Source organism: Acomys minous (genome assembly GCF_964271855.1).
Source record: "Acomys minous genome assembly, chromosome: 1".
NCBI lineage: Eukaryota > Metazoa > Chordata > Mammalia > Rodentia > Muridae > Acomys > Acomys minous.
This window is the reverse complement of record NC_140483.1, coordinates 108,952,996-109,097,174: the sequence shown is the minus strand read 5'-3', so window position 1 is coordinate 109,097,174 and position 144,179 is coordinate 108,952,996. Positions and strand designations below refer to the sequence as shown.

The window sequence follows — 144,179 nt, the reverse complement described above, 5'->3', positions numbered from 1 at the left end:
GACAGAGAGAGAGAGAGAAGAGAGCAGGAGGGAGAGGGGAAAGGAAGAGCAGGGAAATAGAGAAGGGGCGAAAGGGCCCCCAGGAACCAAAATGTCTGTATTCTATAGTGAAGGGTCTCTGGGAGAAGGAAGCTCTGCCTCGTAGGTAGAGGGCAGAATATGCCAGCCACGCCCTGCAGAGGTAGGAACCTAACACTCCTCCCGGACCCCTGTCGGAAGTTACCAATTGAGCAGCACTACATGTCAGCATCCCTGTCACAAGTAAGAGTTCTCTTTAATGGTTTCTTGTCTCGGCTATTGTGGGGGGGTATGTCACAGAAGCCTTCTATGTCCCTCTTTCTCAACTGTGAGTCTGGAGTCTTCCATACCACTGCAGAAGTGGCTCCGTGGCCCTTTCCAGTCAGTGGGAGCACAGAGCATGGACATCCATGTACTCTCCAGCTTTAGCAGGTGCCACAGACCTCTGCATGGTGTCCGGTAGCAGGACATGCCAAGGACAACTCCATGGCCTCAGGCAGCATCACAGACCACAGACTTCCACATGGCCTCAGGTCACAGGGGTTTGTGTTTCTTTCTTTTGTTTGAAGCTACAGTGTATCACACAGTATAGCCTTTTGTCCACATATGTTTACTTTCAAATGTTCATTGCTATGAGTCATGGGTCTGGTTGGAGGCCTACACTATCATTACTGGTTCCTCACTGGGACTCCTGTCAGATATCCCGTTGTTTGCCGTGTGTCAAGGAGATTCTTAATCTTTGAATCTGCAGCTCTGGCCCCTTCATGTGTTCCAGCAGGTCATACATGGGGTAGATGTTGGGGTGAGGTCCACACAGAGGCCTAGATAAGGGACCACTCCCTTGTCCTCAGGGCTGGGCAGACTCACACACTCCCATGTCCTCAGGGCAGGGTCAGCTCTCCAGCTCCTGTGTCCTCAAGGCAGTGGCAGCTCTCAGGCTCCCATGTCCCCAGGGCTGGCTCGTCTGCTCCCCGTGTCCTCAGGCCCGGCTCTCCTGCTCCTGTTCAATTTGCCAGATTGTTGCTGGCCTTCAAGGCCTAGATGGCCTCCTACTCATGTGGGTACTGGATCTTGTGGGCCATCAAGCATGTGGCAAGTGAAGGCCCCTCAAAGTCTTCGTTGAGTCTCTCGCAGAAACCATTGGTGTTGGCCAAGCTCAGCTTCTTGTCCCGGGGAACTTGTGGCTCTGTTGTTTCGCTCCTCCCGAGTCTCTGGTTCCATCGCATGCTCCCCCCACCATGCCCCACCCCATCTTGGTGCTGCCCCTAGCTCTCACTGAGCATGGCCCAGGCTTGTGTGAGGCCTGTGGTGTGGGTGATGCAGTCCTCACTCAGGCTCCAATAGCACCCCCTCCTCCTTGGCCTGCACTGCTCCAGCCACAACCTGAAAAGCAGCTGTGGTGGCCCAGGGCCCCTGGGAGTTCACCAGAGTGTGGTCCCACTGTCCTGGGGCCAGAGGGCATGCACGATCTACATGACAGGATTTCCTTCTTTCTGGGAAACACCAGCACTGTGTTTTGGAGCTTTCAGTATGGTCCTTTGGTGGCTGTACAGTCACTGCTATTCTGGGGATCAGACACAGGACGCTATCTTGGATGATCTCAGCTTGGGTATTTGTAATACCTTGCCTAAGTGTTTCCTCCCAATCAGGCCACTCTCAGGGGTGAACATTTCTGTGTAGCTCCAGAACACAATCATCCTCCTCAGAATGCATTGAGGACCTCATCTTTTGAACCTCATGGACCCGTGCCCGCCACATGGACCCATGCCTGCCACAAGGACCCGCGCCCACTGCGTTGGGCTTGTCTTTTTAAATATAACTGTAGCTAGTAGATGGATAATGACCTTCTTTGAGTAGAAACAGGCATGCAATTTGGGGCAAATTAGGGAAATGAAGAATTTAGGCAACTTTTAACAATGTTTTCTGATTATTAGAAGATTTATAAAGTCACAAGTAGCAAGTGACAACCTTTGCAAGTCAGGGGCAGTTTAAGGACAAGGATTATCCCAGGATCTGGGAAGCCAGGAGAAGAAGCCATCCTAGGATATGTAGCAAGATCCTCTCTTCAAAAGAAAAAGAAAATTTTTTTCATAACCCTTTTTGTTTTGAAATTTTGAAACATATAGGAACTCGCATTACTTTCATTCAGATTATTCTGCATGTTGATGTTTTCATCTGCCTGCCTTTATCCTTCTCCTTTGCTGAGATATGTCAAAACATCTTCAAAATGTCATGTAATTTTGTCCTTTCATATAGTAGCCATTCATCTCTAAAATTCATACAAATGTTCATACATTTGGGCTGGAAAGTTGCCTTAGAGGTTAAGAGCACGGGGTGGTGTTCTAGAGGTCCTGAGTTCAATTCCCAGAGCTAGAAACCAGATGACAGTGACAGGGATTAAAGACTAGGAGGGACTTTGTATTGAAGGCTATTTAAGACAGTATATAGAAGTAGAAGGAACGACTGGGCAGTGGTGGCGCACGCCTTTAATCCCAGCACTCTGGGGTGGCAGAGGTAGCCAAATTGCTGTGAGTTCAAGGCCAGCCTGGTCTACAAAGCGAGTCCAGGGCAACCAAGGCTACATAGAGAGACCCTGTCTCGAAAAAACAAAGAAGTAGAAGGAGCTTTTAGGTCTTTAGCTCTCAAGCTCTTGAGCTCCTTGGCCTTTGGCTTTTTGGGCTTTCTAACTTTGACCTAGCAAAACTTTGGCCTTGGATTTTTTGGCTAACTTTCCACCTGGGCTATCAGCTAAGCTAGTCAGCCTTTTGGGCCTTTTCCATCAGGATGTGCGCTGACTAAAAAGGTCAGCTGGGTGTGTTCTCTGCCTCTCTGAGCTAGCATATTTTCACCCCAGCATCTGACTCCTGAGTCTTTATTGGTAAAAATCAAACAGTCTGGATTTTCCATTAAAACTACATAGTTGTTCAATCAGGATAAAAATGAGGTCATGGATCTTTTAATTCTCTTTAATCCAGTCCCCTCTCCCCATCTATCTCTTAATCCCAAGATTTATGTCATTAATTTAAAGAGACTAACATGTCTTATAAAATGTCTCAACACCTCATAATAAAAGCTTTTAATGAACTATAGGGAGAGAGAGAGAGAGAGAGAGAGAGAGAGAGAGAGAGAGAGAGAGAGAGAGAGAGAGAGAGAGAGAGAGAGAGAGAGAGAGAGAGAGAGAGAGAGAGAGAGAGCACACAAAATATAGTTTGAGGCTTAGCTTGAAATTGCCAGTAAGTCAGATCATCTCTGGAATGTTCTTTGAAGTATCTGGCATACAAGGCAGCCAGCCCAATGAACCATAAAACTCACCACACTTGGCACCTTTAACCGAGCTGTCTAATGAGAATGTGCCTAGAGTTTTAAGTTTGGTTTGTTCCTGTTATTTTGAAACAGGTTCTAATGTAACCTAAATGGGCCTTAACCACCAGGGATGGTCTTTATCTTCTGATCCTTCTGCTTCTGCCTCCCAAATTGCAGGATGATGGATGCTCACCACCACACATCATTTACATGGTCCCTGAGAACAAACCCAGAGTTTTGTTCATGCCCAGCAAGGGCATTACCCATGAGGCTATATCCACACACACCCTAACGTTGTCATCCATTCTCGATGTGCTTACTCACCATGGTCTGTCAACTGTTATTAAACTGCCAGAATCTGAAAATAGCACACAGCTTCACAAGCATTTCTTAACACAATTAAGATGATACTTTGGTTTGATGACCATGCTCTTCTTACCCTCTGAATTAGAAATTAAAAATAGTTGAACTGGAAGTAGATAGCAGCAGGAAAAACCAAGTTATTTTCTACCTTAAGAATGTACATATAAACTGGGTGTGGTGGTGCACACCTTTAATCCCAGCACTTGGGAGGCAGAGGCAGGTGAATCGCTGTGAGTTCGAGGCTAGCCTTGTCTATAAAGGGAGTCTAGGACAGCCAAGGCTACACAGAGAACCCTGTCTCAAAAAAAAAAAAAAAAAAAAAAAAGAATGCCAATACAAGATACAAGAAGAAACCAGGCAAGCAATGCGTGTGTTCCTCTGCACCTCAATAGATGTCCGCACTAAAATGTGATTGCTTTTCTGTGATTAGCCTCTGTGGTCAATGGTATAAGTTCTTTATTCCTGCAATAATAGAATCAGAGCACTGGGTTTTGGCTTTAGTGCTTCAACATGTGGTCATATGATGAACACTGTTACAAAATTAAAGTGAAGGAATTTCAAAATAGCCGCTTAATGTTAATAATTTCATGAGCTGTTGTGATGATTCCAAGCAAGGATTTGCTTGCAAAGCAAGAACCATGTTTGCAGAGAACTGGTTACTTATCTTCCATTGTTTTGAACACATTCTGGCTGTATGGCACAAGAGAACTTATTTAAATTCTGCACATACCTGTGTTTTCATATAAAATGAACATAACCTACTGATATTTATGTATGCCTTTGGAACAATAAGTGAACAGTGGATTTAAGGTGTGGCCTAGATAATTTGTTAGATCAGACCCTAAACCTGGAGGTGCTTTGTAGTCACACCACACTTGATATTTTGTAGATAAGATAGAGTTTGGAATCCAGGAGGAATCCTTCATCAGTCTGAAACTATTGCCTCAGCTCTCCCTGATGAGTCTCTGTACAGTGTTAGGGTGGATTTGGTGCTCACTGTCCGACCTTCTCTTATCCACACTGATAAGTCAATCCAACCACCTGAGCTCTTTGGACTTATCATATCCTGCTTTGTATTACATTTATTTGTATACAAATATATACATCCTACTAAGCTCTCTTTAAACATTTTTTCTGCATATTTATTTATGGCATGTATGTGGAGGTCAGAGGACCACCTACAGGCATCGGTTTGCTGCTTCTGTCATGTGGGACCCAGGGATCAAATTCAGGTCATTAGGTGTCTGTTTGCTTCCTATTGCTGTGATAAAACATTGACCCAAAGTAACTTATGGAAGAAAAGGGTTATTTGTCTTACATATCTCAGGTCATAGTCCACTGAAGGAAGCCAGAGCAAGAATTCAAGCAAGGGTAGGACACCGGAGGCAAACTGAAGCAAAGGTCATGACGGAGTGCTGCTCACTGGCTTGCTTCTCATTGTTTGCCCAGCCTGCTTTCTTGTATAGTCCAGGACCACCTGCCTAGGTGTGGCACCTCCCACCCCCAGTGAGCTAGGCCCTCACTCATCACTGACTAATCAAGAAAATGCCCCCATCAGCTTGCCTATGGGTCAGTTTGATGAAGGAATGCATTTTTTTTTATTTGAACTTTTCTCTTCCCAGATGATCTTAGCTTGTGCAAAGTTGACATAAAAACTAGCCAAGCCATAAGGCTTGGTGGAGGGTCACCTTTACTGGCTGAGCCATCTCCCAGCCACAATAATGTAATCTTGAGAGCAGAGGTCACATCTTATTTATTTAATTTCTTGGGCTTAGATTAGAGCTTTTTTTCTCCCCTGTGAGTTTCTTGAACTCACAGAGATCCGCCTGCCTCTGCCTCCTGAGTGCTGGAATTGACAGGTGTGCACCACCACTGCCTGGATCAGATCAGAGCTTTGTAATGTGATAAGAAATTGATAGATGCTTATATGATTTTTAATTAGATTGGCTGCTCTCTCTTCATTCTACAATTATCATAGGACATGTGCCTAAACTGAGTGTTTATTAATCCACTCATATACTCAAATACTATTTGTGATGCAAAGGTGACAAGACATTGTCCCTGCCCGCACGGGATTTGTGGTAATTGCTGTATTTGACTTATAAATCATCTTCAGTAACAGAAAGAGTGTGTGAGGATCTGGAGACTAGCAGCATCTTGAGAGGAAGGAAGATCGCTATGATTCCTTGACAGCAACTGTGTGAGGGGCTAGACTGGTTGTTCTGCCTCTGCATATAATTAGATTCTCACACGAGTCCTCTTCACAGACGAGGTCATGCAGACATGAAAAGATTAGGCAGTTGGCCTAAAAGCACAATGGCTAGTAAATAAGGTAAAAATCAGTCACATATCTTTAATTAAATGTTACTCAATACCGCATCACCAGTGAAGATTTTGAACAAATATTAGAAAAACATGTCTGACAAATTATGAGAGCCCCCATGATATAACTGCACAAGTCGCAAGATATATAAAGGTCATTTAACGGGACTAGACACGGACCAGTGGTTGAGAGTGCTTCGTATTCATCCACAGGACTGGATATTTGTTCCTACTACCCAGGTTGCGACGTTTATAACCACCTGTAACTGCACCTGCACTCACATATCCCACCCCCACATACACACATAATTTTAAAAGACAAAGAAAGTCTTTCTTTTTAAATGGGGAGTGCAGTTCAAGGCCAGCCTGGTCTACAAAGCGAGTCCAGGACAGCCAAGGCTACACAGAGAAACCTGTCTCAATAAATAAATAAATAAATAAATAGATAGATAGATAATAAATGGGGAGTGGATATAGCTCAGTAGTGAAGCACTTGCCTAGCACATGTGAGACCATGGGTTCAATCCCACACTGAAAACATAGAAACGAAATATGTCTCAAAAGTTTGGGAGGAAGACTTTCTGATTGCTGTTCTCTGTTAGAAGCCTGGTTCTCCATCATTTCTGAGTAAACTGCTGACCTCTCTGAGTCTGAAAATCCCCAAATCTCTCCTAGTGCCTGTGGTTTTCCTTCTTGTCAGTAGTATATATGCAATATAACTCTAGCGGCAATGTTTCCACCATTTTACCCAAAATGTTGCAGCAGTCAAAAGTAACTTCCAAATAAATGAGGGACAAGGGGTGTGTGTGTGTGTGTGTGTGTGTGTGTGTGTGTGTGTGTGTGTGTGTGTGCTTGTGTGCCCGCACGCACGTGCGTGTGTACATGCAAGCCATCTACTTCCGTCAAGACAGGGTCTCCCACCTAGGCATGGTGGAACATGCCTTTAATCCCAGCACTCGGGAGGCAGAGGCAGGTGGATCTCTGTGAGTTTGAGGCCAGCCTGGTCTCCAAAGCTAGTCTAGGACAGCCAAGGCTATGCAGAGAAATCCTGTCTGGAAAAAACAAAAACAAAACAAAACAAAACTGGCAAGGTCTCCCTTTGGCCTGAAACTCTCCAATTAGATTTCACTGACTGGCCAGCAAGCACCAGCATCCTCCTGGCTCTGCCTCCTCAGCTCTGAGACTATATGATGGGCCATCAAGCTCAACATTCTTATGTGGGTTCTGGGGAGGAACTTGAATCCTCAAGTACCTTGCCAGCTAAACCATCAGCCCTTCCCCACTATCATTTGAGTGCCATGTTTTAAATCATCTTGGATTTCTTTTTATTTTTAATTACATGTATGGGGAGTGCAGGTGCCTGAGTTGGGGAGAGGCATTGAATTAATCCACCACCAGATGCAGGTGCTGGGAACTGAACTCGGGTCCTCTGCAAGAGCAGCAGGTGCTTTTAACGGCTGAGCCATCTCTCCAGCCCCCCTTCATTATTCTTTAAATTTATGATAAGGCACACAATACACAGTTTATTGGCTTAAGTCCAGAATTTGTTGTATAAATGTATTGTATGTGTCTGACTGTTTTGCCTACACGCATATATGAACACCATGTGTATGGGTGGCGTCTGTAGAGGTCAGCGGACTGTGTCCAATCCAATGGAACTGCAGTTCCAGATGGTTGTGAGCCACCATGTCACGCTGGGAATTGAATGAACCTCGGTTGTGGTTTTGTTTGCTTGTTTTTTGTTGTTACAGTGACGCGCCTTTATTTCCTTTTGTACATTGGGCCATGAATTCATATGGAACGGGCTCCAGCAGCTCAGGCGCCTTCCCATTAGCCTGGGTGGCGCAGGCTGGCACATCAGCTGAACCCAGGTGCCCTTCTCCTTGGCTTCCTCCTTCTTCTTCTGGTCGTTCTCCTTCACACACTTCAGGAAGATGTCCCCTCTCTTAGAGTGACTGATGTGCTCAATGTGCACATTGATTCTCTTGACGAGAGCCTTGCCCTTAACCTGCTTGTTCACAGTGATGTTCACAGCATGCTGGATGACATTGTAGACTCTTCCGGTTTTGCCGCGTAACACTTAAGGAGCATTTTTAGCTATTGAACAACCCATCCCCCCTGTCTCCAAGCCTGCGCAAACCACCACTCTACTTTCTGTGACTGTGAATTTGGCAACTCTATGACCACATACACATGGACACATAATCTGTTTGGCATAGTGACTAAATGCAACATGGTATTCTAGACTGGACCATGGAAGAAGAAAAGAGCATTAGTGGAAAGAGTGGTGAAATCTGAATTACATCTATGGTTTGGTCAACAGTCCTGTACCAGCTGGGTGTAGTGGCTCACACCTTTAATTTAATCCCAGCACTCAGGAGGCAGAACCAGGCAGATTGCTGTGAGTTCAAGGCCAGCCGGTCTACAAAGCGAGTCCAGGACAGCCAAGACTAACACAGAGAGACCCTGTCTCTCAAAAAAAAAAAAAGTGCTATACCAGGATTAGTTTCTTTCTTTTATATACCATAATTAGACAAAGGTTATGACAGGTAGCATTGTGAACATATCAGAATCTAGGACAGATTTTCTCAATGGATGTCTCACCCCCCACTTGGGATGCCCTGCATATCAGATTTTTTACATTACTATGCATAACATTAGCAAAATTACAGTTATGAAGTAGCAACAAAATGATTTCATGGTTGGAGTCACCACAGCATGAGGAACTGTATTAAAGGTCACAGCATTAGGAATGTTGAGAGCCACTGCTCTAAAGCCATTTAGGAGACAAGCCACTGGGGGTGCCTATGAAGGACCATTCAGCCTCTGGGCGTGTCTGTAAGGTAGCACGTAGATCACATGAGATGAAACGGGAAGCTCATCCTGGATGTGGGCCGCACCTGCCATGGGACAGGTCCCGGGCAAAACCTAAAGAAGAAAGCCTGCTGAGCACAGCACAGCACGCAACGTTCTCCGTTCTCCGTTTCCTGTGGGCAGATAACTTCAGCTCTGGCTCTAGACCTCCAGCTGTGAGTGCGAAGTGAGCTCTTTTCTCCCTCGGGGAGAGTTTGTCATGGTCCTGTATCACAGCAACAAGAAGAGGAACCAGCATAAAGAGCACGTGGAGCCGGGCGAGATGGCGCACACCTTCCTTTGATCCCAGCGCTCAGTGAGGCAGAGGCAGGCGGATCGCTGTGAGTTCGAGACTAGCCTAGTCTACACAGCGAGTCCAGGACACCCAAGGCTATACACAGAAACCTTGTCTCAAAAAAACAAAAAACAAAAATAAATAAATATATGAAGTGCATGTGGAAACTGTACCGTCTTTGCAACTCTTCTCTAAATATAAAACTATGTCTTGGCCAGTGTGACGGTCATCCAGTAAAGGTCCTTGCCACCAAACCTATTTTTGGAACCCATGTAGTAGGAGATTTGCATGTTCTGAATGTCACACATGCTCTGTGCCATGCATTTGCATGTACACACACAATGTAAAAAAAAAGTTTTAAAACTCTTTTAAAGATATATTTTCTTCTGTTTTGGGAATCAAACTCATACTACAACCCTGGTTCTAAAGGAAAGGTGATTTTTTTTTTTTGAGACAGGGTTTCTCTGTGTATCCCTGGCTGTCCTGGACTCACTTTGTAGACCAGGCTGGCCTCGAACTCACGGTGATCTGTCTGCTTCTGCCTCCCGAGTGCTGGGATCAAAGGCATGTGCCACCACGCCTGGCCTAGGTGACTTTTTGTTTGTTTGTTTTGTTTTGTTTTGTTTTGTTGAGACAGGGTTTCTCTGTGTAGCCCTGGCTGTCCTAGAGATGCTTTGTAGTCCAGGCTGGCCTACGAACTCGCAGAGATCTGCCTGCCTCTGCCTCCCAAGTGCTGTGATTAAAGGCCCATGCCACCACTGCCCAGTTCCAAGCCCTATTTATTATGTGTTGTCATTGATGAACACAGTTAACCTCTGGGAATCCGGGGTGGGAGTTGGGGGAAGTGAGGGGCTGGGGTGGAGAAAATCAGTAAAGCAGAGCAGGTTAAAGCACAAGATGTTAAATCTATGCATCTGACCAGTCTTTTATTTCCTCGTGGGTTCCTGTCAGGCTCAGGAAGTACTTTCCTACCCAAAGTTCATTTTAAAAAGTATTTGTTTCTATTCACTGTATAAATAGTTTCGTGATTTTTCTTTTTGTGTTACAGGAGACACTTAGATCTTTAAAACACCAGTAGTTTGAAGAGAGCCAGTTATTTCTGAGATGTTTATCTTCTCCCACTAATTTGAAATGCCACTAGGAAAATGTATGAGATGGCTGGATAGATGGCTCAGTGGTTAAGAGCACTGACCGCTCTTCCAGAAATCCTCCAGAATTTAATTCCCAGCAACCACATGGTGCCTCACAACCATCTATAATGTGATCTGATGCCTTCTGGCATGCAGGTGTACGTGCAGGCAGAGCACTGTATACAGAATAAATAAATAAAATCTTTAAGAAAAAAAAAAAGAAGCCGGGCGGGGATAGCGCGTGCCTTTGATCCCAGCACTCGGGAGGCAGAGGCAAGCAGATCACTGTGAGTTCGAGGCCAGCCTGGTCTAAAAAGTGAGTCCAGAACAGTCAGGGCTACACAGAGAAACCCTGTCTCGGGGGGAAAAAAAAAGAAAGAAAGAAAAGAAGAAAAGATATGAGCTCTTTTATGTGTACCAGTCTTGAAATATTATCTGGACTCTGCCCCAGTTCCTAGTTTACAGTATCTTATAGGCTGAGCCCTATTTCACAACAAGTTTCTTTCTTCCTTTCTTCTTTTCTTTCTTATTTTATTTTATTTTATTTTATTTTACTCTGTTTCAAAAAGCTTTATTTTTACTTGGTCCATGACTTGAGTGGGGCTCCAGGGTGGTTACAAAGCTGCCTAGTGGCTTGAGGGTTCATTCAGGTGGCCGTGGCCCTAAGGCTGCCTGGTGCAGAGCTGAGGCTCGAGCCCCTTGGAAGGCAGAAGGCCTCCTAGCCGTGCTTGAGAGTGAACCGCTCAAAGAGAAGATGCCCGTGGCATGCCGGTCTGCGCTGCTGTGGCCCGGCAGCCTAGCGATGTTGGTCAGGTGGTCGCCCATCTTCTTGATGAGCTTCACCTCCTCATCCTGGAAGTGGTTTTCCAAGAACTCCCAGAGGTGAGGTCTGTGCGAGCAGAACCCAGGGAATAGAGGTCCAAGAGGGCCTGGCTCTGGTTCTTCTCCGGGGCCGAGGCAGCTTCCATGGCCTCCTGGGTTCTGCCCCACTCAATTTGAGATGGCTTCTGCGCATCCTGGAAGAGTGCCCCGACAATCCCACACTTCTCCTCGGCCAATTCGAGGAAAAAGTGTCCTACACCCTCCAGAGCCACGTCATCTCCATCAAAGTAGTAGCCCAGAGACAGGTAGGTGTAGGTGGCCCGCAAGTGCAAGTTGACCAGGCGGTCCACGGCAGCTTCCACTTGGGTGGAGTAATTGTAACCGAATCTGGGAGGTCATGGCTGATCCACAATATAGAGCTAACGGCAAAGAGAAGGTGCTCGCCGGTCCTAGGAGCCAAGTACGGCAAAGAGATGGTCTCAGAGGCTGTGACTAGACAAACTGTAAGGCGGCTGGAAGCTAACAAAGAGGGAGGGAGTGCCCGGGTCTGTGCCATCAAACACTCTTAAAGCACGGGACCTTCAAGGCGCTGCTCTTCCTTTATTTCTTTTCTTTCCTTCCTTTTCTGCCTTTTTAAAAATAGGTTTTTCATGACAGGGGTTCTTTGTGCTGTCCTGGAACTCACTTTGTAGAACAGGCTAGCCTCAGACACACAGAGATCCTGTGCCTGTGCCTCCCAAATGCTGGGATTAAAAGCATGTGCCACCACAACCCAGCTCATAAGAAACTTCTTAATTGTTTGTTGTTTTAAGACAGGGTCTCACAATGCAGCCCTGGCTAGCCTGGAACTCACAGAGACCCACCTCTGCCTCTGAGTGCTCAGAGTAAAGCTGTGGGCCACCATGCTCAGCTCACAAGTTATTTTTAACAACTTTATAGACTTTCCAAACTGGCATCCTCCATATAAACTAAAACAAGCAAACAAACAAAGTCTGTTCTTTTGGTTTTTTGGTCCTTTTTATCTCCTGTGTACTGAGTTTAAAGCCATATGCTGCCATGCCCAGCCTAGTAATTAATTATTTAAATGGCTTTTGACTATTTCTTTTATTAAATTTAAAAATCGTTGAAATGTATTTATTTTGGGGAGAGGTGTCACAAGTGCATCATGGTACATGGGTGGAAGTCAGACAACTTGCACAAGTCAGTGTTTTCCTCCTACCGTTGGCTCTGGGAATTGAACTCGGGTCATTTGGCTTGGCAGCAAATGCCTTTAACTACCCATCTCATCAGGCTCTGCACATTTCTCATCAATAATGAAGCAGGAGGATCTGAAGGCCAACCTTGAATACAGCGAGACCCGACTCTAAAAAAACAAAAAACTGCCAGGTGTTCTGGCGCACACCTTTAATCCCAGCACTCCGGAAGCAGAGGCAGGCAGATCACTGTGAGTTCGAGGCCAGCCTGATCTACAAAGCAACTCCAGGACAGCCAAGGACACACAAAGAAACCCTGTCTTGAAAATCCTAAAAAAAAAAAAAAAAGAAAGAAAGAAAGAAAGAAAGAAAGAAAATGGTGGTGCATGCCCATAACCCCAGCGCTTGGGGAGTATACATAGAAAAATTCTGTCTCAAAAGAAGGAAGGAAAGGAAGGAAAGAAAAGCCAAAGCCCAAAACAAAACACTTCTGCTCCTGTCCTCATTAGAGTTTGACAACGTGATACAAGCAGGAGCTATGTAGGAAGAACCTCCGCTGAGAACACGCCTTGGTCAGGTGCTGCAGGCAAGTCTGTGGGGGCATTTTCCTGATTAATGATTCATGTGGGAGAGGCCAGGCCACTGCTTAAATAAACCTTTTCCTCCCCCGGAAGTTGTTTTTGTTCAAGCTGTTTGTCAGAACAATAGAAACCTAACAAAGTTGCCCTCCACCACCACCACCACTAAATAAACAATCACAACAGAGAATTCTTTCTGAAGAAAGGAAGAAAAATTTTTGAGAGATTTCCCCCATAGCTTCACAAATGTTCTTGGGTTTTCCTGTAACTAGGTCTTCCTTTTCTCTATTTGAATTTATACTGACAGTAATTTCTCATCTAAAACACTATGACCAGCCTGTTCAATAAGTGTTTACATAGAATGCCCTCTTGTCTTTAATAATGTAGTTGTTACAGTGCCATCATGGCAGCTCTGACGTACCAAGTGTGTCAAATGGCGAGGCACTATAGACATAGTCTCACTTAGTTCCGAAGGGAACCACATTCCAATGAGATAGCCAGACATACTGCTACACATCTATAATTTCAGCATTGAAGAAGCTGAGGCAGGGGGCTGGAGAAACGGCTCAGTGGTTAAGAGCCCTGGATGCTCTTCCAGAGGACTCAGGTTCAATTCCCAGCACCTGCATGGCAGCTTTAAAACTGTCCATAACTCGAGTTCTAGGGGACTGGATGCCCTCACACAGACATACGTGCAGGCAAAACACCAATGCACATAAAATGAAAAATAAAAAAGCTGAGGTAGGAGGATAGGGAGTTCAGGGCTAGCCTGGCTACACACCGAGACCCTGATTCAACAAGAAGCAAAACCATCATCTAGTGAAACGTGGCTGTTTATAAGTGGACAGATTTACAGAGTTATTTACAGATACATAGCAACAAAGAAAAGCTGTCATGTTACAAGTCAACCTTTGTCGTTGTTATTTTTCCATAGTCCAGGCTGGCTTCAAATTCTCCCAAACTCAGCTACAGCTTCTAGAGTTCTGGAAACACAGGTATATACCATCCCACGTCCCTAAGCTGACTCTGTTGTGTGTGGGGGCCGGGGGGAGGGCTGGATGTCTTTATACTGTTAAAAAAGAAAGCTTCCGCACACATTTCTTGTTTTTTGTTTTGTTTTTTGTTTTTTGTTTTTTGTTTTTGAGACAGGGTTTCTCTGTGTAGTCTTGGCTGTCCTAGACTCGCTTTGTAGTCCAGGCTGGCCTCGAACTCACAGCGATCCGCCTGCCTCTGCTTCCCGAGTGCTGGGATTAAAGGCGTGCGCCACCACGCCCGGCCTCCGTACACATTTCTTTATCTTATTTTTACTGAGACATAATATTTGTACTTTTTACAAAGTGCATTGTGGTGATTTAATACATATATATAGTATATAATTAAATCAGAGTAATAAGTATTTCTAAGTCTTTAATCACTGCACATCAGTTTATTGGGGGCTTTAAGATAAAAATGTTTTAAAATTTTTATCAAACGTTTACTTATTCATCTTTGATGAAGTACGTTATTTTATTTATATCTTTTGTGAGAATTTTATAAACAAGTACTGTGTTTACAGCACCCTCACTGGAACTTTTTCTATGCTGGCCTGTGGAGGGCTGGAAGCATTGACACTCTGGCCTCTAGGGGGCACTCTTTCTCTTTTAATAGCGTGGCCTAAGGACCCAACTCCCTGGAGGACTGATGAAACTAGAAAAAACCAAAACCTTCAAATGTTCTCACAGTGCTTCAGACAGATGACTAAGGAGTGTGGAGAAGATCATACAGCTGGATAATTTGGCTCAATGAATGCAGTGTAGGGATTTGACACTGAAAAAGAGTTCTTCCCTACTTGGCTTCCCACTACATACACAAACAGAAGTGTGCCCATCCCCAGTTTTAAAGTCCTTAACCAAGCCAATTTTCTGCTTGCCTGCCCACCCACTCTCACTCACTGACTCACTCACTGACTCACTCACTCGTTGGGAAGGCTAGTTCCACACAGCAGTGTCCAAGCTCTAGATTCCGTGTCACTATCTGCTTCCCTCTCAGGCAGTGGACACTAAACATGACAGTTTCCCTCTGTGAGAAGACTGCTATATAGTCTGCCATACAAAGATTGTGGTGAAATATTGGTGGACCGTGTGTGTGTGTGTGTGTGTGTGTGTGTGTGTGTGTGTGAGAGAGAGAGAGAGAGAGAGAGAGAGACAGAGAGAGAGAGAGAGAGAGAGACAGAGAGAGACAGAGACAGAGAGAGACAGAGGCAGAAACAGAGAGGCAGACAGAGAGAGGGAGGCAGGGAGGAGCGATGGAAGGAGGGAGGGAGAAAGGGAGAAAGATTCATGCATAAAACAGCACACTTCCCTGGATAGAGTGAGCAATCTCTAGTGATGAGGTGACAACTTCCTCTAGGACAAAGAACAGGCTGGACTCACTGCTTTCTCATTTGCTGCAAATGCAATATATTCCCTAGGCTCTCTGTCCCCATGCTGCAAATCAACCCCACTGTCTGGTTCATGTATATCTCCGCTGAAGACCTGGGGGGCAACAGGAACAGACCCCAACATACCAGTATTCCCGTTCTGTTGTTTTGCTGTGAATAATAAATTTCCTTTTCTGACCCAGACATCTCCCATTGAAATGGAAGGAATGTAAACCCTCTGGCTTCCTTGCTTTCAGATGTGTGCATCTTGTCTTGAAAGTTTGTTAATTTGGGAGGTCACATAGCTGGGCAGTAAGTTCAGCCTCCCACCAAGTAAGCGCACAGTGACCTTGATTACTTCTCAGGGGCTGGAGAGCTGTTTTTGTTAAAAAAAAACAAAACAAAAAAAAAAAAAACACAAAAAAACCACTTTATTTGGGCTTGACTAAGTGTCTGATACTTGCCATTTGACACCCAGAAGCCACTAACTGCACCTTTGAATCATGCCAGCATCACCATTTTCTGAATGTGCGTACCTGAGGAGCTAGGAAGCTTGCAAGAACACCCACAGACCACTTCCTACTTCTCTGCCAACATGCAGGCACCAAGCCTTCATCATCATCCTCATCTCATAAGTGTCCCCAACACTATCCTGGGGGACTAGGAGCTACCTCTCCATGCCTGGCTGTCTGAAATAAACTTCTTTTTCTCATCAGACCTCATTGTCTCAGGGACTGGCATACCATGTGGCCTGTTTTGATGACAGTGACTACTGCTGTCATCCATGAAATAGTAGCATGCTACACTGTGGGCCTTGTAAGTAGGATATAATCAGACCGCAGACCTGACACTTGGATCCATTGGGATGATGTCACCAGAAATGTATGAGCCGGACATGGACAGGAGAGATCCACACACATATTCATTTTATCTAAGGAACTTTACATGCCAGTTCTTTTGTTTATTTGTTTGTTTTGTTTTGTTTTTTGAGACAGGGTCTCTCTGTGTAGCCTTGGCTGTCCTGGACTCACTTTGTAGACCAGGCTGGCCTTGAACTCACAGCGATCCGCCTGCCTCTGCCTCCCTGAGTGCTGGGATTAAAGGCGTGTGCCACCACACCCGGCTCATTCATTATTCTTATGTTCTTGTGTGTGTGTGTGTGAGAGAGAGAGAGAGAGAGAGAGAGAGAGAGAGAGAGAGAGAGAGAGAGAGAGAGAAGGGGATATGGGGGAAGGAGAGAGAGAGAGGCAGGCAGATAGACTCTCACTGTCTGGAACTTGCCAAGTAAACTGACTGGTTAGAGTCCCAGAGATCTGCTTGTCTCTGTCCAAGCCATGAAAAGATTGGGGGCAGACTATATATTTCCAAGGTTAAGTAGCTGATATGAAAAGGCCATGTACAATATGGATCCAACTGCATAATATTTGGATCTCCAGAGACAGTAAAAAGATTGGGGGCAGCCGGGCATAAGGGTGCACAGCTGTAATCCCAGCATTCAGGAAGGCAGAGGCAGGTGGATCTCTGAGTTCTAGGCCAGCTTAGTCTACAAAGCAATTCCAGGACAGCCAAGGCTACACAGAGAAACCCTGTCTCAAAAAACAAAACAAAGCTGGGCAGTGGTGGTGCATGCTTTTAATCCCAGCACTTGGGAGGCAGAGGCAGGTGGATCTCTATGAGTTCAAGGCCAGCCTGGTCTACAAAGTGAGTCCAGGACAGCCAAGACTACACAGAGAAACCCTGTCTCGAAAAACCAAACCAAATAGATAAATAAATAAATAAATTGGGACTTGGGCAGAAGGAAACATAGGTATAACATTCAAGATGCTTAGGGAAGTAGGACTATTTTGCACAATGCTATAATGGTGGGTACATGGATACATCTGACCTAAGCCATAGACTTCATAGCATCCAGTGATAATGTTACAATGTAGATTTATCAGAGGTAACACATGCCTGTGGTGGGAGTGGGGTGGGGGGCTGCGGGGCGCAACACAGGGCTTGTGCACTTCCATAGCCATCATTAGCTGTGAGCTGGTGCTAGCTGTTCCCTTTAGAGAAGGTGTGAACCTTCCCCCCCCCCTCCCGTAACCCCCAACACCAAACAACAGCCATTCATTGGGACTATTTGTCTAGTTGCCATTAATCATCTCATTTTTCACCTCTCCTGACACTAGGCCTCTGTAGTGCATTCCAGGCGTTTCAGTCATTTAAATTAAGTTTGTAAATGGTTCTGTCTTTCCTGTTGGGAGCCTTTCATTTGGCACTGCTGATGTCATAGGAGGCTCCCGGTGCCCTGGAGAGAGCAGAGCTTCAGGTACACGGACATGGACGTCACTGGCCTGAGTACGGCTCTTTTTACCTCTTTGATCTCCCATGTCTTTATCTGTAAAATGAGGGTAATGGTGGGGTAGTTAGGAGGATTAAAGGATAGTAATGAATGTGGGGCTGAAGGGAGGCAGGAAGCACTAAGGCAGAGTAACAAACTCCTTTGATAAACCCTGTGATCTCAGGGAAAAGGCAGGGTCACTGCTGTTAGGCTTTGGTGTTGTCAGCTCACAATGCACTTGTATGATGCTCTCAAGTGTCTGGATCCATGTAAGAAAAAGATTATGATACTAGACACCACTTCAGCACACTTTATTTTCTATAGTGGCTAGGTCCCGGCAGCAAGAAGCTATCCTGGGTTAAACTGTTTGGTAAACCAATAGCCTTCTACTGCTTGAGTGATAATCTCATGCAATGGTAAGCCAAAATTCTTTGGTTGTTGTTGTCTATTTGTTTTGCTTTCGAGACAGGGTTTCTCTGTGTAGCCTTGGCTGTCCTGGACTCACTCTGTAGACCAGGCTGGCCTCGAACTCACAGCGATCCACCTGCCTCTGCCTCCCGAGTGCTGAGATTAAAGGCGTGCGCCACCACGGCCGGCTAAGTGTTCCATTTCTTAATTTTTAAATTTGGTTTGTTTGTTTCGCTTTTTGAGACAGGTTTTCTCTGTGTAGCCCTAGCTGTCCTGGAACTCTCTCTCTCTGTGTGTAGACCATGCTGGCTTCGAACTGAGAGATTTCTTTGCCTCTGCCTCCCAAGTGCTAGGATTAAAGGTGTGTGGCACTACAGCCCTGCTAGCTTCTAGCTGGTTGTTGTTTGTTTATTTAAATATTTTTTAAATGTATTTACCTTTATTTTATATACATTGGGGTTTTGTCTGCATGTATGTCTATGTGAGAGTGTAAGATCTTGGAGTTACAGACAGTTGTGAGCTGCCAGGTGTGTGCTGGAATTTGAACCTAGGTCCTCAGGGAGAGCAGTCAGTGCTTTTAACCATTGAGCCATTTCTCCAGCTCCAGCTACTGACTTTTGTATATTGCTTTCTTCTTCTTCTTCTTCTTCTTCTTCTTCTTCTTCTTCTTCTTCTTCTTCTTCTTCTTCTTCTTCTTCTTCTTCAGTGTGAGGGGATCAAACACAGTCTCATTCTAGGCAGCAACGTCTCCTTTTTCTCACCCTTTTGTCCTCTTTCCTACTTTTTAGGGTCTTTGTTGACATTAGGTTCCCCTTCTTATTGACAGGCGCTAGACAAACCTAACTCCATATGCAACGTTAGGTCTTTGCCATATGACGTATGCATCTTTGGGAGCAGTGGCTAGAAGGCAGACAGTTTGAGTCACCAGTCACCCTTAATGTTATAGATTTTATATATGTAATTCAGATTAGATAATTTGGCCGGGCGTGGTGAGGGGGGACAGAGGCAGGTGGATTTCTTTTTTATTTAATAATTTATTTATTTTTATTTTATATGCATTGGTGTTTTGCCTGCATGTATGTCTGTGGGTGTCAGATCTTATAGTTACAGACAGTGGTGAGCTGCCATGTGGGTGCCAGGAATTGAACTCAAGACCTCTGGAAGAGAAGTCTGGGCCCTTAGCTGCTAGGCCATCTCTCCAGCCCCCGGCAGGTTGATTTCTATGAGTTCGAGGCCAGCCAGAGCTATACAGAGAAACCCTGTCTTGAAAAACAAAAACAAACAAACAACAAAAAAACTGTGTCTGGAGCCAGGCTGATAAATGAGCTGTGTCCTCAATCATTGGCTATCTTAAAAAATTGGTTCAAACTGTGCTTTTCTTTCTTATTTTTGAACAAAAGATGGTGAAGAAGAAGAAGAAGAAGAAGAAGAAGAAGAAGAAGAAGAAGAAGAAGAAGAAGAAGAAGAAGAAGAAGAAGAAGAAGAAGAAAGACATTTTGTGGGAGGGATAGAGCAAGAAGTACCAGTTATAATTTAAATGGATAGCACACTGAGTTGTGTCACACGTTGTCGTCACACGTACCTTACATCATGTGCTCTTGGTAGTGGATTTTTACTTCTCACTCCACGCCTAAAGTTTCTGGACTGTAGGTCACTGCGTGATTTGAAAAAGATAAACTGGCCAGCCATAGTGGTACATGCCTGTAAATCCCTCCACATTCGAGGCTAAAACAAAAGGCTCATTAATTCTAGGCTAGTCTAATTACACAGAGGGGCCCTGTTTTGAAAATAAATAAACTGGTGTAAACTCTTCTAAAGCCAAGAGCTTTGGCTTCGTTTGTTCGCAATCTAAAAGTAAACCAAGCCACAGGAAGTCATGTAGTCAGTATTTTGCCTTAAATACCCCAAACCACCACTTTTCGTTGCTATTTAGGGAGAAGTATAGGATTCACTGTAACATACTCGGCCCTGAGTTCAATCCCAGACTGGGTGGTGAGTGTGGGGCGACCTTGGATTCTGTTTGGTTGGTTGGTTGGTTGGTTTTGTTTTGTTTTGGTTTGTTTCTGAGATAGAGTTTCTCTATGTAGCCTTGGCTGTCCTGGACTTTTTGTAGACCAGTCTGGCCTCAAACTCACAGAGATCCACCTGCCTCTGCCTCCCAAGGCCAAGGCGACCTTGGATTCTGTTTCAGGCACTCTTGTCAATTTTTTTTCCCTCAGATCACTGCTTTTCAGTGCAAATAAGTAGAAATAAAACATAATTTGCCTCTCACAAACTGACATGACAAGTAAGGAGACAAAAATCTGAAAGAGATAACAGCCGCCAAAGAAAATGCCACAAACCTCCAAATAGTATAATACCAAGCTTAGAGAGGCAGCAGTGGAATTAATACAACAGTTAGAAATGCAAGGTAACAACAGGCGCTCAAAGCAGTGGGAACAATCCGCACACCATGAGGGAGAAGTTAAGGTGTGTTCCCCACTCTTCCAACTGTTTCAAGTTGTGTCTAGGACATAGAATCCCCTTGAGACTAGGGATGCAGCTCAGTGACAGAGCACATGCCCAGCATATACAGAATTCTGGGTTCAATCCACTGCACACAAGGAACAAAAACAAAAAACAACCCACTTGGTGACGCAGTGCACCCCTGTACCCAGCACCTTCTCTTAGCAGCACTTTGCAAAGGAGACATTTGTCCAAGCATTAATACTTCTGTTCACATGACTGTCACGAACACACTTTACAGACAACCAGAAAAAGGTCACAATACTTCATTCAGACTACGCAAAACTACCTAAGTGTTCAGATGATCAGTTTCAAATTCAAGTCCTTGCATTCAAATAGCAGGCCCTTGGTTGTTTAAAGGCCTCTGGGTAGAGCCAGAGGGAAGGTCAGAGAAGCTCGTGAGCCTGTGGAATTTGGTTGCGGGTGTAGTTCCTTATCACTAGGCCTACACCAAGTCTCAGCAAGGACTAGAGACCAAGGGACGTTGCATCCTCACATGACGTGAAGTTAAAGGGATAGGGATGCGGAAGTTAACTAACGCTGTGTGTTTTTACATTGTCTTTGAGTTTATGTGTGCGGGTGCTTTGCCTGCGTGTACGTGTGCATGCCTGGTGCCCGTGCAAGCCAGAAGGCGGTGTCGAATCACCTGGAACTAGAGATGGCTGTGAGCTGCCAGGAAGATGCTGGGAGTCCACGGATGGTATTGTGGAAGAGCAGGCAGTGCTCTGAACAGCTGAGCCATCTCATTAGCTATACACCCCGCCTCCACGGCATTTCACTGACGGTATAAAAGCCCCTTTGCCCAAATCTGTTGAACCACTAAAACGCAAAGCTTACACATGCTGGCTTATCACTAGTGTTTACTCCTGTGTGGAGTGTTGGTTTCTGTCTCTGTGAACACAATGACTTGAAGATCAGGCTCCAGGTTTTGTTGCTGTGAGCTTCTCTTTAAAACCTCCTGTGGCCGAAAGGTACTTCAAGAAGATGTTTTAATTTAAATGGAGGGAGTGCCTTGCTGTTGGCCATATCTGCTAGTCAACTCACTTTTGTTTTCAGTTCTCTCACCCAACTCTGTGAAGGCTTTGGTTGAAGTTCCACTAGTAAATTTCCAACCTCCCTGCTACAGAGCAGTAATTCTCACCAACAAAAGACTTTGCAGATGACTTTTTCAACAGCTGCGGGCGTGACTCACTGAAGTTCATTATTTGGATTGTTTTGTTTTGTTTTTGTTTTTCAAGATAGGGTTTCTCTGTGTAGCCTTGGCTGTCCTGGACTTGCTTTGTAGACCAGGCTGGCCTCAAATTCACAGCGATCTGCCTGCCTCTGCCTCCCAAGTGCTGGGATTAAAGGTGTGTGCCACCCCTGCCCAATTTAAGATTTATTTATTTATACAAAGATATATTTATATTATTTATACAGTGCTCTGCCTGAATGTACACCTGCATGCCAGAAGAGGGCATCAGATCACATTATAGATGTTTGTGAGCCACCATGTGGTTGCTGGGAATTGAACTCAGGACCTCTAGAGGAGCAGTTAGTGCCCTTATCCTCTGAGCCATCTCTCCAGCCCCAGAAAAAAAAAATTAAATAAGTGGAAACTGTATTTCAATTTTTTTTGGCTTTTTGTTTGTTTTTGTTTTTCAAGACGGTGTCTTTGTGTAATAGCTCTGGCTACGCTGAAACTCATTCTGTAGATCAGGCTGGCTTTGAACTCAGAGATCTGCCTACCTCTGCCTCCTGTGCACCACCACCTCAAAATTTTAATGTATATAGAGTTTATATTTATTTATTTATTTTCAGTTTTTAGACACAGGGTTTCTCTGTGTAGCCCTGGCTGTCCTCGAACTCACAGTGATCCACTTGCCTCTGTCTCCCAAGTGCTGGGATTAAAGGCATGTGCCACCACCGCCCAGCTTATATAAAGAGTTTAATCTCCCTCTCTCTCTCTCTCTCTCTCTCTCTCTCTCTCTCTCTCTCTCTCTCTCACACACACACACACACACACACACACAAACACACACACACACACACTGAATTATTTTTCAAAGAAAATATACACTGAGCTAGGCAAGGTGGCCCCACATCTATGATCCCAGCACTCTAGAGGTGGAGTCAGGAGGATTAGGGGGGTTGAAGCCAAACTAGACTACATAGCATAACCAAAGGCTGGGGGATGTAGTTTAGGGATAGAATGCTTGGGTAGCATGTGCAAGGCTCTGGGTTTGACTTACAGCACTGTTAACTTAAGTTTTACAATGATATACTGTTGGCAATATTTCTTTTGTTTTTCACTCCCTCCCCCAAGACAGGATTTCTCTGGGTAGCCTTGGCTGTCCTGGACTCACTTTGTAGACCAGGCTGGCCTTGAACTCACAGATCTGCCTGCCTCTGCCTCCCGAGTGCTGGGATTACAAGCCGGTGCGATTGCACCTGGCTAATTTTCCTTCCTTCCTTTTTTTTCAAGACAGAGTTTCTCAATATTATCTTGGCTGCCCTGACTCACTTTGTAGACCAGGCTGGCCTCAAACACCTGCCTGTGCCTCCCAAGTGCTGGGATTAAACCTTTTCAAAATGTTCTCTCCAAAGTACTTCTTTCAGAACATATATACACTTAAAAGTGAATGGTAGAAGAGAATTGCTCCCTAGCTCATGGCTAAAATTTTACCTTGAGAAAGAGGGAGAAAAAGAGAGGCGGGGGAGAGAGAGGCTATGCACATTTATTATCTGTTGTGTAGCATACTGTCTACTGGTTAGAAAAGGTAAAGAAATTTAGATTACTTGGATTTTTTTTTTTTTTGGTCAGAGAAAAAAATGCAAAATTCATTTTGAAACTCAAGTACTCTTTTTAGTAATAAAAGCTAGTACTTATGTAACACTTATTATACAGAGACTTTTCATATACTGCTGTCTCTCTGTATCCATGGAAGATTGGCTCCAGGGCCTCCATGGATACAAGATCTGTAGATGCTTAACTCATTTATAGAAAATGATATTTAAAATAGCACTAAAGTGGCATAGTGGTTCATTCCTGTAACTTCAGCACTCAGGAGGCTGGCACAGGAGGACCCCCAGGACCCCCCTTAAATAAACAAAGGGCTGGAGCTGATGCACAATAGTCTTTTCTGACACACAGATTCTAGGTTCATGCCCAGCATCACAATTTTTTTTTTTAATGTGTAGCATTTGTATATACTCTAAATGTATGTTACCATGTACTTTAAATCATCTCTAGATTACTTGTAATACTTAAAACAACACAGATAGTTTGCTCTAGGTAATAATGAGAATAAAAATGTCTTTATGTTTGGTACAGAAACATTTTTTTCCTTAAATATTTTCAACAGAGTGGTGGAACCTGTAGACACGGAAGACCAGCTGCAGATATGAACTCCAGCTGCAGAGCACCTGTGATCACTCCATACCACTGGTATCTTCACTTTACAGATGGCGCTCTGAAAGTGATCTTTGTAGTTTTCCTAGGAATCCATAGCTGGTGATTGCAAAAATAGAGTCAAAGCCCAAACAGTGTATATGTTTTTCTTTTGTTGTTTGCTTGCCTTTTTATTTTATTTTATAGTTTTTTTTAAAAAAACGATTCCTCTCTCATACAATACATCCAAGCCACAGTTTCCCCTCCTTCCACTCCTCCCACTAACCCCACACTCACCTCTCCTCTCCCCCAGATCCACTCCTCCTCCATTTCCCTTCAGAAAATAGCAGGCCTCCCAGCATAACAAGATACAGGAAAACACAGCTGGACAGGGCAACCCAGTAGGAGGAAAGGGGTCCCAAGAACAGACGAAAGAGTCAAAGACACCCCCACTCCCATTGTTAAGAGCCGCACAAGAACACCAAGCTACACAACCATAACGTATGCAGAGGGCCTATGCTTCTTTGTTTTAAGAGGGGGTCTTGCTATGTTTCCCAGGCTAGTTGAAATCCTCCTGCCTCAGCTTCTCAAGTGTTTGCTTGGAGTACCATGCCCAGGTAGTAGCTTTGTTTCCAATCACGGCTGCCTTGAGTATTTTGGCAGAGATAGTTTTTGTGATTATTTTCAGTCTCCCCATGTATCAATGGAAAGGACTCATTTGTATAAAATTGAGCATACTGATGCAGGCCTGGAATGGTGGCACACGCCTTTAATCCCAGCAGTCAGGGAGGCAGAGGCAGGTGGATCACTGTGAGTTCGAGGCCAGCCTGGTCTACAAAGCGAGTCCAGGACAGCCAAGGCTACACAGAGAAACCTTGTCTTGGGAAAAAAAAAATAACCCCCCCCCAAAAAAAAAGAAAAGAAAGAAAGAGAAAAGAAAGTCAATTGGAACGGTGCCATTCTTTTCATTCCTTTCTCTGCCCTCTGGTCTTCCCTGTTGACCAAACTACTACCTCTGCCATGCTGTCTTCGGCATAGTGGACTGTATTCCTCTGAACTGTGAGCCCAGATAAGACCTTCCCTCTCCTAAGCTGCATCTTGTCCTGAGCCCAGTGACTAAAAAAGTAACTATTACAGTACCTGGTTAAACCCTTCAAGTTGTGGAAGGCCCCCTCCTCAAGTGGCCAGTATGATGTGCCTGATCAAAGCCTGTGGATTATGAGCGGGCTAGTGTCAGCAAGTGTGTTTAAAGAATGAAGCAGCATTTCACTTCTATTTTTAGAAGAAAACTATACATTGCCATATGTCCTTCCTGAACTGCAGTAGATTGTCTTGTGCACCTTCTGCTCTTCACCCATGAAGAATTTTGCTGAAATTCTTTAGCAGACATGAACGTGGAGTAAATTCAGGAAAAACACGGTGTTAGCAAAACAGGCGCAGAGGAATTCAACGGGTTAGTCAAAGCAAGTCTTTAAATATGATCTGAGACCTAAAGGGAGGTTATACATACTAATCTGACAATAATGAAATATGATCGCAAATGTCGTAGCCCTGGACTAGGTTGCATTATTGGTATAAACTGAGCTGTGAGAGAACACCTCACTGGACGTAAAAGGAACAGTCCCATCATTTACAAAGTGCCATGTCCTATACTGGATGCTCCATCGACAGTTGAGATGGAAATGTGGAGAAAGGGGGAAAGTTATATGAGAGCCATAAAATATAAACTGGGCAAACTGTCAAAAGAACCAGTGTCCTGCTTTATCTTGGAAAGCCTAAAGAGTCTGAGAGGCTCCCGACGGATGAGAGGTTACCATCTCACAAGGCCTATCTAAGTCCTGAGGGAGGCATCTGGTTGTGACAGGCAGGCCGCTCAGAAAGGAAGCAACAGCAGCTCACTTCTTCAAGCTGGGGGCCAGTAAGCCTCGGTTTTGGAGTGGGTTCAATCATTAATTAGACACAATTCAACACAAATAACTGAGTCACTAAGTGAACAGTGTTTAAGAAAAGCTATTACTTCCCATAGATAAGCAACGAAAATAGTAGTTATCTTCAAAGTCTTCAAAGTGGGAGCCCACGGGACTAATAATTCTTTGAACACACACACACACAAAAATGCTGACAGGACTTATGTAGGTAAGGTACTGTCAACTATTAGCAGAGCCAAATTTTGTAAGTTTAATTTTCCAACTTGTCCCAAACAAAACAAAAGGCCCCAAAACACAGAGTGAGCATTTGTATTGAACAGGTTTCTACGGGGCTCAAGGTTCTGTAGCTGGCACACCTAAAAGTTTGGTGAGCATAGAGTGAAGATCTTTATGTTGTTTCATCCCTGCAGAAAGTGGATGGGGAAGAAAAGGTGCAGGTACGAAGAGGCTCACGTGTTCATAGCAAATCCACTCTCAGTAACTCTCCCTCAATGACTTCATTCAGTCACCCATCACTCATGAGGGTTCATCCCTGTCAGGCCAACTGAACTCTGTCAGACCATATCAATCAATTGATACTAGGTTCTAGACATTTTATTAAGTTCATTTGGTCTCTATAGCAATGTCATGATGCACCTATCATATCTGTTTGAGGATGAAAAAGCACTTCTACCACCCTCTTCTTACTAAAGAGACAAAGGTGAAATGGTTTGCCCACAGTCCCGAGGGGAAAAGGTAGGCAATAAACCTGGGCCTGATTCCAAAGTTTGTTTTTATAATCTCTACTCTGCAGATAGAACAGATAAGTAAAATATTTGCCTCGTGTGCATGAGCAGAGCCATACTTCCAAAGAAAATATTAACACCTACAGTTTGACCAAAAAAAAAAAAAAAAAAAAAAAAAAGGTTTGCCTATTCTAACATTTGATTTTACATAAAGTCTTTTGCTTTTGGTTTTGATTTTGGTTTTTGTAGACACGGTTTCTCTCTGTAGCCTTGGCTGTCATGGAACTCACTCTGTAGACCAGGCTGGCTTTGAACTCAGAGATCCTCCTGCCTCTGCCTCCTGAGTGCTGGGATTAATGGCATGCACCACTACAGTGGCTGGTGGAGATGGGGTCTTTTGCCAGCAGCTCACCATTAGCATCATTGACTGGCTGTCCTGTGAGCGCTGAGGATCCTCTTGTCTCTGCCTCCCCAGCACTGGGATCAGGCACATGTCATCTCAACTGGCTTTGTACATGGCATCCAAACTGAGGTCCTCGTGTTAGTGCAGCAGGCACTTTACTGATCGAGCCATCTTCCTTGCCCTTAAAATGAACTTTTTTTTTTTACCTGGTGCTGGGGATCAAATCTAGGACGTTGTATGTGTACTAGGTACCACCTCAGATGTATCTCTGTCTCTGTCTCTAAAACAAACAAACACCCAACCAACCAAATTAGACTCCATCTCAGAAAATAAGACCTTCAGCCCAAAGCACTTATGAGCACACATTCTCACACACACACACACACACACACACACACACACACACACACACACACACACACACACACATACACACGACACAAGCAAAAAAAAAAAGCCTAATTTGATTGTTTCTTTGTTTTTTCAAGACAGGGTTTCTCTGTGTAGCCTTGGCTGTCCTGGACTCATTCTGTAGACCAGGCTGGCCTCGAACTCGCAGAGATCCACCTAACTGCCTCCTGAGTGCTGGGGCTACAGGCGTGCATCACCACGCCCGGCCACAAAAGGCTAATTTGAAGCGAACAATCTTAATAAGTTTGTGAATATACTTACTTATCTCTCCTATTTTTTTTTTTGTTGTTGTTTGTTTTGGTTTTTCGAGACAAAGTTTCTCTGTGTAGTCTTGGCTGTCCTAGACTCGCTTTGTAGACCAGATTAGCCTCGAACTCACAGCAATTCACCTGCCTCTCCCTCCTGAGTGCTGGGATTAAGGGCGTGTGCCACCATGCCCAGGTACTCTCCTAGTTTTTTGAGCCCATACCTAAATTCCTGTCAATCAAATGCAGTTCATCCTCTTTTTCCTGTCTTAAATGTTGGTGGGTGGGCTCCTTTCTCTCCTCTCCTCTTTCTCATCTCCCTCTCTCTCTGTGTAAGCAAGTTCTTTAAAGCAGGAAGACATATTCATCCTGGATATATCCTATAATGGTTTCCATATGTTTTTTCTTTTCTAACGTCAAAATGTGGTGATAGTTAGGCATTTATCTTTTAATCAAGAATGATGTCATTTCCCCTGGTGTTTATTGACACAAAACTTCCTTTTGTCCAAGAAACTCTTTCAGTATTATGAATATGGCTTTAATTAACTGATGCACTGGCCACTTGTTGGTTTTGTCACAAGGAAGGGTCTGTGCTTTCCTGTGTGGACTGCTTTGTGAGGAGACCATAGTGGGACATATAAATGACCCCTGGCAATGTGTTCTACACACTGTGTTTTCTTCTCCATTTTCGAATGCGCTGAGATCGCTGTTCAGAAAATTGGGTGAGAATAGTAGGTCTCAAGGTATAAAGTAATTTGGATTCACAGTCGGGCGTGGTGACGCACGCCTTTAATCCCAGCACTTGGGAGGTCTATAGCGTGAGCTCTAGGACAGCCAAGATTACACAGAGAAACCCTGTTTCAACAAAACAACAAAATAATAAGAATTCGGATTCACAATCCATTTTAATGAAGGAAAGGCCATACTGCAGCAGGGACAGTACAAGTAATTTTTCTTACCTTCACTCATGAGGCTAAATCTTTGAGTATCATTTTGAAATATAAGGAATTGTTCTTTGAATTTACGGAAGTCACTCACTGGTCTCAGTTCCTCTACTTATTTGTTCGTAGATTTGTGGTACATTTTCTGAAATCATATGATTCAAAGTATAGATGAATGGCATAAAATCAGAAGCACGGCATGCAGATGGAAATCTTTAAACAGTTGATCCGGTCTACCTTCCCGAGGTATCAGATAAAACGTAAATTACAGTGGCGGCGTGGCTCTCTGATTCAAAACCTTTACTCCACAACACTGAGTCATGCAATTCTTAGTTCCCCATTCACAGAATAGGTTTGAAAAAACAAAACAAGAACGCAGCTTCTGTAGTTAACTGTACAAGCATCTGCAGTCAGTTCACAAATAATCCATAGACCTAAAATAATGCAGAGAAAGGCAAGATCTCTGTACACAGGATCTGCCGATTTGTGAGAGCTCTCGCCCAGCCTCAAACACAAGTCAAAACATCTGCTGACATGGGAAGAGTGTAGAAAACTGCCCAAATAACGCTAAAAGAAGCACAGGGGCTCTCCAGATTGTTCGGAGACTTCTCTGGCTCCTGCAGCTTCCAGCTTGCAGCAAGCCACAGCCCCCAGCCCTTTCGGGGCTCCGGTGTGGGCCAAGGTCACCCTTGTGCATCCCGTCAGCTGAGCTCAGGGGCCCGGGCGTCCCTTCCTGAACTTTGCACCCCGCGTGACGAGCGCGGACAGTCGAGCGGCTCCGCCACCCGCGCGGGTCCCAGCCGACTCCGCCGTCCCCTCGCGCGGCCCTCTCTCCCTCCCTCCTCTCCCTCCCTCCCGCCCGCCCGCCCCGCGCTCCGTGCTCCGCGGGAGGAGCCGCCGTGACGCGTCAGGGAGGAAACGCCGGCGCCTGGCCGCGCCGCCGGGAAGGAGTAGCCGCCAGAGCGCTGGGCTCCGCGCCCCGGCGCCCGGACGCCGCGCAGCCCGGTAGGTGCGGGGCGGGAGCGCGGGGCCGCGCCGCCGCGGGGTCAGGGCCGGAGCCCGCCGCGGTCGTGCGCGCGCGCGTCTTTGTGTCCCCTAGGCGAGCCCAGCGCCGCGGCGTGGAGCCCTAGCGCGTGGGTGGACGCGGTAAACTCGTGCCGCCCCCCCCCCACCAACCCGAGCTGGGCAGTGGGCGGGGAAGACCGGGGCGCCCACCTGAAGTGGGGTGTGGGGTACCTGCGCGGACCCGCGGGGGCGGACGGGGCCGGAGCTGGCGGGACAAGTGGCCCACGGCAGCGCCACTCTTTTTCTAAGTTCTCAGACTCGAACCTTTTGGTCGGTCTGTTTTCTGTCTACTCTCATGGTTTAAAGCACCGACGAGTGCCACCTAAAAAGCGTCCTGAGATTTTCGGTTCTTGTCGTTCTTAGGGATGGTTCTTTGAACCGATGGAAAAAGAGAAGGGATTCGTCTCTTGAAACAAAAGTCTTTGACTTAGTTTTGCACCGAATGCCGAACATCTGGTTGAACTGTAGTTCTGCAGGTAGAGACTATGCAGGGTGCACTTGAGTTTCAGGAATAAATACAGAACACTCAAGTTTCAGAATCTTTTGTCAGGGTCAAAAAGACAAATCAAAAACCCCAAACTGCCTGTTAAATATTTTGATTCTTTCCCTCCTCACCAGATTGAGTGTTTACCCAACAGGCCTGGAAAGTGCCAGTTTTATTGACCAAACACAGCTCTTACTATGAACTGGGTTGTTCCTAAGTGCTTTATAAATATTACCTCAAATTCTTAACGCAAAGCATTAAATTTTAGAGGTTGTAGCCATGAAGAGGCCACACATACTCTAGTTCCCCGAATGTCAAAGATAGAACTGGAAACATAAAAGGAAGTTTCAAACACATTTTAGGAATGGGTGTGCCTTCTGCCCCGTAGGCTACCACTCCCTTAAAACAAGTTATTACCCCTCACTCCCTGGGGGATGCTGGGCTTGGAGAAATGGGACCTGTTGCTAGCAGGTCTCAGGCTGGATCCTTGTAGCTCAGAAAGGTGGCTGCTTTCATTCGCTGTCCTTCCGCCAAGCCTGACAACTCAGACATCACAAGTTCCTCTTCTTTAAACTGCTACTGTGCTGAGTGAGCCTAGTTTTGTTTTTTAAAAGGAGCTTTGTTTCAAGATCTGTTTGACAGTTCATGTGATGTGGCTCAGATGGGAGCATCAGATTAAACTGGAAATGAGCGATGAAACGGAATTTTTTTTTTTGTTTGTACACGTTCACATAAACAGTGTTTGGTAATTAATTGTCTGCGGTTCATCATTGGTAACGCTGAGTTGGTAGATGTAACCCGTAAACGGTCCATTTTTGTAACTTGCTGCCTATATATAGAAAGGACCCCCCCCACACAATAAAATGATCATTTAAAATGAGTATTTGGGCCTGGTGTTGAGATGGTAAAGACCCAGAATGGTAATTAAATAATATAGACACAGTTTTTTTGTCACTGTGGTAATTATAAATGTAATATCAAAATCTTTTCTTTTTCTTTGGTTTTTTTTTGAGACAGGGCTTCTCTATGTAGCCTTGGCTGTCCTAGACTCCCCTTGTAGCCCAGGCTGCCCTCAAACTCACAGCCATCCCCCTGCCTTCGCCTCCCGAATGCTGGGGCTAAAGGTGTGCCTCACCACCCTAAAAATCTTTTTTTTTTTCTTTTTTAAGTCACACTCCCTGTCTCTGTCTTTTCCTTCTCATACATCTTCGTTTCCTGGGAGGTAACTAAGTGAGTTGATAAGCCTGACTTCTAGGGAGCCTCCCCTTCCTCCGATATAACTTATGGAGGTACCGCAGATGTTGGCGGGGCTCCTGTATTAAATCAGCCTAACACCTATCAATTGCATCTGTCTTCAGAGACAAACGTGAGGTGAGGAGCCATCTTAAAAACACTCCCTTTTGTATGAGGGAAGACACCAAAGCAGGAGACTCTTGGTTTGCTTAAGCACTATTTGCGCAGAGCTAATGGGAGGCTGAGCTCAAATGGGGTAGGTGTGCGTAGCCGGACAGAGCCTGGCACGTGCGGGCCTGTAATAAATATTTGTGGAAGGAGTGGCTTCAGAGAGGTTGCTCTTTCCAAACACGATTCCCAAAATACCGCTGTAATTGACTTGTGCTGAAGAGAGGCCTAATCCAGCGCCTCCCTTGCTTCAAACAGTATCGGATGCAATATCTTTACTATAAAAAGGACAAAGATGCCCTTTGCACTTATCATCTCTAGTTTTTAGAAAAGAAGTTAGCTTAGTGGTTTTTTTTTTCTTTTTCTTTTTTCCCCTCTGTCAACCTCCCCTCCCCCTCCCCCCACCCCCTTTTTTTCTTTTTTCTTCTGGTTTTGAGGTTTAGGCTGGACAAATGGTGTTAGTGCTTGTGCTGACAGCTTTCTTACATACATCTGTCTCTAAGCTACTTGGATTTATGAGGGAGTTCAAATACAATCATTTTTCTTCTGAAGGGTCTGACATGCCACTTTTTTTTTTTTTTTTTAGCTAATTACTTGAGAATAGAGTGTGTTCTTAAAAAAAAAAGCAAATCTTTTTTAGGTTCTAAAAAAGCAAAAAAAAAATCTAAAAAATTTTTAAAAACCCAAAACTTCATTTATTCATATAATTTAAGCATGGCCCTCTGCATCCTAAAGTATGTGGTCCCCAGATGGATTACCTTCAGTTAGAGGGGAAAGAGTGGCCATTACCTGGCAGAAGACTTGAGAGGGGCCATTGGATGAAAGGCACCATGGACTTCCCCACCCTGGACAGTAGGGAGAGAGAAAATCGTAGTGAAGCTGATCTGAGTAGGTTGCCTGTCAGGTCTCTGTGTGTGGGAGGAATAAAATGCTTTTCAAACTTGCCTTGTAGAAACCACCATCACCCTATTCAATCTTCATGTGTTCGTTCTTTTAAAACTTCATGCAAATTACGGACTAAACTGCTGATTCATGAAAGTCAAATTATGTAACGTGTTATTCCTGACAGAAACAGCTCCCACACTCTTTGAAGTGAAGACGTTTCTCTCGTTTTCTTTACCTGCTCCATTCCTGTTGATGGAAGCTTTGATCTTGATTCACCCTTCCCCAACATCTCATGGAGAAAAGCCGTAAGCTGAAGAGGTGCCAAGAGGCCCCCTCTTGCAGTTGACATCAACATACTTTTAACTTAACACCAGCTTTGAGTTAATTGCTGTTGTCAAGAAGATGTGCAGTCATATGGTGAAGGCCAAGCCAAAGCATCAAGCTGTGTGAGGCCAAGGCCAAGGGCTTCAGAGAGAATTAGGCCAGTGTAGAGCAAGCCTTGCCTTCCTGCAGTCTCTCAAATTCTCCCTGTTTCCCAAGAGCCTTGTTAATGTGTCCACGTTTACCTCTGTGTATTCACAATTCTATTTAAAATCAAACCGTATATAGCTCAGTTGGTAGAGTGCTTGCCTGGTATTCTGGAGGCCAGGGTATGATCTCCGTTATCATCAGTCAAACAAAAAGTAATAATAAGTCTAGCAGGGCATGGTGGACCACCCCTACCAAGCCAGTACCCAGGGGACTGAGGCATTTGAATCCTCAGTTTGAAGGCATCCTGGACTACATAGCTAGGCCCTTCTCGGAACCAAACAAAACAAACTTAGCGCCGCTCCCCTCGTGCAAGATTATGGGTGAGTTTTAAGAGGCCTTTGTATGAATGCAGTTGTGGCAGGCAGAGGGACTGATCTTTTGTCGGGTGGGACATAGGTGTATGGTTGAAAGAAGAGATTCCTGTGTAGTGGTGCAGCTTGGTTTCCACCATGGAGACAAACCGTGGGAAGACCTAAATAAAGGGGACTGACACCTGGGAAGGGTACCAGCACGGTAAGTTTCCATGGGAAGAGTCCCCGTAAGCTCTCATGTACGGAAGTGTTCTTACAGGCAGCCCTTTCTTTGGGCCTGGAAGTGAGGGCTTTGCAGATCATTTTAAAAGTAGAGAACTGATTTAGTGGCTTGAAACATAAGAGCAAGGGTGACTCTGGGTTGAATGGTGGCCTGGATTTTGTTCCTTTTTCTTTTTCTTTTTTCTTTCTTTCCTTTTTTTTCTTTTCTTTCTTTTTTTCTTTTTCTTTTTTTGAGAATGTCATACTGAGATGTTGTTCTTTGCACTTGCTTTTTCTCTGTGAGTTGCTAGTGTTATTTTTAGGAAATAACAGTACTTTATGTAGCGTGTAGTAATAAGTGTGATTCAGGATAACTGCTTCATCTATACACATGTGTTGAGTATGTGTTTGTGTGTGCGAGCACATGTATATGTGTGTATACACGTGTCTGTGCTGGTGTGTGTACTTGTGCATGAAGCTGGATGTCAGTTTCAGGCATTATTCCTCAGGAGATATCAACCTTGTTTTCAAGATAGGGTCTTTCTGACTGTGAACTTGCTGGTTTGGCTCGGTCAGCCAGTCAGTGAGCCTTGTGGAACCCGCCTGTCCCTAGGGCTGAAATTGCAAATGCATGCCACCATTCCTTGCTTTTTATGTGGATTCTGTCATCAAACTCAGGTACTTTTCCTCTCTTGGCAAGCTTTCCCAACTGAGCTATCTCCACGGCCCCCTCCCCCCTGCCAGTTTTCTCATATGTTTGCCAAGCAAGTTAATATCAAGCCTTGTGTTCTCCAGGTAAAATGTATTTCATAATACTCATCTAATTTTAAAAAATGGGGTTCTGAGGATGGGGAGATTGGTAGGTAAGAGTACCTGCTGTACTGTCCTGATTTTGAATCCCAAACACCCATGTCAAAATGTGGGCATGGATGCACATCCCTGTCCCTCCAGCATTGAACCGTGGAGGCAGCCAGATCCTGAGACTGAATGACCAGCTAGCTTAGCCAGCCAGCTTCCAGGTCAGTGAGAGACTGTCTCAAGGCAATGAGGCAGAGGTGAGAGAGTAAGACAGAGCCTGGGCCCTGGCCTCTATGTGAATGTGCACAAACACACACTCACATACGTGCAACACACACACACACACACACACACACACACACACACACACACACACAGACTCACCTTTGGGAATGGATTAGCTGATCTTCAGACTCTAACCCCCTCCAGTTTAAGTGCATAAATAGTGCACTCATGTATGAGATCTGAGATGTATGACCACCTTGGGGACCTTGTGAGATGTCCCCCATCCACATAGACATGTCCTCTGGTGTGGTCACTAGTTAGGTCTTGATCATGCAACCATACTTGTATCATCTTCTTATCCCTCTCCCGTGATGTTTCCTGAGCCTCTGGTGTTGAAGTTACATCATAGATGATGCACTGGTTAGGACTGGGCTCATGGTCACTTATTCTCTGCGTTTTGGCCAGATGAAGATCTGTGTAGTAGTCTCCATTTGCTGAGGGGAAAAAGAAGCTCCCTTGGTGAAGGTCAGGCCAGCATTTATCTGTGGGCATAAGCACTTAGAAAATAGACTCTATGGTGACTTAGGAAAATAGCCATGCTAGGTTATTGAAAAGCCACAGGGAAAGACACTATTTTATAAGCTTACTTAAAAATACATATAATATATGTGTGTTTGTGTATACACACACAGAGATGTGCGCAGCCACAGGTGGTTGTCTAGGTGTACAGTACTAGACATGAATTCTCATCTATTGGGTGAGCCATAAATCCAATTAGACCGCTGTTGCTTGTCTTCAACATACAGGTCCTACTCCTGCATCACTGGGGATGTCTTGCTGGGTAGGCCATTGTCATGGTTTGCAGGATTCACAGATGGTACGATTGCCTTTCTCCCTTAACAGCTTGCATGGCTCCATCTAATCGTGTAGGAGGTAGTCCTCAGGGAGGAGGCTTCCTTCAAGTCCTGTGTCTAAAGATTGCGGTGTCTTCAGCAATGGAGACTTACCTTTAAGTTCTGGGAGGCAACCGAGGATAATGGCAACACCCTGCTTTGTTTTTTTTGGGGTCTCTTGGACATGGTGACCCAGTTTGAGGGTAGGTTTCTTTTGGTTTTTTGTTTGTTTGTTTGTTTGTTTGTTTAATTATGTGTATATGTATGGTGTGTGACCATGAGTCCTGGTGCCTTGGGAGGCTAGAAGCATCAGATCTCCCTGGGGCTGGAGTTACAAACACTTGTGAGCCATCCATCCAGTGGGAGTGCTGCAACTGAAGTCAGGTCCTTTGCAAGAGCAATACACCTGGTCTCGGGCACTAAGCCATCTCTCCAGGGCTGACACTGGAGGGTTTTTTGGTTTGTTTGGTTTGTTTGTTTTTTTTCAAGACAGGGTTTCTCTGTGTAGCCTTAGCTATCTTAGACTCACTCTGTAGACCAGGCTGGCCTTGAACTCACAGAGATCTGCCTGCCTCTGCCTCCTGGAGTGTTGGGATTACAGGCGTGACACTGGAATTTTTGTTAGATAGTATATAACTTTTTGGGGGAAGGGGAATTGTTACCAGATGTTAGTAACTCCATTTAATCAATCTCTCTCTCCCTCTCTCTCTCTCTCTGTCTCTCTCCCTCTGTCTGTCTGTCTGTCTCTCTCTCTCTCTCTCTCTCTCTCTCTCTCTCTCTCTGTGTGTGTGTGTGTCTATTATATGTATTTTAAAGTAAACTTATAAAATAGTATCTTTCCCTGTGGCTTTTCAGGCATCCTTAGTGTTATTTCTCTTTTCTCTCCCTCTGTGTTACCCCCTTCCCTGGCCCCAGCTAGGCCCCTTGCCTTCTTCCCCTTCAGAGCACCTGTGTCCTACTAAACCGCTCTCTAGACTTTCTTCTCCCCACCCTGCCTCCATCTCCAGGCTCGCTTTCTTCTTGGCTGGCTTCTGCTGCTAGTCTAGGTTCTATTCTCACATCTAAAGACTCGAGCTAGCATCCACAGATAGGAGAGAAATGCGGCATTTGTCTTTCTGGCACTGACTTGCTTCTCTCTGTATAATTTTTCTCTGGTTCCATCTATTTACCTGAATATCTCATCTCTCCTCTCTCTCTGTCTCTGTCTCTGTCTCTGTCTCTGTCTCTGTCTCTGTCTCTGTCTCTGTCTCTGTCTCTGTCTCTCTCTCTCTCTCTCTCTCTCTCTCTCTCTCTCTCTCTCTCCTGAAGTATACCTAAGCTGCTTCCATTTCCTAGCTGTTGCGAATAGAACAGCAGTGAACACGGCTGAGCAAGTGTCTCTGTAGGAGAATATAAAGTCCCTGAGCGGTAATTGCTGTTCTGAAAAACCACTATAAAGCCAGGACTAGGCTCGAATTCAGGCTGATCCTCTACCTCAACCTCCCAAGTGCTGGGATTACAAGCTTGAACCACCATTCCAGGCACTCAGGGCCATTTTAGAAGCGTTTCAACAGGCTTGCCTTGCTTTGACGAGAGAGAGTCATGCTTATGTAGCCAGTGGACGTCAAGAACTCCATACACCTTTATTTGCCTGTGTTTCCTGGCCAGCTGCCATGCCCCAAACCTGGCTGACATTCTTGGAAATTTATACTACTGCTAATAAAGAGAACGAATGAGAGTGTGCAGACAGATTGAGAAATCCACCCAAAGCGACATAAAACACATGTCCTCTTATTGGCCATGGGTGTGTGTTGTCAGCACGTGGAAAACACGTGATAATTAAGAAAAGCGACTGATGGAGGAATTACAGATAATTTACTGTTATCGCTAAGAGATGGTGGGTTTGGACCAATGAAAAACTGGCTGCTCTGAAGTTGTTAGAAAGGAAAGCGGTTGAACTTGAGCTGTTTGAAACGTTCCCCTAAATCTAAGCACAGTACTGGGTCTGACAGCACCGCCGTCAGTGGTGGGACTATGTTACCCTGGCATCCTTAGGATCCTGTTTTAATAAGTTGCCGTGGGGGTGGGTGACACCTAGTAAAAGTTCATGCACACGTCTCCGTCTTTGCATACTGACACCCCCAGTTTTTCCAGGCAGCATCTGTGTTGACATCTCTTCACTTCCTTTTCGTTTTCGTTTCACCAGTTTGTGTACAGAAGCGTCCCACACCTACCCCTCCAGCTCCACGCGTCTTCCTCTTTGCTGAGCCCCATCTCTCTGCCTCTCTGTTTCTCTTTCCTTTCTCTTCTCTCTAGACTTTGCATCAGTCTCTCCATTCTTCTTATTTTCCCAGTGGGTCTTCACTTTGATCTTGAGCAAGAAAAGATACTAATTACAGTGGCCTGTTTGAGAGAAGGCCTTTAATAAGGAAAAGGAAAGCTTTTACTTTGCAAGGAAAAGTAGATATTATGAAGAACGAGTGGTTTCAAGCTCCAAAACCCTCTGGAATACCCAGTAATTCCTTCCAAAATACCCACAGAAGTTTCCACCTACCTCCTCATCACTAAATAAGCAGTTTTCCCTTAAGCACTGATATGAACTAAAAAATTTAAGCTATTTATACATTTTTCTTTTATTCATGTTACTGCAACAACATTGCTTTGACAGAGAAAACCAAACCAAAACAAAACCAAAGAAAGCCGGGCATGGTGGTGCACGCCTTTAATCCCAGCACTCAGGGAGGCAGAGGCAGGCAGATCAATGGGAGTTCGAGGCCAGCCTGGTCTACAAAGCGAATCCAAAGCAGTCAAGGCTACACAGAGAAACCCTGTCTCGAAAAATACAAAACAAAACAAAACATTGGTTTGTGTGAGGTTTTTTTTTTTAAATGCCAGGCATATAAATGGGTCAAATAGAGTGTTTGGTCTAAAAGATAATTCTATGATAAAACACAGTTTCTGTTAGACAGTACATCCAAAGTTCAAGTATCTGGCTTAAAAACAACTTTTTGTTGGTGGTGGCTTTCCAATAAACTGAAGATTAAGGTTATCCCAGACCAAAGGGTATTGAGCTTTGAGACATGGTATATCAGGTTTCTGAGCTCTTACCTCCAGATTTCCATCAGTAGGCAGGTACACAGGGGTGAGATCTTGAATTCACCTGGATGCTCTAGGGTCAGAGATGCACAGTGCTGCTTGAGCATCGTCAGGGCCAGGTCTCTGCTGGACACTTGCACGAGAGTGTAGGTGGCGACTCGGGCTGCCTAGTAAGGTAGCTCCTCCCAAGGCAAAGCCACTTCAACTGCACAAAAGTCAAAAACTTACTCTTTATAAACAATAATAAATCTTAAAAAGATGTTTCTATTTAGCCTTCCAACGTCAGGCTACTAAAATTGAAACATAAACCACTATTTATTTGTTTATTTGGACTGGGATATTATTAAAAACATTGAGCACTAAGACTACAATATGGTGGTTCATTTATCATTATTGCCTAATAATGTTTACTATTAGGCCTACAATTATTATCATGGCAGTATTTTCCAACCTGCTAGCAATCAATCAAGACACAGACACCTGCTATATTTTCAAATAGCCGTAGTTAACCTGGGGCAGGGCAGATATTAATCCCCTAAACTTCCCATAGTGGGGCAGGTATCCCCTACATGCCCCAATCCCATGCCATCTGCTTCTGATAATTTCTATCAAGCTACCTCCCATCCATAATCCCAAATACTTGCTAATTATCATCATCTGGGTCAAGTCTCCATCCACACCAGCCATGCGCTTCTCCTCCACCTATCCCATGGCTCTGCCTTCTTCCTCCCCTCTCCTCTGGTCTCTTCTCCCAAGATTCTCCCCGTGTCTCCAAGCCCTGGAACCTTAGCCATGCCTATCCCATTTGCCCTGCCTAGGTGCGATGATCTTTTATTGGTCAAATAGTTTAGGCTCTTAGGCAAGGTACAGGTGGGGCACAGAAACAGCAAGCAGTACTTAGCATCAAAATACATCAGACCAACCTCCAATACTACAGTAGACCAGCCTGGCCTCTAACTCACAGACATCCCCCTGCCTCTGTCTCCTTGAGTGCTGAGAGTACAGGCGTGTAGGTATGCACCACCACTACCCAGTTTAATGGGTCTTTTCTTTTTAAAACAAAAACATTTATTTGTTTGTTCTCTCTCTCTCTCTCTCTCTCTCTCTCTCTCTCTCTCTCTCTCTCTCGTGTGTGTGTGTGTGTGTGTGTGTGTATGTGTGTGTGTGTGTGTGTGTGTGTGTGTGTGTGTATTTCAGAGGACAATTAGCAGGAGGAGCCAGCTCTTTCTTTTTACCTTGTGGGACCTGGACCCATCTCACAAACCTTGCTGGGGTAGACAGGCTGCCTTCCATCCTTTGTTTCCTTTTCTTTCTTTCTTTCCTCTGTTCTGTGTTCTATACATGTATGTAGCCTTGCACAGTGGGTAGTTTATTGGGACTTGAATATTGCTCTTTTCTGATTGGTCTATTTTATCTGTTTCCCATCCACTTCACCAGTATTTGGTTTGATTGCTTAAGAGGGAATTTTTTAATTAATGAAAGATAAGATACTCCAATGTTTTATCAGAGGGCTTTTAAACTTTTTTTTTTCCCAGACAGGGTTTTTCTGTGTAGCCTTGGCTGTCCTGGACACGCTTTGTAGACCAGGCTGGCCTCGAACTTAAAAGTGATCCACCTACCTCTACCTCCCAAGTGTTAGGATTACAGACATGTGCCACCACACCCAGCTTTATCAGAGGGCTTTTAGTATTTCTTTGTGTGCTGCCTTTATCTCTTTGGATTTTGTCTTAGAATTCAATTATTTCTGGCTTCTACTATTATTACCATGGTTTCTTTGTATTCCTCCTTTTTCTTTTTATATGTGTAGTTTTAAAATAAATATATTAGTCTTAATTGTGTCTAAAGGTGTGTGAGCACACACACATGCGCATGTGCACGGACATGTGATTATATAGAAGAGAAGGTATTGTATCTCCTGGAACTGAAATTATAGGTGGTTATGACCCACCTGACGTCAGCACTGGGAACCAAACTCCAGTCCTCTGCGTGAATAAAGTGCTCTTAACCACTGAACCATCTCTTCAGTTTCTTGGGGATGGGTTTTTTTTTTTTTTTTTTGGTGGGGGATGGTTTTTGGAGTCAGAATCTTACTATGTGTGTCCATCTGTCTGTCTGTCTGTCCATCGGTCCATCTGCCAGTCCATCCTTCCATCTTATTTTATATAGATCTTACTGAAGTCGCTATTTTTTTTTAAACACATGGATTTGTTTCAAAGGTATAGTAGTATTTTGTGAGTACCATGCCATGTGTGTCAGTTCCTTCAGGGGTGCTCTGACGGATACACAGCACAGAAACAACGTGAAAGAAGAAAAGGTTCTTGTGATTCCTAGTGTCAGATATTCTGGACCACCGTAGCAGAGGTGTGCTAGGAACGTGTGTTGGACCTCTTCAGATCCTGGCAGGCCAGATACAGCCTTCAAAGGCCATCCCACTGTGAGTGACTTCACCAGCCAGGCTCTGTGACTCACAGGCTACACAGACTTCAGCAGAGCCCATCAGGTTGGGGACCAGGCCTCACCGTGGCTTCGTTTCTCTTTCATGCTGTCAAGTCCTACAAATGCAGTGCGTTGTGAGGTCTCCCATTCTGATACTGCTAATCAGACCAAATGCTGAGTTTACCGTTAAAGCATCAAGAGAAATATTTACCTGGACTCTGCACTATTTATTCTGCTGATTGTGTACTTACCTGTTTCCTAATGTGGCTGTTAAATACACCTGCATAATTAGTGAAAAAATACCTTATCTATCCCCATGATAGCTGATGTTATTGTTGTGTGTACAGTTTACCTACTTATTATGTAAGTTTGGTGCCTTAGGAAAATGAAGGTGCTTATTTTTGTAATCCTTCTTCCTTTTTGAATGGCATATGCTACACCAGCCTTTTTCTTTCTTTCTTGTTTTCTTTTTTGTTTTTCAAGACAGGGTTTCTCTGTGTTAGCCTTGGCTGTCCTGGACTCACTTTGTAGACCAGGCTGGCCTCGAACTCACAGAGATCCACCTGCCTCTGCCTCCCGGAGTGCTGGGATTACAAGTGTGTGCTGCAGCACCCGGATGATTTTTTTTTTTTGTAGATTTATTGCTTATGGTGTCTGTATTTCACCTTTCAGAGAGCAAAAAGGGAGGGAATTAGTGTTTGCTGGGGGCAGAGCAAGATGGCTTTATTTAAAAGCCACAATAGAGCTGGCCAGATGGCTCAGTGCTTTAAGAGCATTGGCTGATCTTTCAGAGGACTGGGGTTTGATTCCCATCACCTACCTGTCAGCTTGCCCCACCCATAATGACAATTCCAGGGGATCCAACTTCCTTTGGCCTCCACTAGGCACCAGGCATGCAAATGATGCACTGACATACGTACTAGGACACACTGCCCCTGCACAGTTAAAAAACTTAAAGTCACAGTAACTATGGGTTGGATACTTTTTTTAAAAATTAATTAATTTATTTATTTGGTATACAGTGTTCTGCCTGCATGTATACATGCACACCCACACATCGGAAGAGGGCACCAGATCTCATTGTAGATGGCTGTGAGCCACCATGTGGTTGCTGGGAATTGAACTCAGGACCTTTGGAAGAGCAGCCAGTGCTCTTAACCTCTGAGCCATGTCTCCAGCCCTGGCTTAGATACTTTTATTTATAGATGGACACATTGAACGTAGAAAGGCCTCAAAGGTTGCTGCTGGTATCAGCATGCGACCACAGCCCCTCTCTGCAGGTCCCCTTGTGCCTACTGACAAGGGGCTAGAAACTGGCTCTCTCAGCTGGCACAGGCAGAATTAACCTACAAATACCCCCAGACAACCATCTGCTGATGAGGCAGTTGAGTGGGTTTGAAAATGGGCTCTGTATTTTTTGCTTTATTATTCTGAGAAAGTTTTAATGTTTCAGTTTAGAAGCTGGTGCCAGGTTTCAAGAACTCTGACTGAAGATACGTTAAATAGATTATAATTTCTATCTCGTAGAAAAGGACTCAAAAGTCTATATTTAAAAGCTGGTTGACTGAAACCTTGAACCAACAGAATTTGAATGTTATTTGCCAAGCTTCCAGACCGTATTAGTATCCAATGTCCATTAAACTTGAAAACAACAATGGACACTGTTGTGTTATGAAAGCACTCAGGTACCAGCATCACTTACACTAGTCCTCACTTGGCCTCTGCACGGGCGGGGCGGGGCGGATAGTTTGGCAGATACTGAGATGAGTCTCTAAGAAGGAAAATCGGGTAAACATTTTAGGCCTAAATTCTCTTGTGCTTTGATTATTTTCTGCCTAATAAGATTACATTCCTGGGTAAAGAGGGTGCTGTGGTCTTAACTGTGTCTTCCATAGAAAAGTCAATCTTTGGGGGGGGGGCGGGGTTGGCGCATGTCTTTACGCCCAGCACTCGGGAGGCAGATCTCTGTGAGTTCAAGGCCAGCCTGTCTTGAAAAACAACAAATAAAACAACAATAACAAAAAGGGTATGGTGTTGGGAGGTGGGATGGTTTGTTTGTTTGTTTGTTTGTTTGTTTGTTGAGACAGGGTTTCTCTGTGTAGCCTTGGCTGTCCTGGACTCACTTTGTAGATCAGGCTGGCCTCGAACTCACAGAGATCCGGCCACCTCTTCTTCCTAAGTCTGGGATTGTAGGCATGTGCCACCATTGCCTTGTGAGAGGTGAGATCTTTTAAAGAGAAGTTTAGATTGAAAGGACTCTGTCCTTTTGTGTTTTATGCTGTTTTAAAATGGTTCGTGGGAGTGGTGCTTTCCTGTCCTCCTCACCTTTGGCACTCTCTGCTGTATAGTACCATAGCACGGAGCCCTTGCCAGACCAGAAACAGGCACCTTGGTCTTGGACTTTAGCCTCCAACTGTGTTCAGTTTTTATTCTTTAAGACAGGCTCAGGGCTGGAGAGATGGCTCAGTGGTTAAGAGCGCTGCCTGCTCTTCCAGAGAACCTGAGTTCAATTCCCAGCAACCACTTAGTGGTTCATAACCATCTATAATGTGATCTGATGCCCTCTTCCGCAGCTGAAACACTCATGTACAGTAAATAAATTTTTAAAAAGACAGGCTCAGTTTCAGATATTCTGTTACGCTGGCACACATCAACTGGTAGAGATGAGGAGAAAGATGCAGAGAAGACATGAACACTTGCAAAAGCTTGAAAAGAAGTTCCAGTAAGCAGAGAGGATGGCTGCGCTATGCCCATGCTGGAAAAATGGTTTCCTTTAGATATAGTTCACAATGCCACTTGAGTTTACCCTCTCAAACCACAAATCAGAGAGCCACCTGTGGTGGTGCTTGTCTGTAATCACAACACTTGGGAAGCTGAGGCAGGAGAATCGAATCAGTAGTTGAAGGCTAGTCTCCGTCACATAAGCAAGTTAGACCTTGTGCTACCAGAGATCTTTTCTCAAACAACCAAAAATAAAACCGGAAAAAAGCCCAAGCCAATTGTCCTGTTCAGCAAGCCAAGTAGTCATCACCTCTGCCCAGGTCCAGGACTTCACCCCCTGGGGGAACCGTGGACCCACTGTTCTTAGCCCCCTTGTTCCACTTTACAGATTGGCCTGTTCTGGGCATTTCACAAAGAGTTAAACCACACAATCTGCAGTGTTCTGTTACTGACCTTCTTCGCCTAGCACAACGTGTTCAAGGTCATCCGTGCTGTGTTGGAAGAATGTGGTACTTAATTTTTATTGCTAAAAAATATTCTGTTGTGTAGATGCACTAACCATGCTTGGCTTATTCTGTCATCCACTGAGGAACATTTGGGTGGTTGCCATTTTTTGACTCTTAGGAATAATGATGCTGTGAATATTTATGAATAAGTCCTGTCTGGCCATATGTTTTCACTTGCGGCAGACGTACACCTAAGACCAGAATTGCTGGGCCATATGTAGTTCTCATTTAACTTTCTTGAGGAATTCACAAACTGTTTTCTAGAATATCTGCTTGACTATAATTTTCTTGTTAGTGTATAATGAAGCAATTCTTTATTTAAATTTCATTTATTATCAGTGTGTGTGTGTGTGTGTGTGTGTGTGTGTGTGTGTGATGGTGTGCACACTGTGCATGTGAAGGTTAAAGGACAACTTTCTGGGCTCACTTCTCTTTACCTTGACGTGCGTTCCAGGGATAGAACTCAGAGTGTCAGGCTTGTGTAGCAAACAGTTACCTGCCACAGGCTTCTGAATTTCATCACATACTGTCAACCACTTGTTACACAAACTCCTGTTTTAGTGGATGTGAAGTGGTATTGTGGTTTTGATTTTCAGGACCCTAATAACTGGATGCTCTTTTATTTATATATATAAAATATGTCAAATATGGAATTTAACATATTTATTTATTAAGTATTATAAATATATTTATAAAATATAAATACATATTACATATAAATTATTAACATTTTCATATTCTGCTTTGGCCAGCTACAAGTTTTCTTTCTTTCTTTCTTTCTTTTGGTTTTTTGAGACAGGGTTTCTTTGTGTAACAGCTCTGGCTGTACACCAAGCTGCACTTGAACTAACAGAGATAGATCCACCTGCCTCTGCCTCCCAAGTGCTGACATCAAAGTCATGTGCCACCAGCGCTCTGTCTACAAGTTTTTTTTTTCTTTTTTCTTTCTTTAAGATGTATTTATTTATTACATATACAGTATTTTGCCTGCATGTACTCCTGCCCCCCAGAAGAGGGCACCAGCTCTCATTGTAGATAGTTGTGAGCCACCACATGGTTGCTGGGAATTGAACTCAGGACGTTTGGAAGAACAGACAGTGCTCTTAACCTCTGAGCCATCTCTCCAGCCCCGCAAGTTTTATTTGGAGAAATAACCTATCCAGAATCTTTGGTGATTTGAAAAATTGCATTATTTGTCTTTTCACTGTTCGTTTGGGCCTCACCTAATTGTTTCTTTTAAAAAGCATCAGTGGAGACATTTATAGCTGGACTTTTCTTTGTGTAAACTTTCTTGGTTCCCAGTTTGGTCTCTTTCCTTGCTATGTCTTCTCTCTTCTTCCTGGCTTAGTGTTGCTAGTTAGTTCTGTTGACTTGTGTGTTTCTTTCGCGTTTTCTGACTAGTTGCTGTGCAGTTGTTCATGGTAACCTCTTAAAGTTCTGCTTGCTTCTAGTAGTGATGTCCCTTTTCCAAGCCTGCTTTAGTGATGGCTTTTTTTTTCTTTCTGATTAGTGTAGCCACCACCAACAAAAACTTAAAAAAAAAAACCAATAATAATTTATTTGTTACATATACAGTGTTCTGCCTATATACATGCACACCAGAAGAGGAGAGGGCGCCAGATCTCATTATAGATGGTTGGAAGCCACCATGTGGTTGCTGGGAATTGAACTCAGGACCTTTCGAAGAATAGCCAGTACTCTAAACCTCTGAGCCATCTCTCCAGCCCAACTTTTTTTTTTTTTCCGAGACAGGGTTTCTCTGTGTAGCCTTGGCTGTCCTAGACTCGTTTTGTAGACCAGGCTGGCCTCAAACTCATAGCAATCCACCTGCCCCTGCCTCCTGAGTGCTGGGATTAAAAACGTGTGTCACCATGCCCGGCTAACAACTTTAAAAAATTTGTTTAAATTTATTTATTCAGATGACAACTGTTATCCCATCAATTGTTATCCCATCACTTGTATCCTCCCATTCTTACGTCCCTCCCGCTTTCACCCTATTCCCCTCCCTTAGGTCTCTGACCGAGGGGGACCTCCTACCCCACTATATGATCATAGGCTATCAAGTCTCTTCTTGGTAGCCTGCTAGTTCTCAGCTTTTAGCGGAATGTTTTTACCTTGCTTTTACTGACTTGTGTTCTTACATCTCACTAGTTCCATCCATTTACTTTTGGTTTTAGTGTGCTTACTACATTGTGACATTGTTTGATGTACAACCGTGAGAATTCTATGAACTAGGTATCTTTGAATCTCTGGTGGTAGAAAAGCTGTGTGGGACCTGGCTCTTAGAGACTGCACAAGTAGTCAACACTGAGTATAGGAATTTCCTTTCCTTGGCCAAACTGCCTCAACATTTCAGTGTCACTGATCATGCACTTATAAAATATATTTTTAGCTGGGCGTGGTGGTGCATGCCTTTAATCCTAGCACTCGGGAGGCAGAGGTTGGCCGATCTCTGTGAATTTGAGGCCAGCCTGGTCTGCAAAAGAGAGTCCAGGACAGCCAGGACTGTTACACAGAGAAACCCTGTCTCGAAAGACCTATATAATTTGACTTTTTCTTGTATGACACAAAACATAGTTTTTATTAAAAAAAAAATAAGCCAGTGTTTTGAAATGATAAAACATCCACATTTTTGTTTTTTAAAGCTGTGCATGCATTTCACATGATCTTTCAGTTACTGTGTGTTATCATGTAACGACAATCATTTAGAAGGCCATTTGGCCTGATGAAGGATGTGGAATCACCATATAGAGAAGACATTCTATAGCTGGAAACATCATATTGTTACATTGGATGGGACAATAACTCGGGAGAAAGTATGGATAACAAACGGCATCTACAGGAAGGACTGCAGTTGTGGGGAGCAGAGTGTGGAGCGTGGAGGAGGAGGAGGTGGTGGCTGTAGAAAGCTTGGTGGGTCTTGGCAAAGAGGCTGTTACTCAGAAATGCATTCCCAAGCAGTCCAAATCTGTTTCCATCTCTGGAAGGAAAATGTCCGAAGGAGAAGCTGGCTGTTGACACACATCCTCGTCAGTAGTGTGGTTGCTACAGTAACGGAATTGCATCTCTCCACTTAAGATCGTGTGGCGATACTCTTGGCAACATTGGCTGTCCAGAAGGAGAGAGTGTGATTAAAACTTTTACGAACTGACCTATGAAAGAAATGATGCTGTGAAAATGCTTGGCATAGTGAAAAAGAACACGATGGGTCCTAAATCTTGGTGGCTACAAACCTGCCTGCTCTTGTGTACTGTGTAACAGCCTCACCTGGAGCGGGAAGCCGGCCTGGGTCCTAGTTTAAAGCTGCCACTGACTTGAGTAGCCTTTAGCAAGTGAGAATTGCTTTTCTTTGACTGGAAATAACTCAAGGTTTTTCCACCCTTCAAATTCTGTGGTTCTTCTATAAAATTCATTAAAAAAAACTTGAAAGATTATTCTTTTAATAAAGATGGAAGTTTTTAGTTGTTGTTTTCAGCGTTTGCAGTTCCAACTAGGCTAGGCTACATGAATAAGGATCTTGATAGCATTATTTAAAGCCAAGCACTGGTTTATTTGAAAACAAAGGGTTTCTTTGCAGTGTCATTTAGCTTGGCATGGCCATGAATCCAAGAATTATTCTACACCAACGAGAGAACAGTAATGCGGTTGTACTTAAATCCAGAGTGCCACAGAGCCATTCACCAGAAATGAATTGAGGGTAGCGGTCACTTCTAAATCTGCAAAAGTTCTGAAATGTACTCGTAGGACTTGTTGCAGAAATCGTAGTAAATCGGAGTTTAAAAGTGTAGTTTGGATCTCCGAAGCTGACGGAGAAACTGCTTTTGTTGTATTTGTTTGGGTAGGGCGGTTCGTGTGATGTTAAAGTGCCATGACGACCTAGGTTTTAGAATTTTTACCATTTTGAAAGATGCATTGTGACAGAGAATGGGTGTTCGATGGCCTTTACTTTTCAATGGGTGGAGTCTTACATAGGTGGCATGATTTATTTAAAAACTGTTGAAGTTGCCAGAACAACCATTTCTTTTCTATTGAAAAAATTCACTTTTATGTCAGGTGTGGTGGCACACGCGTGTAATCCCAGCACTAGAGAGGCTGAGGCAGGAGAATTGCCAGTTTGAAGGGCACACTGAGTTTCTTGGCGAGTCTGAGCTGCATAGAAAGGTCCTGTCTGAAAGAAAGAACAAGAGCACACTTAGCACGTTGGAGATTCCCCGGGCATCCCAGAGGCAAGCCACCCGGGTGCGTCTGCTCATAGTTCTCTACGTGTGCTGCTCAGAGAGTTCAGGCTTTTCTATTTTATAGTTGTTTTTGCAGTAGTTTTGCAATTGATTATAAAGTCTCTCTTTTTTTTTTTTAAATCATTTTTTGAGACAGGGTCTCTCTGTGTAGCCTTAGCTGTCCTAGACCACTTTGTAGACCAGGCTGGCCTCAGACTCACAGAGATCCACCTGCCTTTGCCTCCCGAGTGCTGGGATTAAAGGTGTGAGCCACCACGCCCGACCCGATTATAGAGTCTTAGTCAGACTAGTCAAGAGTCTACTGCTGCATTATCATCGTAGCCCCCCTCTGTTTTCAGTGCTCCTTCCCCCCTCAGACAGGGTTTCCCTGTGTAGCTTTGGCTCTCTTGGACTCATTTTATAGATCAGGCTGGTCTTGAACTCACAGATATCATTTTTATTTTTTAAATTTTGAAGCAAGGTCTCCTATAGCCCAAGCTGGCCTCAAACTAAATATGACTCCTGAAGATAAACTCCTGATTCTCCTGCCTCCACTTGGGAAGAACTGAGATTGAGATTATCCAGCACCAACTGGGGGTGGTGGCACACACCTGTAATCCCAGCACTCTGGGAGGCAGAGGCAGGCCAATCTCTGTGAGTTCAAAGCCAGCCTGGTCTACAGAGAGAGTCCAGGAGAGCCAAGGCTACACACAGAGAAACCCCGTCTCAAAAAAAAAAAGGGGGGGGGGAGGGAGGGGGAGGGAAGATTATCCAGCATCACGTGCCGCTTCATGTTCAGTGTTAAAAAGGACAGGAAAAATGAAAAACAGGTTGCAAAACATGAACTTAAGTAGTGAGTGGTGGTTATGAGTCATTAGCACTTATTTCACAAGCATGCACAGACTTAAGAAGGACCTACCAACATGCGGCTCTCTTAAAAGGCCAGCTTTCTGACCCTTAAAGAAAAAGATGGCTCAGCCAGGCGTGGTGGCACACGCCTGTAATCCTAGCACTTGAGAGGCAGAGGCAGACAGATTGCTGTGAGTTCAAGGCCAGACTGGTTCTTCAGAGCAAGTTCGAGGACAGCCAAGGTAACATAGAGAAACCCTGTCTCAAAAAACAAAAAAACAAACAAAAAGAAAAAGAAAAGAAAAGAAAAAAGATGGCTCCCAGCACTCAGGAGGCAGATCTCTGTGAGTTCGAGGTCCGCCTGGTCTAGAAAGCAAGTCCAGGACAGCCAAGGCTACACAGAGAAACCCTGTCTTGAAAACCAAAACAAAAAACAAAAAACAACAACAAAAAAAAAAAAAAAAGAAAAGAAAGAACGAGAAAATAAGAAAAAGATGGCATATACTGTTGTACAAAGAAACCGGTTCCCAGATTTGTTTTTTTTTTTTTTTTTTGTTGTTGTTGTTGTTGTTGTTGTTATGGTTAACTTTCTGTTTCATGTCTATTGTGTATCTGTGTCTGCATGTGAAGAGGGTGTTGGATCTTGGTAGCTGGAGTGACAGGTGATTGTGTGACCTCTGATCAACCAGCTGTGTACCAAACTGAGGTTCTCTGAAAGAGCAGTGAGTGCCCTTAACCACGGTGCCATCAGTCCAGTCCCAAGACATCATATGGCTACAAAAAGCTGAAGACCTCAAGTCTTATATATAAAATGACATGGCATCTACATACATCCTTTTATACACTTTATTTACTTATTTATTACTGACCATGTCTCGGGTATTGCAGACTAGCCTAAACTCACCGTCTTGCCAAGGATCAAATTGACTTTATGCTTCTTTTCTCTTTACTTTCCAAGGGCTGGGATTACATGCTTGTACTACCACACCTGGCTTTCGGAAATGCCAGGGACTGAACCAGCACCCTTGTTTTTGCTAGACAAGTGCTCTGAGAAAGACCCATAGCCCCTCCCACATACTTTAAATCAGCTCTGCATCGTTTATTTATATTATCTAATGCATCCACACATGAAACAGTTAATGCTGCATTACTTAGGGACTGATGACAAGTATGTAAAGTCGGTACACACTCAGTACAATCATTTATTCATCCGTGATAGGTTGAATTGTAGTCTGCAAATGAGATATTAAAATGACCAAAGATACAGGCTCCAACAGGGCGCGTCTATGTGTGTCGCTTCGTTTGAATGGATTCAGCATAGTGCTTGGAAGTGTTTTCAGACCTTCCTCAGGTGCCCCCCCCCAGGAAGGGGTTATGCACATGTGTGCTGGAGGCAAAGCCTCAACTTGTATGATAAGCATACACACTTCCTCTGAGCTTCTTAACCCTCTGATTTCAACTTTGATGCTTCTGTCTATAATCAAAGAATGCATCTTTGAGGGTTATCGAGGGCTCAGTGAGTGAAGGCACTTGGCCACCAAGCCTGATAACCTGAGTTTGATCCCCGGAAGGGATAGTAGAAAGAAGGAAGCAATTATTGAAAGTTGTCCTCTGACCTCCACTTACACTAGGTACTCATGAGTGTCCACACACATACACACACACACATGTACACACATGTCACACACACATGTACACACATGTGTGCATGTACCCCAAATAAATACAATGTAATGCAGTTTTTTTTTTAAAAAAAAAAAAGAGTGAGTCTTAGGACAGTGCCACTTAAAAGAACCTTTATCTAAACATTGGTGTAGTCATATGTAAACCCAAAACATGTTCTTTTACGATGTAAATGCTGTAAGATGGTGACACAGTAGCATAAATGTCACTGGCAGGAGGTGCCATGTATGAGTGTGGCAGCTTGGATCATGATTTATAATCTACTTTTAGCATTCTTGAGAGATTGTCCTTAGCGGTAATTAGGAGCGGGGGTCTGCACTTGCCAAGATTTTAGTTGCACGATGGCCCCACCCATCTCCCATTAAGTTTACTCACCTATAGAACAGAAACGGTGATGTGACATGCTACACAGGGGTGTTAAGTTTAAGGTTAAGAGTATTTGGAAAGCACTTGGCACAGTGCTATGACATGGTAAGTGTTCAGTAAATCCCAATGTCCTTGGTTTGTGTGTGTGTGTTTTTTAGTGTGTATGTGGGTTTAGCTGTGTTGTGGGTGCCATTTTACATGCTTGTGAAAGCCAGAAGACACCTTGGGTGTTGCTCCTCAGAACCACCCACCTTTGTATGTGGGGGAGAGGTATTTTCAGATGTGATTGTATGTATGAATGCATATGTATGTGCAGGAACAAGCAGAAGACAGAGATCAACCTTGGCCACTGTTCCCACAGGAATAGTGGAATATTCCCATACCCATCTTTATTTGAGGCAAGGTCTCTCACTAGGTCTTGATGATTGGGTGAGGCTGTGTGTCAGCCAGCCCCAGAGATCCTGCCATCCACTCCCAATGCTGGACTTACAAGCACGTGTCACTTTGACTAGACGTGAGCAAATATGTAGCTGCCACCTTTTTATTATTTAATCTTATTTTATTTATTTAGGAAGTATCTTGGAACTCAGCAAGTAGGCTGGGATAGGCTCTACCCATTTTTCCGCAGTGCTGAGGTTACAAGTGTGCACCACAATGCTGGCCTCTGAATTATTTTAAACTAGGTTCTGGAAATTAAACTCAGGACCCCCTGCTTTCTAGGTAAACAACTTACTGAAAATTATCTTCCTATCCTTCTCTCTGTCTCTCTCTCTTTCTCTCTCTCTGTCTTTGTCTCTCACTGTGTCTCTGTCTCTCTCTGTCTCTGTCTGTCTCTCTGTCTCTGTGTCTCTCTCTGTCTCAGTCTCTGTGTCTGTCTTTGTTTCTCTGTCTCTGTCTCTCTCTGTGTGTCTGTCTGTCTGTGTCTCTCTCTATGTCTGTCTCTGTGTGTCTGTGTGTGTGTGTGTGTGTGTTTCCATGCTGGGTATTGAATGCAGGGCCCTGTCAGTGTTCATCAAACCCTGTCGCTCTGAGCCTTACCTCCAGACTCCCATGTTCTTTGATTGTCACAGCACAACACATGGAGTACAGTAAACTCAAACATGCTTGGTAGACTCCCCCCCCCCCCCCACCTTAGAATACAAGCTAAAGGGGGGGGGGGGGGGGGAATAGTTTTCCACAGTACTCCGAGTTCCAGTGGAGACTAATCTTCTTAAAGCCCTATAGTAATTGCATGCCTACCTTTGTTTGTTCAAGTTGAAAGTCTTCAGCATACCTCACCTACTTAAGCTAATCTGAGCAGCCCTTCTGCAAAGTCCATCTGTGCTATTAGGCCAGTTTACTTCATAGGTAGAATGAGCAGGGAGTGGAGGTTGCTTACAACAGGCTCTGACTTCCCACAGAGAGGCTGGAGGATCAAAAATGTGGGCTTTAACATTGCATTTTGGTGCAATAAGTGTAAGCATTGTATCTATGAGGTACTTATTGAGTGCTAACTGCGGACAGCACTACATCAGTGAATGGGGCTCTGATCATAACGGAAATCAGCCTACCTCTGTCTCACAGGACTTTTCATGGAATTGTGCCCACGCGTGTGTGCCGACCCTTGCCTATGCATATTTGTTCAAATGTGTGGGGCACACCTGTGTGAAGAAGCCCTGTTGACATTGGTGTCTTCCTTGGTCAAGCTCCGCCCTATTTAGACATGGCCTCTTGCTGCATCTGGAGCTCAGCAGCTGAACCCTGAGCTCACTATTTGACCTAGCAACAGCAAATGCCTTAGGCACGGAGCTATTTCCCTAGCCTGGTTTTCCCCTTATTTTGAGGGCAGATAAACAGTTATAATTCGGGATTAAAAGTGCCGGGAAGTGCCCATAGCAAGGAGCCCATAGCAAGACTACTTACCCCAAACTGTGGGACCAAGGCAGCTTCTCAGGGTTTTTTTGTTTTATTTTGTTTTGGTTTGGTTTGGTTTTGATATTTAGTTTGCTACCAGTTGTCAGGAAGGAAGGACCCGCATGTGCAAAAGTCTAATGAGAGGGGGGCGCTGGGATCTTCAAGAAAGCCAAAGACCAGGCTAACACAGAGAGACCCTGTCTTGAAAAACAAAAACAAAAACAAAAGCCAAAGGACTGCCCTTCTCTCTCTCCCTCTCTTATATTTAAAACTGTGTTTTCAGTCGAGGGTTATAGGCAGTTGTGAGCTGCACCATGTGGGTGTTGGGAACCAGACTCAGGTCCTCTTCAAGAGCGCTACAAGCAACTGGCTGTTGAGCCGTCTATCTGTGCTAGGTGCCAGGTACAGGAAGCATCTCAGGGTATTTCTCCTGTGAGGGATGCATTTGTTTTCACATCACCCACATGGGTTCATTCTTTACTTTCATGCAAAGTTTATGTGACAAAAATTCAGAAGAAGGAAATGAGCTTGGGTTGGTTCACCAATTGTTCTGTTTTATTTCTAGCTATGTGATAATGTTTTACATTTAAAATCTAAATGTATGCAATTTTCATGCACATAAAATTCAGGAATAAGCGATCATGGGATGATCGCCGAAGTTTGCTGGCAGCCTCCGCCTTGCGCTTCCTGGGCCTCATTGCTGATGAAGCAGAGTCCTTCGTCTCTTTCCCTCACTTCATCTCTAACCCTGACTGCAGCTTGAACTTGGGCCTCCTTGCCCTACCTTTAGCATACATACCTTTTGTCTTTCTGTCTTGAGCCTTTACCCATCTACCTTTCACCTGCAATGTCTGTCTTTCCTCTCACCACCTATCAAATACAAGTGTTTGAAAGTGCTGTTCAGATCCTTTCTATGACGTCTAGACCTTTCTAACCATACATTTTGCTCCTCCAGCTCCCTACTCTGTATCCTTCTGATGAAATAGGATAGTCTTTTGCAGTGTTTTTAAAAATACAGATCACAGCCTGGTGCGTTGGTGCATGCCTGTAATCCCAGCACTCAGGAGGCAGATGTAGGCAGATCTCTGTGAGTTCGAGACCAGCCTGGTCTACAAAGTGAGTCCAGGATAGCCAAGGCTACACATAGAACCTTGTCTCAAAACAAAACAGAAAGGTGTAATCTCGTCATAGGACTGTCTCACTGTGTACAATGTGATTACTTGTGTTACTATGGGTCTTAACCAAGACAATTGAGACACACTTGTAGTGCAGTGAGGACCAGGACTACGTGTTTAGGGACAAAGACTCGTCACTGAGCCTGTCCATGTCATATCACATCTAGGGAGCTACTCATTCATTCCAAGTGTTGCTTTTCTTTGAATTTATCTAAGTCTTTCTAAATGGTTCTAGGTGGATCTCTGTTAGACCGAGGCCAGCCTGGTCTACAAAGCGGGTCTTAGGCCGGGCGTGGTGGCCCACGCCTTTAATCCCAGCACTCGGGAGGCAGAGGCAGGCGGATCGCTGTGAGTTCGAGGCCAGCCTGGTCTACAAAGTGTGTCCAGGACAGCCAAGGCTACACAGAGAAACCCTGTCTCGAAAAACAAAAACAAAAACAAAACAAAAAACAAACAAACAAACAAAGCGAGTCTTAGACATCAAGGGCTCTGTCACACAGAGAAACCATGTCTTTAAAAAATCCAAAAAGGGTTGTGTGTGTCTGAACACAGTTCTAGACCTGTCATGCCATCCCCCACATGGTCAAGGCTAGCCAGTTGAAGTTCTCTTTCTCCTTAGGAAAGTCTTCTCTGGGAATATCCATCTTCCAGGACCTGTATGGGGTGCTGCCCTTGCGTTGTCGTCCTGGAAACCCTCAGCTTCTTACCTGTGCTCCTTTGGCTCATTCAGTTATTCTGGGTTGGACACAGATTCTAACAGCTTCCTCAGAAAGTATGCATGGAGTGAGTGTTTTCTATGTTCATACTGGCGAGGAAGTGCTGGGCAAATGCTCTACTTCTGAGGTCTACCCCTGGCTTGTTAGCTGTAGGTTAGCTGAAAATGCCCATTTCCTCTCTTCACACCAAGTGTGATAAGTCTGTCTGGTTACAGAACTCTGGTTGAGAATTATTTCCTTCAGACTTTGAAAACCACGGCTCCACTGTTCTTCAGTTCCCAGTAATGCATTAAGAAGTCATACCATCCTTATTTCTCAACGTTTGCGTGGGACTGAATTCTTCGGGTGTGGGGACTTTTAAGCTCCGTTTTATACTTTCTATTCTGAACTTTTACACTGAGATTTTTCTATTTTATGATGAAGAGCATTTTTTTGCCTTTATGCTGGAATGTATGTTGTTCTTTTCTTGGATTTTTTTTTTGACAATTTTATACTTGCTATTTGGTTATTTTACTAGACAAGTACCTTTCTTTCCATTATTCATGTTAGAGGTTTTGCATTAGTCCTGCAATTTCCTTTACTGTGTTTTCCCCTGTTGTCCCATCTCTTGGTATTTTTGTTCTGTTTCCTACAAGACTTCCACACCTTCACCTTCCACATTTTCTGCTTTTTCTTCAACTCCATCATTAGTTTCTAAGAGTTGCTGTTCTCGATACTTTTATTATTTCATTTGTAAGCCTCTTCTTCTTGTTTCTTGAATGTGTCTTTTATTTCTTCCAAACTTTTTTTGTTCTTTATTTGTTTGGCATTTTAATATCATTTGGTAGAAATGTTTCCTACTTTATAATTTTGGCCATAATTAACAATGGTGTATCCTTTTTTTCATAATTTCAACAATTATTATTATTTTTATTTTTTTCCGCTTATTAATTTAATCTCTTTACAGCCTGATCCCAGCCACCTTCTTTCTCTCCTCCCAGTCCTGCTCTCACACCCTTTCTCCCCATCACCTCCTCTCCTTTTTCTCAGAATAGGGGAGGTCCCCAAGGGATATCAACCCACCCAGGTACCTCAAGTCACAGCAGAACTAAGTGCATCTTCTCCCACTGGGGCCTAACAACACAGCCCAGGTAGGGAGAAGGGATCCAGTGGCAGGTAACAGTCAGAGACAGCCCTACTCCCATTGTCAGGGGACCCACAGGTTGACCACAATGCACCTGCCACATAGGTGTAGGGAGTCTGGGTGTCCCTCTATCCTGCCTCCTTGTGTATGTGTGTATGTGTGTGCACCGTGGGCATTCCTGGTGCCCACAGAGGTCACTGGAGGGTTCGAGTCCACTGAGACTGCGGTTGCGGATGGTTTAAGTCACCATGTGGATACTGGAAGTGGAACCCAAGTCCTCTGTAAGCCCAACAAGTGGTTTTATTGCCAAATGACCTGCAGCTCCACGTTGTTTTCTATTTTTATTCTGGTTTGCTTATTTCATTTGTTGTTAGTGATTTGGTTCTTTGTGTTGGTTTTCCTCAAGTGCCTGGGTGCTCTGCTTAAGAATGAGAGTCTAAAAGAGTGATTTGAAAACTGAGTAAAGGCTGGGTGTGGTGGGTGGCACACACCTTTAATCCCAGCACTTGGGAGGCAGAGGCAGGCGGATCGCTGTGAGTTGGAGGCCAGCCTGGTCTACAGAGTGAGTCCAGGACAGCCAGGGTGACACTGAAAAACAAAACAAAACAAACTTTCAGTGGAAAAAAAATGGGAATGTGGAAACTAACTAGCCAACCAGCACTGATGTGTTTATGAAGATGAAGTCTTTGTGGGATACTCATCCATAGGCCAAACGGCATAGAGAGAACCTCACATAGATGTAACTTCCAGATGAGCAAAGTTTGTTTGTGTCCCAGTGGCTTACAGGTGTGAGCCACATGCCTTACTTTACATGTACTAGCTTTGACTCAGCAGAATAAACATCAGAAAAAAGGCACTGCGTTTGATATTTTGCATATAATGAAGAGTGAAGGCAGGTGCTGAGGACTGTGGGAGTCATACCTCCCTTGGGTTCTCTGAGGAAAGCCTCATGTATCCTGACAGATGGGGAAAGTGAAACATCAGATAATTGGCTCAAACTCATGTCCTTAGCAAGTAAATCCCATTTTAGGAACAGAGGCCAGACCTGACCAACACCGAGGCTTGTGTCCTGTCTGTGTGCTGTGCTGCAAAGCACACTGTTGTGTCCTATCTGTGTGCTGTGTGCTCTGCTGGAAGCAGACTGCTGGCTTGCTTTGTTTCTCTGTTGAGACAGGGTCTTCCTACACAACCCAGACTGGCCCAGAACTTCCCATGCCTCCTCAGTCTCTCCAATATTGAGATTTCAGGCCTATGTCACCATGCCTGTCCTGTGTTCACTTTTAATAAAGAATCTAAACAGATTAAAAATAAGTTTCTAAGTGGCTAAAGGTTCAACACATGAAGGGATGTTCTGGTTTTATGTTGAAATAGACATGAGAAGGTCATGAGGCCAGCCACACACCGTACCATTCTTAAATAACAAACATGGTGTCACTTCAGCTCTTGTTTCTCCCAAGTCTGTCCCTGGGCTTTCTAAAACAGGTACTCTGCTATGCACTAAAAAAGTTGAAGCTGCTTATACAAACAGTGTCTTTGTTTTTGGTTGGTTGGTTTTTGTTGTTGTTGTGGTTGTGCTGTTTTTTGTTTTTTTTTTTACCAGGCTGGCCTCGCTCGAACTCACAGAGATCTGCCTGCCTCTGCCTCCCCAGTGCTGGGATTAAAGGCGTGCGCCACCACTGCCACCGGGCTTCAAAGATTGTCTTTTATTTCTAAGTAATTCCTTTGTACAAAATCTTATAGACATTACTGAGATTGAAAACTACGGTCGCGTGCTCAAAAAGAAAAAAAATTAAATGGGGTTAGGAAAGCAGTCTATTTTTAAAACAGGCACCACACCTTAGTGTCACGAGAACTCAAAGTACACACAGTGCTACACCCAGCATGCTTGGAACAGAATCGTCCCCCTGTCTCACAGCTCTCAGCATTTGAGTTAGCCAGGGAGAGAGCAACAGGCACCGGCTCGTCAAAATCTCACACCTGGGAGACTAAAGCAGGAGGATTGCTGTGAGTTCAAAGCCAGCCAGAACTAAAAAGTGGGACTTTGTCTCAAAGAATAATTTTTTTAAAAAAAGAACCAACCAAACAAAATCTACCAGTAAAAAGAGTTACATGATCTTGTAAGTCTTAGAAAATTTAATTTGGAAATAGTTTTCATAAATTTGAAAAATACCACCACTGAACTAATGTTTACTTATGCTGAGAGATTTCTAGAGAATTGGTTCTTGTTTGTTCTGAATTAGCAACCTACAGAAAAACAATCCTGAGTTACTGGAAGGAAATTCTGAATTTCTGGATAATTTGTTTGCTAAGTTGCGGGGACTTTGGGTGTCATTGAGGGGAATTTATTATGAGCGTGTCGTGGTTTGATGGATTCTTCCTGCTTATGGTAATGCATTGTCAATATGCCTGTCCATACCGGGCTCTGTGTATTCCCTGCCGTTACGGTAGCACCATGACAGGAAGCAGGGACCTGCTGCTCACTCTCGGGCAGGAGAGGGACCCATAGGAGCAGCCCAGTGGCACTCTGGCTTGTATTTACTCCCATCAGCACCAATCCTGAGATCAATAAGCTCTGACATGCAGAAGGAGCATGCTCATCAATTTTAATTTTGAAAATTGCCCATGGACTATTGTCATCAATTTGTCTGGATCGCTTTTACAAAGACAGTAGACTCATCAATTTGAAACATGTCATGTCAGTGTTGGCCATCAGGGACTTCTGAGTCTCCACTAAATTATTTCTTGAGAAACTCACTAGGCATTCTAATTTTCTTTACAGAAGAAGATGGTGAAGAAGATATGAGTGGCATAAGATATGGGTTCATTTGCTATTCTTCAGAAAGTAATTCTATTGTGTGCCTTTGCAGAACACTACCTTTGGTCGCCATATGGCAAGATAAACAAAAACGGCCTTGTTTCATCATAGAAGAATTAAGAGTTTCTTGCATCTGGAATACTGATATTCTAAACTAGTGGTAAATTTTATGTAAGTCTATTGTTACATGGCTCTTATTTATTTATTTATATTATTATTATTATTATTATTATTATTATTATTATTATTATTATTTTGGTTTTTCGAGATAGGGTTTTTCTGTGTAGCCTTGGCTGTCCTAGCCTTGCTTTGTAGACCAGGCTGGCCTCGAACACAGCAATTTGCCTGCTACTGCCTGCCGAGTGCTAGGATTAAAGGCGTGCACAACCACACCCGACCTTTTTTTTTTTTTTTTAGTTTTTAATTGTGTGTGTGTGAGTGAGTGTGAATGTGTGCATGTGTGTGTGTGTGTGTGTGCTGAAGGAGGGAGAAGAGGGTGTTGGAATCTTTGGAACCAGAATTACAGGCTATTATTACCAAGCATCCTGACTTGGTTGCTGGGAGCTGAACTCCAGTCTTCTGGAAGAGGAGGAAGTGCTCGTAATCCCAGAGCCCTCTCTCCTGTGGCTTCTTCTATTGATACCTATTTTATGCAATTAAAGTCCCCACTTACACTTTTTAAGGGGAAAGTTTTAATATATAGCAGACTTAGATTTGTATTGTTTAAAATGTGTTTTTGGCTTTTGTTTTGTTTCTAGACAGGGTCTTACCATTGTAGCTCTGACTAGCCTGGAACTCACTTTGTAGGCCAGGCTAGCCCTGAACTCAGAGGTTTACTTGTCTCTGCTTCTTGAATGCTGGGGTTAAAGGGGCATACCACAATACCCAGTGGTTTTAAAGATGTTTTCAAGGTCACGTTTTAAAAACTCTTATAAACAAAACGACAAAGGACATTCACAGCAAATATATATGGTAAAACGCTCATCTACCCACAGTTTGAGATAATATGACCAGTATGTTCGAATCCCATGTACTTTACATGTTGACTTGGTTTAGGGTTCCAGCATAAGCAACTGGCCTAGCAGTTTTACTATTGTGTTTATCAAGGCATAAGAATCAGAAGTCAGGAGCGCTTACTGGTAAAACAAACAAACAAACAAACAAACAAACAAACAAACAAAACCCAGCAGTAATACAGCTGTATATAAAGAAAAGAGCCAGGCAGTGGTGGCACATGCCTTTAATCCCAGCACTCTGGGAGGCAGAGACAGGTGGGTTGCTGTGAATTCGAGGCCAGCCTGGTCTACAAAGCGAGTCCAGGACAGCCAAGGCTACACAGAGAAACCCTGTCTCGAAAAACCAAAAAAAAAAAAAGAAAAAAAAAGAAAAGAATGCCAAGATTGGTAGTATACACGTTTCATATACATGTGCGTGTACACACACACACACATACACACACACACACACACACACACACACACACACACACACACTGTCAGCCTTGCAATTGCTACTTGTTTCTGGTGCTTTCTTTTGTATATGTGTGAAGATATTTTGCAAGTAAACCTTAGGTCCATTTCTATTATAATACCATCCTTTCTGAAAAAAAAAAAACTAGTTTATTACACTAGTTTGTATAATGGTTGTGCATCTGAATTTCTGCGCTTTGTTCCTGTATCAATTATTTTTCTCCCCTATCTGGGCCACACATCACTTTGTTTAAGTGTTAGTGATACAATAAGACACCTTAAAGACCTTAGAGTTCAGTGTGCAAGAGGACTATGTGAACAAGCAATTCGCAGGCACTTGCCTTTGTTATACATTGGTCACAGTTACTTAGTCTTAGGAAATGAGAGGAGACACTCTGTTCCTGGTGTATTAAAAATAACACCATTCTTTTAATTTTAAAAATTACTAAATAAATTAAGTACTTTACATGTTGACTTTCAAGAACATAATATTTTCTGTACCTATATTTTCTGAATATAAGAGAAAAAGAAAATTTCTTGTTTGGATTTCATAGGGGAAAAAAGAACTGCTTTTCTCATTACTTTAAATACTTTTTTTTTCCAAGACAGGGTTTCTCTGTGTAGCCTTTGCTGTCCTGGACTCACTTTGTAGACCAGGATGGCCTCAAACTCACAAAGATCCCCCTGTTTCTGCCTCCTGAGTGCTGGGATTAAAGGCATGAGTCACCACTGTCCAGTGCCTTGAATACTTTTTTGTTCATTGGTTTGTTTTTTTGAGACAGGGTTTTACTATGTAGCCCTACCTGACTTGAAACTCTCTATGTAGACTAGGCTAGCTTTAAACTCACAGGAATGCCCCTGTCTCTACTTCCTGAGTGCTGAAATTAAAGGCACGCACCACTATACCTGGCTCTTAAATAATTTTTTTAAATGTATAATGAGTTAACTGTTCTGGAAACTTCTTACTCAGAAAGTATTTAGCAGTCTTTGATCATATCATGTGATTACTTTACGAAACCATAAGTATGTCATTACATTTAGAATTACGCCAAATAATGCATGAGATGGTTACTTGAATTTATCTATATTAATGTACTTAAGAAAAAGGATATTTGTTTGTTTGATTGATATAGGTTCTTGTAGGGACAATTTTGGAATTTTGATTTCTCTAAAAACATAGAAATATTATAAGAAAGTGGTTTTGTTTTAATCCTAGGTGTGGGGCTGTGGGGCTGCTTCAGACTGTCCGCAGCAGCTGACTGTGATTTGCTTCGTGCTCTAGCAGAGGTGTGGTTTTGCCAGCTGCAGGTAGTTTCTGCGATTGTATGAGGTTTGGAATTCTGGGAACTCTTTGGAGGGTAAATAAATGCTAGAGCCCCAATAGTGGGGCGTGGTTGTTGGCCGTTCAGGGAGGTTGGTTGCAGTTTGGTAGTAGCTGTGGTCAGAGAAGAACCAAAGGAAAGAAATTAGTTTCCTCTCTCCTCTCTCTCCTTGTCTCTTCCTATCTAGTATTAGGGGGTGAAACCTGGGGGTGGGAGGAGATAAGGGGTGTGAAAAAAAGACCCCCAAAAGTAGCCAAGGCTGCTATAGGATCTTGCTGTGTAATCCAGGTTATTGGCTTCTGCCTCTGCCTCACAAGTCGGGAACCACAAGTGTGTGCCATCAGCGCTTGCCTACAGGTGGCTATTTTCAACACTGGTTTGCTTCACTCTAAAATAAAAGAATATGTATACCATGAATAATCTTTGATTGCTAAGTATCATTTACTGTGAGGTTCTATGAAGGAGTACCAAGTGTCCAGTAGAGCTGGCCATAAGGAGAGCACTCCGCCATGTACCAGCAGGGTGAAAGTCGATGATGCTGGGTCAAAGAATGCATGATGGAGATGGAAGAGAAGTCGGCTGGGTTGGACTCTGTCTTCATTGAATATATCTTGCAGAGTACACAGTATGGTGCCCAGCCACCTAAGACTGCAGGGCATTTTCTGGAACTCGGGCCCTTGGGTGCTAGAAATTACTCAGTCCAGAGCAAGCCAGGATAATTAGTCGCATTATGCTGGAGACGCTGCAGTAGGCTCTGAGGACGTAAAGGAAATAGACACGCAAAGGTTGTTAATGACATTGTAGGTGCCCTGTTTGTTTTCTGTTGCCATGAAAAATGCTCTTAACTAAAAAGCAACTTGGGATGGGAAGGGTTTATTTTGTCCTATACTTCTGGGTCACATGGAGGGAGGTCAGAATAAGAACTCAAAGCAGGAATCTGGAGGCAAGGACGGGCCATGGAAGGTTGCTGTTTATTGCCTTGCTCTCTAGCTCATGTTCAGCTAGTTTTCTTTCAGTGGCCAGCCCCGACCCCCACCCAGGGATAATGTCACCTACAGTAGTCTGTGTCCTCCTACATCCATGACCAGTCTCTCACAGCCGTGGCCACAAGTCAGTCTGATTTAGGCACTTCTTTCATCTAGGTTCCCTCTTCCCAGGTGATTCTGTATTGCGCCAAGTTGCCCATTTAAATAAATAAATAAATAAATAACCAGCACAGCAGGGTGGAAGTAACTTAGGGGCCACTGGGAACCTCTGTACGGAAGGTGGTCAGGGTGAAGGGTGAGACCAGAAATCAAACTGTGGGGTGGGGAGAGCGGTTCAGGCGGAAACGCTGGGCTTAAAGTGTCTTTTAAGAGATGCCCTGTGGTCTTCTCCAGAAAGCAAAGAGGAAGTAGCTTAGGGGGCCTGCTGAGAGCAGGTGCCTATGCCACAGCCGCGTGGGGGCTCGAGCGTGGTGGCCTCTGTGAACTTGGGATGTTGCTGGAGGGGGGTGGAGATAGTGGTAGAAGGGGGTGTGAAGACTGTGAAAAGCGTTTCGAGGTGATCAAATGAGATCTCGTTAGGTGAAAAAGATCTGAAAATTATGAGAAATTGAATGTTTGGCTGGCATGTACAGGTTGCTTCCTTTGGCTTAGATGCCAATTGTATTATTGAATTGTAGTTACTAATCACAACCACCACAAACATAGGTACCATCATTCTAATTTATATCCACAATCCTGAAGCACAAATTGGTTAAAATTCACCTAAGAGTACATAGTCCCTAAGAGCTGGACTCCAGAATTCCATGGCTCCTAGAATTCTGCAGGCTCCTTTCTTCTGCATTTATTTATTTATTTATTTGTTTGTTTTGGTTTTTCGAGGCAGGGTTTCTCTGTGTAACAGCCCTGGCTGTCCTGGACTCACTCTGTGGACCAAGCTGGCCTCAAACTCACAGAGATCCCCCTGCCTCTGCCTCCCGAGTGCTGAGATTAAAGGCTGGCACCACCATCACCTGCCTCTTTCCTCCGTATTTAATACATTTATTTCCATGTGACGTTATGTTGTACTCACTGTCACCTCTTATAGCATTATTATGCTCAAGTGGAAGGACGTTGACCATGAAGAACCATTATCCAAGCTCACATGGGCAGTCAGGAATATGATTAGGCAAGTGCAAAGTGAGAACCATTAGGGAGACACACTGCATAAAGCTCCAGACTTTTCTACACAGTGCATGCTTTCTCCACTTGCTGAGAAAGGGGGGAAGGAATTGAGGGAGCAAGGGAGGTATGGAGGGATAAAAGGGAAAAAGAAAGTATAGTCTCTCTTCCTCCCTCCCTCCCCCCCCCTCTCTCTCTCATTTTTCGAGACAGGGTTTCTCTGTGTAGCCCAGGCTGTCCTGGACTCACTTTGTAGACCAGACTGTCCTTGAACTCACAGAGATCTGCCTGCCTCTGCCTCCCAAGTGCTGGGATTAAAGGCGCGTGCAACCACACCTGGCCAGTTTTCCTCTCTTTCTCACAAGCCAACCTTCTAGCCACGCATTTGTATATGGAACACAAATCCACTTTCCCTCCCCTCTAAACATGGCTATTGTTCCTGAAGTCCTAACAAGTCCCAAGGTTATTTAGTTATTTTTATAGTACTGGGATCTCACACATACTTGGTGTGTGCGTCCGCAGCCCATTTTTCACTTGGAGGAACGGAATGCTTCGCAGATTTTCCTATCATCTTTTCACAGGGGCCGTGTGAATCCTGTCCCTATTGCCCCATTTTAGTATGTGTGCTGCTGGAGCAAGCGCTTCTTTCACTTTCTGAGCACTTTACTCTCAGATCTGTTTTCTTACAGTTCTGAAGGCAGAGGGGGTCTGAACTCAGGTACAAGCTAGCTGAATTCTCTCCAATAACTAGGGCATGGTACGTGCCACTTTCCCCAGTGTCTAGCGTTTGTCTACCTCTGTCTTTACAGGCCTTTTCCTCCGTGTTTCTCCGTCTTCTCCTTTTCTGTCCCTTGCAAGGACACTTGTCACTATTTAGAGCTCACTTAGATAACCTGTGACAGTCTCATTTTTAGATCCTTTTGAAGGACACCATTCAGCCTATTAAGTCACTTGTATTTTGAGTGGATTTTGATGCCTGTGTGGTCTTATAATTTCATGTTATTAGTCATTTGGAAAGTATTAGTTCATTAATCTTTTTTTTTCAGATCTTTTTAATGTTAATATATTTCACTGAAAAATATTTTTAAAACCACTGAGTTAATATCACTGAATGTATCAATAAACTTCACTTGGTGGGGTGTGAGGAGCAGAGAGGTTCATGGTGGCAGAAACAGATTTTCAAAACACTTAAGTTTTGCTTGAAAGCTCGAGTATTATATGTCATCGCCAACAAACACATTAAGTTATTTTTCTTGATGTGACAGCCTCCATTTGTTCATTTTCAAGAAAATATTTGCCAAATACTCAAGTTGGCAAAGTTGACTCATCTGCCAGTCTTCCTTTCAAGTAAATATGGGGTTTATGCTTACTTAGAGCAGTTAGTTCAGCGTGCCCACAGCCACATGTAGGGTTTTCCTGTAGTCGTTAGTCTTTAGTGTTTAGCAGAAGGGTTTTATGCACAGGCCCTATTTTGTCAAACAGAAAATTAAAATCAAGGTTAAAAATTAATAATTAATACCACTCAGCAACATTCTTTTTAAAGATAGTGGTGCTAAGGATTGAAATCAGGGCCTCATATACACCAGGCAAGGGCTCAACCAGTGAGGTTTAGGCCCATAATCTACTTTTAAAAAAAGATTATTTAAATTTTTATGGTGTGTGTGTGTGTGTGTGTGTGTGTGTGTGTGTGTGTGTGTGCGCGCGCGCGCGCGTGCTTACCTGCATATGAGTTCAGGTGGCCCAGGAGGCCAGGAGATGGAGCTGGGTCCCCTAGAGCTGGAGTCGAAGTTTGTGGCAAGCTACCTCATCCAAGTGCTGGGTACTGAACTTGGCTGATCCTCCCCAGGAGCAGACATATGTGCTCTGAGCTGCTGAGCCTTCTCTCTGGCCCTAGCTTCCTTCCCTTTTACTGCAAGTATGTATCCAGGAGGAGTGCAGTGACTGCTAACACAGTGTACCACTGTGTACTGCCTTGACTCTGGCCAGGGAACCAGGAGTTCTTACCAGTATAATTGTAACACATTGAAAAAGGTAAATAACATTAGAATTACTGAAAAATAGTTTGACTTTACAGACTCCCTGAAGAGGTCTTAGGGCCTTCCAGAATTATGTGATTATATTTTGAACATTGGTAATATTATACTGTTCAGTTTAGAACTAAGTCATATGCTTATTTTTTTAACAATTTTATTTTTATTTTTTGTTTTTTTGTTTTTTGTTTTTTTTTTCTGAGACGGGGTTTCTCTGTGTAGCCTTAGCTGTCCTGGACTCACTTTGTAGACCAGGCTGGCCTTGAACTCACAGAGGTCCACCTGCCTCTGCCTCCCTGAGCGCTAGGATTATAGTGTGTGCCACCACGCCTGGCCAGTTATGTGTATTTTTATGTCAGTAATAGGGCTGTTTTCTTAGAAATAAAGTTCATGACTCAAATCTGGTGGCTAATGATTGCAATCCTAGCATGGGATGCTGAGGCAGGAGGATTGTTGAGAGAATGAGTCAGTCCTGTTGCAACTACAAGGTAGACCCTGGGTATTGTTTTGCGGTGCTTAAGGGAAAAATAAATAAGATATATGCATATTTCTAAAAATTAAAAAAAGATTGATACAGGTTGACTTATAAAGTGCATAGCACTAGTCCCCATCTGACCATTCCTCTGAGTGAAGTGTTTTAGTAAAACGGGCTTTTCATTGTAGAAAACCTCAAACTTAGAAGTAGCCTGAAGTATGTAATTAACTTCCATGAACTTATTGCAGTTTCAACGTGATCTAAATATAGCTGCTTCTGATTTCAGCTAATTACCCTTCCTACTCCCTGCTCCCTGGGTTAGTTTGAAACTAATCCAGACATTAGTTGTTGCTCGCCCATGTTTATGCAACATTTCTATATTCTAGACTCTTAAAGAAATAGTACCACATTTAGAAAATCATTTATTCTTTATGTCACCAGATAGATATCCAGTCATGTTCAAATTTCTCCAACTGCCTCACATTTTTTCAGTTTTTTTTAAAAAAAGATTTATTTATTCATTATGGATACAGTGTTTTGCCTGATGTACACCTGCATGACAGAAGAGGGCACCAGATCTCATTATAGATGGTTGTGAGCCACCATGTGGTTGCTGGGAATTGAACTTAGGATCCTTGGAAGAGCAGACAGTGTTCTTAACTTCTGAGCCATCTCTCCAGGCACCACCCCCCGCCTTTTTTAGGCTGATCAATATCCACATAAGACCAGACAACCCAAGCAATAGCTCATTTTGAGTCTTTTGCTTATCCACTGTCTTTAATTTCTTCTTACAATTTGCATAATGAAGAAAGAAGGTCATTTGTCCTGGAGAACTTTCCACAGACTGTTTCTACTTATATCCTGATGTCATTTAGCTTTTGTTTGTGACCTTTCTTCCTATAAAGTGGAAGATAAATGTAGGGATGTAATGAGATTTGTATTCAAATATTTTTGAAAGAGTCTTTATAACTGATGTTTTAGGAAGCAATTATGTTCAGTCAGCTGGCTTTTTAGGATGCAAGTAGCCATTGGTAATCACTGTGTATTACTCAATAGTTCATAATTTAAGTCATTAGAAAAGGTTTTTGTGGGGACTGGAAAGATGGCTCAGTGGTTAAGAGCACTGCCTGGTCTTCCAAAAGACCTGCATTCAATTCCCAGAATCCACATGGCAGCTCACAACTGTCTGTAATGTAACTCCAAGATCTGACACCCTCACACCAACGCACATAAATTAAAATTAAATAAAATACTTTAAAAAGTAGAAAAAAGGCCGGGTGTGGTGGCACACGCCTTTAATCCCAGCACTTGGGAGGCAGAGACAGGCAGATCGCTGTGAGTTCGAGGCCAGCCTGGTCTACAAAGAGAGTCCAGGTCAGCCAAGGCTACACAGAGAAACCCTGTCTGGAAAAAAACCAAAAAACCAAAAAACCAAAAAACAAACAAAAAAAAAGTAGAAAAAAGAAAAAGTTTTTGGTTCTGTGTTTTGTTTGTCCATTTTTTATTTTTGTCCTTTTTGGATACCTGTGATTGGGCTTAAGGGCCTCCCTTTGCTGAGCGATGCTTTACCACTGAACTCTACCCAGCCTGCCTCTCTCCTTTATTCATTAGCTGCAAATCTTTTATGAAGACAAACTTTCTCCTGCTGACCCTTCCTTCTTGTAGCTTCTTTGGGATGCACCTTCTTATTGGGAAGTCAGAATGGAAGCTTCATTCTATTCTTTATTACCAATTTCCAAAATAACTGTTTAGTTCCTTAGTACCAACCAAAATTAATTTCTTAGTTATTTTCTAAATTTCTTAGCATCTTTGTAAACTTCTGCATTTATTCATTTGTTTGTCAGAGGCAGGGACGTCTATGGCTTTGGAATGCCTTAATTACCAACCTTCCAGTGTGTGTGTGTGTGTGTGTGTGTGTGTGTGTGTGTGTGTGTGTTTGTGTGTGTCTGTGTATGTGTCTCCGTCCAGCTAAAAGGCCTGGTTGTAAGACATCAAGGTAGTTATAGATTTTATAGGATAAATAGTTCTCAAGTATGATAACGCTACAACCACCAATGTGATTACTTAAATAGAACTTATTAAATGCACACCTTATTTTATTTTTTGACAGTCTTGCTATCTTGTCCTGGTTGCAACTCACTATGTAGACCAGCCTGGCCTTTTACATCATGACAATCCTCCTGCCTCTGCCTCCTGAGTTTCAAAAATTACAGGCATACACTGCCATGTGCAACCTATTTTTACACCATTTAAAATAACCCCCTTTTCAAGTATGTTGACACATAACCCATGAGTGGAGTTCTGGGAGGAGAATTCTGAGCACTTGTGAGAAAACTCCAAGAAAACCAAGTAAGAGTCTCATGACCTCAGGTTCTTCGAAAAACACAGAATTGTTCTTGGATCCTGCTTGCCTGCCCCTCCCAGGTACAGCTGATAGGAGTGAGTTTATTTCAGATTATTCATTACAACTGACTAGAGCAGTGGTTCTCGGTCTTTCTAATGCTCTGACTCTTTAATTCAGTTCCTCATGTTAGGTTGGCCCCAATCATAGAATGATTTTTGTTGCTACTTCATAACTGACATTTTTCTATTGTTATGAATCATAATGTAAATATCTGTGTTTTCCAGTGGTTTGTAGGAACCCCTGTGAAAGAGTCATTAAACCCCAAAGGGGCCACAACCCAAAGGCTGAAAACTGCTGGGTTAAAGGTATTTGTTTATATACCTCTATGGAAAACTTTTTTTTTTTTTTTTTGCACATGCTGTTTGTCTGCTACATTTGACTTGTCCTTGTGATTGCACAATTTACCCAGGTGACTCCTCTTAACCATAAATTGTCTGATGCTCTGAATAAAGCTGGGTGTTGCATGAGACTTTATTCCTTTTCATTTATCCCCTCCATTCTCCCAGGTCCTACTGCCTCCGGAGTAGTAAACAAAGTCATCTGTAAGGTTTTGTTGTTGTTGTTGTTGGTTTTTTGTTTTTGTTTTTGTTTTTGTTTTTGAGTAGGGTTTCTCTGTGTAGCCTTGGCTGTCCTGGACTAGCTTTGTCACTTTGTAGACGAGGCTGGCCTCGAACTCACAGCGATCCACTTGTCTCTGCCCCCCAAGTGCTGGGATTAAAGGTGTGGGCCACACGCCTGGAAGATTTTTTAATATAATAATTTTTAATCCTTTCTTCTTTCAGCTCCCAGTAGCTTTTTCTTATATCAAACTAGTAAACTAGTTTTGAACCTATCCATTTTATTTTATTTTTTTAAGATTTATTTTTTTTTTTCCTTGTCTGTGAAGCTGCAGGGATAAAGAAGGAGCAGAAAGTAAGGGAATGGTCAACCAGTGACTGGCCCAACTTGAGACCCATGCCACGAGCGAGAGCGCACTGCTGACACTACTCAGGATACTCTGCTGTACTTGCACACAGGAGGTTAGCAGAACTGTCATCAGAAAGGCTTCACCCAGCAGATGGTGGACACAGATGCAGAGACCCCCAGCCAAACATTAGGTGGAGCTTGGGGAATCTTGTGGAAGAGGAAGAGGAAGGATTGAAAGATCCAAAGAGGCCAGGAGTGGTGGCACACGCCTTTAATCCCAGCACTCCGGAGGCAGAGGCAGGCAAATCATTGTGAGTTCAAGGCCAATCTGGTCTACACCAAGCAAGTCCAGGACCCTGTCTCCAAAAAAAAAAAAAAAAAAAAAAGCAAGAAAAAGACAAAGAAAATAAACAAATAAATAAAATCTGGATATATATATAGCACTTTAAAAGGATGAGTAATCCCTTACCATGAATTAAGAAGTACTGGCCATATAAGATAAATCATTTTACACAAACTGCAACCCAGGGGTCCATCCTAGATTCTAGTGTCATCTAAAATTACTCAGATTAACAGAAAAGAACTGATTGCTGAGAGTTGGGGGGTCAGATTCAGTTGGATGTCAAATTTAACAATTTGTGTTTCCTCCTAATAGGAACATCTAATTGTTTATCAAATTCTATTTTCTCTGGACCACTGCTAAATGGAGATAGGATATAATTACAGTACTTCAGTAATTCTATTTCTAGAGTTCAGTGTTTTCATCACTGTAACAGTAAAATTTATGTAAATCGGCATATCGTTAAACAAAGCAGTGTTCCTGTATTGTACTGTAGAGAAATTGTATTGGAAGTCAAATCAGGAGAATTGTATTTTCTTTTTCTTTTTTCTTTCTTCTTTTCTTTTTTTTGGGGGGCGGGGGTGCATTTTCGAGACAGGGTTTCTCTGTGTAGCCTTGACTGTCCTAGACTTGCTTCGAATTCACAGTGATCTACCTGCCTCTGCCTCCCGAGTGCTGGGATTAAAGGCGTGTGCCACCACTGCCCAGTGAGAATTGTATTTTCAGAACTCTTTCTTTATAAAATTTTCTGTGTCTTTTTATTGAGCTACTATTACAGCCAGCTTAAAAACTTGGGATCTGGAACCAGTGCCTGGGCTTGGATCCCAACCACACGGAGACGTTTGGGCAAGTTACTCACTATTTTGGAGTTTCTTTGCCTGTAGAATGAGTGGGCCTAGTCATTGCACTTGGCTCATGGGGTGACTGTGTGGATCAGGATCAAATCAGCATCTATGGCGTGAATGGAAGGCCTGCACATACCTACTGTGTGAATGCTTGCCACTATTTTTACTATGACGGTTATAGTTAAACCTACCAGCAATTACTCTTAAGAACACAAATAATTACATTATTGTTTAGAAATAGTATCTGTTTTGTTAGGAAATTATGGATGTGTCTTAACATGCTGGAGTCCCAGGAAAACATATTCAGATGAACGCTAAGATCTCTAATGGAAAAGTCACTTTATATTAATCTTATTATCTGCAGCAAATATCTCATTGCATGCTGTTGGTAAGAGTACGTCAAGGACTGTGGGCATGGTAGGATGAATCACAGGTGGTTGTTGGTGACTAGAGTGGAACTTTGGGGCCCGCCAGCAGCATCAATAATGATACGGGGGCTTTTTAACATTTTAAAGCTGAGGCCTTTTAGCCGGGGCTGCTGCCTAGCCAGCCGTCTAGCCTAATGCTTACCCTGACTGCTGCTAGCCAGGAGCTCTGCCTCTCTGCTCCACCCTCTCCAGCCTTTGCTTGCTTCTCCCAGAGTCTCATTCTCTCTGTGGGTGTCTCACTCTCTGTCTCTCTGAAATTCCACCCTCTACTTCCTGCCCAGCTATTATTCATCAGCTCTTTAGTACAACCCATAGGCAAGTGAGGAAGGACAAATATTTACAAAATGTAAGACCTGTTTGGGGCCGTACAAATAACAATACCAGGTGGGCGGTGATGGGTGATAGCGCGCGCCTTTAATCCCAGCACTCGGGAGGCAGAGGCAGGTAGATCCCTGTGAGTTTGAGGCTAGCCTGGTCTACAAAGTGAGTTCCAGGACAGGCAGGGATACACAGAGAAACCCTGTCTCAAAACAAACAAACAAACAAACAACACTCCCCCTCAAAAAAAAAAAAGCAAGCAAGCAAAGAAATAGCAATACCAAGATCTCACTAGACACCTTCACACAGTGTACCCCATTGGGGTGACAATTGTCTAAGAAAGGACAAATAATCACAGATCACTAAAATGGATGTAGTTGAAATGTTGTTGGGAATAAAGAGATTTCCTGAAGGCTTTGTACTTGAATTATAGCTTGAAGGCTAAGCAAGACTTTTATCTGCAGAGAAATGAGCAACTATTTGGTATAAAAAGGGGTATTTGGTTTTGCTTGGAGCCTGCTGTTCATGCAAGCAGAGTAGGAGTTACCTCATGGTAAGAATACAGAAAGCATGAGGCTGACACTAGATATTATTTTTTCAGCCCTTAGTGGGATGGTGTTAAGGTCTTTTTCTCTTTTTCTGAGATGAAGTCTTGTAGCGTTGCCATGCAATAACTCCTGGGTTAAGTGACCCCCTTACCTTTCAGCCTCCCATATAGCTGGGACCCTAGGGACACAACCGTGTGTTGGCATGTAGGCGGCCTGGCCCCTAGGTTGCTTACCAACCTCAGACATCACCTGCCTGCCACTAGGTGTGCACCACGGGCCCAGAACAGAAGGATAAACCAACCATCCATTGTTTCTTGCACTCTCTTACTCTTGCACTTTTTCTAAGGCCCCCCCCAACTCACACACCACCACCCCACAATCCCTCCACCCCCGTCTTTGCCTCTGTCTCTGTCCCTTTCTACCTTCATGGCCCACTCAAGTCCCAACACCTCTCCATTTCCCTTCTCCAAATACTTATCTCCATATTCATGGCTGTTGCGTGCTGTCTCACTTGTAATGTTTAGCACCCTGTTGGTGGACAACTAGGTAGATTCCAGTTCTTGCTACAGTAAATAGAGTAGTAAACACAGGGGTGCAGATAACTCTGTGGCAGAGTGTGGAATTCTCCGGGCATATGCAGGGGTGAAAGAGCTGGGTTATGCGGTAGTTCTGTTTTTAAGCTTTCGAGCATCCTTCAAACTTATTTCCACAATGGCTACATAATTTCAGATTCCCACCAGCATTTCTCCTCTAAATCCCAGACAGCCGTTCTTCTGCATTCATGTGCTAAATCTAGATTCCACAGATAAAACATGAATTCTCTACCCCTGTTACCCTCCTTCGCTCTTCCCTATGCCCTCTCTTTACCTCGCTGGTTCCCCTCTGCTTTTGTGTTGTATGTGTACTGTAAAGTCAAGGCCTGCACAGATGGCTCAGCAGGTAACCTCCACACACATGGCACATACACATACACACACACGAAAAAAAAAATGTAAGAGAAATTTTGCACGTGGAAGAATTCTCTCTTATTTTTGTGGCTTTTAAGGGGTTGGGATTACGTACTTTGCTTCATTGCATTCAATTCACTTGGATCACAGCACATTACTTCAGAATCATTTTTCTCCTTCCAGCCTCTGTGCCATTGAGCATATATTTTACTTAGGAATCTGCTATAAAGTCCATGATAGATTATTAGTTTTCTTGTTTGTTTGTTTGTTTGTTTTTGGGTTTTCGAGACAGGGTTTCTCTGTATATCCTTGGCTGTCTTGGATTCACTCTGTAGACCAGGCTGGCCTTGAAGTCACAGCGATCCACCTGCCTCTGCCTCCCGAGTGCTGGGATTAAAGGCATGCACCAGCACACCCGGCGAGATTTCAATTTTTTTTTTTTTTTTTTTTTTGAGGCAAGGTTTCTCTGTCCTGGACTAACTTTGTAGACCAGGCTCACCTCAGACTTACAGCGATCTGCCTGCCTCTGCCTCCCGAGTGCTGGGATTAAAGGTGTGAGCCACCACTCTTTAGTTCTCCGTCCTTAAATTTGAACTCCTTTTCCTTTGTGTATTTCATTTTAGAAAGTGTCTCCCATCTCTGTGCCTGCTAATCCAAGTAGCTGCTATTTTGTACTGTATGGAAAATTTTATCTCTTTTACCTTTATGAACGGGTTTGATATCTTATTCTGTCAATTCTAACGTGTATGCCAGGGTGGCTCCGCTTCAGGAATTGGCTTTTTTCTCGGCATCATAAGTTGGGCTTTTGTCTCTTTTGCATGTCTTATAATACTCAGTGGTGCGGGTTGATGATAGATACTGTCAGTTTGTTTTATTGGGTGCTGGCTGTTTATATCTTCATGTAATTGTGCTCGATTTAATGGGATATGGAGTCCAGCAATGGAAAGCACCTTGTTCTTCCAGACCATCCTACTGTGATTTTTTTTTTTTTTTAAACAAGAACCAAGCAGCATTTCGGTTAGGGCTAATCCCTCCCTAGAACTAAGATGAGGTCGTTATGAGGGCTCTGCCCACCTGAGCTGGGAAGTTTCAGGGTGAACTCTCTGTGAGGGCCCAGTGTGATGTCTGTAGTGCTCTGCTGCAGGTGCTTCCTTCGTTCCTGCCCTCTCAGGCTCCTCACACACACAGTACTGTGAAGTTCTCCAGGGGCCCTCCATGCAGTTAGCTGGCTCTCAGGCTTTATCGTGTGGACTCTATCACAGTCTCCCCGATTTATTCCTCATCTCTTGGAGAGTGCTTGAATTTCCCTCCATTTACCTATATTGTACTATGGCCTGTGAGGTTCTCAGTGCACAGTAAGCTGGAGTAAACCCTGCTTGTTTTTCTTCTCTGAAGGATTTTGTGCCTTCATGGCTTGATAATAGTGTCTTGTATTTTATATATATATGTGTGTGTGTGTGTGTGTGTGTGTGTGTGTGTGTGTGTATGTATGTATTTATAACTTTTTTCATTCTGGTCATTTTCTTTTTCCTGTTGGTTCATGTGGGAGTGGCAACCTGGTCTTTGTTACTCTATATTAGCTAGACTCAGAAGCCCCTAAAGCTCTACTCTTAATGGCCACCTTGCATTTTGACAAGAGGAAGAGAATTTATACCTGATAGCCTCTGGTACACTCACACTATAAACCGATAGTGACTGTTGTTTGGTTTGCCTGGTTAATATTTCTTAAATCTCCAGAACGTTGTAACAGTTTGTTGTTAGTAGTGATTCATCGATTATTTGGGCCAGGCTTCTGAGCCCATGCCAGCGACAGTTTCAAAGCACAGGAGGCCCTTGATAGGTCACGGAAGTTTTCACTCTTGCTTGCTAGTGGTTCCTCTTCTGTTGTCCCTGGGTGAGACTGCAGTTAAAGAAATGTACACCAATCATGGTAGCGTGTAGTGCTTCCTAGAACTGGTACTGTAAACTGAGGGTTCATCTCTGGAATGTGAAAAACCTCCCTGGTCCAACTTTGGGACTTGTTGTGTGATTTGTATCTTAGCCTTGAGAATTTATTTGAAATTGGAAAGGGAAGCCATCACTATTTTACTTGTATGGGGCAATAAAAAAGATCAGAAGTTACATGAAGGGAAAGCAAGAGCTTAAAGAATGTTGAAAATAATCATAGACCGACCTATGCTTTTTAAGCATTTGTGATGGGTAATGGAGAGAAAGAGTAGATATTTTTTTTTTCTGGTTGTCATGGCGCATGCCTTTAATCCCAACACTTGGAAGGCAGAGGCAGGTGGATCTCTGATATTTCTAGACCAGCCTATTCTATGTAGTGAGTTCCAGGGTGGCCAGGGCTATATAGAGAGACCATGTCTCAAGAAAAGAAAAGAGGAAAGAAAAGAAAACAAGCTATTTCTTTTTTGTGCTCTGGCTATTGAACCCAAGGCCTTGCTCTCCACCATTGACCTACATGCTTAACTCATGCTTTTTTTGTTGTTGTTGTTGTTGTCTCCATGAATCTCAAGGATTCAGTCTTCAAAACAAGTCTGATATAATAACTACTTATTTTCCCGTTTTTATATGTATCAGGCACATGATACTGTGTGATATGTAGTGTTTGTTGGCATATAAGCAGCTGCATGAGCCTGCCTCCAGGTTACTTAGCAACCTCTGACATCATCACCTGCCCACCACTAGGTGTGCCAGAGGCCCAGGATATAAAAAGGACAAGCCCCGCCCCCCTTACCTCTCTCACCCTCTCACCTCTCTTGCACTTTCCCTAAGGGTCCCACCCCCACCCCTGCCCCTCTCCCTCCCTCCCTCTCCTCTCATGGCTTCACTCAGAGCCTAACTCCTCTCCCCTTCCCTTCTCCAAATAAATCTCTCCATATTCATAGCTGATGCATGCCATCACATTTTAGGTGATGACAGTGTTTCAATATCATAATACTTCAGTAATGAAAATTGGAGAATCTTGTTGCTGGTTACTTGAAAATCAAACTGTAGTTGGATATGAGATTTTTAACTAGGCTTCTTGAGATGTTGAAAGTCAGATTTTCTGCCTTCATTTTCTGGTTTCTGGGTAAATTTGCTAAGTAGCTTACATTTTAGTTTTGGAGATAAATGTTTGAATAATAGAGAACAGTATAGCTGCTGTGGCCTACAATGTGTGTCCAGGACAGCCAAGGCTACACAGAGAACCCCTGTTTCAAAATACGTTATAGTGTCAGGACAAAGAAGATCCTCTGAGCTGAGAGGCAGTGGTAGGACTGTTAGCTATAATGCTGTAGGTACTGTAAAGAAACCAGTCAGACTGACGTCATACAAGAGCGAAGCTGGAGGTTTGCCAAAAACGAGATTAGAGTCAGAATTAATATCTGTAGTCCTTTTAGTTTGTACTTTCTACAAAGAGGCAATGAAACTGCGAAAAAGCTATTGAAGAGACTCTGAAACAGGGGAAGTTGAGGATCTAGGGACCTTGGTGAAGAAGAGAGGACAAAGGTTTGGTCTTGGGCAAGAGTATCATCCTTGGGCTGGAGAAATACTCAGTGGTTAAGAGCACTGGTTGCTCTTCCAGAGGTCTGGAGTTCAACTCCCATCAACCACATGGTGACTCATAACCATGTATAGTGAGATCTGGTGCCCTCTTCTGGCATACAGGTGTACATGCATGCAGAACACTGTATAGTAAATAAATAAATCTTTAAAAAGAGTATCATCCCTTATTACCACACACAGGAAATTTGGGAAACCGTCTGAATGAAGTGATACCATGCCATAGATCTCAGAGGCTTTGTTTTGTTCTGGTTTTGTTGTTCTTTTGGTTTTTTGTTTTGATTTTTCGAGACAGGGTTTCTCTGTGTAGCTTTGGCTGTTCTGCACTCACTTTGTAGACCAGGCTGGCCTTGAACTCACATTGCTGGGATTAGAGGCGTGCACCACCATACCCATCATCTTGTTCTGTTTTTAAATCTCGCCTATTTTATGAACACCACTGGGCTATTCCTTCTATTTCTTCTTCTTTGGGCTGAGCAGGAGGAAGTTGGGAAGGTCATTTAGAGATTTTGTAACTTCCCTGCAGGATGGGCACTGTGGCTGGCCTCTGGGCATTCATTTCTGAAGTTCTTGTAGTGGAGGTTACTGAGTGTCTGTGTTTCTACAATATGGTAAAGTGAGCCCTGTGTTTCCCAGCTATCAGTCAATGAGTGGATTCATGTCACCTTCAAACTTAGATGCATTCATAGTTTAAAATATCAGCTACTCTTGCTTTCTTTTATCCACAAATCGAATCACAAACCGTGAAGTAATACATTATGGGCACCCACGCTGTCAGGAAAAGGAAAAAAAAAATTGCTAGATGGATTTAGTTCAGCGTGTTCAGTGTCAGAGCTCGAGTCTCGCTTGCATGAGGCCCTAGGTTCAGACCTCAGTCCTGAAAAATAAATGGACTTACAGATCTTAATTGCTTTTACTTTGCTGTTCTAGAATTGAGAACATAAAAGTGAAGGGATGTTCGTTCCAGTGAGACCAGCAGAAGAGACTGGTTTTATAGAGAGAAGAAGGCGGAAGAAAGAGAGGCAGAGAAGGGATTATATTTGTCAAGTTGCTTTCCTATTATGGTAGGGACAGGGAAGCCGGACATAGAAAAGTTATCGCTTGGTTAACAGTAGATTACTGAGGGTTGTTTATTTTTTTCTTTTTTGTTGTTTTTTTTTAATAATAACTAAAGGTTTAAATAATAGAAGAATTATTGGCCTATTCAGGACATTTCTGTATTTTCCATTCTCCTGTCTGAAAAGGTGAGGTAATTTTAGTCCCATCGGACTTCAGTGAGTACAATCTGATTTTTAAGTTCAGACTGCTGGTGCCTAGTACCAAGAAAGGTCTCTGACAGTTTTTATTTAACTCTGCCAAACTTGGCCTGGGTGTGACAGACCTGCTTTCTTAAAACGCGCCTGAGAGAGAGGGCGAATGGTTATAATTTAAGCTGAGGGTGAGAATTCTTACCTGTGGTCAGCACCCATGATTCCTTCCTTCCCTCCCTTCCTAGCTCCTGCTTTTATGTTGTCATCCTCGCTCCCCTCTCTCCAGGGTGTCAAGTAGCTTAGGGTGACCTTGAATCTAATCCCTTTGCCTTCACCTCCCAGTCAAGTCCACTTTATCTATCCATCTGTCTATAGGCTGTTTGGCCTCGAACTCACGGTGAGCCAAACCTGCCTCTCAAGTGTTGATTGCAGACTGAGCGCTACACCATGCCCTTCTTAACAGTTTTTAAAACGAGGCAGGGGGCCTGAGATGGAGGCTAGTAGCTGTGTTATTTTCTCTGCCCCACTGAATAGGATCCTCAGTAACTCTTTGCATGTGGAACAATGACTCAGAAGTGAACCTTGTCAAAGATCTCACCTCAGCTAGACACGGGGAGAGAGTCCTTTCCTCCCTTCCCTCCGCGGGTGTACCTGCCTTCCCCACTGCCCTACATCTCCAGGTCAACCCCCACTCACTGGGAGGGGAGGGGAGGGAGGGAGAGTCTGGCTTTATTTACTCAGGGCCTCTAGGGATGCGGTCTGCGGAAACTTTGGTCAGGCGCCAGGTGACTGGCGGGGGCAGGACACAGATGGGGGTGGGGCGCCCGCCGGCAGGCGCCCTGGGGGCAGGTGGAGTGGCCCTCTCGGCTTGGATGGCGCTGCAAGTGTGGCGCTGCCAGCTTGCCACGCGCCAAGAGAGCTCTAGGTCCCCCAAGGTAAGCGGGCAGGCCGCAGAGCGAGCGCGGTGGGAACCGAGGGCTGGGGACCACAGGTGTGCCCTGGCTGCCCAGCGGGACTTGCGCGCGCGCGAGTGGGGCGGGGCACGGCTCGTGGGCGGGTCCTTGCGGGACTGCTCGCTGGCCACTCGCGGGCCCTGCAGGAGGTGCGGCGCTGGCCACCGCACTTGCTCCGCAGGAGGAGGCTTGAGTCCCCCAGAAATTTCAGGTAGCGTACGGTCTTTATTTTCTTTAAAATACACGGGTGGTGCTCGGTTATGGACGTTGACTAAGTGTTGCTGGCCAGAACCGAAAGGTGCGACTAGTCAGGGACTGTTAGGAGGACGAGAGGGTTCCAGAAGGGGGCATGGCTTGGAGATTAGCGCGCAGGCTTCTGAGTTGAAATATCTGAGCTCTGGTGTACTTATTAACCAAAAAACATAAGCGGTTTGCTCAGCTTCTGTGCGCCACGGTTTTCACGTATGTAAAGTGGTGGTGATGGTACTGTAATCTTACAGGATTGTTGCAAAGATTGGGTTAATACCTAGTGCCTGGCAACGAATGTTGGTTGCTTTCGCTCTGCATTCTGATGAGCATGAATCTCTAAGGTTGTCTGTTGTCTGAAATGCTCGGGGAGATAGATTCCTGTGAGACAGTTGGTGAACTGCGTCCTAAAGGTTCTTTTCTCTAGTACTAAGCGGTACTCTGGGTGATCATCACGTTGTTTCAAATCAGTCCCTCCCTACGTTGCAAACACCTCCCTTTTTCTTCTGTTGGTGCTTGGGATGGAAACACCCACCATCTCCGGCACATATGCTGCCCATGAACTAAAACTACACTCTGTAACTCATCAACCTTAGCTTTGGAGGCTATTCTAAAAGACAGAGGAAGGAAGATACTTTTTAGGGCGAGTGTAACCCATTTGTTTAAAAGCAATTCTGATTATTTATTATTATTATTATTTATTTATTATGTATACAGTGTCCTGCCTGCATGCCAGGAGAGGGCACCAGATGTCATTTTAGATGGTTGTGAGCTACCATGTGGTTGCTGGGAATTGAACTTAGGACCTTTGGAAGAGAAGCCAGTGCTCTTAACCTCAAAGCCATCTTGCCAGCCCCTAAAAGGAGTTCTTAAGACTTGGTGCAAAGCTCGTGCTGTTTGAGGCGAGTGCTTATTTTGTACTGTACCATTGCAGAAGTGCATAAAGCAGAGCACCCCAAAGTAGGTAGGTAAACAGACAGCTTCTTGGGCCGTAGCTTGCCACACGGAAACAGGAGTGTGAGAGCCTGGAAGCCGGAGGTGGTTACAGGTCTGAGCAGTTTGGAGCCATAGACAGGAGAGTTGCTGAAAGTTCAAGGCCTGGCTGTGTTTCACAGTTACTTCAAGGCTAGACCTTGTCTGGAAAAAAAAAAAAAAGGCAAAAGGGAAAAAAAAATCTGAAAAGTTAGTCTTGCTGGTCTTTACAGATGATGATGTATTTAAAGAGCCAGAAGCGATAGATGGCAGAGCTTAGAACTCGGCTCTGCTGGTCAGCAAATTTTAAAACCAAAGGAAGGTGGGAGTTAACTGTTGTTGTTTTGGCCGGTTTTACGGTGCTGTGAGCTTCTTCCCTCAGCAGCATCCTGGTTGGTAGTTTAATTGTATGATTCATAGTCACTCCTCACCACCTTTGATTTAAATCACAAGTCTGGAAGTTGCTGCATCAATTATTGCTTTGAGAACAAGATGATTGTCTTAAGCTTTGTACAAACATGTTCCAACAGGGTTTTGCTTTTGTTTTTCCAAAATGCAGCTCGGTTCTCTGTGTAGAAGGTGGAACCAACGTAAATAAGTTGACCTCATCACCAGTTCGTTATCGGTGGTGAAGTTTTCTTGATCCGACAGGATATGGTCAGGAAGTGAGACCCAGAAGGCCAGCCCCGAAATGGGAAGAGAGGTTATGTGGCAATGCAGCTGGCAACTTCAAAAGCCTTCCAGAGTAAAATTATTTTTGAGATACTGGTGTGTAAGTTGCTGACTTCCCGGCTCTGTGCATTGCTTACTCCCTCACCTCTGGGTATTTGTTCAGATGTTTCCTTCTTATTTAAAATTGCACACAGCCCCACACTTCTATAATATATACTTATCTGTTTGTATAATTACTCATCTGCTGTCTGCCACTGGAGCGTAGCCTCCATGTGCCTAAGTGTGTTGTATTCCTGCTGAGTCCCAAGTGCCTGCAAACAGCGCTTGGCCTGAGTAGATATTGGATGTGTCGCTTTGAACAGAAATTTCCAGCACAACTGCTAGCTACTTAAGCTAGCGCAGCAGCGCTTTGCCTTGCCTGCCTCTCCACTCTGCTTTCAGTGTTCTTACAGTCCAGGGATAAAACCTCAAGATAATGTTTAATTCCCCCATACCCTGTGCTCCACAGGCAAATAGCTAAGGTTATTTTACCAGATTTTTCCCCCCCCAAACAAGCCACTCCCACTGTCTTTAAGCCCTCTGCGTTCTGTTCCATCTAATAGACCTACAGCCTGCAGTTCCCTTTTTGAAGTCTCTCAGACTTCACTCAGCAGAGTGAGAAGCCATGCAGGCATTCATTTTCCTCCTACATGGTGAGCTCAGCCTGTATCTCCTACAAAAAAACAAAAAACAAACAAACAAAAAAAAAAACAGCGATCCTAACTTAGGCTTTTTAAATATAAGGTAAGGTTTCCGTGGCAGTGCTTTGTAAAATCTCAAGATGAGTATTGATTGATTTATCATAGTTCTGTTCTCATTAATGACTTGGCTACTTTCCTTAGTGTGAGCAGGCATTCAGGCAAACTGACCTGAAGACCTCTGCTGCCCTTTTGGCTTAAAGTGTTTATACTCCCTGAGGGGACACACACACACACACACACACACACACACACACTCACTCTCTCTCTCTCTCTCTCTCTCTCTCTCTCCCCCACCCCCCACCTCCCTCTCATGCCACAGCACCCCAGACACCACTGGATGAGTTAGTTATTCAGGTGAGAGTTCTGATGCCAGCTTTCTCAGAAACGGGCCACAATCTTCCTTGACTCCAGATTTCCTTGAGCGCCCCTCTTTTCTCCCAGACAGGACGTGAAGGATGCATACAGAGTTTCGATGGTTTTTACTTCTGTACATTTTTTTTTCCCAGTTATTTTTAAAAGATACATGAGGCCCCACGTATCTGCTTTGTAAGCTATGTGAACTCAAGTTCTGAGAGACCTAATCCTTAAAGGGGGCTCTTCACAGCTTATTTTGAGAGTGGGGACTTAGATGGCAGGGAAGTTTAGTGGGAAGTAAAAAGAGATGAAAACATTGAGTCTGTGTTTTTAAGGGAGTGGGTGTAGGGAGAGCAGTGTAGTGATGCATAATAAGACAGGCGGATTTTTTTTCCCCATATATCAGACAGACTGTGCGCAGAGCACCATCTTCAGCTTTGGATTTTCTTGTGGAGCATGGTTCCTAAGCTGTGTTTTGTTTTGCTATCTCCAGGCACTCGCAGTGCTGTTCCTCTGCCTTGTTTTCTGAGCTGGAGGGGACTGAACATTCTCTTCTTCTGTTTGGCTCTGACTTCGCACAGCATAATTTCTCTCCGTGTCTGTCTCCTCCCCACCCTCAGATACGGGCTCTCTGTAGTCTAGGCTGGCCTTGAGGTTACAGCCCTCCTGTTTCAGCCTCTCTGAGTGCTGAGATTACGGGCACACCGTGCCTGGCTTCATTGTTTTTAATCTTAAAAACATGTTCCTACCTCTTAGTTTGCTTTCTTGTACGTGTGAAGAAGATACATCCTAGAGATTTTATTTCATCTGAGGGATGTGGTCACCAGGACATGCTTGAGTTTGTTGGTAAAGCGGATGGTTTTTGATATCAGCATTTGGGTTAATTAAGTTTTAAAAAATTATACGTTAAAATTGTGTCCGTGTAATATTCCAATTGAGTCATTATTTTTATTTTACTTGTGACACTGTTAGATATAAACTTGATTCAAGAATTTATTCAAAGGCAGTTAGGAGGCTCTGGTCACTACATCTTTTTTTTTTTTTAATTCATTCATTCATATTACATCTCAATAGTTATCCCATCCCTTGTATCCTCCCATTCTTCCCTCCTTCCCATTTTCCCCTTATTCCCCTCCCCTATGACTGTTCCTGAGGGGGACTTCCTCCCCCTGTATATGCTCATAGGGTATCAAGTCTCTTCTTGGTAGCCTGTTACCCTTCCTCTGAGTGCCACCAGGCTTCCCCATCCAGGGTACGTGGTCAAATATGGGACACCAGAGTTCGTGTAAAAGTCAGATCCCACTCTCCACTCTACTGTGAGAACATCCTGTCCATTGGCTAGAGGTTCGAAGTTTACTGTATGTATTGTCCTTGGCTGGTACCATAGTTTGCGCAGGACCCCTCGGCCCAGATCCGCCTGTCATAATGTTCTTCTTGTAGGTTTCTAGGACCCTCTGGATCCTTCTATTTCCCCAGTCTCCCATGCTTCTCTCACCTAGAGTCCCAATAGGATGTCCTCCCCTCTGACCCACTTTCCTGGTGAGGGAAGACTTTCATGGGACATGCCCCTTGGGCTAGTGTCCAGATATAATGGTGAGTATATACCATTTTGGTCACTACATCTTACCAGCCCACTTCAGCATCTAAAATTTAGCCACCAGCTACAGTGGAAGGTGGGGTGGAGGCTGGATTAGAATGGAAGCCGGTTGAAGGTAGTTGTTGAGTTTGTGAGGTTTGTGTAGGAGGGAGAAGGAGCGATCCTCCTCTGTCTGAAATCTTCCAGTCTGCAGTCACAAGCCAGCTTTACTTTCGGCCTCACTCTCTGCCCATGGCCGTTGCCCTTCAGGTGTGAAGTTCCGTGTGGTGTGTTCACATCAGCCTGCAAGATGTGCTCAGAATGAGCATCTGAACGGAAGCGGTTGGGCGAACAGCGCAGCCCCATTGTGATTGGGACCCCAAGATACAATGACCTTGGGAGGTGAGAGGGACAGGGCCCTGCCTTGCCCTCTCTGTTACATCTGTCCTGTGGGTTCTGAGTCAAGTGGTGAGTGTGTTCCATGGAGAACTTTAGACTACCTTGTCTCCTTACCTAGCAATTTTGATTCTAGAAGGGAGTACAAGGGGCTCTCAGTGGCCGCTGTGCCTTCTCACTCTCCTTCCCTCCCTACCTGTCCTTAATAAAATAGCCAGTTTCAGGGAGTAGGCAGCCTCTCATGGCTTCTTCCCCTGAGGCTCTTGGACCCTTCTCAAATTGATAAATGCATACTTTTCATTGCCTTAGTTCCAACTATATATCACTTTTCATTAGCACAAATCAGGAACAGTAAAGGTGCCTCTAAGGAAAGAAAACAAATTTAGGGAACATTGGGGAAGGCTCTGTGATAAGACAACAGGGAAAACTCAAAGAGGGGGTGGGAGCAGGCACTGGAGGAAGGATGTGTTAGCAAGGAAAACAGGAAAGGTTGTAACTGATTCATCCGTGCTGGAGCTCCCGGAAAGGGAAAGGGAGAAGGTTACTATGTGTCTTTCATCAGGATCCTGTTAGGTTTTAAAATCTGTTCTGTGCAGACCTAATTTGCCAATGGGACAAAGACTTGCTTTGTTTCTGTGGAAATACTTCAGATAGGAAGTAGCCAATTGGTTTGCAGTTAGAAACCCTTGGAAAGATGCTTTCAGTTCAATTTTATTTTATTGGTTTTTCGAGACAGGGTCTCTCTTGTGTAGCCTTGTGTAGCGGTCCTGGACTCCGACTCGCATTGTAGACAAGCCAGGCTGGCCTCCAGTTCACAGGGATCCGCCTGTCCCCGCCTCTCGAGTGCTGGGATTAAAGGCGTGCACCACCACCGCCAGCTTAGTTCAATTTTAAAAGCCGCTCATCTTGTTTCCTACTTAGAAATGATCCCCTCCTCTGCCCCTGATTTTCTAGGTAAATTGGGGGAATGCCTTTATTATTCAGGCCTCTCCTTCTCCCTGTGTCCAATTTTAAATTCCTACTCAAATTAGAGGTAGGTAGGTATCCCGTCTGTCCATAGCTGTAACCCGCCCCCATTACTACCCTCTCTCAGCATAGTGCTTCGCTTAATCAGTTGATAAAACCATCATAACCACCCAAAGGGATTAATTTACATTAGGGCTTCTCACTTGATGTAATGTGTGGATATGGACAGGCTATAATGCTGCATTCTTGTATGCTTTCATACTTTAAAAAAAAAAAGATTTATTTATCATGTATACAGTCCTCTGACTTCACGTACACCTACACGCCAGAAGAGGGCGTCAGGTCTCATTATAGACGGTTTTGAGCCACCATGTGGTTGCTGGGAATTGAACTCAGGACCTCTGGAAGAGCAGACAGTGCTCTTAACCTCTGAGCCATCTCTCCAGCCCTACTTTTCTACTTTTAAAATCCTGTACTCCACCTATGTCTCTGCACCCTGCTGCCCTTGCAGCCACTGATCTTTTTATTGTCCTGTAGCTCTGCTTTGGCTCTTACTTTCAGTCAGATGAGATCGCACAGGATGGAGCCGTTTCAGACTTGTATTTCCTAGTGATGGGTGTTTAAGGCCGCCCCCACCCCATCTTATGTCTTCCTTTGGCTTAACAGCTTATTTCTTTTTAGCATTAAAAATATTCCGTTGTTTGTATGTTTCACCGTTTATTAATCCAGTCACCCACTGAAGGTTATCTTGATTGCCTCTAATTTCAGGCAGTTACGAATAAATCTATTCTGACATCCACTTACAGGTTTTGTGTGTGTGTGTAAAATTTTAGCTTTTAGCTTTTGTTTGTTTTGAATGAGCCAGTTTATTAATTTAGCATCTTTTGTTCTCATCTTCATGTTGGCAGCAGCCACCTGCCTGGTGATTCTGTCCTGCTTCCTCTGTCCCTGAGGTGTTAGCCTGTGGCCTCCATCTTGGTCCTTCGCTACCGTGTTCAGATCCTGGATGGCCACGCTCTCGGAGCTTCTACTGGTGTCCTTTTTCCTGGTCGGGGGGACAACTCTAGCCTGCCCTGAAGGTATAGGTGCTGTACTGTGAAAACAGCGCCTGTATAGAGCCAGTCTTCATGATCAGGAGAAAACTCTTTATGCTTGGCCAGCTTGGCTTTGCAGCCCATTTGGGGACTTTATGCTTCCAGGACTTTCTGGGAAAGGCTGCCAGAGTCCTGACAAATGACTGCTGGATTGTGTCTTTTACAGTAATTCAGGCATTGTGTGGCCTCCATGCTGCCAGCTAGGGAAATAGGCTTATCATCATCATCATCATCATCATCAGATTTATTTGTATAGTGGTGTCTATGCACAAGTGTGTGCAACCCCCAGGGAGGCCCAAAGAGGATTTCAGATATCCTGGCACTGACGTTGCATGCAGATGAGCCGCCCGGCCTAGGTGCTGGAAATTGGGCTCAGGTCTTCAACAAGAGCAGCAGATGCTCCAAACCCCCGTGTTTTAGTTTTGTAAGACTCCGTTAGAATGTCTTCTGAAGTGAGTGGGAGTTCCCATTGCTCCTTCCTCAGAGCGTCTGGTGGTCTAAGTTTTCTGGGTATTGGCCATTCTAAAGGGCATATATCCCTTACCTCTGCTCCCTTCTGCTTCTCTCTCTTCTTCCTCCCCTCCCCTGTAGTGGGGATTGAATGCAGGTCCTTGAATGAGCTACGGAGCGTCATATCCCAGCTGTATCCCTAGAATCTCATTTAATTTTGCATCTTTGCAATGATACATTATGAAGAATATCCTTTCATATGTTTATTTTCCAACTGCATATTTTTTATTTTCTTTTAAATTATCTCTGTCTGTCTCTCTGTTCAGTTGTTTCTTTGCTTTGTATCATCTTGGGTCTTTAGCTGCTTTGGGCATCCTTGTTGACAAATAGCAGTTTCCAGTTCTGTCACGCTGCAGACATTCGTAGCTTTTCCAGCCTTAATCCTTTGCCTTAAGATGACTCTCTCCACTTTATTATTTAAGAATGGATACTGACAATTCATGAGTGTGTCTGCCTTCAGATACGGTATGGTTTGCTAGGTAGTATTGCACCAGTCTTTAGGATCCCTGAAGAAATACAGGCTTTAAAGGCAGACCTCTACCCGTGACGGAATCCCCTACTTCCTCCTCTAACTCCTCCTCCCTGGCTAGCAGGAAGTCCAGCCCTATTCTCTTCCCTGCTCAGCTGTAAGCTGCTTTATTGGCGTACCAGGGTACAAGTGGGGAGTAGTGTTCACACAATAATGAGACAAAAATAAGAATTTAAACTACGCAATAACCTTATGCCTACAGTGTATTTTGATCATATCCATATCATTTTCCCCTCCTTTAACTTTCCCCAGACTCCTCTGAACACATCCCCCTCAGTACTTCATGGGTTTGTTTTGTTTTTAATAACGCACTGAGTACAATTAGTGCCATCTAATAACACTTGTGAATGTGTGGCTGTCCACTGGCGTATGAGCAATCCATCAGGGACATACTGCCAAAGAAAAAACAACCATCTTCCAGCAGCCGTTAGCAGCCAATAGCTCCTCAGCTGGGGTGGGTGGGGCCTCATGAGCTCCACCCCCATCCATACTGAAGCGTTCACTGGCTCCATTTTGTTCAGGTCTTTGGTGTGTAACTAGAGTGGCTGTGAGCTCCTGAGTCCATGGCAACGCCATGTCCAGAAGACAGCATTTCATAGCACTCTTTGCCACCTTCCAGCTCCAACATTCGTTCATTCTTTCTGCTCCTTCCTTTGTGATGCTTGTTGAGCCTTCAGGTGGGGATTGATCTGATGTCCTATTTAGGGCTGGTCGTTCAACTGTCAGTTATTATCAGCATTTTGACCAACTGTGAGACTCTACTTTAACTTCTGACCTCTGAACGCAGAACGTTCTCTGACCCAGGGCTGAGAGCAGCACACCTCTGTGTACATAAACATAGTTTAGAAAGTATTTGATAACGTGCCTACTTAGCAAAGCAACAGTAGTTCCTCCCCTAGACCATCACCTAAGCCATGGCCCTTTGACCAGTTTTACAGTTCTGGGCATGAATTTCTGAGAGACATGATCTTGGTGGCATCCTGGCTCTTGTCTGTTTTATAACTGGCCCTTGGTTGCCCTGTAATAAGGCCAGCACTCAGCCTGTTTTGTACCAAACTCTTGGCTAGGTGTTTATGTGGCTTGTTTTCAGAGGGGAGAGACAGGGGCGCGATGGTGCTTACTCATCTCTGACCCTTCCAGGAGGCAGAATCAGAAGCAGGCATTTTCTGCCATGTTTGTTTTCTGGAACTTGGTTGCCTTCCAGATACCTGGGATGCTTCTAAACTCTGAAATCTTCACAGATGAAGTAAAAGATGATGGTGAGTGTGAAGGGACACAAGAATTTGACAGATGTGGTGGGTGTTCTGTACTCTTGAGTCAGCGCACTGTGACCCGTAGCTGTGTGATTACAGCCTAGCTTGCTTCTTCGTCTGTAAAATGGGCATGATGACGTTTGCCTCAGGTTGCTGTGTGTACTTAGGACAGCCCCTCTGTTAGTGCTCAGTAAACACCAGTTTCTTTGTGTGTGTGGGCCCTGCAGGTGGAGTCTAGAGGCTGGAGCTGGGAGTCTTCTTCAGTTGTTTTCCGCTTTGTTTATGGAGGCAAGGTCTCTCACTTGAACCAGAGCTCATTGAACCTGCCTGTCCAACTAGCCTGCTTGCTCTGGGACTGGATCCAGGATTCGATCTGGGTTTTTGGAAACACTGGCATTACAGGCAAATCGCTACTCCTTCCTTTATTGGAATAGTACTGGGCACCCACACTCAGTCTCACAACAAGTGTGTTGTCTGCAGATTGTTTCCTAGTCCCCAATGCTAGTTTCACGACCTCAGCCCTGACATTGGAGCAGACCATTTTTTTGGTTTTGGTTTTGTTTTTTTTTGTTTTTTGTTTTTTTGCTATAGGGTAATCCTGTGTGTCATTCCCGGCCCCTCCCAAGTATAGACCACTAAAAATACCGTCAGCGGTTGCCAAATTGCTCCCAGGTGAGAGCTGTTAGAGACTACTTACTAGCTGTTGTGTTGTCCTGCCGCATTAGCTGTCCCTCTTCAGACCTGGCTGGCCTGTGACAGGTCTTCTTTTTTTCATCTACTTCTTTCCATCTTGTTGGCCACACCTGTGTTGACAATGAGTGGATAGTAAGCTTAGTTTTTCCACTGTGAATTGGCATCTTAATGACTTAGTCTCAATGGAGTCATGCCTCATATGCCACAGTAGGCTAGCTGCCCCCAAGAACAACTGCACAGATGGTCTTCAGCCTTCTGGCGGAGTGAATGTGCATCCCTTTCCTGGTGTTGTCATTGTCGTTACTATTATTATTTTTAAAGCTAATACCATCGAACTCCAAAACGTAACCATTTTTACTCCCACATGACCAGAATGACTTTCCCTGTTCTTTCCCAAAAGTTTCCCCATTTGCTTTAAAAAAAAATTTTTTTTTTTTTTTTGGTCAGTCCACTTTTCATTCCACTCTGTTTGTGTCATCAGAGGATGCTTCTTCAGAATTTTAATTGCTGGGCTTTTATGGAATAAGAATTAAATTCATGGTGAAATTAATGTTACTTGTTCCTACTTCTCCTTTTGACTACTTAAAGGTAGGTTCATGGAAGACAGGCGCAGTGGCATATTCCTGTGGGCCCAGCTACTTAAGAGGCTGAGGTAGGTGCCATTACTTGTGACCAGGCATTCAAGGCCAGCCTGGGCAGCAAAACCCTGTTTCAAACGCACACTTTACAGGTCTCCTCCATTGGTCCTGTAGGAAGGACTCTGTAGAGTGCATGTGCATATTGTAGAGACACTAAGGTAGATGGATAAAAAAGAAACCAACACCAGACCATCTTGGTTTAAATCCTGTTACCAGTGGAATCTGCCACTTACCCTTAACACCAAGTTGAGCCATCCAGACCTGCCCAGAGTCAGTTATGCCTTTACTATTCCAAGTGGAAGGCTGCTTGTACATACACAGTGGTTTGATTTGGTGACTCAACTAGTGCCCTGTTAATTTCCTGTTCCTGTTGTCAGCCTCTTGAATGTCGACAGAGAGCTGTCTGATCTCTTCCCAGGCCAAGTACCAAGCCGGGAACCACATGGGACAGTAGCTGTTGGCAAATTCCAAGGGTCAATAGCTTCCACTCTTTTATCTTAGTGCTTGTCTGAGAGACCTCAAACCATCCTTACCTCTTGCATCATTTCCAGCTCTGGAGTGTCACAAGACAGAGGCTCAGGGGAGAGCGCAGCTTTCATCATTACAGTACCGTTTTATAGAGTAGGTGTCAGTAAAAACTGGCAGTCCTTCTGGGTTTCTCAGTAAGTGGGTCAGAGCAGCCCATGTAGACACGAAGTGTCGGTGGTTTTGCTCGTGTCTCACTTGAGACAGGACATCCTGTCTCAGAGCAGTGAAGCCCTAGGGAACATCTGTCTAGTAGATTCCCCCAGCTTCTGTGGCGTTTCCTCCCATCCTCTGTGTCCGGGGCTTACTGTTTGCTCTTCCTTGTTCACTGGGGCCAATTAAGCTAATGTCATCGATGTGATGGATCAGTGTGGTGGCCTGTAGAGTCAGCGTGATTACAGTCTCTCTAGAGCAGTGGTTCTCCACCTTCCTAGTGCCGCGACCCTTCGATACAGTTCTTCGTATTGTGGTGATGCCCAACCATAAAATTATTTTCATTGCTACATCATACCTGGGATTTTGCTACTGTTAGGAATCTCAGTGTAAATATCTGATATGTGACTCCTGTGAAAGGGTTGTTCAACCCACCCAGAGAGTCGAAACTCACAGGTTGAGAACCACTGCTCCAGAGTCTGGACCATATTATGACCACAGTGCAGATACAGCTGTCTGGTATGACAGTGAATGGTAGGTACTGCTCTTTCTGTCTTGTGATAGCAAACTGCATCTTGCTGTCTCTGCTGATGCTGTTAGCAAAACACCATTTATCGGGCCACGAGCCGTATGCTTGCTCTCAGGGGCCAGCCCAACAGTCACCGTCCCAGCGTGCCTCATCTGGGCTTGCATCTGGAGTTGGTAGCAGCACCTGCTTAGAGTCTGGCAGTCCATAGTCAATGTCCCAAGGTTCGCTGGGCTCTGGCCCAGCCAAGCAGGCAGCTGTAAGTGGAGATGTGATAGGATTCAACACTCCGGAGTCGTCAGCTTTTTGATAGTGATGCTGGTTTCTGAACTCACAAGGGAGAGCGGGCGGAGTAAGGAGGGAGTGCTTGGTCCTAAGGGTTGTAAGCCAGGAACCAAATGGGCTGTAGCTGCTGACAAACTGAAGAAGGCTCAGCAACTCTTACTCCTCTCTTTGATGCTTCTCAGAGCTTTGGACAAGGCTCTTTCTCCTGTAATAGCCTTTCTGGCAGGATGGGGATCCATTGTGGGGATGGGTGTGTGTGTGTATCTATATATACATATATTGTGTACATATATATATATATATATATATATATATATATATATATATATATATATATATATCTAGTAAAATTCTAGAACAAGGGAAACAGACACAAGATGAATCTGTGGTTCCATGGACCCACCAAGATTCAACGTTATCTTTTACACCATCTTTAGGAGCGCCACTCTGACTAGAACACAGTGTCAGTTCAGAGATGGTGTCCAATAACCTTTGGAAGGGTTTCCTGTTTCCCTTTCTAGAGTGGATATCCACTCTGAGGTGGCTGCAGGTCTCTCTTGGGAAAGGCCCTGAAGGAAAGTCAGCAGTATGTGCGCATGACCTTTTCACGGGTCACAGTGATTCTACATTGTGTTCAGTATCTTCTCAGTTTGTCTTAAACTGCTTTGTAAGCTCAGTTGGGTTTTGTGATGATAAAGAACAGTGCGAACATGAGTCAGGGGAAATTGGTCTCTCCTTGGAAAACAGCTTGAAAGGGTCACATGGAGGATGGGATGGGGAGGCATTGGAAGTTCGCCTGTCCCTAGAGGAGGAGTTCGGGTAGCTTTGTTGAGCTGGGAAGTTCATGTGAGTGGAAATGGAGGCCATCGTTCTGAGCCTTGCTCACCTTGCCCAGAGGCTTGCGTGTATCATCCAGAGTCTGCTGCCCAACACATGCCCTTACATTAGCATCTGTGACTACATGGGTGCATGTTTAATTGCCCTTCACCACTCACCATTAAATTCTGGCCTTCATTCTTAGTCCTATCTGCTGGCAGCTATAAGAAATTAAAGACTCTACGAAGCAGCTGCATTCAACTAGTCATTTGCTTTGTGCACACCTTCAGGGACAGCTGGAAATAACCTCAGCCCTTGTTAGGATCTCTGAAGTCAGCATTTTTCATTAGCCACTTGATTTTTTTGTTTCTTTGTTTGGTTTTGTTTGGTTGGCTGGTTGATTTTGTTTTTCAAGATAGGGTTTCTCTGTGTAGCCGTGGATGGCCTGGACTCACTTTGTAGACCAGGATGGCCTTGAACTCACAGAGATCCGCCTGCCTCTGTCTCCCGAGTGCTGGGATTACAGGTGTGTGGCACCATGCCTGGCTTCAGCCACTTGAATTTTTAACATTGCCATCTATCTGCACCTATCCTGTGACACCTTGCATGCCACTGTGCGATCCTCTCCCTCCACAGAAGGGCTATTACCACCATATGTCCTGTTGTTTTTATGCCTTCTTTTTTTTTCCTTTTACTAAAAGTAGATTCTTTTATCATATAATCTATTGCAGTTTCCCCTCGCTCTACTCCTTCCAGTTTCTCTCTACCTCCTCCCCCATCTGGATCTACTCCCTTTCTGTCTATCAGAAGAAAAAAAAAGAGGTTTCTAAGAGATAACAGGCAAACCTAACTAAATAAAATATAATAAGATAAAAACAGAAACCATCATAGTGAAGTTGGACAGGGCAGATCAACAGAAGGAACAGCGCCCAAGAGAGGGCACAGGAGTCAGAGACCAATGAGTTCTCACCTTCAGGATACTAAACAGAACTATAATTATGCACAGAGGACCTGGTGCAGACCCATGTAGGCCCCCTGTGCCTCCTGCTTCCATCTCTGTGAGTTCATCTGAGTTAGAAGGCCTCATTCTCCTGGTGTCCTCCGTTCCCTCTGGGTCCCTTACTCCTCTGGCAACTTTTCTGTGGGGCTCCCTGGGCGCTGAAAGGAGAGATTTGATGCAGACATCCCATTTAGAGCTTTGTCCAAGGTCTCTCTCTCTTTCTCACTCTGTATCTGACTTACGTCCTGCATTAGTTCCTACCCGCTGCCGGAGGAAGCCTCTCTGATGATGGCTGAACAAGGCGCTGGGCTGTGCACACACACACACACACACACACACACACACACACACACACACTTCATCCCAGACGTGTAGAGATGGTTCAACAAATGAAAATGAGTAAATGTAATCTACTATGTAAACAAACTGAAAGGAAAAAAATAAACAAACAAACCACAAAATCAAACCCCTCTTCATGATAAAAGAACTGGAGAGATTAGGGATACAGGAGGCATGCCTCAATATAATAAAGGCAACTGGCAGCAAGCTGATAGCCAGCATCAAATTAAACAGCGAGAAACTCAACAGTTCCACTAAAATCAGGAACAAGACAAGGCTGTCCGGTCTCCAAGCCGGACTACTCAGTATAGTAATGGATGTCTTAAATAAAGCAGTATGACATCTGAAGGGGATTTAAAAAAAACAAAAATGAAAAGGAAGAAATCAAAATATCCTTATTTGCTATGATATGATAATATACATAAGTGACCCTAAAAAATTCCACCAGGGAACTTTAGCTGGCAAAATAGCTGAATACAAAATCAAGTCACACACACACAAAAAATCAGTAGCCTCCTATATGCAAATGACAAACAGACTGAGAAAGAAATCTGAGCAACTCCTTTTACCATAGTCTCAAATAATATAAACTATCTTGAGATAACTCTAACCATACAAGTGAAAAGACTTGTATAATAAAAACTTCAAATCTTTGAAGAAGGAAGTTGAAAAGACATCAGAAGATAAAAAGATCTCCCATGCTCATGGATGGTAGAATTAACATAGTAAAAATAGCCATCTTACCAAAAGCAATCTACAGATTCAATGCAATCTATTTCAAAATACCAACACAATTTTTCCCAGATCTTCAAAGAACAATTCTCAGCTTCATATGGAAACACACACACACACACACACACACTCACACTCAGAACAGTTAAAAGAATCTGAACAACAAAAGACCTGCTGGAGGTCTCACCATTCCAGATTTTCAAGTTAATAAAGACAGCATGGTACTGGCATAAAAGCAGACATGTTGATCAACAGAATAGAACTAAAGACCCAAACATAAATCCAAATACCTGATTTTTTTTTTTTTTAATGAAGAAGCCAGAAATACACACTGGTAAAAAAGACAGCATCTTTACCAAATGGCGCTGGTCAAACCAGATGTCTGCATGTAGAAGAATGCAACTAGATCCATGTTTACAGCACGCACAATACTCAACTTCAGGCCACGCGGTGATGGCACACACCTTTAATCTCAACACTTGGGAGGCAGAGGCAGGTGGATTTCTGTGAGTTCAAAGACAGCCTGATCTACAGAGTGAGTTCCAGGACAGCCAGGGCTACATAGAGAAACCCTGTCTCAAAAGAACCAAAAACCTAAACCAAAACTAAAACCAAAACTAGCTCAGCTCCAAATGGATCAAAAAGACCACAACATGAAACCAGACACCCTGAACTGGATAGAAGAGAAAGTGGGGAACAGCTTTGAACTCATTAGCACAGGAAACAACTTTCTGGGTTGTCTTTAGCGCAGACTAAGATCAACAAGAAACAAGTGGTACCTCATGAAACTCAAAAGCTTCCGTAAGGCAAAGGACACCACCATTTTGGACGGAGCAGCAACCTACAGCCAGGAGAAGTGTTGTAGAAAATACAAAAATTCTAATAATGTTTATTACTAAATTGGCCTATAATTATTATGGCAGTATTATCTAACCTATCATAATCAATAAAGGCACAGACACCGGTTGTATTTTAGAACAGCCTCGTTTTATCTGGGACTGAGCAGATATTAACCTTCTAAACTATCCTCATCACTTCCCAGCCCCCATCCCAGGACACCTGCTTTAACCATCCCTATCTGTGCTAATGTTCTCCATCTAGACTGCTTCCCTCCATCCACACCGATGCAGCCATGTGCTTCTCTCCACGCTCACTAACCCGCCTCCTCCTCCTGCACCTGTGTTCTCTACCTCCCTCACGGTCCCCAACCCCAAGCCTGTGGACCTTGAACAACTCCCCTGTCTCCTCCGCCAAATCCCAAGCTAATCAACTTTAAGTAGGTAGAGCAAGGTTTACACAACAAGGACAGGTGTATGTGAGAATGTGCTCCTCTGTACATCTGAAAGAGGAATAATATCCAAAATGTATAAAGAACTCAAGAATATATATGAATATATATATATATATATATATATATAATAATCCAGTTCTAAAATGGGGTACAGATCTAAATAAGAACTCTCAACAAAGGAAATTCAAATTAAAGAGAAATGCTTTTTAAAAATGTTCAATATCCTTGGCCACAGGGAAATGTTTATCAAAACTACTCTGAGATTCCATCTTACACTTGTCAGAATGGCTAAGATCAATAACACAAGTGACAGCTCATGCTGGGGAGGATGAAGGGCAAGGGAGCACACATCCAATGCTGGTGGGAGTGCAAACTGGTGCACTCACTACAGAAATCAATATGGCAATTCGTTAGAAAGAAAGAAATCCATCTACTTCAAGCCCCAGCTACACCACTCTTGGGCATATACCCAAAAGACGCTTCATCTTACCAAAAGGACACTTACTCAGCCTTGTTCGCTGCTGCTCTTTCATAATAGCCAGAAATTGGGGAAAAGCCTAGATGTGTCTCAACCAAAGAATGAATAAAGAAAATGTGGTACATTTACACAATGGAGTATTACTCAGCTGTTAAAAATAATGACTCCGTGAAACTTGCAGTCGAATACATGGAACTAGAAAAAAATTCATCCTGATGAGGGGGTGGGGGTGGGGCAGATGGGAACAGGAAGAGCAGGTTGGGAGGGGGAGGGGAGATGGTGTTGATGGGGGGGGAAGTACAGGGAGGGACAGCTAGTATTGAGGGGCATTTGAGGGATAATATAAAAGCCTTGTGCAATGGAAACGTCCTAAAATATATGAAGGTGATCCTAATAGTCCGCAAATAATGAGGAAAATGGAGTTCCAACTGGAACTCTCTTGTCACTAAGCGAAGCTTCCAGTACTGGTACTGGGTTACATCCAATAGGTCCCATGGAAATCCCCAGATAACCCAGGCTGTTGCCAGGACAATAGGTTGCTCTCCTCAAACCCACAGCAAGGCCCCGCCCATGCTGAAGACAACACCCAAACAACTCACACAACTTGGAGAGGCCCAGCTGGTGCCTATACAGAACCTGAACACCTACGTCTTTGTTATGGAAAAACACTCTTCGGTCTACCAAAAGAAAAACGTAAATAAACACCAACTCAGTCACAAAAACCTTTGATCTGTAATCTGTCCTGCTGGCAAAATATGCTACGGCAATGGTGGCACAAAGCTAGTGTGTGTAGGAGTAACCAACCTATGGCTGCTCTGATTTAAGGCTTATTCTGTGAGATAGAACCCACACACTGCTTGGGTGACCAAGAACCAGTGAGTAGATAGCCCAGAGATCTATGGTAAAAACCAGACACTACTGGTCAAACAAACAAAAAAACAAAAACAAAAGCAAAGGATCTATAAGGTGACTCCTAATGAGTCGTGCACATGTGTGCATGCGCGCGCGCACCCCATACGAGGGTATCAGATACTGTGGAGCTGCAGATAAAGGAAGTAGGAAGTTAGTTGTCAGCCTCCTGACATTGGTTCTAGAACTGTGGTCCTCAAGCTCCCTTGATTGGCTACTAAGCTATTCCTGCAGCTTCATGATGCTTTTTTCCCCATTTTGTTTGTTTGTTTTGAGACAGGGTTTCTCTGTGTAGCCTTGGTACTCCTGGGTCTCCCTCTGTAGACCAAGCTGGCTTGGAACTCGTATCAGTCCACCTGCCTTTGGTTTTTGGGTTGTTTGTTTGTTTGTTTTAAGACAGAGTCTCTTTGTGTTAGCCATGGCTGTCCTGGACTCACTTTGTAGTCCAGGCTGGGCTCGAACTCACAGAGAGAGATCTGCCTGCCTCTGCCTCCCGAGTGCTGGGATTAACTGTGTGCACTGCCACACCCAGCTAATGCTATTTTTTAAATTGGTTTTCTAACCATGTTTTTCCCTGTTGGTTAAGGTTCCATGATGGAGTATGAACATTACCTCGGGAGGTTCCCTGTTTCGGATTAGCTAATGGTAACTGCTGAGAACTTGGAAACTTCAGACTGAACTTCTGCGTCCTTCAAGACAGTCAATGCAGTGAGTGAGGTTGTACCATGGACTGCAAGGAGAGCTGCCCAAGTGTAAGCATTCCCAGCTCTGACGAACACAGAGAGAAAAAGAAGAGGTTCACGGTAAGTGAGGCAGAGAGCTTCCGGAGTAAGTATGGTGAATGTCCCCACCTCACCCGTGTGGTGGTCTTTCCTCACCAGGAACCACCGTCTCTCCTCTCCACACCTCTAGGTGTTACCTCTTTTGAATGAGCTACCTTCACAAAGCCTTCTAAAGATTAGGTGGTGGCAGTGCATACCTCTAATCCGAGCAGAGGAAGGTGGGTCTCTGTGAGTTCAAGGCCAGCCAGGTCTACACAGTGAAACCCCATCATCATCATCATCGTGGAAGAAAACAGCTTTCTTTGGCTACTGTAACAGTAATTGTTCTTTTTAGAGCAGATTTTTTGCCTATTTACCTGTCCCTTTGGAGGATTTCCTGAAACTCACCAGCCCTCCTGCAGATGTGTATGCATAGACATTGAGTCTCTGCACCGTTAGCTTTGTATGAACCTTCAAATGTTGTAGATTTCTGAAGTCCCCAGCCCATGTTAACAGCTACTGTCCTGAAATTCCCATAGTGCCTTAGGACATTTATTCTTTTCCACCTTGTTTTTAAGATGTTTCTCTGTCTTACCTGTTTTTTCACCTTAAAGGTAAAGGCTTTTCTGGTTTTGTTTTAGTGCCACAGTATTTGCTGGAGGACTTTATAAACGAGGACTATGGCTAGTAGTGTTATTGGTGACCATTACTGGAAATCAAACACTTCAAAACCTGTTTACTTGCATGTGTATCCCTTCATGTGGTGCATGCACACTCCTGTGCCCATAGAGGACAAAAGTAGTTGAGTGTCCTCAGATGTCTTTTGTCACTCTATGCCTATTCTTTTGAGGAAGGGCCTTTCCTTGAACCTGGACTCGTGTTTTCTATGTTACTAAAAGCCAAAAAGTCAACAGCAAACCCCTATCTATCTGTGCCTGCCCTCAGCTTGAATTACAGATGTATGCAGAACACACAGCCTCTTGCATAGTTCTAGGATTTAAACCCTGTGTTCATGATTGCACAGGCAGTCTTTTTAAAGTTTTTTCCCATTTTATTTGTATGTTTTTATATTGCTATTTCACGTGCATGTCTGTACCAACTGGGTTTAGTTCTCTCAGAAGCCAGAAAAGGATCCCCTGGAACTAGTTACAGATAGTTATGAGTTGTCATGTCAGTGCTAGGAACTAAATCTGGGTCCTTTAGAAGAGCCCCTAGTGTTGAGCTGTCTCTCCAGCCCTACAGCAGGTCATCTTAACCTCTGAGCTGTGCCTCAGCTCAGAACAGGCATGTCCCTATTACTAAAGTGAAACAGACGATTGTGGTTTGTTCTAGTATTCCAGTTAGTGTATGTAGGATTTCCTGCCCTTCTCTTGAAAGTGTTCTCTGGTCTGTTCTTCCCTGGAGGTTCCCGACTACTGTGTAGCCTGAAGGAATTTGTTTGACTTCAGCTCTGTTGATCACTTAATTTCATCCAGGTAAATATTCCCAGGCTGTCTTACTCCATCATCTTGCTTGAGCACACAGTCTTACTGGGGCTGACATTTTGGTTTATGGAGGAAGGATGTCCACTTTCAGAGTGTGTCTCTCTGGCTTCCCTTTTTTTTTTTTTCTTTTTCTTTTTCTTTTTTTCGACAGAGTATCTCTATGTAGCCTTGCCTGTCCCAGACTCACTCTGTAGACCAGGCTAGCCTCGAACTCACAGTGATCTCCCTACCTCTGTCTTTTAAGTGCTGGGATTAAAGGTGTGCGCCACCATGCCCAGCCTTCTGGCTTCCTTCTTGTCATCCCTGTATATCTTTGATGTTCCAGCTGTTGGCTGCTCATTCTAGCAAATACCGGTCTCTTGCTGATGTGGCACACCTTGGGCTTCTAACCTATGTTTTAGCTGGCCTCGGCCATTGCTGAGGTGTGCCTGGGTTCTCATAGGGCACGCTGCTAACACAGTGCCTTTGTTCTCAGTATTGTCTATCGGCCCCTTTCTGTACCACCACTGATCTGTAATGGGTAGGTCACTGGATCCTTGTCAGTTGAACCCAGTGACACGTGACTTTCAGCTCAAGTCCATGTTCACAGGGGAGATAAGAGGAGATGAAGCTTAGCACCCCAACCACTATATTCTGTCTTACTAACTTGTAGAGGTAATGCCAAATGGTAGCTCTCGGTCTCAGGGTACTAGATATAGAACCAAGAAACAGTTCCTTGCCTCTGTTTGCCCTTCCTAAGCGTGGGGGTGGGGGACACGCCTACACGCACGCACGCACGCACGCACGCAGGCACGCGCGCACCCCTCCCTGCATTGGTACAGAGGTGGTACAATGTGTATCTGGTTAGTTATTTATCTCTCCCTATCCTCTAGTTTGCAGATGCACGAACGTGTGTGTGTGTGTGTGTGTTTCAATGATTTATTTATTTAGTCATTTATTTATTAAGTACAGTGTTTTGCCTGCATGTATGCCTCCAGGCCAGAAGAGGGCACCAGATCTCATTACAGATGGTTGTGAGCCACCATGTGATTGCTGGGAATTAAGCTCATGACCAAGAGCAGACAGTGCTCTTAACCTCTGAGCTATCTCTCCAGCCCGAGAATGTGTGTTTTAACAAGATCTTAAACAGTACATGTTTGTTAGTACATCTGTATAAGCATATTTTTAATCACCTTGAAGGTTAGCAAGGACCATTATATCTTGGATAAAATAGTAAAGTGTATGCGTCTTTTCTTTTCTCCCTGTTCTTTGGGCTGGTCTGTCCTACAGAAACTTTACCCCCCACCACCACCACCAAATTTGGCATGTGTTCCTACAGTGTGGACAGGGCATTAATTTAGGCGTCCTTTGCTCTTTTCAAGGAGAGAAAGAGTCGGGAAGGCCTTTACCCAGGTCCATGCTTTGCCCTGTTTCTTCAGAGACCCTGTGCATCTTGCTCATATACTTCCTTCAGATGCCCATATTTTGTTTATTTACTTACTTGTTGTTGTTTTCTAGAGACAGGGTTTCTCTGTGTACCCTTGACTGTCCTGGGCTTGCTTTGTAGACCTGGTTGGCCTTGAACTCACAGTAGTTGGCCTACCTCTGCCTCCCTGAGTGCTGGGATTAAAGGTGTGCACTACCATACTCAGTGCTTGTTTACTTATTTGAGGCTGTGGTGTGTGTGTGTGTGTGTGTGTGTGTGTGTGTGTGTGTGTGTGTGTGTACTTAAATAAAACTAGCACCTTCACACCTCACCCTACCTCTTCTACTCTCTGTCCCAGTTACCTTATTTAATTTTTAAATAGCCTTTATCACCACCTAATGTATTTTGTCTTTTTTTAAAATATATTTTATTAATTTATTCATATTACATCTAAATTGCTACCCCACCCCTTGTATCCTCCCATTCCTCCCTCCCTTCCACCTTCCCCTTATTCCCCTCCCCTATTACTGTGACTGAGGGGGACCTCATCCCCATGTATATGCTCATAGGGTATCAAGTCTCTTCTTGGTAACCTGCTATCCTTCCTCTGAGTGCCACCAGGTCTCCCCATGTAGGGGACATGGTCAAATATGGGGCACCAGAGTTCGTGTGAAAGTCAGACCCCACTCTCCACTCAACTGTGGAGAATGTCCTGTCCTTTGGCTAGATCTGGGTAGGGGTTCGAAGTTTACTGCACATATTGTCCTTGGCTGGTGCTATAGTTTGAGCAGGACCCCTGGGCCCAGATCCACCCGTCATAATGTTCTTCTTATAGGTTTCTAGGACCCTCTGGATCCTTGTATTTCCCCATTCTCCCATGCTTCTCTCACCTAGAACACCTATAGTGTTCTGCCAGCATGAAGCGCCTACATGCCAGAAGAAGGCACATGATCTCATAGATGGTTGTGAGCCACCGTGTGGTGCTGGGAATTGGACTCAGGGCCTCTGGAAGAGCAGACAGTGCTCTTAACCTCTGAGCCATCTCTCCAGTCCTCCCAAACTCTTTCTCTCTCTCATAACTCATTATAGTGTGTGGAGTTGTATTCTGAGACTGTCTTTGGGCTGAATTGTAGAAGTTAATTCCGTGCCTGCAGATGATACAATGACAGTTCTGATATGTAGGTGAGAGGAAGAGATACCAGTTTTTAGTTGAAGTTTTATGTTTTTTTATTTAAGTAAATCAACTTTTTGAATGACATTTTTTCATATCTAGTAGTGGTTATAATTCTGCTTATTTCATGGGATTGTTGATTATAATTAAATCAGGTTGTATATGAAGATATTAGACACATTTGTGAGGGGAGGGGAGTAAGGGGAAAATGGGAGGGAAGGAGGAATGGGAGGATACAAGGGATGGGATAACCATTGAGATATAATATGAGTAAATAAAATTTAGAAAAAAGAAAAAAGAAAAATACTGTGTAAAAGATGATCTGAGAAGAAAAGAGGTAGTAGATGAGTGTTTACTGTGGGCCAGGCATTACTTTCAAAAATACTTTATAATTTCAAGGCCATAGTTAACTGATGAGTAAGAAAATGTAATAGGTTAACTCTATAATGAGGCAAGAATGGCAAGGTGTTAGGATTCTGTAGCTCTGATAGCGAGCACAGATGTATACCCATGGTTATTCTCTGAAAATAACAAAACATTTCAGTGATTTCATGTTGTGTTTTACCAGAGCCACAAAGTCAAATATGCCCTTGAGTTACTTGTGATGACCTAAGAAGGCTAAAAAAAACCCCGCTCAAACCTATCAGCTTATACTTGCCATTACTTTGTGTTTTTCTTAAAAGCTTGTTACAGAATTGTTTACATAAAATTTTAAATGCAAATGTTAAGTTACCCAAAAATAGAGAATAGTTAACATTGCTAGAGCAAAAAAAAGTTCAAAAAGATGAACTGTGTTCCATTTGTATGCTTTTTTTTTTTTAAATCTTGGAGATCATGTAAAGAATTATAAGCTCTATGAATCTTAAGACAGCTTTTACATATGGCTTGCGTTGACAGTTTGTTAAATTGTGTCATTTTTCATTTCCACAGGTTTATAAAGTCTTGGTGTCTGTGGGCAGAAGCGAGTGGTTTGTCTTCAGGAGATATGCAGAGTTTGACAAACTTTACAATTCTGTAAGTGACCAAATCTTTTGTTTGTTTGTTTGTTTTGTTTTTTTTTTTTTGTTTTTTTGTTTTTTTGAGAGTTTCTCTGTGTAACAACTCTGGCTGTCCTATAACTCGCTCTGTAGTCCAGGCTGGTTTCGAACTCATGGAGATCCACCTGCCTCTGCCTCCCAAGTGCTGGGATTAAAGGCGTGCGCCGCCACCACCCGGCCGTCCACATCATTTCTGTCTAAAGCAAAACCTTACAGCAAGGACACTTGCTCTGTGTCATTCTTAGAAGTTATCAGTTCCAGGTTATGAATACTAACAACTGAGACAAAGGTTGCCTGCCAACAGTCCGCTGGAGTTTAAGATCTAAGTGACTCAGAGGAAGGATAGCAAGTTACCAAGAAGAGACTCGATATTCTAAGAGCATATATGGGGGAGGAGGTCTCCCTCAATCACAGACATAGGGGAGGGGAGGGGGGAGTGGAAGGGAGGGAGGAATAGGAGGATACAAGGGAAGGGCTAACAATTGAGATGTAATATGAATAAATTAATTTAAAAAAATCAAAAAAAAGATCTAAGTGACCGTTAGCTGTCTAAGTGACTGAAGCCATTTTTATTCATAATCCAGTTATTACAGAGTTCACAATCTAGTACCTGCGGTTGCACGGAGTTTTTAACATATGCAGTGAGATACACCAAGGTCATTGAAAGGCATCAGCAGAGCCTGCCAGCTGCTGATGGTGGAAGATGCTGTCTTACAAGTCTTCTGGTGTTCCAGCTCTGAGGCCCCAACCCTTGTTTCCTTTACGGAAAACCAACAAGTAAACAGAAATCAGTTGTGCACACGCCCCCCCCCCATGCATTTAATGAGTAGATTACTAGGTATCTCTAGAAAAAGTCTGTTTATATTTATTTTTTATTTTTTATCTTATTTTATTTTTTATTTTTTCGAGACAGGGTTTCTCTGTGTAGCCTTGGCTGTCCTGGACTCACTTTGTAGACCAGGCTGGCCTCGAACTCACAGCAATCCGCCTGCCTCTACCTCCTGAGTGCTAGGATTAAAGGCGTGCGCCACCACGCCCGGCCTCTGTTTATATTTAGAAAGGTAATTTTTTTCATGTCTTAACTCTGTCTCCTGATTTTAAATATGTAAATCTTGGGGCTGGGAGGATAGCCCTTGCTGCCCTTGCAAGAGGGTCCTCCTAGGGTGGCTCACGGCCGCCTGGAGCTCCTGTGCTGGGGTGTTCAGTGTCCTCTCTGGCCTTCAGGGGCACCTGCTCACGGGGTTCACACATAGTCTCACACACACACGCACACACATCCACACACGAACGTGCACACGCACACACATCCACATGAATGTGTGAGTTGTAAGAGTTTTCAAAAATACATTTAGGAAGTTAAGGCTATCTCAGCCAAGAGACAAGCTGTCTCCCAAGTGGATTGGAATGAATCATAGTATCTCACAGGTTTTTTTAAGTCATTAAAGTTAGACTTCTGACTCATCTTATTTAGCACTTGACTGTGTCTGTCCTAAATAGTACTTAGATGGTACACTAATTGAAATTGAATTTACAAAAAAGTAGATTAAATTTAAGCTAATGCCTGTAATATTACTGTTCAGGGATATTTTAACTGTTTTCTTCTGTTCTTTATGTCTCATTAAAGCTTGTATAACTGGCCTGGGCATGATGGTGCCCATTCCTTTAATCCCCACACTTGGGAGGCAGAGGCAATCGTATGGCTGTTGAGTTCAAGGCCAGCTGGATCTACAAAGTCCAGGACAGTCAAGGCTACACAGAGAAACCCTGTTTTGAAAAACAAAACAAAACACACACAAAAACAAAACAAAAAATATTGTATAACTGAATTTCTTATACATTGTTTTATATACTGCTTAACAAAGGATCTCAGGGTAGTGGCTGTAAGTGAAATTACCATCCTAAAGGAAAACAGCAACCAGGAACAGTGGGAGCTGGGTGAGAGTTGACTTGTTGCCTCTCCTTTCTTCCCTGTACGTCCATGTTTCTCTCAACTTCTTTCCCATCTCTTTATTTGATCATTTTGTCTTTCTTATCAATGTCTTTTATATAAATGTTTCAAAATAATGTCTCTTGTCACCACAAAAAAACAGCATCAATCATACTATTTAAAACTACAGAAATCAAGCTGAATGTGGCCTCGATTTCCCTACGTTTGAACATGCAAATTTCTTTCCTCTTTTTAGAATAAAATATAAGACAAAAAGTAAAATTTCCAATTTGTGAATATTTTCATTGTCAGCTCAAATGTGTTTTATGGAATGTGGTTTATATTTTTAACTTTTAGTAATGCAAATTGTCTAATAGACAGTAGTAATCATATTAGTACAAACAAGAAAATAATGAAATATTGCCAAGTATGAGGAACACACCTGTAATCCCAGCACTCAGGAGGCAGAGGCAGGCGGATCGCTGTGAGTTCGATACCAGCCTGGTCTACAAAGTGAGTCCAGGACAGCCAAGGCTACACAGAGAGACCCTGTCTTGAAAAACAAAAACAAAAGGAAGGAAGGAAAAGAAAGAATAAAATACCATCACTGACAGTTACTGCTACAAGGCCATTTGTTTCATGTTATGAACCAGCCCGTTGTAATTTTGGCACAATTCCTGACATGCCATTTCATCTGTAAATATTTTAATATAATTTCCTTTTTTATGTGTGTGGGGTTTTTTTTAAATAATAATTTTATCTAAAGATAAAGATTGTTGAAAACACAGTAACACCATCACATCTAAATATAAGGACAGTGATGCCTTGATATTGAATGTCCGTGTGACCAGCTGAGAACCGTGTCTTTACAGTGTGTGTGTTTGTTGTGAGGTATAGGTTTTGTTTATCCCTCACAGTCTGGGGTCTGCTGCCTGTCTGCCTGCAGCGTGCAGTGATCAGTACACTCTTTGATTCTTTGTTTTCTGTTCATTGCCAGTTAGTTCTGTAGTTTGTGTGTACATTTCTACTGCAAGCTTACAATTTGACTGTCCCTTGTTTAATTTCTTTTTATAATATGTGCTCAGGGTAGATAGCAAATGGTTCTTCAACAAAAGTCAGTTTTTCCCTCAAACAAATCTGATAAGCAAGTGTATTCGATATTAATAAAGAGGAAGCTGGAGTTGGGATCATTGAAAGCAAAAAATAATTTCCTCTGCTCTGAAAATCGTTATTAATCTGTTGCTATAGACCATAAAGAGGTAGAAGTTGAATAGTACCTGCCAAACCCAGATAGCATTTTTTAAAAATTTTATTTATTTATTTATTTTGTATACAGTGTTCTGCCTGCATACCAGAACAGGACACCAGATCTCATTATAGATGGTGGTGAGCCACCAGGTGTTGCCGGGAATTGAACTCAGGACCTCTGGAAGAGCAGATGGTGCTCTTAACCACTGAGCCATCTCTCCAGCCCCCAGATATAATTTTTCAATCTAAATGCTTACTGAATGAGCATTTATGTGTTCTTTAACAAACACAACAAAATATGAAAGATGCTCAATTAACCTATATCCATTTTACAGACAAAAACAAGCAAAAAAAACCCCGAGGAATAGAAAGTTAACTAACTATCCGAGGTCACATACACACTAAACATTTTACTGGGACAATATAGGATGATTAGTCAGTTTGTGGCATTTTGTTCATATGTAGTAGATCGTATATTGTATCATCATAGTACAATAACTTTTCTTTAAGATGACAGTGTGTTGTGCAGACACAAATAATTTTAGAAGTAAGCTCATGGAATGCTGTTTTTAAAATTCAGCTGAAGAAACAGTTTCCTGCTATGGCTCTGAAGATTCCTGCCAAGAGAATATTTGGTGATAATTTTGACCCAGGTAAGCCAAAGCTTCATTATCTAACTTTTGAGTTTTGGTGGAAGTTTGAGGAAGTAGGTCACATATCCACTGAAGGATATCATTGTTAAGAATTTGGTTTTTTCCAATAGAATCTTGCTGTGTAGCCTAAGCAGGCCTCAGACTCCTGCCTCAGCCTCAGGCATGCACTACAGCTATATATTCCATGGGGTGGGGTCTATGATACAGAGTCTGCCTCACTACTGAGAAGATACATAGCAATATACTAAGGATAGATAGAAAATGGTTGTTCAATAAAAGCAACTTTTAGTGTCAAGATACTTAACTCCTAAGTATCTTGGCTATTCTTCTAGAGGACCGGAGTTCAATTCTCGGCACCCACATGGCAGCTCACACCTGTCTGTAAGCCGACTTCAGGGCTTCTGTCACTCTCACACAGATATACATACAGGCAAGCTACCAAATGAACAAATAACAAGTAAGCTATACATTTAAAAAAAGAATCAAGAACATTAATTACTCTGGGCGTTAACTCTACCTCATTTCTAACAGTGAGGCTGTAGTTTTCTTCTTTAGCTTCTACAAAGCCCTTGCCCCAGTTCTGGCTACGTGAACAGATCATAAGTATCTGAGCATGTATTCATCCTCCTTCAGTACCAAATGCCAACCTAGAGATAGCTTCTTAACCACGTTTTTCTGCCTTGTGCTCATATAGTCTCCCATAAATGTTCCATAGTAGTTCTTGAGGCTGACAGAAATGTGACTGCTGGTGTACATCTCTCTTACAGATTTCATTAAACAAAGAAGAGCTGGCCTGAATGAGTTCATTCAGAACTTAGTCAGATACCCAGAGCTTTACAACCAGTAAGTACTCTCCTTTTTCTCTAAAGGGACAGTAAAACCAAACACAAGAGTAGTGATGACACCCGAAGAAGAGTTTGGTGAAATGTTACTGTTTGTGACCTCTTCCTAGAACACGGTCTCCTAGAGTTCTTTATCACTTTCCCTACTACTCAGACGTTTCCTGCCTTTGCACTTGTGTAATGTCTTAGCCAGGGGTCTGTTGTTGTGAGAGAACACCATGGCCACAAGCCACTTGAAGAGGAAAGGGTTTATTTCATCCTGTAGCTCTCAGGTCACGCTCGTCCCTGAGGGACGACAGGACAGGAACTGAGACAGAAGCCGTGGAGGAATACCGCTCACTGGCTTGCTCTTCATCGTGGCTTCCTAACCTGCTTTCTTCTATGCCAGCAGCGCCTGCCCAGGGTGGCACCACCCTAGCGAGCTGGGCCCACTTAATACTAATCAAGAAAATATAAGGGCCAGGCGTGGTGGCGCACACCTTTAATCCCAGCACTCAGGAGGCAGAGGCAGGCGGATTGCAGTGAGTTCGAGGCCAGCCTGGTCTACAAAGTGAGTCCAGGACAGTCAAGGCTACACAGAGAAACCCTGTCTCGAAAAACCAAAAAAAAAAAAAAAGAAAGAAAGAAAAGAAAAGAAAATATACTACAGACTTATCTACAGGCAGATATTATGGGATTCTCAATTTTTTAAAATTGAGAATCGCTCTTCACAGATGACTCTGGCTTATTTCAAGTTGACAAAAGTACCAACCAAGACATAGAAGTTTTATGGATTACTGTTTAAATAAACTTACATTATATAGCTATAATATCTTGCTAATTGTTTGATATTATATTTATCACTTGGAAAAGGACCTCAGTATCTGCAACATCCATTACAGTTGAGCCATGTGAGTGCTATCGGTATGTTCCAGAAGCATAAGCAGTTTCAGTCTGATACCCCTCAACCTCAGGCGCTCTCACCTCTTCTCCTCCCTCTTCTGAGATGCTCTCTGAGCCTTCAGGAGCCCAGGTGATAATCTGATGATTCACTTGTGGCCAAGCACTCCCCTGCTACTTGTTCTCTGCACTTTGATCATTTGTGACAACAGTTTTTTTTTTCTTATGTACATATGCACTTTATAAGTAAGTGTCTTCTGTTCAGTATAGAAGAGATTTCCAGAACCCTATGAACAAGTAATCAAGATTTTTTTAAGCTTAACTTTTAGCTGACATTTTATTTTTAATAAAGGGAGACACTTTGTATTTTCTAGCTCTTGTCTTTTGTTAGCAGAACTTAATTTTAATATCAAGTTATCTTAAAATGCTATAGATAAAAGGAGTGAGAAGCCACAAAGCAAGTGTAACATGATCACTTACTGTGTGCTTATTACTGCTTTTAGGGAAACGCACTTTGAAGTAGCCTTATTATTTTACATTAATTAATTTATTTATTTTGGTTTTTTGAGACAGGGTCTCTCTGTATTAGCCTTGGCTGTCCTAGACTCGCTTTGTAGACCAGGCTGGCCTCGAACTCACAGCAATCCACCTACCTCTGCCTCCCAAGTGCTAGGATTAAAGGCCAGCATGAGGTGGCCTTATTAACCTTGATGGAGCATGCATGTTATCCCCACATCTGGGAGGCAGGCGGATGAGATGTTCAAGACCAGCTTGGGCTATATCAGACCCTGTCATAACTTCTTGACCCCCAAATAGATTTATTTTTGACAGGAAAAAGTATTTTTTAAAGAAATAACCTAATGAGAAATTTTTGTTCTCTGACCTTTGCATGGAAGGGCGAAGAAGGTGGTTGAACATATTGGCAGTAAACCAATGGATCCCAAAGCTAAGCAGTGATTAGAGCAATACTGAGCCGTACTTAGGAGTTTTAGGAGCTACTCAATTTTTCTGGCTGTTACAAGTATTACCGGCCTTCCCATCTCTCATGTGCACATGTGCAAACATTCTTGAAGTGTCTGTGGGACAGTCAGTTGACCCCGGGGCATAGTACCATGTGGCTTTCCACCACGGTTGTAGTTTGTGACTCCGTGACAGGCACATGCAATGCCACTGCTTATCTTGCCGCCACTTAGTAGTTTCAGTCTCAGTTTCAGCCATTCTGGTGAGCAAGCAGTGACACCCTGTTGTGAGTTTAATTAACGATAGTGTTGGTCAAGTTATCCCACAGTAGCCATGAAATTATGTCACTCAGTAGCTTTTAATGCTAACCACAGCTGGGAGAATCTTCAGACATTCATAAGAACTAGAAGGGTAAAAACTGCTAAGGCATTAACACGGTTTACAATTCAGGCTAAGTAGTTTTTGTTGCTCTGGGGACAGGGTTTCTCTGTGTAGCCCTGGCTGTCCTAGGCACACAATCTGTAGACTGGCCTCCAGCTCATAGACCCTCCTGTGTCTGCTTCCTAAATGCTGGGATTAAAGGCTTGACCATGATGCCTGGCCCCAAACTAAGTGATTCTGATTTCAAAAATCTGGGGATTGATCAGAGGGTGCTGGCTAAAGGCACTTGCTCTGCAAACCAGACCCCCGGAGTTCCACCTCCAGAACCCACAGCGGCTCACACTCCCTCTACCTCCGCGTGCACAGAGAGCACATCTTAAAACATTAACTCTTGTCTTTCAAGTCACAGTGCAGCCATGGTGCTGAGCACAAGTCGGAAGCTGTTGATTAGCTCTCGGTGCACCTGTTGTGTGACAAGAAGCATATGTCTGTCAGACATGATGGGGAGAGCTTTTAACAGGCAGGTGCTCACGAGGAAATTTGAAGTAGGCAACCTAAGATAAAAATGTAAATTTAGCATAACCTAAATTGTGCAGAGAATAAGGCCAACATAAAATACTGAAAGATTGAGGATTCCCCCCTCCCCCAGTATTTATTTATTTATTTTTAGATACTTAAAAGTATGCAATTCGGTGGTTTTCAGTATATTCACATTGCTGAACCACCGTCATTCATGTGTGCTGCTGTCACTTTAAAGTCGGGTCTAACATTGCCATGTCCCTGCAAGGACAGTTCTTGACAGTGGTACTCTGCTTTAACTCTAAAGGTCTGTCTGAACTGAGCATTTGAGTGAGGTCACACAACATGTGTCTTTTTTTTCTTTGTTCATTCAGTATAATGTTTTGTGGTTCACCCCTGTTGTAGTAGGTATAAATACTTTATTTCTTCTTATCGCTGAGTCCTGTTCAAATACATGGCTTAGCACATTATGTATATCTGTTTATTAGTTAATGGATATTTGTGGCCTTTCTCCTTTTGTGCTGTTACAAATAATGCTGCAATGAATGCTGCTATGGGGGAATACATATTCTTATGTTTTGTGCATGTAAATCTAAGACTGGATCATTAAGTAACGATGTTTAACATTTGTAAATTGCCTCCTTTTTTAAAAAGTAACTTTTAAATGTTGTCTAATTTTTTTACAAGTATTATTTGTATTGAGTTATTAAGACAATTCAACGACTGCTTTAATTTTAGTCCCCTCACCCCATCAGCTTTTGTCTTGGTACTCGTTTCATCTTTACTGTGGCGATCTACTCTATTGTGTATCCCTGTATCTTTGGAAAGTCTCGCCTTGCATCTGTGGGTATTTCGTGAATACACAGAGGAAGGGCCAGCTATGTATGCTGACCACGTTGCCAGGGTACCACAGGCCGTGTTCTGCACTAAGATGTTCCAGGGCTGTGGGTTCTTGTCATCGCTGGTGGCCAACAGTGCTCTCTATAGGCAGTACCAACGGCTGGCTTATTCCTCCTGGTGGCGGGCAGCCCCCTGCCTCCTATTTATTGTGAGAGAAGGCTAAAAGAACTTCCCAGTTTTTAAATGGACATATGGTGTCATGATCCCCACCCAGTGGTTTATATTTAGAAAGGCAATGTCTGGGTCTAGGAAAAATGTATTGACAGTTTCTCCAAAGTATTGCCAAACTCTTTCCAGGAAAGTTGCCTCGTTCTCTGTTCGCAGCAGCAGCACGTGAGCGTGGCCCTTCCTACTCTGGCTTCATTCTTTCCTTCTGACCTTTGCTACTTCATGACTGAAGTGCCCCTCAGCTTCAGTTCCCTTTCGCATTTCCTCTTCTGTGATCTGTCTCTTTATTTACTGACCCTCTGTTGGGTCCCCTCTTTTTAAAAGCTTTATCCCTGGTGTAAGAATGATTAATACAGTTTGGTCTTTTCTTGCTACAAATGCTAGTGTGGTGTTCTCTGTTTCCGTTTTCCTTTAAAAGAAAGACGAGCTGCCCATGCTGTCAGAGTAATAAGTTCGTCTCTGCTTTCAGCCCAGATGTCAGAACATTCCTTCAAATGGACAGCCCCAGACATCAGTCAGATCCGTCTGAAGATGAGGATGAAAGAAGCACTCCGAAGGTAGCAGGAGGCGCTGTGCTTACCCGGGTGGCAACCTCAGAGATGCAGTCTTGTGTGAGAGCAGCATTGACTCAGAACCAAGTCGTCTTGTCTGTGTAGGCTTCCTGCACTGCAGAACGCCTGAAGCAGTCACACCGTTTACTGACTACTCCCCAACCCGCCCGCCCGCCTTCCTTCCTTCCTGCCTTCCTTCCTTCCTTCCATTCATTCTTTCTTTTCATGGATATGTGTGTGGTGTTGTACGGTTCATATGTGTGGGGGCCTGACGTTGATACTGGGAGTCTTCTAGAGTGTGCTTGCATTTCACTCAATGAAGCCGGATCTCGTAGTCAACCCATGCCTCACCAGCATAGCTAGTCTTGCCAGGCAGCTCGCTCTGGGGGTTCCTGTCTCCACCCTTGAGGCTGGAGTCACAGGCAGGCCACCACGCCCACCTGGCGGTTATCAGCTTCTGTGCATCCAAGCTCTGGTCCTCCTGCTTGTGCAGCAGGTGCTTTAACCACCGAGCCGTCTCGCAGCCCTGAGCACTGTCTCTTACAAAATGTGGAGAAATTGTAATTTATACTGAAGAGCATAATGCAAATTATTCTTAATGTTAAAACTAAGTAAAATAAGCTTATTTTGGAAGTTATTTTTTAATATTCATCTCTGGGTGCTGTGAAGAAAATGTAAAAATGTCAATCACAGTATTGTATGTTATAACTAGAAGTAAAAACAGTACGTACTCTTGGCAAGTAGTTGATCAGCATATGTCAAATATGAAAATTACCCACCTAGGAATATATAGAGATGAGATAATCTTTTACCCCCCCCAAAAAAAATCAATGTTTTTTTTTTTCAGCATGATCAGGCCTGTCCTATCTTAAAGTAAGCTTTGACATACTATTATGTGAAATCAATATGTAAAATTTTAATCATCTTCATATTGAAGTATAGTTTCTCTAAAAGATATACAAAGGTGAAATGAAATGCTATATAAATATTGGTATAATCTGTTGGCAAGGATATGAATATTTAAAAATCACCTGTCTCCTAGTATTTTCTTTGTTACCCAACTGTAGGCTTATACTCTTAATTGAAGACAAGCTATTCAGACGGTGCTCTAAGGAGTAAAATCCATGCAAATACAGCTTTAGACACTTGGGCTGCTAACTTGCTACATACGGAAAATATGTTGGTTTAGGTTGTTGAAGAATATGTTTATTAAGAACTTCTTCATTGATTTACTTGTATGTGTGGGGGCACGTGTGCATGTGTGGGGGCACGTGTGCATGTGTGGGGGCACGTGTGCATGTGTGGGGGCATGGTATGGAGGTCAGAGAACAGCTTGTGGGCGTTGGTTCTCTCTCTCCACCCAGTGAGTCCCCTGGGGATCAGCCTCAGCTCACTAGGCTTGGCGGCAGGCACCTCTGCCCACTGCGCTTCTCTGCCCCACCTGTGCAAGTATAAGAACCATTAAATAATTAACCATTAATTAATTAAACCATTAAATAATTAAGCCATTAAATAAAGATCATGGCTGTACGAGTTCTTGTAGGGCTCCTAGAACTAAACCACTTTATTTTGATTTTAGGAAAGGTGGCTTTAAGAAAACTTGGGGTGGGGTACATGCCATGGGGTACAACTTGGGTAGTTAGTACATTCTTTCTTTCTGCCACATGGGTACTGGGTGGGGATCAAAGGCAAATTATTAGGCCTTACTCATGGAGCCACTTCATGAGCCCTAAAAACCATTATTTTATTTATTCAAACACTTAATTCTATTCTAATATATATATTACATATATTCTGTTATATATAGAATAGAATTAAATATATAATTATATAAATATGTATAATAGAATATATGTGTGTATAGGTGTGTGTGTGTTGCCTGAATGTGTGTCTATGCACCACGTGTACCTGCAGAGTCCAAAAGAGGGTATCAGACCCCCTGGAACTGAAGTTAGAAGTGGTTGTGAGCCACCCAGTCAGTGGTGGGAATAAGCCCAGGTCCTCTGGAAGAACAGTTGGTGGCCCTAACCATTGAGCCATCTCTGTAGTGCCTCCTTCCCCTTATTTTAAAGAGAAAAATTAAGTCAAGGGAAGCCAAGAAACTCAGAATCTCAGTTAGTTGTCCATAAATTTTACCTTACCATCAATACAGTGATCGCTCATCGTCTCTCAGCATAGTAGATACAGTGAAATACTGGGTAGTTTACCTTTGACTAATCTTCACCATTTCAGGGACATGCTCCCTGGTTAGGGAAGTCATTAACAAGTAGTAAATACTAGCTGTGTAGTGATGTAAATCAGGAGATAAATTATCCATGCGGGTTACGCCACACTTACTTGTCTCTTTGCATCTATGTAAGAAAAGTCCTTTCAAAGGAAGCTTGCTGGTAAAAAGAATATAGGCCAAAAGAATCGGCGTATAGATTTATAACGTGGAGTTGCATTGTTAGATACAAAAAACACTGCTATTTAATCCTAAGACTTTAGTCTCATGTTAAATTACCCCACAGCAGATCCCATTCCAAGAACTAGCATATTTACAGGTTAAATAGTCTTGACTTACACTATTGTGATTTCTGTATTTCTCTCTTCTGGACATTGAAATTTTTATTGTATACATTTTTTCATGTCAAGGTATTAAACAGAAAATAAGTTAGAGTTGTGACTTTAAAGTTGGCTGTAATATTTTTAAGTAACAAGCCTACTGTAGAATTTTTGAACCTTGAGAGTGTTTGCAGTTTATCATTTTTATAACGTACTGTGCCTCCTAGAGACTATAAATCTGAAACAGATTTCAGTAAAAATAAGATAAGCTTACTTGGAATGCAATTATATTCTTGTAAAGGTGTGTATACCACACACACATACAAGTCATTTAATTTCCTGGATGTATAAAGAGTTTCAAAGTGGGTTTATGGGCATCAGATTTCACTTGGCTTTTGTTAAAGTGCTTACTGTGGGATGGGTTTGAAGCTCAGAAGCAGAATACATGCCCGCAGGCTCTGGTGTGGTCACTTGTACCTGCAGGGAAAACAAATGCCTCCTGTCACACAGTCACTAGATTCAACTTAGGAATTTTAAGTTGAGTTTCAAGCTATTATTGAACTAGAATCTTTTGAAGTTAAATTGCATTGTAGTGTAAGGATTCATTGCTGAGTTGACCCTGACTTCAGTGTACTGTGTCTAAATTTTTGGAGCCACTGTACTGCTGGGGATCAGAGAAAATCCTGTTGTATTTGCCTTAGAGGTAATTGTACCAGGGCCTGAGAGAGAGAGAGAAAGAGGTCAATGTGCCAGTGGATGAGCCTGAGTTTGGACCCCCGATACCCAGAGAAAGGCTGAGTACGGCAGCAAAGCTCCTGCACTCGGGGTGGAGGCAGACAGATCCCCAGGCTCACTGAACAGCCAGCCTGACTGATAAGCCAGGTTGTGAGCTCAGCAAGATTGTCTATTAAAGATAAGGTAGAAAGCGACCGAGGATGCTACGGTCAGTCTCCTGTCTCCACACTGCACTCAAGGATATCTGTTTGTAGTCATCACTGCCATCATCCTGGCTTAAAAAAGAATTGTTAATATTTGAAAAGCAATCAGCCATGGTGACCAGTTTTTTAATGTAGAACTGATTGCTCATATTAAAGTGCTTTTTCGGTGCTTATCTCTCCTAAACAGCTTTGCCTGTTGACTTCTAAGTGTCATTTTTGGCTCATCTTTCCCCTTGCAACTGCTCTTAAAAGTTATCATAATAAAAGTGACTGCTCATATTGATTATATTTCAAGAATTAGGACTTGAGATTTCTCAACATAAATGTTGTCTTTGTACAGTTAATGTAGTTTTGTATCAAAGCATCCATCAATTGCTGATCTTTGGACACTAATGAGAAAACTGTTTCTTCCCCTTGCTGAACAGCCACATTCTACCTCACAGAACATCAACCTGGGACCAACTGGAAATCCTCAGTAGGTTTAATTTATCTCTTTTTCTTTTTCTTTTCTTTTCTTTTTTCTTTTTTTTTTTTTTTGGAGAATGTGCACTTATGTGAAGTCGGTCAATAGTTATCAATAGTTAGAATTTATATAATATACTGCTGTCGTGTGCTTCATTGCTCTAGCAGAGCCCAAGGAAAAGGCTGGACTTTGTTTTAACACTGTTCACGTGTGTGTGTGTGTGTGTGTGTGTGTGTGTGTGTGTGTGTGTGTGTGTGTAAGTCAGAAAACAATTTGTGGGAGTTGATTTTTTTCTAGCATGTGGGTTCTGGGGATAGAATCCAGGCTGTTGGCCTTGGCAACAAATACCTGTAACCATTGAGCCAATTTGCTGACTCAAAAATGGCTGTTTCTAAAAATCTGCAAGCTATTCATTGTATTCTGTTTGCTTTGTTTTTGGGTAAGGAAGATCAGCTGACTCTTCCTTAAGGGACAGAGCATCCTACACTGTGTTCATGGTAGGGTGGAGAGAAGGAAAAGCCTCCCTCAGACCTGAATGATGCTTTTCTCAGTGTCGTACTCTGGTTGTTAGCTAGCTTGTTCCAGAGGCATCATGGTGGATATCAACATGTTAAGGGGTGTTAAACTTTGTTTTCTACTTCCCCCCACATTGCTTGCGATTTTGAGAATAGTCTGATACATGTTGGTTAAAAGCAAGGGTGTCCATCGTAGGCTTTGTTTCCCTGTTACATCCAACAGTTCCTTATAAACAAGCCTAGAACATTCAGAATAGAGGACCTAGGACTCCTGCCTAACAATTTGAGGAGGGACAGTATAGACAGATGGGAGAAATGACTCGGGGATTTAGCATCATGAGACCAGGGAAGATGTCTAGTGGAGACTAAGGAGGGGGAGCCAAGAGTGTGGTGCCCTGAAGTCGAGAGAAGAAAAATGTGTTGAAGGGAAAGTATTTTAACTCTGTTAATGTGGCCAGTGGGGCAGATAAGATAAAGCTTGAAAATTGACCATCGCATTTGACAAATCATTGGTGAACTTCATGAGCTGAGCAAGAAGCTCTGCAGAGGAAAGAGTTTGGGGTGGGGGTGGGGGCTGTCACCGGTGTCAGCAGGTAGAGGCTCAGCCCCTCACTATGGGGTCATTAGGCCCAGGGCCGCAGGAGGCTCGGCTTGTAGCTGGTAGAGGAAGTTGAGTTCTGAGCATGTGTTTCTGTCATTCCTAGCTCTGAGCAGAGTGGCACCAAGAAATGGAAATGTGGTTTCAGTTAGGGATCACCGCAGCACTTATGTGGGGGCTCATCCTGTTTGCTCCTGGAGAGATTTGCATGTATTTCCATGGTCACATTTGCTTCCTTCTGTTTAAAACATTATGTCGCTGAAGGGCAAAATAGCCCAAAGAACAGCTTATTGTAGAAGAAATACACCTATGTGTAGTTAAGTATTTTAATATCTCCTGCTTATTTTTAATTGACCGTTTTAGTTAACATATGAAGTAATGGCTTTTTATGACATTTTCATATATGTGTCATTATGCTTTGTTTATCCTTGTTCCCAGAGCATACACACTGTGCCCCCTCTATCTCCTGTGGTCCCTTTCCTCTCTGCCAAATAGTTGCCCTGCTGTTTTCATGTTGTCTGTATGTGTGTGTGTATGCTGTATGCATGTATTGTTAAACCTTGACAACATATGAAGGAAACGTTTTATTTCCTCTATTTTTTTTTTAGTCTTTTCCCTAGTTCTTTCCATATCCTGCTTCCTCCCTTCAGAGTCTTCCTGCTTTTGCGTCCTCTGTGTGTGAGAGAGGATATATGTATTTAAATCTAGATTATGCGTATGAGAGAAAACGTGTGCTATTTGCCTTTCTGAGTCTGGCTTGTTTGCTTAATGCATTTTTGTTCATCGTTACCTATTTTAATATTTAACCTAGACCTCGTGTTAGGTTACATGTGTATGAACAGACTTTAAACCTTTTATGTTTTATTTGGTTACTTTGTGTGTGTGTGTGTGTGTGTGTGTGTGTGTGTGTGTGTGTGTGTGTGTGCGCGCGCACCATGGCATGTGTGTGTGGAGGTCAAAGGACAGCCCGTAGGAGTCAGTTTTTTGCTTGTACCATGTGGGTCCCCAGGGACCAAGCACCTTCACGTGCTGGGTTCATCGAATCAGCCTTTTGTTTGTTTTGTGGGCTGGTTGGTTTTGTTAATTAGTGGACATTTCAAACCTCAATGTGCTTGCCCCCACCTCCCCTTCCCCATTAGATCTTAGGAATTCAGGCTGTGTGGGAGGAAACACTCCTCGCTGCTTAAAGTTCAGCACCCTCCTTGCTACCATGTGCATCTGCCTACATACAGAACTGTCTGCTAGGAGGTTTGGTCCTGGCTTTCCTGCCTTGCCATCCGAGAGAACGGTCGGGAGAACGCCTTCATTTGAGTGTGCACTACGGGACTTAGATGTGAAACACTGGAGACTTCTCTCTGCCAGAAGCTTTCTTGGCATTTTATTGGGTGCTGGGACCTACTACCTTGTTTTTCAGAATTACCCAAACGTACGTAGTTAAGTGTGTTCACCAGTGCAGTGCTTGGGTATGTGATGAATAAAACTGGCTCAGAAAGAAACTTCTTTGAGAGATATATCTGTATCTATATATTATAAAGCCTATAAATAAAGGCTTGTCTCTCTTTTTTCCTCTTAGGCTATTACTGAGGTATTAAACAGAGCTTAAACAGGGCTTATCTTGAGGGCTTATATGTAATGTACCAGTAATAAAAACCCTGGAAATCTTGCCTGTGGATTTTGTCCCCCACATTAATTTGTTAATGAGATACAAGGAAATATTTAAAAGCTCTTACCTTAATTTCTAGAAGACTCACTTTTTTTTTGCCATTGTTAATTTCTTTCAGTGCTAAGCCAACTGACTTCGATTTCTTAAAAGTTATTGGAAAGGGCAGCTTTGGCAAGGTAAGAGTGTTTAATGCCCCCTTCTGTGATTAAGCACGTAGAGAGAATCTGCTTTGCACGTGTGTGAAGACCTGGCTTAATCTAAGAGCATTAGAGTCATCCCAGAACTTGACAGTGGCTGGAAGTTGCAAAACTCAATGTATCTGAATCACCACATAGATTTTTTTCTTTTCTTTTCTTTTCTTTTTTTTCAGTTTTAAAAATTGTAGTAAAATCATAATTATGTATGTATTTAATTATATTTTCTTGTACTTGGTATCTTTTGGTATCTTTTAAGTTTTCTCAGTTGCTTTGAGAGCAGAAACTGACCCTACTTAACTAATCCTATTTGTGTTTGCTTATCAGATAAGTAGTGATCACTTGGTATATGCTGGGCATTGTGCTAATAATACAAGCAGCAGAGTTAGAAATGGATCCTGCTCTCAGTAATTACAGTTCATCAGGTTATAGATGGTCTGCCATTAAAAACAGATGTCAAGAAGTTAGTGTCAGTCAACCCTGGATAAATCATCTCTCTTCTCCCCCACCCCCTACTCCCACCCTTACTCACTTTCCACTGAAAACAGCAGCAAACCGTTAGCTGGATACGCTGGTGCATGCTTAGAATCCCATCTACTGGGGAGGCTGAGGGGGCAAGATTGAGTTCGAAGCCAGCCTAGACAACAAACATAGCATGGTGTGCTGTCACAAAACAAAAATAGAGGGGTTTGTTGGTTTTGTTTGTTGGTTTTTTAAACTCTGCTTACACCTAGCCTCCACAGGCATTGGTTCTTGTATGTAATATGAAATGAAGCACAGCTGTTCACCTTTCCCGTGTGGGTATGTGGCTGATAGTACAGTTTGTTGGAACTACACCCCGCCCCGACACACACTGACCTCCGTCACATATTTGGCATTCATACATGAACAAACCTGGGTTTAGACATTATGATTGTTAATCATTGATGCTGAATATTTTTAAGACCTGTGACACATTGAGCAGGAACACATAGGCACTAGGAAAGGTATATGCAGGCATGCTCAAATCATCATTATAAACAAATAATTTTATCAAGAAAGCATATATATTATAGAATCTTGTGTGTAACAGAATAGAGCGTGAAATCTATTCCACATGTTACGATATAAACATATAATTTAGAGTGAAAGAAATGAAAACGGGACTTTATCTGTATAGTTGTAATTATATAATTTTTAAAAGTCGAACTTACTAGTTATTTCCAGTGAAAACAGTGGGTGTGATACCCCTGAGGAGGGATCAGGTGAATTCAGGACTGATGGGACAAGAGGTGCTTTGGGAGATCTGGCATGTTCTGTTTGCCCATGTACTGCTGTATAGGTATGAATACTTTATAAAACCGGTTTAATATGTGCAAGCTAAGGCAGGCATGGTGGCACCTTACAGCAATGTGGTACATTTGTCACAACAAACCAGCATTGATGTCATTATTAACAGGCATAATTTACTCAGATTTTGCAGCTTTGACCTTCTCTTCCTACCCAGCTGCCACTTTGCACTTTGGTTTCATGTCTACCTGGTTCATCTTGCCTGTCAGTTCTTCAGACTTCCTCGTTTTTGCCAACCTTGACAGTTTTGAAGTCTGTTGTAGTAAGCCCTTCTGTTGGGCAGCTCTGGTGTTTTTCCTCATGTTTAGACTGAAGTTGTGCGTTTGCACCAGACAGTGGAGGTTTTAGAAGTAAACACACCCATAACTCATTGGTGTGTTAGGTTATCTCACAGTGCCTCAGGACATGTCGTTTACTGGTTATGCAGCCTAATGTATGCTCATCTCAAATAGCTTACATTATAGTCACATTACTACAAATGTGTTTGAATAAATGCATACATGAGCAGTTCTCATCACATCACGAAGTAGACTCAGGCAAACTTAAGTATTACAGCCTACTGCATGTCTGGGCCATGCCATATATGCCATTGTCTATGCCATATATGTCAGTTGTTGACTAAAACATTGTGAATGTATAGCATGACCTAGAATATGTTTCCCTTTTCTGGCATCACATCCTCTGTTTTCTAATATTTACAGTCAAGCCAGACCATTATAAAAGTACAGTGGTCTGTGTTGCCTCTTCCTCCGAATTCTTGTGGATTCAGAGCCTGTAAGAGAAGCCCACATAAAATAATAGTGCATTTTGTTCACTGAAAAAAAAATTGTTTCCCTCCCTTTTATGTAGTGATGAAGTTTATAGCTTCAATGTTTTCTTTTTATTCACTTATTTATTTGTGGGTATCAGTGTGTATGGAAGTCAGAAAGCAGGGTGTGGGAGTCAATTCTCTCCTGCCACGTGGATCCCGGGAATCGAACCTGTCATCAGGCGGGGGAGCAGTCACCTTTACCAAACGCTGAGCCATCTCGACAGCTCCACTGCAGTGTTTCCTAAACAAACTCTGCAGGGCTTAAGGCCGACACATACAGAAAGTCCTTGTGTAGTGTTTACTTTGGTGACCAATTTAGTAAAAATCTCATTCCCAATATATTAAGTAAAATAAATGATCTCTACAAAGTGAGTCGAGGAGAGCCAGGGCTGTTAACACAGAAAAAAACACAAACAAACAAACAAACCCTGCCTTCAAAATCCAAAAAGGAAAAATCTGAGGAAAAGGAGAATTATAGAAAGAAAATTCAGTAATATTCACTCTTTAAAACAAAATCCCTTATGGATTTGCATTTTAGAAACTTTAGCAATCTTAAAAAACTTTAAGTTTACCAACTCTCCAATCATTTGCAAATCTTCCTAACAGGTTCTTCTTGCAAAACGGAAACTGGATGGAAAATATTATGCTGTCAAAGTGTTACAGAAAAAAGTAGTTCTCAACAGAAAAGAGGTAAACTAAAATAGCTCTTGTTTCTCTGGAGCCTATTTTCTTTATTAGCAGTTGTTTTCTGGTATATAATACAAATTGATATTTTGTATTTTTTTTTTCCAGCAAAAGCATATTATGGCTGAACGCAATGTGCTCTTGAAGAATGTGAAACACCCATTTTTGGTTGGATTGCACTATTCTTTCCAAACAACCGAAAAGCTTTATTTTGTTCTGGATTTTGTTAATGGAGGGGAGGTGAGTTTTATAATTAGCTGCCTAACACAGATTGTCCCTAGAAAAAAACGAGTAACTTGAAATCCAGGAAAAAACGAGTAATGTGAAATCCAAAAAGTTCTTCTGTAAAACATTGAGCTGACAGTGCTGTTTGCAGAGTGAAAACAGCCTTCTGCAGACCGTGCAGAACATAGAGGACGATTTTGTCAAAGCTATATTGCAAGAGTGAAAACTGCAATGTTAGCGTGGAACGTGGTGTGTGATGCAGATAGCGATTGTTTTAACCATTGCCTGTGAGTGTTAGCCCAACACGTTGTTTTCTAAGATGAGCAAACTGTAACTAACTGAGGTGAAGCCTGTGTGGGTGGCGCTTCATGTTCAATCCCTTTCCAGAGGGTACATGTGTGTCAGCATGCTAAAGAGTCTGACAGATCTTGGAGAAAGGATTTTTTTTTTTTAAAGAAAAATCATTTTAATCACAGATCCCCCTTTTTTGTTCGTGACAGTTATCCATGGTCCCCAAAACTCTTAATTCAGAAGACTACTGATACCCTTTCTGGAAATTCTACTAATACAGTAACCGATACAGTGATAATATGTGTCAAGTATTACTTACGTGTCCAGGGTTCTGGCTCGCTGTGTATTACTTACGTCACATCCAGCTGCTGGAGTGATGCAGTCAGAGCTACGTGGTGAGCTCAGGCAGCCTGGTAACAGGGCTCCGGCGCGCAGCCATTCCCGTTGTTCTACTTCCCAACTCCCTACTTACGTAATCTGTTTGACCTTTGACCCACAAGTTTATTTAACTAGTAGATTTTATAATATCTTTACAAAGCATTCACCTATCCCTCCATCTCAGCAAAGAAGAAAAACTCAATGTTACTGTTCTTCAGTTACGTATAGAATGAAGGGGACCAAAAATAGAAAATGAAGTCACACATGGTGGCAAACGCCTTTGATCCCAGCGTTGGGAAGGCTTCTTTCTTTCTTTCTTTCTTTCTTTCTTTCTTTCTTTCTTCTTTTTTTTTTTTTCTTTTCTTTTTTTGGCTTTTTTGAGACAGGGTTTCTCTGTATAGCCTTGGCTTGGCTGTTCTGGACTCACTTTTGTAGACCAAGCTGGCCTTGAACTCACAGTGATTCACCTGCCTCTGCCTCCCAAGTACTGGGACTAAAGGCATGCACCACCACACCGGATGGGGAGGCATTTTTCTTTTCAATGCTTTCTCATGTTTTTGTTTGTTGTTTGTTTTGAGACAGGGCCTTGCTATATATGTAGTTCCCTTCTGACTTGGCACTCTCTGTGTATCCTTAAGATGTCCTGAAACTTATGGCAGTCTCTCTGCCTCAGCCTCCTGAGGGCTGGGGTCAAAGGCGTGTACCACCATACCTTCCTTTTGTTTTGTCTTGTTTTTGTTTTTGAGACAGGGTTTCTCTGTGTAGCCTTGGCTGTCCTAGACTCACTTTGTAGACCAGGCTGGCCTCGAACTCACAGCGATCCTTCTGCCTCTGCCTCCCGGGTGCTGGGATTAAAGGCGTGCACCACCACCGCCCAACCATACCTTCCTTGTTTGTCTGTAGAAAGCCTAGGCTGTAGGCCTCAGCCTTCCCTCCTCAGCCGCCCAGTGCTGGATGATAGATGTGCGCCACTGTGCCCAGCTCCTGTGTTCTCGCTGTGATTTGTTCCCTGATAGTCATACTTCAACCCTCCACACGGGACATGGAGTTCTGTACTACCTAATCTCTTCATTAGAGCCAAGTGGAGTGTCGAGAATAAGCTATGGGCTGCTGGGCAATTCAGCCTTTCTGAGTCCTACCTTAACACTGTTGGGGAGGGGCTGGGCATGGTGGTGCACGTCTTTAATCCCAGCACTCGGGAGGCAGAGGCAGGTGGATCCCTGTGAGTTCAAGGCCAGCCTGGTCTACAAAGTGAGTCCAGGACAGCCAAGGCTACACAGAGAAACCCTGTCTCCAAAGCCAAAACCAAACCAAACCAAACCAAAAACAGACAAACAAACAAAAACCACTGTTGGGGAGATTGATTAATAGAAGTGCTTTTTTTTTTTTAATAAGCCTTACAAGAAGGGTCAGGTAATCACATAGTAATTACAGATAATTACATGGCAGCGTTTTCTAAAGTGGCTATCTGGAACGGTGTGGATACTATCGCAGCGAGGACCCAGTGGAGTATGTGGGAGGCGAGAGAAGTCAGTGAGGGCAGCAAAGATGCATGTTTGAAGATGGACTAGTACGAGAGTTGGATGAGCGATAGGAAACACGGTTGCCGATGAGGGATGTGGACAGGACAGCCCTGTGCTTTTGGGAACTTTCAGCATTCTTGTGTAATGCCACATGTGACTGATACTAACAGCTTTCCCATCAATTCGCAGTTATTTTTTCACTTACAACGAGAAAGGTCGTTTCCTGAGCACAGAGCGAGGTTTTATGCTGCTGAGATTGCCAGTGCCTTGGGTTACCTGCACTCCATCAAAATAGTGTACAGGTGAATCACTCATTTACGTTGCGTGCAAAGTACCTTTTAAGTATTTAATTCCAGGCAACATTCAGATTTTTCTCTTCTTTTAATTTGATACAGAGACTTGAAACCAGAAAATATTCTTTTGGATTCGATGGTAAGTGTTTTTTAAATCTTAAAAAAAAAAAAAAACCTTACAGTTTTCACTTTGTTGTTGTTATGCATGTTAGGAAACTATCTTAAAGGTTCCATGTTGTAAGATTGCATTTCTGTTACATTTTTGAAATGACATTTTGCTTTGAGGAATCCTGATAGTGTTTCTAAGGGGACAGGTTGAAAAAACAGAGAGCCCACAAAGATAAAGGCCTAGCGTGGAGGAGTCCCTTTATGGTGAAGCTGTTCCCTCTCTTGACTGTGGTGAGAGCTACAATACATAGAGATTGCATAGACTACACATGCACATACAGGGTTGTACATTCTCAAAACAGTGACACGAAACAAGGTCAATATTGTAATTAGCAATTTTGTACTCTGTCTGTTTCTTGCTTGACATTTGAGCAAAGTTTTGGCTTTGAAGTAAAGCCGGATGAGGTTGTAGTCTACGTTTTTGCAATTTTACTTGTTTTTATAGTTATTTTAAAATAAAAAGGGTTTCAAAATTGTCAGTTCAGGTCCAGGGATATAAGTCAGTGGGTAGATTGTTTAGCATGCAGGAAGCCTTGGCTTTACCCTAGCACTTGGGAGGTGGAGGCAGGAGCATCTAGATATTCTCTACTGCATAGTAAGCTTAAAGCCAGCCTCGCCTCTATGAAACTCTGTCTCAAACACACACACACACACACACACACACACACACACACACACACACTAGACTGGCAAGACTACACAGTGGCTTGAAGACACTCAGCACAGAATCTGACAACCTGAGTGCAAACTCCAGGGCCAAGGGTGGAAGGAACGGCCAACCCTTGAAAGTTGTCTTCATGCCTGCACACATGCACATGCACACACAAATACACACAAGTACACACTTCTTTCTCTCTCTTGCACATACACATAAATAAATAAATAAAAGTTTAATGGGGGGAAGGGCTGGAGAGATGGCTCAGAGGTTGAGAGCACTGCCTGCTCTTCCAAAAGTCCATGAGTTCAATTTCCAGAAACCACCTTGATGGCTCACAGCCATCTATAATGAGATCTGGTGCTCTCTTCTGGCATGCAAGTGTTACATGTAGGCGGAACGTTGTATACAATAAATAAATCTTTTTAAAAAGAAGTTTAAGGGGCTAGAGGGATGGCTCGGTGGTTAAGAGCACTTGCTAGTCTCAGGCTTGGTTCCCAGCATCTGCATCAGGTGAGTCACAACCACCTGTATCTGTAGTTACAGAGGGTCTGAGGCTTCTGGTATTGTCAGGCACCTGCCTGCATGCGGTATACATGGACTCATGGAGGCACATATATGTACATGCAAAATAAAAAGTTACAGTTAGGAGCTTGTTAATTCGTGTCTGTGCATTGCTTTATCTTGCTGCCTTGTATTTGGCAGGGGCATGTTGTCCTAACAGACTTTGGACTTTGCAAAGAAGGAATCGCTATTTCTGATACCACCACAACCTTCTGTGGGACACCAGAGGTAAGAAATACCTTTGATCACTGATATAATTTATAATGGATAAATACAAGTCACACTGCATATGCAGAAGAGCTGAAATAGAACTTGTTAGAGCTTCCAGCTCTCTGTAAAGTTAAGAGTGTATGGGAGGATTTTTCCCTGTGGTTGGGAAATGCCACAGGATCCTTTTGAATGATCTGACAAAGATAACATGTTTATATGTTCTTGATATTAAAAGTTTGCTTTGGAAACCAACCATTGGGCAAAATGTCCTCATTCCAGCCACAAACAGCATCTGCCTAAAAATGGGCAACTTAGATGTAGGCAGAGTCGACAGCCGCACTCTGCCAAGTCAGGGTAAGCAAGTCCTCAGTAGTTCCTGCCCTGCAAACAAGTCTGGCAGAGATAATAGGCCAGAAAGCTGAAGATGAGGCTCCAACATTATAAAGTATATTGGGTGACTGGTCAGGTAGTAAACTGTCTTAAGTCAAGTTGTACATTTTGGAAGCTGCTAACCCACACTGCTGGTTCACTCAGGAATTTAAATTTTACTCCTCCTCAAGTCTCTGAGGGGCATTGAAGACAAGATAGTTTAGTTTTACAACCAAGCTTAGTTGATTAGGGGACAAGATTGTCTTAGATTAAGTTAAAGAAGTTAAGCTATTAGAGTTGAGATAGGATAGATACTGAATTTCATTCGGAAATTTAGACCCAAGAAGGCAGGAAAGACACTTCAAAAGGGATGAATGCAGATGGCCAAGTCACTATGAATGTAACATGTATAGAACTCATTATTCTCATGATTGTCACATGGTTCTCCCTGCTGTATGTAGTTTGTTTTATACATGTGTAATAAAATAAAAGTATTTTTTTTAAAGTTTGCCTTGAACATCTTTAAACATTTAATTATATTTCTAATCTAAAAATTCAAGTAAGTAAAAGTGTCCTAAAATTTATTGTGGAGATAGTTGCCCTACACCATAAATGTGCTTACAGCATTGAATTGTACACTTTAAAGAGTATTGAACAGTATTCACATACCTTACTAAAGCTGTGTTTAGTAGCTGTGACACATGCCTTTGATCCCAGCCCTTGGGAGGCAGAGGCAGGCAGAAGCCCAAGTCCCAGCCAGGGCTACACAAAGAAATTCTGTCTCCAATCTCCCCCTCCCCACACACACTCCCCCTCCAAAGAAAAGGCTGTTTCAGGGCTGGAGACGCAGCTCAGCAGTTAAGAGTACTTGCTGCTCTTGCCAAGCCTGGGGTTTAGTTCCCAGCACACAGTGTGGCTTACAACCATGCATAACTTCAGTTCCAGGAGATCAATCTCTGCTAGCCTGTGAGGGCTCTGCATGCATGTGGTACACGTACATGTATGAAGCAAACCACACACACACACACACAAAAGGTTTTTCTGTGTATATGTATGGAAATGTGAAACCTCATTAATATGTATAATTAATGTGTGTGAACTTGTGATTAGTGTGTTTTGTTTGTGGTGGTTTGGTTTGGTTTTTTGAGTCAGGGTTTCTCTGTGTAGCCTTGGCTGTCCTGGACTCACTTTGTAAACCAGGCTAGCCTCAAACTCACAGCGATCCACCTGCTTCTGCTTCCCGAGTACTGGGATTAAAGGTGTGCATGCACCACCACACCTGGCTGTAATTCTTAGTAATTCTTCATTATAATTCTCACTCTAAAGGAGAAAATGGATAATTACTAAATTAGGAATTCATCTGTAACCTGGAACATGGTAGGAAGAAGCTCCCCTGAGCTCAAGAATTTGCAGGCAGGCCTGGAAACAGTGAGACTAAGGATGGGTGAACAGATGAGCTCTTCATTCAAGTGGGAACATTTTAAATAATAACTAGGCTGACCTCCCCATCCTGATCCTCCTAACTTCTTCCCAAGTTCCAGAATAAAAGGCATGCACTGCCATTCCTCGCTAAATTCTAAAGTAATCACTTTGATGGAGGACTTTCTCCTCATTGTGGATCCTGTGCTACCTGGGTTTTGTTGTTGTTGTTGTTTTGTTGTTGTTGTTGTTGTTGTTGTTTCCCCTTTATGGGCTTTATCTCTACGTAAGTTGGTGTGTACTTATATTTTAAAGTGTTCCAGTTGATATCTCTCTCCACTGTGACAGAGTGAGAATGTAGAGCTCATTGGAAATCTAGATAGTGTCTTACATCTGAGTAATCATACCTGAAATCTGTTTGCTTTATCAATTCCTGAGTCACTGAGTTGATGTCATGTTCTCGTTTTTTTTCTATAGTACCTTGCACCTGAAGTGATCAGAAAGCAGCCCTATGACAACACTGTGGACTGGTGGTGCCTGGGTGCTGTTCTGTATGAAATGCTGTACGGGCTGGTATGTATGCGTCTCTGCTCTTCAATATTCCACTGCGCCATTGGTAACGTAGAAACCAGTCATCTCAAAGATGCTGGGGTGGCATCAGCACAGCAGTACTGGCCCTGTTAAAAAATGGCGCCAGGTGCGGTGGCCCACGTACACCTTTAATCCCAGCATTTGAGGAGGCAGAGGCAGGTGGATTGTTGTGAGTTCGAGGCCAGCCTGGTCCACAAAGCAAGTCCAGGACATCCAGGGCTAAGCAGGGAAACCCTGTCTTGAAAAAAACAAAAAACAAAAACAAAACAAAAAAGAAACAAAACAAAACAAAAAGAAAAGAAAAATGTTACTACTTTTAAACACCAGTATACTATTTCTATATTACTTCAGTCATTTCCTTTCTTCTCACAGTTTGAGAAACAGGCATCAAGTCATAACATTGAACTTACTTGTTTTGTTGTATTTTGTTTATACCAGATATCACCTGTATTAATTTCAAAAAGATGGAAATAAAGAGTTTTCAATTACTAGCATATTACTATCATGTTTTAAAGGATAACGCATTAGGGGTTTTGCCTTCCATTCTGTTTTTCCAGGATTGAATGAATGTGCGCATTTCCAGGGTCTATGCCACTGGATGCACCTGTACAACCTGTTTCCCTTCCCTGGCTTAAAGGATTCACTGTGCAGTTTAGTTCCAGTTTTCAGCAAGCATGCCTACGGCCAGCCAGAGCTGCTGGTTAAAGAGGCTACCATTCTAACCCAGGGCAACCTAGTCAGGCTTTTTAGTTTACATACCCTTATAACACTGAATTTGTTTTTCTTTTGTGTATGTGCGCGCATATGCATGCCAATGTGGCTAAATGGGCAAGTTAGCAAGCCCTGAAAAGCGTTGTGTTTCTGCATCCCAGCGCTGGGGTTACAGACGTGCCTGGCGTTTTACGTGGATACTGAAGACCTGAGCTCAGATTCTTAGGCTTGCACAGCAAGTACTTTAGTGGCTGAGTCATCACCTCAGCACCTAAATTTTTCTTTCCTTTGGCCCATTTGAAATATTTGGAATTTCTTTCTAGATACTTGTCATCCCCTAAGTATATAGCGGCCCCATGCAGTAACTTCTGAGGCGGCAGCCAGTGTTGGTGCTAAATATACTATCAGCTCAGGGGAGAGACCTGCAAACTGTGGAGCTCAATGAAGTTAAGCATATTATAGATTCCAAAGAATAATAAGACAGCAGCGTCCTTCCCTCAACTGTGGATGGCTTGTTAAAAGCTACTTTTTAGGTTATGGTGGTGACAGTGGGTGCCAGGTAACCCCTTAATCCCTCAACCTTATTTAGGCATTGTCATCTAGATATTTCATAATCCTTAGAATTTCTTTGAAGAGGTTTGAAAGTATGAAATAAGGTTATATTTTAGAAGGTAAAAGGTTGTTTTGCTTTTGTTTTTTGTCTGTTTCTTACAAAAAGAAAAAGAAAACTGACAGGGCTATAAAAGGTCCCTAACCTTTAAATATTATTTTTTATTTTAAAACTTTTAGCTAGATAACTAGCTGTAAGTCATTCTCCCAAAACTGTCTCCTGTACTTAGGAAGAAGCAGCATCTTCAGGTCTGTATCTACTGCTTTGATCACTTTATCTTCCAATCTTAAGTCATCTGATGTTTGGTCCGTCTGGAATGCCTGTTACCAGCGACTTGTGTCATCATACTTACGTGACTTAGACGCTGGTCTCTGAGTGCAAAGAAACACGAAGAGACAGCACGGCCAAGGCAGCTCTTGCAAAAGAGAGCACTTCATTCGGGCTTGTTGACAGTTACAAGGTTTTGTCATCAGGAAGAGTGTGGCACTGGAGCAGTAGCTGAGAGATGTATCCTGGTCCACAGGCCAAGGGACAGAAAGAGACACTTGACACACGCTTCCTCCAACAAGGCTGGGCCTCTTAGTCCTTCTAATAGCACCACTCCCTGATGACTAAGCATTCAAATATATGAGCTAATGGGGGCTATTTTTATTCAAACCACCACAGAATGGCATAACCAGCTACTTCTTTTTTTGTAATATGCACTATTGTAAGTATGTGGCTTAAAAGCAGTTTACGGAGAGCTGCTGGAAAAACTGACCCTGCTTCACCCAGTGGACGTGTGCATTGATAGTGCTTTAGGCTTTAGAAGCGCCCCAAGAGGGCTGTGAGTTTCTGCAGCTCTCCATACCCCCTGCTCTCTGAAGAGCAAGGCCAAGTCCAGCATCATTTTTTTTTGAACATGTCTTACTGTGGGGTCCTGGCTGACCTGGAATTCACCATGTAGACCTTGCTGAGCTCTCAGATGTCTACCTACCTCTGTCTTCCAAGTGCTGGGATTAGCAGTGTGGCCACTTCACTCCAATCCAACTTCTTTTAAACCATTTTCAAATAATTTGCTAACCTCTGTTGTTTTGTTTTGCTTTCTTTTATTTTCCCAGCCCCCTTTCTACTGCCGAGATGTGGCTGAAATGTATGATAATATTCTTCATAAGCCTCTAAACTTGAGACCAGGCGTAAGCCTCACAGCCTGGTCCATTCTGGAAGAACTCCTAGAAAAAAACAGGCAAAATCGACTTGGCGCCAAAGAAGACTTTGTATGTATCTGAGTAGCAATTGTTAAACTTAATTAAATTTTGGAGATAAATTCTTATTTGGTATTTTGTGAAATAGCCATTACAGAATTGGGCTGGGAGACATTCTTGTCCCCATTTTCCAGTAGTGTTCATATACTTTAATTTAGTTCTGTTTTCATTTGATCTTAATTACAGTTTATCTGGTTATCCTGTATCTGGCTTTTTATTGTTTGTTTTTGTTTTTGTTTTTTGAGACAGGGTTTCTCTGTGTAGCCCTGCCTTTCCTGGAACTCACTGTGTAGACCAGGCTGGCCTCGAACTCAGAGATCTACCTCCCTCTGACTCCCAAGGGCTGGAATTAAAGGCGTGCGCCACCACTACCTGGCTGGATCTGGCTTTTATATCTTGCTTCTTCTTGCTTATTTTCATTTGTGACAATTTCTTTTTTTTTTTTTTTAACTTGATTTTATATGTATTGATATGAGGATGTCAGATCCCCTGGAACTGGAGTTACAGACAGTTGTGAGCTGCTGTGTGGGTGCTAGGACTTGAACTCAGGTCCTCTGGAAAAGTTGCCTGTGCTCTTAACCTCCAAGTCATCCTTCCATCACCACCCCCACCCTCCCTTCTTATGAGGTGTCATATAGTATATTTTTTGACTACTACCATTTATTTTTTTGTCAGTTTTCTTTTAAAAGAAACTTAAACTACATAGCGTAAAATCTAATACAACTGTCTCACAGAGTACTAGGATCAGAAATGTATGCCATACCCAGAAATTTTATTTTATTTTATTATGTTTTGCCGTTACTGTTTGTTTTGATTTGAGACAAGTCGGTGATGTGCAGCCTAACCTCAGACTAGCTGCAAACCACCTGCCTCTGCTTCCCAGATGCTGGGATTTCAGGAATGTGCTGCCACACCCAACCTTAAAAATTTATGTTTTTATTGCTAAATAATATAAACATTTCCTTAAACCTATAACGCAAACTACCCAACTCAACCCATGAGGGGTGTAGGGTTGTCCTCAAGCCCTCATCTTGGTAGAGTTGTGGCTTTAGTTACTTCCATGTCTTCATGACACACACATTCCTGAATATCTTCAGTCCCAAGTGCTGGGATAAAAGGAATGCGCCACCACCGCCCGGAAGAGTCTTCAGTGTCAACTTCATACTGCCACCTGAGTTTCTTAATCCTGGCTCAGGAGATGGCTCAGTGGATAAGTGCTCACTGAGCGAGCCTGAGGACCTGCGTGTAGATCCCCAGACCCATGTGAAGAATGTGCAGAGTAAATGCTTCTGTAACCCAGAGCTGGAGAGGTGGCAACAAGGGTCTCGGGGACTCAGCAGCCTGTCTAGTTGAGTCAACACCAGAAAACGGTCTCTAAGCCTAAGGTGGAGAACGAAAGACCCCACCAAGAACTTTGGCTGGCTTGCATATCACACACATGCATCACATGTACAACACTCCCTAAAACTAGAAAATTCACATTATATCTCTTTTTTATTTATTTATTTTTGGTTTGGTTTGGTGTTTTTGTTTTTTCAAGACAGGGTTTCTCTGTGTAGCCCTGGCTGTCCTGGACTCTCTTTGTAGACCAGGCTGGCCTCGCACTCATAGAGATCCGCCTGCCTCTGCCTCCCAAGTGCTGGGATAAAAGGCATGCGCCACCACTGCCCAGAAAATCTTTTTTAAAAGATTGAAATCTTATCTAGGCAGTGGTCATGCACGCCTTTAATCCCAGCGTTCGGGAGGCAGAGGCTGGAAGATCTCTTTGAAGCCAGCCTGGTCTACAGTTCCAGAACATAAAAATTATACAGAGATATCCTGACTTGAAAGCAAAAACAAAAAACAAACAAAACCCTGAAATATTGATGATAGCCTGTTCCTTTTCACAAGAAGTGTATTCACTTTCCATTTGCTTATCCTAGTCAGACATCTGAGAGAGAGAGACCTCCCTTCTCTTTCTTACCACCTTCCGTATTTAACCAGCTATGCGTGCGTGCGTGTGTGCGTGCACACGTACACACACTACAGGACTCTTAGTTTCTCAACCATACTAACCTTTTCGGGTTGTCTGGAACATTCCCTTTTTGTTTTTTTGTTGACTGGTTGCTATGTATCCTTTCGACCTTAATATCCTGTGTCGTTTTCTTTTCATTTAAGAAATACAAGTTTGCTTTGTACACTGCAAGTAGCAGCAGATACAGCAGTAACAGAAGCGCTTGCCCCACCCTGCAGAGATGCCCCAAAGGCTGAGTACCAACCCCTCCATAGGTGTGGCAGAGTTTGAGTCCCAGTGCACAGACTGGGTGGCTCATAGACACCTTAACACCAGCTTCAAGGAATCTAATATCTCTTCTGACCTCTATGGGCACCTGCACACACACAAAATAAACTTTAAAATGCCTGTGGTATGCTCTGGGGCAGGCAGGCTCCTTCCCTTGGCTTTCACTTTTGCCGCCTGTATAAGTCGACTGGCTTTTTATGTGTTTTCAGAAATTAGTTGTTTATACGTGTGTAATACTTTATTCTTCTTATAACACTTTAATTTCCACATTTTGTGCTCATCTTTTAAAAATGTATGAATTATTTAGGACAACATTGTTAACCCTGATTTACTGTGGGAAAACTGTGCTTATGAAAAGGACGTTACCTATGTATAATCTGTCTTTCCAGAACCTGTGACCAGGAGTCACATAAATATTCCATTCAGAAAAAAAAAAACGAGTGGCAAAATGGAAGTAGTTAAACCTTGTAACATTCTTCAACAAGTATTTAAATTTTTGTCATTACTAAAAAAAAATTTTTTTTTCATCTTCTAGCTTGAAATCCAGAATCATCCTTTTTTTGAGTCGCTCAGCTGGACTGACCTTGTACAGAAAAAGATCCCACCACCGTTTAACCCTAATGTGGTAAGTATGTGTTTTTTCTAAAATAGTGAAACCTAGAACTAAGTTCATTATGGTTTTGGAAGTGGATCACCAAAGCCTCCGTGAATGAAAGGGAGTCAGTACCTAAGTATTTGTGCAGCCTGTCGCCAAGACTTGTCTAGCCAAGCCGACTTGCCTGTCATTACTTACACACACACACACACACACACACACACACACACACACACACACACACAAAGAAAACAGAAACTTCAAGGTGACCAGTAAGACCACAGTTAGATCAACCGTCTTCCTGCATCGTAATTACGAGTGCTTCTATACAGAGATTGAAAGGATGGTCTTCATAGGTGGAACCTAAGGTAGCTATTATCATTTCTGTACACACTAAACCAGCATCCAAGAGAAATTAATGACTTTTTTCCCAGGGTCTGTCGGGGGGTGGGGGGGTGTGCCTTAAAGTTGTTGTTTTAAATGAATCCCAAAAGTTCTATTTTACCAATAAAGACTTAGGAGCCAGACGCTGGGGTGAAAACCTCCTAGCTCAGAGAGGCAGAAAAAGCACCCAACTGACCCATGTCCTGATGGAAAAAGCCCCAAAATGCTTACTAGCTCAGCTGACAGCCCAGGAAGAAAAGGCCCCCCAAAAACCAAAGCCAATGTCTTGCTTGCTCAAAAGTCAAAGGCCAAGGAGCTGAAGAAACTCATGAGCTAAATAGCTAAAAGCCAAAGAGCCCCTTCTACCTCTACATGTAACTGTATTTTTTTTCTTTGTTTTTGTTTTTGTTTTTTGGGGGGGATATGGTTTCTCTTGTAGTCCTGGCTGACCTGGACTCACTTTGTAGACCAGGCTGGCCTCGAACTCACAGGAGATCCACCTGCCTTTGCCTCCCAAGTGCTGGGACCATAGGTGTGCACCACCATGCCTAGCTGCTACTTTTTTTTTTTTTTTAGTATTTATTTACTTATTATGTATACAGTGTCCTGCCTGCATGTACACTTGCACTCCAGAAGAAGGCAACATATCTCATTGTAGATGGTCATGAGCCACTATGCAGTTGCTGAGAATTGAACTCAGGACCTTTGGAAGAGCAGCCAGTGCTCTTCACCTCTGAGCCATCTCTCCAGCACCCTTGCTCCACCTCTTCACCTAGTGTTAACTTTATTAAATTCTGTGTACTGAAAATTCTTGGATTAAAGGTGTGTGCTGGGGCTGGCTGAACCACACCATAATCAGCTATTTACAATAAATAGAAAGTTCTTGTATTAATGGTGTGTGCTAGGGTTCAACTACCCGCAAACAAAAGACAAGCTTTGACAGTTCACAATCTCAGGGATCACAGTGGGATCAAACTTCCTGCCAACATAAAGTATCTTTGCCTACATTAGTTTTTGAGGCAGTCTCTCCCACTGAACCTGAGCTCACGCATCCAGCCTGGCTGGCTCACCAGGGAGCTCCCAGAAGTACACATGTGCAAACCCTGCTCAGACAGTGACATGGGTCCTGAGATCAGAGCTCAGGGCCTCATGCTTGCTTGCTAAATGTTTTTGTCAATTCAGCTGTATCCCCAGCCCTAAGCAAAATCTTCTAATGGGAAATATAAGGTGCCCTATCTTTTTAGAAAATAATGAAAGTGTTAAAGTTTTCATGCTAGCTAGACTTATTAGGTCTGCTGATGGAAGCAGTTTACCTAAAGGTACATTTTTAAGCAAAAAGCTGATCAGACACGTGTTTGACAGAATTAACAGCAGGTAAAGTTTAGAAATCAATATATAGTAATAAATAGATTGCTAATAATCATCAAGAATTCGGTAATAATATTAGTAGCCACTGATAACTTCTTTTGTATGCATGCACACTTTGTATTTATTTGGCTGTTCTATAACCTGTGTCTCAAACCCACTACTGTTAATGTTCTCATTAGTATATCTGTTTATAGATGGACAGACAGTCACAGCCGGATGAAAACTGATAGCACCAATATTCAATTCTGGGTGTGATTCCAAAGTCACTGTTGTGGAGTGTTTGCATGGGTGTGCGTGGGCATCTGAGAACATTCATTCCTATGAGGGCCAGAGGAACCTTCTGTTGGCACAGCAGAGTTTGATTCCCAGCACGCAGGCTTATAGATACCTTAACCCCATATACACACCTTAACCCCAGCTTCAAGGAATCCGATATCTCTTCTGACCTCTGTGGGTAGCTGCATTTTGGCATCATCCATTTTGTTTCATTTTATGTTTTGAAGCAAAGACTCTCGCTGGTTTAACCTAGGCTGGCTGAGCAGTGAGCTTGGGGTCTGACTTAGTACACGTACCCAGTACTGGGATGGTATACAAGTGTGACCAGGCCAATGTTTTGGAGGTTTTGGGGGGTTTGTTTTGGTTTGGTTTGGTTTTTGGTTTTTTGAGACAGGATTTCTCTGTGTAGCCTTGACTGCCCTGGACTTGCTTTGTAGACCAGGCTGGCCTCGAACTCACATCGATGCACCTGCCTCTGCCTCCCAAGTGCTGGTGGGATTAAAGGCGTGCACCACCGCCACCCGGCCAAGCCAGTGTGTTTAAACCTGAACTCTAACTCAGGTTCTCCTGTCTACAGAACAAACACTTGAGCAAGTGAGCCACCCCCAGCCCCACATGTTTTCATTTCTTGGTGTGTGAAACTGAGGGAGATAAGGAAATTACTTAAAGAAGTAGGTGTGATTCTGTATACTCAGGCTTGATTAAAGGTTAGAGTCTGTGCATAGTAGCTGTGATATTTCACACCCTCCAACATTTATTTCATGTAGTTCAGAAATGACTCTGGTAAAGAGCATTGGCTCCTCTTGCAGAGGTGCTGAGTTCAATTCTCAGCAACTGCATGATGGCTCACAGCCATCTGTAACTAGTTTCAGGGGATCCAGTGGCCTCTTCTGGTGTGCAGAGGTACATCCAGACAGAACACCCATATACATAAAAATACACAATTTGGTGTGGTGGGGTGGCACACGCCTTTGGTCCCAGCACTTGGGAGACAGAGGCAGGCAGATCTCTGAGTTGACGCCAGCCTGGTCTACAAAGTGAGTACAGTATAGCTAGGGATACACTGAGAAACCCTGTCTCAAAAAACCAAAAGTAAAATTTTAGAAATCTGTAAAAACAAAAAAGCAAAGCATGTGTGTGTGTGTGTGTGTGTGTGTGTGTATGCACATGCACAAACACACTGAAGAAATGGTAATCAAACTAAAGAAACTAGCGATGAGCAAGACCAAAAAAAAAAAAAAGTTCAAAACACAATGAGACAGAAAGTCTACAAAGTACTGTTGAATCCGTTTTGTGTTTTTTCATCTATTCCTGAGCATGGCCCCTGCCTTGAAGGGTGGTTAATATGCCCAGAGAGACTCCAATGGAGGAAACTGGAATTTTTTCCTTTGCCAGTGGGTATGAAATGCAGATAGCCTCTTGGTTAGGCTTGGGAACCCATGCGCATTTCCCCCTCGCCGAGCTGGGACCCCCATCTGCCTTGAACCTGTGCAGGCTTTTTGTGTGCTGACATAGTCTCAGTTCCTATGTTGTATCTGGAAGACACTGTTTCCTTGTACTCAGCAGCCATCACCTCTGACTCATTAAAATCTGTCTGCCTTCTCTTTCCCATACATCCCTGAGCCTCCAGCACAGGGCTTTGGGGAAGGCAACTCATTTAGGACTGAGGGCTCCCAGTCTCTCGCTCCGCACAGTATCCAGTTGTGGGCTTCTTTGCTAGTTCCTGCCTACTGCAAGAAGGAGCTTCTCCGATGAGGGATGAGAAAGGCGCCGGTCTACAGATACAGCAGTAGGTCACTAGGAGTCACTTTATTGCTATATTCCTTTAGCAGAATCACAGTATTAGGTATTCCCCTTGGCTCGTGGTCTTTATAGTCTCCGGTTCTTGGACGGCTTCCTTCTCACGGAATGGGCCTTACGTTCCATCCATCAGAGCAGTTGGTTGCTCCTACAGCATTTGTGTCACTACTGTAACAGCGTATTTTCTAAGCAGATCACTGTTGTGGGTTGCAGTGTTTGTAGTTAGAACATACTGATGATTGCCTTTCTTCTCCAGTACTGTGCAGAGTACCCTTCAGTACTACGAACATTAGCAGGTGCTCTAGTTAGGAACCAGCTCTGCTTCTCTGTGCCTTCTATCTAGGGCTGGAGTAGATGGAAATTGCTTAGCTTTGGTTTTTATTTATTTATTTTTTCTGTTTTTTTGAGACAGGGTCTCTCTGTGTAGCCTTGGCTGTCCTGGACTCGCTTTGTAGACCAGGCTGGCCTCGAACTCACAGCGATCCACCTGCCTCTGCCTCCCAAGTGCTGGGATTAAAGGCGTGCGCCACCACTGCCCGGCTTAACTTTGGTTTTATTGTGGAAATTTTTTTTCTTTGTCAATTGATTGAGAGTTTTACTGGGCATAATAGTCTGGGCTGGTATCTGTGGGTCTCTTTAAGAGTTTGTAGAGCATCCATCCAGGCCCTTTCAGAATCTCCATTGAAAAGTATTGGAGATGTCTTTATAGGTTACTCTGTCTTTTTCCATTGCAGCTTTAATACCCTTTTGTTGTTTTGTTTAGAATTTATTATGTGGTTTGTGTACTTGTGTATTTGTTGGTCTGTGTACTTTTTATATCTTGATAGGCACCTACTTTAGTCATTTGCTTGGTTGGTTTGGTTTGGTTGTCAAGACAGAGTTTCTCTGTGTAGCCTTGGCTGTCTTGGAACTTGCTCTGTAGAGCAGGCTGGCCACAAACTCAGAGATCCACCTGCCTGAGTGTACCACCACCAACCTTTTTAGTACCTCTTTCTTCAAATTGGAGAGATGATCTTCTGTGATTTTGTTCTTGTTTTCAATTCTGTCTCTTTGACCTGGGTTTCTTCCTCTATCCATATTTTATAGATTTGGTCTTTTCGTAGCATCCCAGATTTCCTGCATGTTTTCCACCTCTATTTTCTTTAGAATTAACATTTGTTTGACTGAGTTGGCTCTTTTTTGTACCTTGTTTTCAATACTTGAGATTCTCTCTTCCATGTTTTTTGTATTATGTATGGGAATATGGGTGAAGGGTACTTTCAGGAGTAGAAATTACTCAAAGAGCTACATCATCAAAGCCTACCCCAGCACAGCTGACAACTCACACCACACTGCACAGTCTGTAGGCAGCTCAGCAGGTTGGAGACTGACCCTTCCAGTGACTCAGCTGATAGAAACCTGCCTCTTCCAGGCAGCTTGTCTGGTGTCAGAATCTTCTTTGCAATTTGGCTTCTTTACATGGGGGTTAAGGGAAAGGGTAGCTAGTGAATTTGATTAGTTTCAGGGACTTCCTGACGCTGTTTTGAGTTCTTTACCTTTCTGCTTAAGGAATTTTCCTGTAGGGTGGGATATTTCAATTTTGGAGGAAACCGTTATACATTTGGTAGGGCTTACCTCTGAGGTTTTTGTTTGACTTCCTAAATTTTTTATTTATACTTTTTGTTTTGGTTTGGACTTTCTTCTTCCTTCCTTCCTTCCTTCTTTCCTTTCTTGTTTTTTCAAGACAGCCTTGGCTGTCCTGGACTTGCTTTGTAGACCAGGCTAGCCTGGAATTCACAGAGATCTACTGCCTCTGCTTCCTGAGTGCTGGGATTAGAGGTGTGTGTCACCACAGCTGGCTCTGACCTTTTTTCTTTTGTAAACTGTATTTTTACAGGCTTTATTTAGGGTTTAATTCTTAAGCCCTTTAAGGTCCTTAAAGGATTTCCCTTCCTATAGAGCAGAAGTAGCCTGGAGGCTTAGCATGGTGTTTACTATCATATCTCCCGGGTTTGTGTCTCAGTTCCTATCTGTAGGAAAAGATGTTCTTCCTAGCTGAGGGGAAAGATTCACTGTCATCGCCTTGAATGAGACACACTTTTGCCTTACTCTTGCGTTCCTGTCAGCTGCCCTCAGGCCTTTACAGCTAAGGATGTCTCACCCAAGTGCCTCACGACCATCGCTGTAGTGCAAAGATCGACCATTCGCTCTGTGTGTATGTGTGTGTGTGTGTGTGTACACATATGCAACTCTGCTGTGCTGGCCTTCCTTACCATCATTACTCTCCCTACTTAACAGTAAGAAATTATAACTTGTTAAAGCAGACAGATCTCCCCATGATGATAATAGTGGGGCAGCAAGGACAGAGTAATAAAGTAGGGAAAACCCAAACTTCCCAGGGAACACGTGCAAAGACATTTTAATGAACCAAGTTAATGAAAGAAAAGCTAAGGTGAATGATTCTGTGCTTTCTATGTTTCAGGCCGGACCAGATGATATCAGAAACTTTGACACAGTCTTCACTGAAGAAACGGTTCCTTACTCTGTGTGCGTGTCTTCTGACTACTCTATAGTGAATGCCAGTGTTCTGGAGGCAGACGATGCCTTTGTTGGATTTTCTTACGCTCCTCCTTCAGAAGACTTATTTTTGTGAACAGTTTGACACTCAGAAACCATTGGGCAAACTCAAGCCTACAGAGGAGAACAAAACAAAACACCTATTTGTGTGAATATATTCAATGATGTATAACAGTGCCTCATTTTTACATGTAATGTTGAAAACTATGAAGTAATGTATTTTCTGCTGTATGCAAGAAATAGGGCATTTCAAAGAGCTAAGTTTTGAACTGAAATTTGTATTCTTGTTTATTAAGCTTATTTTTAAAATGAAATTTAAAGCTATTATTCTTAGCACTAACCTATTTTTTAAAGGTAACTTTTTGCTATTGACTGTTTTTCCTGTTAAGTTTACACTAACACATCCAAGATAGACTGTTTTAGTGCTCTGTTAGAGTTAAGATGTATTTGTATCTTTATAATTCTATGACTTTATCATAGCAGAACTATGCAAATGGTACATGATGGTTTATGATGAAACCTTCCCATGAGTCACTATTTGAAATTTGTTTCTTGGTATAATTCAGACGCAAAGGCAGGTTAAAGGTTAAGGCTTGTAGTGGACAGTAAAAGATAGTTACTTGAAACCCCTTTAAGAAAAAGCAGAAAGAAATCATTTGCTTTGAAGCACTCAGTTCCCACTCATGCGTTATTTTTTCCTCCAGAGGAAAAGAAAGTATTTAACGGCTAGAAATTTTAGAATTCCCAAGGATCTGAGAAGTAATAAAATGCTACCAAATATTTTTTTAGGTGGTGCCAAAAGTAGATGTCTCTGTCATATATTTATATTACAAATGTTTTCTATTTATGTTCCTTTTGATCCTTTGAAGGTTTAGTATACCGTTAAGTCGGTCTAAGCCTTGGTATCTGTTCTTGCAAATAGTTATTTCAAAACTGCCTTCCTAACTGGTCATGTGTTTTTTAAGATGGCAGAAAAAAGCCGCTTTTCTATAATGTTTACCTAGTTGTGAATTGAAAAATAAAATAGCAAATCTTGGTCAACGTAAATGTTGTCACCTACTGCAGTATAACAAAAGGTAACAATAATTTAGCAGATAGATATTCATTCGGTGTGCCAGGGATCAGGCATATTGAAGGCCTCATGAATGCTATTAAGAGTGTTCCTTATCTCTGAAGTGCACATCTGCCTCTTGGTATCTTTATGTGTCTTAGAAATAGTTCAGAAAATTAGCCATTAAATCACAAAATGTCAATTAGCACCTACATTTGTAAAGATAAAGGCATAAAAGAACTATTTTAAAAGGAGGTGCTTGCCAGCTGTGGTGGCGCACACCATTAATCCCAGCACTTGGGAGGCAGAGGCAGGTGGATTGCTGTGAGTTCAAAGTTAGCCTGGTCTACAAAGTGAGTCTAGGACAGCCAAGGCTACACAGAGAAACCCTGTCGCCAAAAAAAAAAAAAAAAAAGAGGTGCTTAAACTGGGCTGTAGTGGGTAGTGGCACATGCCTTTAATCCCAGCACTCTGGAGGCAGAGCAGGCAGATCTCTTTGAGGCCGGCCTGGTCTACAGAGTTGAGTTCCAGGACATCCAGGGCTATACAGTAAAACCCACTATCAAGAAACCAAAAAAAAAAAAAGAAAAAGAAAGAAAAAAGGTCAGGGGTAGTTGTGCTTAACTTGGATTCCAGTTCCTGGAGGGCGGGTTCTCAGATCCTGTAAGGAATTAGTGTCATGTCTTAGCTGCTCTAAGGACAAGCTTCCTTCATGTGTTACCTTGACAAATCAGAAATATCTCTCGTCAATACCGTTTGGCTTAAATGCGTTGCGCAGAGTGGAGATGGGTAGGGCTTTGGCTTGACCTGTGGTATTTATATGCAGTACACTGGACCTTCTTTACAGGTGAGAGGTTGCGTTGTCTATACTGTACATACTTTGATTTGGGGCACTTCTGTAAGGTCTACTTTAATACAGAGATTTTTGTTGATTATAAATCTAGACAAAAATTGTACATGTATGATTTTTACTCAGATAATCCCTTAATTAAATTGCCAAAAATTTAGGTGCAATATTGTATCTTTAAGAACAAATTTTAGATTTTTGATGCTTCTTGGATCACAAGAAATACAGGTCTATGTGGTACAATAAAATTAGCAAAAGATTAATGATCAACATCTAATTTTCTGTTAATCTGAAATTAAAATTAGTAATGGTTACAGTAGTTACAGTGAGTTACTTTTGTGTGAGAAAATATATAAGACTTTGTCAAAATGTTTCGGTAGAATGAATCACTGGGTTATTTTATACTGACATGTATACAGGTCAGGGAACAGAGTTCTTTCAAGTTTCCGAGTTTATCTTTTCTCCCATACTGTAAGTCTTTTATTAAATATATTTCTTTGGAACAATCTGTGTCATGCGAACTACCAAAGCAACCTCAGAGGTCTGAATGAGGACCAGTTACCGTTGGGAGCTCAGCTCCCATTTGTGTGTGTGTTTGGGTTTTGGAACTGCCTCAGTGTAGACAGACTCACTTCAAACACAGCATCCTGAGTTTTTACTTAACCTGTTTTGCTACAGATCATTCTGCTCAGGGGAGTTAAGGCCTGGCCAGGTGGGAGAGGCTTTCTGTTTCCTGAGGGGCAATCTCCACTTCACTTTCCCAAAGTCCCTCTTCTCGTGTTCTCACCTGGGGCTTAGATTGCACACGCGAGTTCTGTGGGAACACAAGCATTGAGAGCTCAGCAGCGTGAAAGCAAAAGAAACAAGTGAGTGGTAGCGTCCAAAATGCGTATAAGAATATTGGGGTGCAAGGGGCTGGAGAGATGGCTCCAAAGTTAAAAGCACTCACTGTTCTTACAGAGGACCTGGGTCTGGTTCCTAGCAGCCACCTGGTGGTACGCGATAGCCTATAGCTCCAGTGCTAGGGGACTGCGACCACCATCTGGCTCTGTCACCAGGCATGCATATGGTACACGTACGTACATGCAGAGACTTACATGTACACCCAAAATAAAAATAAATCCTTGGGTTTTTCCAAAGTATTTGGGTTCTTTGCCACTTTTTGTATTTATTAAACTATTAGTTAAAAAAAATTGTTCACAACTTCACTGGTAGAATTCCAATCGGAGATTTTAGTATCATGGCAAATGTATAACTTCATTTGAAATCTTTAAACACCTATCTTGGTGGGTGAGATGGCTCAGCAGGTAAGGACCCTTGCCACCAAAGTTTTATTTTCCAAGACCCACATTCATAAGTTGTCCTTTGATCACATTGTGCACCCCCCTACACAAATGTAATTTTTAAAGGCATTTTTCAACTCTCAAATGTTCAGTTTTAGACAAGTAAATGAATTAAGAAAGGAAAAATGCTGCACTGTCTTCAAATGCAATTTTTCAAAATGTAACCAAAGTTGCAACAGTAGAGAGTAATTTAAATTAATATTACACACATGCAAAAAAAAAAAAGCCATTCTACAACAGTTAAGTAGTAAAAGAATGCTGCAGATAAAAGTTAGCTAATTCTTAAATATGTTTGGCTACAGTACAAATGTTAAGGCAGTAAGTTAAATCACTCTTTATCCCTGACGCATTTGGTAATTTTACAAGCTATATTCAAAAGTGACACCTACATTTTTATCATACATTCTCTTTTGCAGGGATGTATCTCACAGGTTCCTTGTTTCTCACACCTATCTACTTTGAGCAACAAATAATAAAGATAGATAGTAGGTGTTTCTGCTTTCGTTTTGGTTAAGTATTTGTGGGAAAGTTTATAATGGGTTGTCAATGTTTAAATGTTTTTATGTTTTAATAGTTAACTCATGGACTTTAAAAGGCTGAAAATACAGTTCTGCACACCACACAAATAGCCAGCTGGAATCTCTGTCGGGCTTTTTCAGTTCACTTTAGATCGTAAATACAGCCTTGCTGTGTTAGGTTTTACTGTGATCCAGTGGTAGCATTCTGTCATTCAAAATTTACAGCTTATAGGCTGGCAAAATGGCTTAACAGCAATGTTTGCCCCCAAGCCTGGTGAGCTGAGTTTAATACCTAGGACCTCCACGATGAAAATGAGATGACACCTACACGGCTGTGACATTGACATTTGCTGTGGCATGTACACACACTAAATGTAGTAATACTTAATTACAGCAAATGGTCTGGGCATACCATACCGCTCAGTAGTAGAGTGGTTGCCTGGTATTCCTGAGACACTGGGTTCAATTCCCTATACATATGTATACATACATTAGTTTACTTTGCTAATGACAGCAATGTTGATCACTACCACTTATCTATTAAGTGGTTTTTTTGTGCTTAGAACCATGTGTTTGATCTTTCAGGGTGTCACATATACCTTGAGATTCTCACTGGTAACCTTTTTATTAGTTTACCTTTGCCCTTGTTGGGTTGTTCTAGGTGCTCCAAGATATCTTGTCTCCCAGCTCAGATGTTCTGTCCTCCTCTTAATCTATTGCTGAGACTTTCCACCTAGATTTTTATTTGAACTAGTATGTG

The 144,179-nt window shown here is 43.2% G+C and overlaps 1 protein-coding gene and 1 pseudogene across 5 annotated transcripts; one reads left to right on the top strand and one right to left on the bottom strand.

Annotated features, from left to right (window-relative positions):
• Positions 1-11,002: 11,002 nt before the first annotated feature.
• Positions 11,003-11,505, bottom strand: LOC311596971 (ferritin light chain 1-like; annotated as a pseudogene). Its single transcript has one exon. The product of its transcript is annotated as a ferritin light chain 1-like (transcript).
• Positions 11,506-29,308: 17,803 nt separating this feature from the next.
• Positions 29,309-142,064, top strand: LOC311592542 (serine/threonine-protein kinase Sgk3). Of its 4 annotated transcripts, XM_084773078.1 has the most exons (18): positions 29,309-29,542; positions 58,959-59,077; positions 97,111-97,327; positions 102,276-102,359; positions 106,138-106,210; positions 106,978-107,053; positions 111,329-111,416; positions 115,318-115,367; positions 118,250-118,307; positions 121,072-121,155; positions 121,258-121,389; positions 123,756-123,868; positions 123,962-123,998; positions 125,388-125,474; positions 127,722-127,817; positions 130,257-130,412; positions 133,217-133,306; positions 139,566-142,064. In XM_084773078.1, the coding sequence occupies exons 3-18, from the start codon at positions 97,250-97,252 to the stop codon at positions 139,734-139,736; spliced, it is 1,473 nt and encodes a 490-aa protein (XP_084629204.1). In that variant the 5' UTR covers positions 29,309-29,542; positions 58,959-59,077; positions 97,111-97,249; the 3' UTR covers positions 139,737-142,064. The 4 variants fall into 4 exon arrangements, with proteins under 4 accessions (XP_084629204.1, XP_084629202.1, XP_084629203.1 ...); XM_084773076.1 differs by lacking the exon at positions 58,959-59,077; XM_084773077.1 differs by lacking the exons at positions 29,309-29,542; positions 58,959-59,077 and adding an exon at positions 78,904-79,042.
• Positions 142,065-144,179: the final 2,115 nt, after the last annotated feature.

Bases quoted from the DNA above. Each gene is read 5' to 3' on its own strand.
- LOC311592542 (XM_084773076.1), top strand. From the start codon at position 97,250: ATGGACTGCAAGGAGAGCTGCCCAAGTGTAAGCATTCCCAGCTCTGAC. The intron at 107,054-111,328 runs GTAAGTACTCTC...CTCTGCTTTCAG, and splicing joins TACCCAGAGCTTTACAACCA to CCCAGATGTCAGAACATTCC. The intron at 127,818-130,256 runs GTATGTATGCGT...TTATTTTCCCAG, and splicing joins ATGAAATGCTGTACGGGCTG to CCCCCTTTCTACTGCCGAGA.